We start from the raw sequence: 144,179 nt of genomic DNA, 5'->3' as shown, positions 1-144,179 counted from the left end.
ACATAAGGGAATACTATTTCGGACAATGCCTAGGAAAGATTAACAAGATGTTGGTTTACATTACATTTAAACTTCTGCATATCAGTACAGCCAGGGAAGTAGGTAGCAGGAAGGGAATTCCAAAGTCTAGCTGTTCGAGTGAAGAAACTATTAGAATAGAAAGCTTTCTGGCATTTAGGGACCTCAACAGTGAAGGGGTGAGATTCTATTGCTTTGCCGGGATATGTACGTCGAGGGGGCACAAGTGCAACGAGTTCATCAGAGAACATTCCATTAAAATATTTGTAAAACAGGACTAGAAATGCAACATTGCGGCAATGGGACAGGGGTTGGGGTTTAGTTAACAAAGTGGGACCTATTAGATTGAAAACTTTTTTTTGGACCCTATCCAAAAGGGAGGGGCTAGTGGTAGATGTGTGACACTATGGTGTCATGAATGCATGCAGCAAGGTGCATATTGCAGTGAAGGGTGTGTTTGACCAGACAGGATGTGGTGGAGAATTGCAGAGAAATGCAAAGACTTAGCTAGCAAAACAAGACCAACCGCCAAGCGATCATTATGGGCTTGTTACAGGCAAACCAGATGGTATATTGTCTCAAAAATGGGGACGGAATTGGAATTATCTTCGAGATGTCAGAGGAGATTAGATTAGATTAGAACAGGCATTTGCTGATAAGGGCCGCACAAACCCAGGAAACTCCCAATAGATATCAGTGTGAGCAACCATCTTCCTCCCAGAGATGTTGAGTGGTTGAGACAAAGAGAGACTCTAAGAGGAAGAGAGAAAGGGTGTTTTTAACTACTCTCCAAGCGAGAGGTGAGGAAAAAGGGTTGGATTCAGAAAAAAGAATTCTGAGAGGATTAGAGTCGTAGCCAACAAACTGAACAGCTGGACTGGTTAAGCGCTCCCGACCTGGGGTCCTCAGGACCTGATGTTATAATGTTAACTAGCCTGTGTTAATGGGAAATCTGTGACTTTACTTGTCTGGTCATACATCATTCACTGCTATAGTCAGTCACGTCAATTTAAACAGTAGCTGTTGTGAAGTAATGAACTTAATAAATAGTTGTTATTGTTATAAACCGAAGTTGCTTGATTGTGGTGAGGATTCTTCATTTTGCAGCGAGCTGCAGGGATCGGCGGAGGGATTAATGAACCCAGAGACTACACAGGATAGGAGACGATTTGGTCTAGAGGCGAAGCACCCCACCATGAAACACAATGTGTGAAGATGATCAATAGGCCAACTTGTGACAGGACAACGTACGATCGAAAGAGCACCTGTTATATCGAGTGCAGTTTGACAAGGTTAAAGACACCTGGTATTGAGGGTGCCGTTGGACTCGTTATAGATGTAGCAATCCAGATGTGGCAACAATACTCAATGCATGGGTGAATCTATGACTGGATTGATATTACCATATTTTTTTTTTTTTTGCTTGGGACAACTACATTTTTCTATTACAAGAAGGCTCAACACTCAAGAGTGATCATTTAACAAGAGAAAATAATTTGTAATATCACCAATCATGATGGACGATTTTCTGGAAACTACTTAGAGATTAAAAATGAAAACACGATTTCCATCAACTCCACAAATGCGGTTGACAAATCTGAGATTGAAGTAGTGACCCTAAAATCAAATTCACCTCCCGTACAAATTGTCAAAATGGCTACCCTTTAGGAATTTATATCTGAAAAGAAAAAAGGGGGGGGGGGGCTTATCGAGGCCTAAAGGACACTCGAGAATGAGACTTATTGAATTTCAGGTGGCTGCTAAGATAACAATGTGATGACCGGCAGTGGTGGAACAAGACGGCTTAACAGGCACTTGTTTACATTGAAATTGGGAATGGCCACATTAAAAAAAAACAAATTACTTGTTTTCACTCAAAATCATTAATGCAACAACAAGTTTGAAATACGTAACATTAGGATTTGTTTAGATTGACTTAAAAGTGATTGTAATTTTAAGAGGTCAATGAATCAAAGCAATAAGAATTTTGCACTAACGGATAAGGGGAGTTAACTCTAGCACACATCTGGATCTTAGAGCAAATGACACATGCAGAAGATGTCACCTATCTCTTTCCTACCCCTAACCTTTATAATGGAAAAAAAATTAATAAGCAAAGATTTTTTTATATGATAAAATAAAATAAAAAATTTTTTTTTGAAAAACAAAATAACTTACTTGATCGCATCGACATCAAAAAGTTTTTGATTTGGTTTTCGTTTACGTTTTTTCTTATCGGCATCTGGCACCTGTAACGAGGATTTACTTAGATGTAAAAATAAATTTTAAAAGATCAAGAGCATTTCTAATATTTAAAAGTGGACAATTAAAAACTTAGCATATTGCACAATTATATTTCTTAATTTAATTCAGTCTGTGTCTACGCATGATGTCGCTACATTGTATTGCCTTCTATAAATCATCTTTATATATACGCTACACAACAATGCTTTATGCAAACTGTATCATAATAAGACGCATCTTCCGCTTGGTGCAGATAGCAAAACCACATGACTTATTTTTAGTCATTCCTTGCGATCCAGAGCAAGTTGGTTGATGGATGCCCAACTGTTGAGAGATGTCCAATCAAAAACATTTTCTCTCCACCTTCTCCTTGGCTTTTCTCTGCCTCTTTTACCTTTTAACATACCCTCAAAGCATAACTTTGACAGACCAGTGGTTGATCGTTTGACATGGCCAAAAAGTTTAAGTTTATCAAATAGAGGGGGTAGGGAAGTGGTTTGAGGTGTTTCAAAATCACATAATGCATTTCATTAAGGAACATCAAAAAACAACACCTTCACACAATAAAACTATCACACAATTTTTATTTGAATAGAGCAATATATTTTTTTTTAAATAAATTATATAATCAAGTTAACTCTCTAGGGCCTGAACATATTAATACTTATTAATACATATTAAAACATATCAATACTTATTAATACATATTAATAAAAATTCTGAAATTATAGATATTGGATCAAGAATCATGAATCTGAACAAAAAAAGCGAATTCATTTAAAAACTTGAAAGTTATGAAATGTGCCATATCTGTCACCTCGGGCGCTAATCTTCACGATTAGGATCGTGCCATATATTGCACGGGCGGCCCTAGAGGGTTAAACAAAAGCATTAGTGTAAAAAATTATATGGATTATCCATTATAAAAAGGGCAGTTGTCTGTGATATGTGTCTGTATGTCTAGCTAAAAGTAAAAAGAAAACTACAAAACAAGTATCCACAAAGTTGTTATATTGTTGCTCAGCATTGCTCTGGATAAATAATATCTAAAATTTAGAAAATAATTTTTTGACATTAAAATGGTGCAGATTTTGTTTGAGGATTTGATTTTTTTAGCAGTTTCATGTAATAAAGGGAAGTAACCCTGACTTTTTATCAAGGGGTTACTTCTCTTATGCCGACTTATTCCTCGAGGAATCTATATAAAGGAGAATTTTAGGTGTGTGTATGTTCAAAAAGAAGCATAGGCTAGGTGGATGAAAAAAGGGGTGGGGAGAGGGAGGCAAAAGATGAGAGAAGGGGAAAGAGAAAAATAGAGAGATGAATAGTGAGAAAGGTAAAGAGATTGAAGTGTCAATAGAAATATGTTACACTTTTACAACAGCCAATGCAAGATAGGTCTGATAGTAATAAGTAAAAATAAAACTTACCGGAGGATTGGAGGTTTTCATTAAACCACGGTAACGTTTATAGTCGATACGTGGCAATAGTTTCAGATGGATCAAATTTTGAGCAGGCTCCACATAATCAACCTGGAAAAAATAAGTCATAACAGATCAATGTACAGAATCATCTCTTAAAGATAATGAATGTGTATCAATAAAAGTAAATATTTTTTTGAATGCATTTAAATAAAAAAATTATTTCCGGTCAAAGAGGAACCAAGAAGGATCATGTATACGTCACTTTACCATTTTGAAATGTTTTCAATAAATTACTTTTTATTTATGCAAGATTACTTTTCATCCACAACTCAAAATAAAATTCCAATGTATAAACTATGTAATAAAAGAGATGTATAAACTATGTAATGAAAAAGATGTATAAACTATGTAATGAAAAAGATGTATAAACTATGTAATGAAAAAGATGTATAAACTATGTAATGAAAAAGATGTATAAACTATGTAATGAAAAAGATGTATAAACTATGTAATGAAAAAGATGTATAAACTATGTAATGAAAAGATGTATAAACTATGTAATGAAAAAGATGTATAAACTATGTAATGAAAAAGATGTATAAACTATGTAATGAAAAAGATGTATAAACTATGTAATGAAAAAGATGTATAAACTATGTAATAAAAAAGATGTATAAACTATGTAATGAAAAAGATGTATAAACTATGTAATAAAAAGATGTATAAACTATGTAATAAAAAAGATGTATAAACTATGTAATAAAAAAGATGTATAAACTATGTAATGAAAAAGATGTATAAACTATGTAATAAAAAGATGTATAAACTATGTAATGAAAAAGATGTATAAACTATGTAATGAAAAAGATGTATAAACTATGTAATAAAAAAGATGTATAAACTATGTAATGAAAAAGATGTATAAACTATGTAATAAAAAGATGTATAAACTATGTAATAAAAAAGATGTATAAACTATGTAATGAAAAAGATGTATAAACTATGTAATAAAAAGATGTATAAACTATGTAATAAAAAGATGTATAAACTATGTAATAAAAAAGATGTATAAACTATGTAATAAAAAGATGTATAAACTATGTAATGAAAAAGATGTATAAACTATGTAATGAAAAAGATGTATAAACTATGTAATAAAAAAGATGTATAAACTATGTAATGAAAAAGATGTATAAACTATGTAATAAAAAGATGTATAAACTATGTAATAAAAAGATGTATAAACTATGTAATAAAAAAGATGTATAAACTATGTAATAAAAAAGATGTATAAACTATGTAATGAAAAAGATGTATAAACTATGTAATAAAAAGATGTATAAACTATGTAATAAAAAAGATGTATAAACTATGTAATGAAAAAGATGTATAAACTATGTAATAAAAAAGATGTATAAACTATGTAATAAAAAAGATGTATAAACTATGTAATAAAAAAGATGTATAAACTATGTAATAAAAAAGATGTATAAACTATGTAATAAAAAAGATGTATAAACTATGTAATAAAAAAGATGTATAAACTATGTAATAAAAAAGAGGTATAAACTATGTAATAAAAAAGATGTATAAACTATGTAATAAAAAAGATGTATAAACTATGTAATGAAAAAGATGTATAAACTATGTAATAAAAAGATGTATAAACTATGTAATGAAAAAGATGTATAAACTATGTAATGAAAAAGATGTATAAACTATGTAATAAAAAAGATGTATAAACTATGTAATAAAAAAGATGTATAAACTATGTAATGAAAAAGAGGTATAAACTATGTAATAAAAAAGATGTATAAACTATGTAATAAAAAAGAGGTATAAACTATGTAATAAAAAGATGTATAAACTATGTAATAAAAAGATGTATAAACTATGTAATAAATAAGATGTATAAACTATGTAATAAAAAAGATGTATAAACTATGTAATGAAAAAGATGTATAAACTATGTAATAAAAAGATGTATAAACTATGTAATAAAAAAGATGTATAAACTATGTAATGAAAAAGATGTATAAACTATGTAATAAAAAAGATGTATAAACTATGTAATAAAAAAGATGTATAAACTATGTAATAAAAAAGATGTATAAACTATGTAATAAAAAAGATGTATAAACTATGTAATAAAAAGAAATTAATAAAGTACATTTTATTTTAAAATAGAAAAGTGAATTATACGCCCCGCTGTGTAAGAATAAAAATCAAATGTAAAGGAAAATTGCAGTTCACTTCAATTGTATTTCAATGTTCTTGAATTCTACAAATATTCCTATGATCAATATCGTATTATATATCGAGGGCTAGTCAGGATACAGGAAAGAAGAGATCCTCCATTGCTTGTATCAAGTGCAGGACTTTCATCATCCCTTCCGGCTTTCTTTAATTTCAGTCAAATTAGACACGCTAATTACCTATTGACAAGGAACTATCATGCCACTTAAACACGAACAATTAATACCATGGTTCATGTGCAACATTTTTATCTCTATTGAGAAAAAAAAAAAAAAAAAATATTGCACTATAGAACTTCTTTTGTTTCTTACAACTCAACCAGTTGTCTTATTTAAATACAGATAAAAACATGAACAATACCATAATCCACACGTTTTATTTAAATTCAGAATGTTGATGCCTCTGTTCAGTCTCGAAAGACAAAGGATACCCCCTGTAGGAGCAGCTGCACATGGAATTGTGAGGCAAGGGTTGTGCAATCCTCAACCACACTTCTTCTGAATCGGCAGTGTTTGAGTCCAGTGACAAGGAGAAGACCAGGACGACTGGAAACAATGCCGAGATAAGCAGAGAGCACATACAGCACCTAGAAGTCCCAAATGGTCACCCATTTAGTACTGACAAGGTTCAATGTTGCTTAACTTCGGTGATCCAGCGAAATCCGGTGAAATTAAATTTCCATTGAACTATTTGTTGATTTTAAGGTTATCTACTCAATTGTCATTATGCAATTATTAACATACTAGCGGGGGTACCTGGCATTGGCCAGGTGTGAAGAGGTGGTGTAGTAAGAAACCCTAAAGGATGGAGAGAGGTGTTAAAAAAAAAAAAAAAGTAGTAGGCAGGTAGGCTCGAACCCATAATGCAAAGGAGGAAAAGGAGGTGAAAAAAACCTAACGTCTTAGCTCATACGTCCATCGCGAAACCGGAAATCGCAAGCATTGGAATTAAGGATAGTCAATCCAACGGAGACAAATACTTGCGAAAATATCGACGAAAAAAAAAACAACCCCTCCTTTTAGAAAACTTCCCAGTTGACGGTGAAGGAATTAATGTTTTTGGCCACGTCCAAGACATTGAGCTTTAAAACGAGACCAATTTTGTCATGTTTCGACGCGTCTGTCAGGAGTTTTTTGGCAGATATACAAACACACATTTTGCTTTTTATATCATAGATTACTGTATTTTTACATACGTGATATGTATGTCCACAAATTTATGATTCATTCATCCCCCATTATTTGGAAGAGGAAATGTAACTAGACAGACTGCAGTTACCTCCCATGTTTATTATTTAAGTATAACTTGCAATATTTTCTAAAAATATTTTCATTAATAATTAAGTTTTCTATTTTATCATTTTTCATAATTTTTGGATATTTTACTCATTTCGACATGAAAATTAAGTAGATAACATTGGTTTTAATTGAAGTTTAATATTTTGATTTTCGTTCTTATTCTGAGAAAGCATCAAAAGGTTTTATCATTTAAATATTTATATCTGAGGCTGTGTATGTTTGTTGGTCTGTCACAAATTTGAAGCAACATTTTTAGAAAAGTCCATTAATCATTCTAGGCAGTTTCGTCATTCATTGGTCTGTCGCACACTATTTGTATCACTGAACACACATACTGAATGGATGAAACCTAAGCAAATCCATTTTCTTTAAATTTCTTTTATTCTTTAAAATTAAGAATTTTATTAGGCGTAAAATTTTTTTATAATTTAAAAGAAAAAATAAGTTTGGTGATATTACCTGCGCCAAATCATCCTGGTAGATACCTCGCTTCAAACGCACCCACGACTTTGGTTTTAAATTTGTTGTTTCTTTAATCACTTTCAAAACATCGGTCATTTCCTTGATGGGCACCATCTGGAGAAGAAGAAGTTTTCATTTAGAAACTGACCCCGATATAATCAAAATCTTATCATTTGAGAGATTCTTCACAATCACCATCTCACCTCATTCATTAAAAAAAAAAAAAATTATTTTTATTATAACCCAATTTTGGGTGCAGATATTCTTCCAATATTCCAATGGTCTTTTTGATGATAAATGAAAAAAAAAGGTCCCTTTTATTTTAAGTTTCACTGTATTTCACAACTGCAATATCACTATTTGATATTGAAATGTACAAAACATCAAAAATATTGACAAATTATCCAAATTATCAAATTAGTGAGTATTTTAATGTAATAACGAATAATATGGTGATAATTGTATCACATAATAAATTTAAAATCACAACACAAAAGGTATTTAATTTGAAAATTTTAGAAAACGAAATAATGCTGAAAATATTTTATTGAATGATTAAAACCATTTTTTCTGAGAAAATTATTGGTTTTATGATTTTTTTCTCTCCATTTCACTGACGGTATTAACCCTGAGAGGTCACCCCCTTGTCGAGAGAGAAAAGGATATACCCAGAATTATTAACAGTTGTTGTTGGTCTGAAACAGATGTTTGTCAGTCAAATGGTCAGGCAAATTTTAAATAGGAATTTGGTCACATCTTTGAAAAAGTTATTTTCTAAGGTTTATTTGAAATAAGCCTTTCAGTGTAAGACACCTTTTTAAAAGAAGCCTGTTGATTTTAATCTTTTAATAAAATATTTGATATCATTTGGTTTTCTAAGATTTCAAATTAATCTTACGAAATAATTTTTTCAAAGACATGACAAAACTCCCATTTTAAAAAGAAGTATTTGTTATCAAATTGCACAAGAGTTTATGATTCACAAAATAAATCAATTTAAAAACTATGTTTTGTTTTTATTTGATGAAATATTGTAAAGAAGTCCCCTAATTTGTGATAAGAAATTGAAGAAAAAAGAAAGCATAAAACTTTTACTGACCTGTTGTCGGAATCGGCCCATTCTCAAACTACCGACACCTTCAATTGCTTGTTTCACATGGGTCTGCTTAAAGGCCTCGATATAGATATAACCTTTGAGACCTTCTTTTGCAGTCACAGATTTGATTTGAAGAGGCTGAGAAGAGAAAAAAGACATTTAAAAAATTCCCATGTGAAATGACTTCAGCTTGAGTTAATTCTTTAGTTATTATAAAATCTAACTGAATGAAATATACAAAATAAAAAACTAATTTTATTTAAAAATTAGCGACAAAATTTTTATTTAATAGTAGGACTTGTAAAAACTCCACAGTGATTTTCTTCAACTATCTTTATAATTTACAGTTAATAGTAATATTGCTGTCCACCTGTGGAACACTGTCCTGCTAGCCTGCTTCCCAGTTGAATACAACATGGTAGCCTTCAAATCCAATGTAAACAAGCTCTTGTTGAGTCATCCCCATAAATAATCAAATTATTCCCAATTTAACCACTAATGATTACACTGCTACCTTACAGTCATTAATCCTTATCCTTGAATGGTCTTCGGGCCTTGATAAGTGGTCACTCAAGTATATAAAAAAAATGTTTGCCACGTTTGATAAAGTTAAGAAAAAATTCGTCTCTTTCCATTTCCATAAAACCATGTATAATCAGCAGCAGTTAAATATTCTTTAAATAAATAAAATGATTAAGTTTCTTATTTATTTTCTTATTATTTTAAAAACTTGGAAGGAGAATTTGGGATGATGGAGCCTTTCAATAGATGTTAAGGTAATCATGTCCAAAAGTTGATTTTAAAAATAATTAGGAATTAAAAAAAAAATAAATAAATAAATAAAAAATTGAATTTTTCCTATTTTTTATTTCAACAATTATTTAATCTAATATACAAAATTACATCAATTAGATTTTCCAAGTTAGACTTCAAAATTAATGCATCAATATTTTATTTTGACTAGCCAATAAATTTTATCATATCAGTCGCTGTTATGTATTATTGAGAATTGGAATTCCAATCAATTTCATTAAATACATATTATATCCAACCAAGCTTTTCCATCAGTAACATATAAATCGTTTCATTAGCCATAATCATGTGGAAGTCCTAAGTAATTCACAATTTTTTTTTTTTGCATTTTTAAAAGTCATGACTGACTGAACGAGAGCATGTTAATCCTATGGATTAAACAAAGGGTTCCATTCCAAATTCCATGCAGTCTCTCAAGCTTGAAAGAGAGATTTTCAAGTTCAACAATACACGCCTGAAGAAGATTGGAGGTTACATCGACGGAAACATTGTAAAAATAAAACTCAAGATGAGAACAGTAATCTAAATAATCCAAACGATATTTAATATTTCTGAATTTTTGAAATGAGGATTCATATTCTATATATTAATACGATAGCGTGTGTTATTTTCTGTGTCACGCTGACATTAGAGTTGTTTAATTCTTATGTACTTCATTTCTTGTCATAAATAATTTTACCAAGAATTCTTCATAAGTTTTGGTTATGGCTGAAGGAACTCAAGTTATATATATATATATATATATATATATTTTTTTTTTTTTTTTTCATAAGTTTTTATTTCGGTTTCAATTCAATCTAATGCTCCCAAGTAATATGAATATATTTTTTTATTTTTGAAATCGCAATTTTATAATATATAAAAATTGATATAACATGTACAAAATCTGCAAGAATTAAAATATCATATTTAAGCGTACTTTACAACTGGGCTTTGCCGGGCGTCCCTGCTAGCTTAGATAAATACTTTTGCAGTTTGAACAAAAAAGCTACAAGAATATCAGAGCATCTCCATTAACACTGAACATCTACAGAATGCCAACATCAATATATTACATATGAATGAGTCCCCTGTGGAATTTCCACAGGTCCCGCTAGTTTATATGATTTGGATTATTTAGTCTACTGTTCTCATCTTGAGTGCTATTCACACAATGTTTTGACCGATGTAACCTTCAGGTGCATCTTGTTGATTACTGGAATCTTTCTGTCTAACTTGGCTGCTTGGAATTTGAAATAGAAACTTTTATTTAATCCACAGGGCGTAGCATGTTTTCATTCTGTCAGCCATGACTGGGTGGAAGTCTCGAGTAATTCGCAATTGTATTTTTTCATATTGCCCATACCAAAGATTGAACCTTCAACATCCAGAAGAGAGTCACAACTGATTTTACTAGTACTTTTCCGTTACACCACGGATCCCTGCAGTTTCCCAAGTTTGTCTATCTGCTATTTATAAATATTTTAAACTTTCAAGTCATCCAGTCGTTAAATACTCACTTCTTCCGTAAACTGATATGTAAAAAATTTCCTCATCAGCAACATAGCCGTTGATTTCTCCTCACCCATGCGACATCGAACCATCCACATATTTGGATCCCTAAAAAGAAAAAAATTAACCGTAATTGGATTTGCTGTTGTCTGCTTTACAACATATTAAACCTATTTGAATTATTTAATGCTAAAACATTGGAAATGATTCACTGTATACATTTAATAGAATATAAGTTGCTATGCTATAACATAGGTTCCATGGAGAGAGAGATTGAAATTTGCACCTCAAAAGCATGGGCTGAATTAGATAAGCTGCGGTCAGTATGGATTTCAAGGTTAACTGGCAAACTGAAAAGGCAGTTCTTCAGATCAGTGTCGGAGTCTGTTCTTGTTTACGGTGCACACTCACCAAAAGATTAAAAAGAAAGCCAGACGGCACGTACATCTGTATGTCACGAACAGTGTTAAATATATCTTAGCAAGATCGTCCCATGAAACAGCAACTTTATGGCAACCTACCTGCCATATCTACCACCAACAGAGAGCGATGTCTATGATTTACCGGTCAGTCAGACGAGCAAGAAGAGCTGGTGAGAAATGTATTACTGTGGACTCCACGGCACTGGTGCATGAGCATAGGACAACCTATATCCACATACACCCAGCAAATTATACATGACACCAACTGTGATCCAGATGATCTAAGGCAGTTGATAGAGACAGTCACAGTGGTCCGAGCAAGGAGCCCAACCAGATAGATACTCTGCTATAGACAACTATATAGACCTTGTGGAAATTCCATGGTGCTTTCGATACTTAATATAATATACAGGTGACCCAAAAAAAAAAAAAAAAAAGCTAAATGGAGGCCATCTAGAACATATGCTGTAGAACGGAGAAAAAAAGGCCAAAGACTCTAGTGTTTTGATGTGCTGTTTTGAATATAATAAACTAGTTATGACCAAAGTTCCATTTCATTCGGACACAACACTAAGAAACGGGGCCTAATTAGAGTTGGGGCCCGGTTTTTTTTTTTAGGGGGGGGGGGTCACCCTGTATAAACTGCTATATGTCTGTCTGTCTGTCTGCCTCCATATTTTCAACCTATTTCCTCTGAAACTAAAAGCCGCAGGGACCCCAAATGATTGGGGTTTTACGGATCACTCTTTTATCGGTCTTTAGCCGGTTGAAATAGTTTTTAAGGGGGTCAAAAATGGGTCAAAATTGAAAAAAAAAATCATTATACATTTTGTAAATTCATCTTGGTTTATTTTTCATTTTTAATCAGTTTATATGTGTGTCACGTTGGTATAGTGGTAACGTCACCAGCTTTAAATGCTACAGTTGGGCTTTTGGTTTCAATTCTAACTGATGGCACCCAAATACTTTTTTTTTTTCAACTTTTGAAATCACAACTACAATAATACATATGAAATCTGAACTAATTAAAATATCATATTTAAGTGTATTTAACGCCCAGGAAAAGCCCCTTCACCTCCTCCGCTAGTTTAATATAATTTACTGCTAATAATAATAACAAGCCGCGCATGCATGGTCCCCCTCTTGTGCTGCATGTGAGATGATGCCACAAAAAATAGTGAAGAAATGATGAATGCGAGAAGTGTGAAGGGCCAACGTTGCCTTCATATTTTCGCCAAGTTTCAGAAAAATCTAATGGATGGGGCAAAAGTTATGGGGTAAAAAGTGGTCTTTTTTGCAATTTTGGGGCATTTGTGACCCCTTTTCAGCTCCTGGGAATGCTGAATCTCAGTGAAAAATGGACAAAAAGTGCAGTTTCATGCCTTAACGTATGTATATTTGAATTCAGCACCATGGAAAACCACTATATAGACATACATATCAAGTTTAGCCCTAAAAGTTCTAGAGGGATGCGAACCAGAATTTTGCCAAGGTCACCCATACTGAATTAATATTAAGAACAATGGGCTCCACATTTTGGCCAAGTTTCAGGAAAATGGGACAAAAAGTGTCATTTTTGGCCATTTTGGGGCATTCTTGGCGTCTCGAGTCCCTGGATATGCCAAATCCCAGTGTAAAATGGAAAACTGGTGCAGTTTCTGGCCTTAACACATGTATATTTGAGTTGACCAGTGAAAAACCACTACATAGTCAGACATATCAAGTTTTTGTTGAGAAATATGAAAAAAGAGCCACAAAAAAGGGTTGTTTTTAGCACTGAAAGTCTCTAGGGACGCAAACCAGAATTTTGCCAGGATCACCCATACTGGATTTATATTAAGAACAATCGGCTCCATACTTTGACCAAGATTCAGAAAAATCTAATGGATGGATCAAAATTTATGGGGCAAAACATGTCATTTTTGGACATTATTTACCTCTTTTGTGCAATGGGAATTTTCACAAAAATTTTTTTTTGCTGTGCACATCTATTTAATGAAATTTTAGGAAAAATTAATGGATGGTTATCTGGCAATCATCCGGACTAACGGACACCACTGAAAACATAGGTCCCTCTCAGATAAATCGGGGGACCAATATTCTTTTCAAAATAAATGTCTTCATTAAATTACTTTTTCTTCTGTAAAAATAATAGCATTGCCAGTAAAATATTCTTTAAATAAATCAAATTTCTTTCATTCAAAAATTATAACAATTTAATTTTTTTTCTTAAAACAAATGTCTCATCATAAAATAATTATCAGCTAAATATTCTTCAAATCAATAAAACAAACGTCGCTTTTTAAAATGAATTTATTTAAAATTCTAGTTTTAGTTGATAGGAAAGCAGGAAAACGGAAGACAATTCCACAGGCGTGCAGTTCTAAGAAAGAAGCTTTGTTCATGGAATCTACGTTTAGGTTTCAGCACAGATAAAGAGTGGGGAGAATTATTGATAGTGCTTTCAGCTAGACGAGTGTTTCTTGTGAAATATTCTTTAAATAAATCAAATCTCTTTCATTTAAAAATTATAACAATTTTTTTTTTTAAAACAAATGTCTCATCATAAAATAATTATCAGCTAAATATTCTTTAAATCAATAAAACAAATGTTGCTTTTTAAAATGAATTTATTTAAAATTCTAGTTTTAGTTGATAGGACAACATACTTTGATTTTGGAACAATTCATTTTAAAATGGGGTAAGTCAAAATTGATAACCTTAGTGACAAAGTAAACACCACTTTACTAATCAGTTTTTTAATCTGCGTGAAAGATGATAACATGATTATAAAATGACTAAACCTATCAGTTTATATACGTAATAGATTACCAAACAGTATTTACTAATCAGGCAATCTAATTCATTTTTAATCTGCGTGAAAGATAACATGATTATGAAATGACTAAACCTATCAGTTTATATACGTCATAGATTACCAAACTAATCAGGCAATCTAATTCATCTTTAATCTGCGTGAAAGATGATAACATGATTATGAAATGACAAAACCTATCAGTTTATATACGTCATAGATTACCAAACAGTATTTACTAATCAGGCAATCTAATTCATTTTTAATCTGCGTGAAAGATGATAACATGATTATGAAATGACAAAACCTATCAGTTTATATACGTCATAGATTACCAAACAGTATTTACTAATCAGGCAATCTAATTCATCTTTAATCTGCGTGAAAGATGATAACATGATTATGAAATGACAAAACCTATCAGTTTATATACGTCATAGATTACCAAACAGTATTTACTAATCAGGCAATCTAATTCATCTTTAATCTGCGTGAAAGATGATAACATGATTATGAAATGACAAAACCTATCAGTTTATATACGTCATAGATTACCAAACAGTATTTACTAATCAGGCAATCTAATTCATCTTTAATCTGCGTGAAAGATGATAACATGATTATGAAATGACAAAACCTATCAGTTTATATACGTCATAGATTACCAAACTAATCAGGCAATCTAATTCATCTTTAATCTGCGTGAAAGATGATAACATGATTATGAAATGACAAAACCTATCAGTTTATATACGTCATAGATTACCAAACAGTATTTACTAATCAGGCAATCTAATTCATTTTTAATCTGCGTGAAAGATGATAACATGATTATGAAATGACAAAACCTATCAGTTTATATACGTCATAGATTACCAAACAGTATTTACTAACCAACCAATCTAATTCATTTTTAATCTGCGTGAAAGATGATAACATGATTATGAAATGACTAAACCTATCAGTTTATATACGTCATAGATTACCAAACAGTATTTACTAATCAGGCAATCTAATTCATTTTTAATCTGCGTGAAAGATGATCACATGATTATGAAATGACTAAACCTATCAGTTTATATACGTAATAGATTACCAAACCGTATTTGTGCTTAACTGGGCACAATAAATCTAATAGGATTTCAACTCAACATGGTCTATCACTTCTATAGTCTGTAATGGTATCCATTAGACCAAGTATGCACCCACATCCATTCATCTCTCTGGAAAATTAAGTATATGGTAAATTTAATCCCTGAAATTTAGCAATACTGAGCCTGGTCAGTACTAAAATGGGTGACCATTTGGGATTACCAGGTGCTGTATGTGTTTGGTGCTTATCTTGGCATTGTTTCCAGTTATATTGGACTTCTCTTTGCAACTTAAGTAAGGCAATGCTGACCCAGTGGTTGAGATTGTGCAACCCTTGCTTCACAATTACATTCATTATATATGATGATGAAGGTAGGAGTACTTACTTGACACCAGGTAAAAGTCCTTGTTGGGTGATTTCATCGGACATTTCTTCACCTTCGCCAAATCGCTCAGTAACTGTGGATTCCCCATATCTTTGGCGATAATATTCTTCAATTTCGTCTTCTTTTTCGCTGCTGCAATTGAGAAATAGCAGAAAAAAAATGAATATGGGCACAAATAAAAAGTTAAAAGTTTTAGCCAAAAGAAATGTGTCAATTTTTTAAGAGAAAATATTTCAAGCTAAGAAAAGAAAAAAAAAAATATTTACTTCCAAATTTGTGCCAATCGTATTTTCCCTTCGATATCTCGGGCACTTGGACCCTCGTGAACAGATTTGCGGTCAATGATGTCTTCGGCACCTTCTTCCCATTCTTCTTCAGTTTCGTCGCCTTCATCATCGACATCTGCAAAGCAAAGCAAACAAAAATGTTGACTTTTTAGAAAAATTAATACCTCATTAACCATTTAGGAATTGCTAGACTAACGTCTTGTTTAGTCATTATTTGTGAGTTATTCATCAAAAAAAAAATAAAAATAAAATAAAATAAAATTTAAAAAATTAAAAAAAAAATAACATGTTCACAAATAAATGTATGCGTCTACACTTTGTAGCCGAAAAAAAAAACGCTATGTTTTTTAGCACATCTGCTGCCAGAATCCGAGGAAGACATCAGTACTTTAAACTATGACCGAATCATGAAATAACTGGAAAGCATGTACAGTTCTTTAATCAAAGCCAAAATAGGTGCTTCTACACTTTTACTTCAATATATTTATTGAATAAATAAAATAGTTTTTACATTTTAAAATACTGATGTCTCTCTTGGATTCTGGCAGCAGGTGCGCTGAAAAACATGGCGTCTTTTTTTTCGGCGACAAAGTGTAGAAGCACCAATAAATGTTACGAGAGGGAATAATTTATTATTAAATAATTTATATAATTCACCTAGATATCATCTAGATATCCTTTTTACAGAGCTGAATTATGAAAATATTTTGATTTAAATTCCCTCTTTTTTCACACGAGCACTTTTATAGATAGCACACACATGAAACTGTAGACTCCTTCGAAGTAATCTCCTTCAGCTGCAATGCACTTGTTGTACCGTTCCAACAACTTCTAGAAGGCCCCATAGAAGTCCTCTTATGCGAGCGTGTCAATGACCCTCATTACAGCCGCTTTTCATCTTCTCAATTGTCTCATAACAACAGCCTCTAAGGTTTTCCTTAAGTTTAGAGAATACCCAGAAGTCATAGGGAGCAAGGTCTGGACTATAGGGAGGGTGAGGAACTGTCATGATACTCATCTTGGTCAAATAGTCTGTGACAAGGATGGAGCACCTTTCGTACAAACTTTGTGCAAATCTTCCACATCTTTAGTTCCTCACGAATAATTGTGCGTACAGTTTCCACACTGACATCAAACTGTACATGTATTGTCTCTATAGACACATGATGGTGCTGATCCATAAAATTCTTTATTTGGCCAATCAACTCTCGTGTTCTGACTTCCTTACTCCTCCCGCACATCTCATCATCTCTCCGACTCGCTGCCTTCCTTGAATCTCATGTTTAATGTTTGTGCAAAATTTCAAAAAATTCCAAGGCGCAGTTATTGAGAAAAAGTGCAGACGAACGGACAAGGGTGAATTTACAGGTTCACCCTCCTTTTGTTGGGGGACCAACAAGAAATATGTGTCATTTGAAAGTTTTAAGAATGTCACTAAGCAATGCAAATTGGATAAAAATAAGAAAAAAAAAGGATGAATTTACAGGTCTGCCCTTCTTTTGTCGGGGGACCAACAAAATAAAAAATTTAACAATTCCAGAATTTGGTGCATTTTAGGTCACAAAGCCAGTATTTTCAGAGTGACCTAATCTGGTAGCACTAGGAAACAATCTAAGGCCGTCCTAATCAGTCATTGAGTATCAGTACACTCTGCGACAGAAAAGGGACATCAGAGGTTTTAGTGAACAGAAAATTAATTCTAGAAACATTACATATGAAACACTAATTACATGGAAAAATTATAAAACAAAATTTAAAAAATCTCACGTTTCTAGAATTTCAAGCTGAAGATTGATAATGCATATTCTTAGGATTATTCGAAATATTTTTTCTCATCTTGAATTATACAACATTTCTACTTGGTCATGGCTGACGAAACAAAAGCATGCTACCTACATGGATTTAATAAAGGGTTCAGTTCAAAATTCCATGCAGATTTTTAGTTGAACAAGAGACACCTGAAGAAGGTCAGAGATTACAAGAGCCGAAACACTGTGCAAATAATACTGAAGATGAGAATAGTAGTTCAAAAAACCCCAATAATTCATTAAAAAAGAATCTTTGCAGAATTTTGTGAAAATTAAATTACCAGCTTCATCCAAGATGAAGTTAAAATGGCTTTTCTTTTTCCGCTTTCGGCTTGGTTCATCATCATCTTCCTCCTCCTCTTCATCGTAATCCTGAAAGATTGAAAACAATATTTTAAAAATAAATCTGTAAAATGGTTCAGCCAAAGTTACAAAAAAATTAAAAACAATTAATAGAAGAGGTTAATGTAGTTTGTGTGAAGCATTCTTTAATGTATATATATAAAAGCGAAAATGTATGTATGTATGTGTGTGTGTTCGCTTTTTCTGTGTGTCAACAAAAGGCTTCTTTCAGAGAAGCGGTCGCTCGCTTCACAACTTTTTAAAACTTTTTATATCACATATAAATCGTAATATCTCACAGTTAACAACGAAGCTCGCCTGTCTATTTAATTTGCTCGATTTCGGGAAGATAAATATTCAATATTTGTCACTCGCCGCATGTGGGTTAGTCTTTTTCCTTTAACATCTTGGGGGCGAGGAAAAAAAGCGTTCAGCAGTAAATGAAATCCCGCAGTCAAACTTGACCTCATTAACTCATTAAAACGAGCACCTGCTAAATCCAAGTATTAAATAAAACGTGTTTCCGTAAGCATGTCGCGGTGGGGCAATGGTTAACGTCACACGTTTTTTTTTTTTTCACAACTTTGCCTCAACGGTTCGGATTCGATCCTCATACTTACTTTTTTTTAAACCCCCCCCCACACACACACACATCTCCAAACACCTGGGTAATGCCGGGTACCCCTCGCTAGTGTATATATATAAAGAAAATTTATAGAAGGCAACACAATGCAGAGGTGTAATAGATTGACACAAACTGAAGTAAAGACATAGAATGGTGAAATAAGCAGATTCACCTTTATTAATACAAGACGTATGTTTTATATTTTATACTTGCATCGTGTTCTCACTTGCATCAACATGGTCAGATGGAAGTTCCATGTTGTATAAAATTTTGGGAAAAATTCTCCATCTGATGTGTTTGATTTTAGTTCAAATATGCATATGGGGACTCATAAGTCTAACATATCTGATGAAGGAAAATTTTCCTGAAATATTATACAACTAGCAGTTCCGCCTGGCTTTGCTCAGGCCCTATGTACTGTTCATAACTTTATGTGCATATGTATATATTAAAAAGTGCAAATATGTATGGTAATGCCTTTTCTATATAATAGGCTTCCTTAACTACCATAGAAAAAAGTTGGTAGAGACCACAGAGGTCAAATTTTTTTTAACTTTGACCCCTTAACATTTATTGTTTTGGGTTCAAATTAAATTAAAATGTTTGACCCATGTCCAAGTAACCTACATCTAAAATTTCAAGTGTTTAGACCCGAAATTGGCAGAGGAGTTTGGTAGAGTCTGCAACGGTCAACTCTCTCAACTTTAACCTCTTGCCAGCCAAATTTTCGCCCAAAACTGATTAAAAAGCTTGCTGCATGTCTGAATGCCCTTTATGTAAAATTTAAAATGTTTAGACACAAAAATTGGCTGAGTAATTTTTAAAAGACCGCAGAGGTCAATTTTTTTAAAAATTTTGACCCCAATTATGACCACTTAACATTCGTTTTGGGCTCAAATCAAATTATAAAGTTAGATCCATGTCCAAGTAACCTATATCTAAAATTTTAAGTGTTTAGACCCAAAATTGGCGGAGGAATTTGGTAGAGTTCTCAAAGGTCAAACCATTGAACTTTGACCCTTTAACAGCCAAATTTCTGGTCGAAAACCGATTAAAAAGATTTTCCTAACCTTATGTCAAATCTCGAGTCTGTAGACCAAAAATTGACAGAGTTATTTCGTAGGAAAGTGTACACACACAGACATTTTCACTTTTATAGATATATAGATATAGAACTTCCAGATGCAAGTTAAAAACCCAATGTTAGTAAAAAAATATTTTTAAAAATACATATATATTGCATCGACAAAGGTAAATATACGTAGCTTATTCCATCATTATATTTTAATTTACTTCAGTTCGTGTATATCTGTTACACTTGCGCATTGTATTCCCTTCTAAAAATTTCCATTATGAATATATATGATGGTTTAAAAATTCAAGACACCTGAAGAAGACTGTTTATATCCAAATGTTTCCAGAGTCGTGTCAACCGTCACTTGTTCAAAATAAAATCCACTGTTTGTTCAACTATAAATACAACACACAAGGTGGCAACATTCCGCCTGACGAAAACAATCACGATTAACGGAGGCAGTAGGCAATTTATTTTGCATATTAACATTCTCCAGACGGAGTATCTTAAAACATGCCAAGGACAAAATGTTACTCACCTCAACCTCTCCGTCCAAATCTTCCATTGCTTTTATGCATTCCTTTTCACCTTCTTCAATATCTTCCTCTTCTTCCTCATCACTTCCAGCCTCTTCTGCCTCATCCGATTTTGCCTCTGCTTCTTCAACATCAGAAGAAGCCTCAGCTGGTTCATTAGTCTGAAATTAAAATAAAAATCAACAAGTATAAAAACAATATAAAAATAATGTGTATCAATATATTGATATAAATTAGCAAATATGATAAATATATATATATAGCAAAGCCAGGCGGAATTGCTAGTTGTATAATATTTCGGGAAAATTTTCCTTCATCAGATATGTTAGATTTATGAGCCTCCATATGCATATTTGAACTAAAATCAATATATATATATATATATATATATATATATATAAAGATTAGTAATTAAAGAATGGGGATTAATTGATACTGTTTTTAGATCAGTAAAACTTGAAAAATCCTAGCTTTTTAAATATTACTTTTGTTCTAAACGATCAAATCCAAAAAAACCAAGGTGAAACCCCCGCTTTCATTGAAGTAAAACGTACATGGAGCTAAAGATTAGATTTATTATTAGAATACTTACTAATGTGATATGTATTATTATCAGATAAGTGTTTAAGAACTTAATTCCTGAATTGTTATTTCGTATTGAAGCCACGCATAACCTCAGAAAATTATGGCTGGATGGCAAACGTAGCTTAAATCTATGGTAATAAAATTAGTATCATGGTTAAGATATGCTTTATAAACTGATATTTTGAATAGGTTAGCTTAGTTTTAATTGGATTTGTTTAATTAATAAATAAATCATAAATTCATATTAGGAATTTACAAAACTAGAAACATTGAACGGCTTTAGTTACTTCCCTTTCATCGTTATGAATACATATTAGGATTTTGGTAATTTATAATTTCAACTAAATCTTTAAAATTTCGAGTTTACAGAGTTATCTCCCTTTCCACATCTAAAATATCTGATAATCGTAAATCTTAATAGGAAATAACAAAAGAAAATAAAAATAAAAAATAGATTGAGATCCTTAAATTTAAATGAGAATGAACTAAGTATAAAGTAATGTTAAACTTTATTTCCTTATTGAATAAAAACTTTTCTTAAATCACATAAATAGGTTAGCCGATATTTTTGTAAATAAACAAAGCAAAATTCCTGATACAAAACTAACATAGAATCGTAATGACTTAACTTGATTAGTCCGGATTAAAAAAATAAAATATTTTAAAAAAATAAATTAAATTAAGAAATATAATTTAAGAAATCAATGAATAGTATTAATAAAGCATATTAAATGGACATAGGTAATTAGTGGTAACATTGTATGATATTTTGTTTGAAATTTCTTATTTTTTTATTTTAAATAGAGATACGAAATAGGTAAATATATAAATCTTTAAAAAATACTTTGCAAGGATGCGATAGAGATAAAATAGTTTCACTTGTTTTCTTTTCCTTATAAAGGAAATGTTTTTCCATAATGTTTTATTGTAAAAGTGTTTTTTTATTCAATAAGTCTGAAGAAAGGCTGTTCTTGTGAAAATTTTCAAACAACATAATGTTTGAATTTGTCCGAATGGTCTTGAAACAATTGGAACTAACAATGAAATACACTATTTGTTGCTATCAACCCATTCTATATATATTATATAAAGAATCCTGAGGTGAATAGAAACACAGATTAATTAATCGTGTGGTATTGAGTCTTAGAGAATATTTTTTGGAGGTAATCTATATATATAAAAGCGAAAATGTATGTTCGCTTTTTGTCTATGTCCAAGAAAGGCTTTTTCAGACAATGACCGGCAAATCGTAGACATCTTTCCCTGATGGTATTAGATATGGCAGGTAGGTTGCCATAAAGTTGCTGTTTCGTGGGATGATTTTGCCAAGATATATTTTAATACTGTTCATAGCATACAGGTGTATGTGCCATCTAGTTTTCTTTCCAATCTTTTGGTGAGTGTCCAGGCTGTAGCACAGTAAACAAGGACAGACTCTACCACTGCCCTGAAGAACTGCGTTTTCAGTTTGTTAGTTACCTTTGAAGTCCATAGAATGCAGCCCATCCAATGCGGCTCATGCTTTTGAGATGCGACTCAGCAACCGACAAGGCTAACATGCTTGCCAGTCGGTTTGCCTCAAACTCCACACTGGACCCTTCCAACCACCCCCTACCTGACTTTCCTATGCGGACAGACGCCACACTAGACGATCTGAAAACCACCCCTGCTCAGGTGCATGCTATCATAAAAAACCTTGACACCTCAAAAGCATGTGGACCCGATCTTATCCCAGCTGTGCTATTAAAAAAGTGCTCAGCCGAAGTAGCTCCAGTTCTCTCCAAACTCTACAACAAATGTCTTAATGAAGCTTGCTTTCCGGGCTGTTGGAAAACTGCTTCTGTTGTACCAGTATTCAAGAATTCTGGCGAAAGGACAGACCCATCAAATTATCGCCCCATTAGCCTCCTCCCACTTTTTGCCAAAATATTTGAGACCATAATTAACCATGCTCTAGTCCATCATCTTACAGATGCTAAACTACTGACTGACAAACAATATGGATTTAGACAAGCCCGTTCCACAGCAGACATCCTCACCGTGATCTCTGAACGTATATACCAATCACTGGACAAAGCGGGGGAAGGCAGAGCGGTAGCTCTAGATATATCTAAGGCTTTTGACAGGGTATGGCATGAGGGTCTCCTCAGGAAGATTAGATCTTACGGTATCACTGGTAGAATACTTAACATAATTAAATCCTTCTTAGATAAGAGAAAAATCCAGGTAGTCCTCGACGGTCGCACATCTAAACAATATGATATAAATGCGGGAGTGCCCCAGGGTTCTATCCTTGGACCTCTATTGTTCCTGATATTCATAAATGACCTCCCCGACAACATTGCCTCTGAGATGGGTATATATGCTGATGACACTACACTCTATGGCAGACACGACAGGAAGACGAATGAACACATTTCTAAAGAAATGGCAGAAACACTAGAAGAAGACCTCCAATCTGTAGTGGAATGGGGACAAAAGTGGTTGGTCGCGTTCAATGCTGCCAAGACTAAACTAGTTTCATTCAATAATTACAAGAAACCCTCTCTACCACCAATAGCAATGGCCAACGACCCTTTATCTGTCCATCTTTCAAACTCCTTGGCCTAACGTTCACAGGAAACATGAGTTGGAACAATTACATTGAAGGCATTGCCAGGGCCGCTGCAAGAAAGGTAGGCTCTCTCTACCGTGCTAGAAAACTACTAACACCCGAAAGTATCCTGTACCTCTATAAGGCCACCATTCGCCCATGTATGGAGTATTGCTGCCACATCTGGGCTGGTGCATCTGCTACTAGTCTCTCGCTCCTTGACAAGGTTCAAAAGAGAGTCGCAAATCTGATAGGCCCTGAACTGGCATCTAAGCTTCAGCCTCTGTCCCATCGACGAAATGTTGCATCCCTCTGCCTTTTCTACAAGTATTTTAGTGGTGAATGCTCTGATGAACTGCAATCACTTGTGCCCCCACGACGCGAGCACCCTCGACAAACCCGACAGGCTACTAGATCCCACCCCCACACTGTAGAGGTCCCTAGATGTAAAAGATCTTTTTACTCCAATAGTTTCTTCCCCAGAACCGCAAGACTCTGGAATTCCATTCCAGGTCCCTGCTTCCCCAACAGTACTGACGTGCAGAAGTTCAAGTGTAACGTGAACCGACACCTTGCTGCCCAAATCCCTACATAGTACCCCAGTAGTTGTTGCCCCTGATAGTAGCCCCCTACACCAAAGTGGCAATTTGCCTTGTTTGGGGTGAAAATGTAATAAAAAAAAAAAAAAAAAAGAAATATTGCTGCCCAGATACGTAAACTCAGCGACTTCTTTCAGTGTTGTTCCAACCACAGCCCTGATCTCTCCTTCCACATCGAAAGTCATAAACTTTGTCTTATCTGCATTAATGTGGAGACCAACATCATTTGCGGACTTTTCTAGCTTGCGTAACGTGTTTGCGCATCAGCAGTGTTATTTGCAAACAAAGCAATATCGTCTGCATAATTTGCATCAGTTATGTGTGCTGATTGATGACATCTGTTTCTGGATTCATTCAGGGTGAAGCCTAGCGTGTTATGTGTATCAACAGAGGTGCGAAATACAAAGTCAAGACAGACAATAAAAAGAAAAAGGGCAAGAGTATCTCCTTGTAGAACCCTGGTGCAGATGTCGAAAAATTAAATGTCCCCATCTGGCGACCTGACTATTGCTCGAGTGTGCTCATATAGCATCATGATAGCATCATGATTCGTTTGGAATGCCAGGAGGAGGAGGAAAAAAAGTGACCATAATAAAGGTCAGTGTACCCAATGATACAGGGCTTAACAGAGCTGAGAGGGAAAGATAACAAAGTATCAAGGACTTATGTATGATATGAAACGAAATTGGAAATTAAAAGGTTTCAATTATACCAATCATCATAGGAGCAACTGGGCTTATGAAAAAGAACTTTAAAAAGTACATAGCAAGCATACCCAGTGAACCAAGTGCAAGTGAAATACAAACGATTTCACTGAAAGGGACGGCTAGAATCCTAAAAAGATCTCTTGGTTGGACTCACTAAAATAGGGGTAAATGTTAGACATTTGGTTGGATAGATCAAAAAGTTTTTTCCATCTTGTTTTAATTAAGAATTATTGAAATTAGTTTTTTTTTTTTTTTTTTTTTTTAAGAATTATTGAAAACACGTGTGTGTGTGTGTGTGTGTGTGTGTGTGTTTTTAAGAATTATTGAAAACACGTGTGTGTGTGTGTGTGTGTTTTTAAGAATTACTGAAAACACTTTAAAATCTTTTTAAACTATTATGGAAATATTATGTGTTAGATTTGCTTTTTGTATGTCTGAAATTTTGTTATTTTGATTTCAATAATTTTATTTTTATACTTTCATAGACATATATTTATTATATAAACTCAAATATAAAATTTTTTTTAAAATTCCAAAAAATAACGTTTTTATATTTTCATAAACATATTCCTTATAAAATTTCAAATAAAATAAAAACATTTTTTAATTTTATTAAAAGTGCAAATAAAGACTAATTGTGTTCTTTTTATTTGTATAATTTTGTTAATTTTTATTGTATACTTTTCAATAATGTCCTTTTCTTCTTTTTTTTTTTTTCATTTCAATAAATTGCTTCATAATAGAAATACAGATGAACAACAAAAGTGAAGGAACTGATTTGTCTTGTCACCACTTCCGGTAGCAGTCATGCGGGAAGTTAGGAAGTATGTTAGCTGACTATAACCGAAAATTGAAATTATTGACATAATTCTATGATTTTATAAGAATATAAGTGAACAGTAGCAGAGTATAGTTTTGGGGGTGCTTATCCAGAGTTCCCTCGAATATTAAACAAAAACCTGTATAATGTACATAGTCATAACAGAAGGAAAACATAATATTTTAAAAATCATGTAGTTTTATTTTTATAAAGAAAATCAGTTTTAAAAACGATTAATGGGAATTTGTAGGCATTACAATAAAAATTTCACAAGTTTGAATTGTGTTGAGTTACCTCCCTTTGTCTTTTGAGACTTCAAAATGTCGCAAGACTTTTTGGTTAGCCATAAAATTTAAAATTATTTGATCAATTTCAGTGACTTTTGGAATATGATATTTTCTTTGTCACAGGTACATACATTTATACATATTTTTGGTTTTTAATATGAGGAAAATTTTGGAGAAGACCCAAATTTTATTTTTTTATTAATAAAAGTTTCATCAAATTATGTTCAAATTCATTCTAGTTTTAATCATAATTTCTTGAATGGGAAAATTTCCTAAACGTAACATTTTTTTTAATACTTTTTTGATAATTAGTAAAATAAAATTGAATCCAATCGAAAAAAAAAAAGTGTCCACATACTTCCTCTTCAGTGGGACTTTGCTCACTGGCAGCATCGGATACAACACTTTCTTCGCTGTCAGACATGGTTGGTAATTGTCCTGGTTCAAAACCTAATAAGAAAAAATTAGAGGGAGAAAAGAAAAAAAACAATAAATTATAAAGTTTAAAATAACATAAGTAAATAAAAATAATTTAATTGACTTTCAAACATCCAATACATTTTCATTCGTTATTAAGCCTCTTTTGACATCTCTGATCTTAATCTCATTTCAACTTTTAATCAAATTTCACATTTATATATAAACATGTCTATGTAAAACAAAGTTTCTGTCTATCCACCCCTGTTTGTACAAGTTAAACTCATGAACACAGCTGCTAGGTGTGAGAGTTGGTATTGTGGGATATATTTAATGTAGTTTTATGCAAAAGGAAGAATGTTATTTTTTTTGAACAACAAAAGTCTTAGGATAAAGAAAAAATGATTTGGAGCATTTAATAAAAAAAATCCTGATTAGAGAAAATTGGTCATATCTTTAAAAACATTATTTCACAAGTCGTTTTTGAAAATGAAGAAAATCAAATAATGTTATATAATTTATTTAACGAAAGTTTCAGAATAAAGAATTAATCATTTTAATCATTTAAACAAAAAACTATATAACGTTCTTAGGTTTTCTAAATTTAATGTAGATTTATGCAAAAGGAACTGAAACTTCTTTATAAAAATCAAAACGTTTCCAATTTTTATGAATTTTGTTTTTACCATACAAATTTCCATTTTGCCAGCATATTTTAATGAGTGCATAATATGCACACAATTTCCAATTTGAAAATTGAAACTATGTGATTGACATGAAATTTGATCCAGAGGTATTAATATTTACGAAGCCCTCCAAATGAGAGCAGGTTCCCTTTAGCTGAAGCAAAGTAAAAGAGATTGTAAAACGGACACAATGAATCGGAATATAAACAACTGACAGAATCATTCGCTATTTGGGCATTTCTTATTTTTAATAATTGCATATCAACATTCAATATTAAATTGGAATATATATATATATATATCTGACTTGGTAATAGATATAAAAATGTCTCAATCTATGTAATAAAATGATATCAATTTTCCTGCCTAAATCAAGTCACCATCTATAATATAAATCTCTCGTCTGTTTATGTATGTATGTTTGTCTAGCAAAAACTTTCGACAGAGGCAACAAATTTTCACGAGATCAATATCATTTTGAAGCTCGACCCTTCGGACGACAAATATCGAAAAATTGACCAGAAACATTAATTCCTTCACTCTCAACTGGGCACTTTTCTACAGGGGGGGGGTCACTTTTTGCGCCTATATTTTCGAAAGTCATTGCCTCTTTTCGATTGGCTTAGCTTAATTTGAACCCACGTCACTTCCAGTTTGACGATGGGCACAGCAGCTAACGCGTCCCTTTTTTTTCACTTTCTTTTCCTCCTTTGGTATGGGTTTGAACCTGCTTGCCTACTACAATTTTTTTTTTTTGCGCTTGCAATTTCCCATTTTTTTTTTTTTTTGCTAAAACAACACTCTTACACACCACCACCACTTCTTTTCCGCCTTTGCGTCACGGGTTTGAATCTGCCTGCGTACTACAACTTTTTTGTTTTTGTTCAACAAACACCTACAAACACCTGGCCAATGCTGGAAACTCAGGCTAGTAAGACTATAAATACTGGCACATGAAATTCCAAAGCGATCACGATTCCTGCGAATAACTGATTTTTTTTTTTTTTTTTTTTCTTTGACTTGGGATTCACCCCTTATCAAGGCCTGAATGCCACTTCAAGATAACGGTAAATGAATATAAGGTAGTTTAGTTTAGTAATCGTTCATGGTGTAAATTAGGTAGAATTTCATTATTTATATGGACGCCTCAACAAGAACTTGTTTATATTGGACTTGAAGGCTACCATGTTGTATTCAACCGAGAAACCGGCCAGCGGAACATTGCTCCACAGACGATTGATAATAATAGCTTTTTTATATTTGCAACAACATTAGAGCATCAAAAAGTCATACATGAAAAATCAAATATTTCTGATTTACATTAAATTTAATCCAAAGGCATTAGATATTAAGATTCCTTAAATTTCAATTTCTTCTTTATCCCCCCTCTCCCTTTGCTAAGTTCAAACCCCAACTTTTAGACATGTTCCTAAAATAAAAATGATTAAACAGATTAAATGTCTGAGTGATGTATCGTTAATGTTATAGTTATTCTGGGATTAATGCAAATGAAGTATCTTGGTAAGAACATCAACCTGTATTTCACTTTAGAGGATTTGAAAAAAGATAAAATAAAATATGAGCAACTTCATATGGGTTTTAACACTTTACGCTTCAAAATTAGTTAAAGTTTGTTTTTTTTGTTTAAAAAAAAAGTTGAGTTCAATATTCTTTAATGATTATGAGAGAGAAATTGAAAAATTCAAACTACTTTTCAGATTTTTGTACGATTTGTCAGCTGGTTTTACACTTCTCATGTGACATTTTTTACGTCAGAAGATTGTCTGGAAAAAAAAATTTTTTCAAAAGATGCCAGTCACACTCTAGAAAGGCTGTGAAGTTATTTTCTTAAAGATTTCAACTTTTCCACATTTATGACAGTTATTTCTTATTGCCGAATGAATATACCATTTTTGTAATCAAATTTTGCCATTGTTGTTCTCATCATTATTACTTCTTTAATTTTTTGGGGTTTGTATTATTGTACACATAGATTCGAAAAGGTTGTCAAAAAAACAAATATATAACAAATAAATGTTATCAAAGGCAAGATAAGTTACTTTTCTACCAAACTGGATATATTTTTTGTGTTTTTATTCAATGTAACATGTTTATTCAGCTCGAAAACCATATAGTGTTTACCGATGTATTGGAACATTCAAGATGGCGTCTTATTCTCTCTTTAACACGGTAAGTGTGGGAAAAGATGTTATAAATAAAAAAACGGATAAAATACTGTTAAAAACTCGCTCAATATATGTTACCATGACATAGGTTGACATATATTCAGCGGGTTTTTAATAGTATTTTGTATAGTTTTTTATTTATAGCACCTTTTTCCATACTTACGGTGTTAAAGAGGGTGTGAGACGCCATCTTGAATTTTCGAATACATCGGTAAACACTGTATGTTTTTCGAGCTGAATAAATATGTTACATTGAATAAAAACACAAAAAATATATCCAGTTTGGTAGAAAAGTAACTTATCTTGCCTTTGATAACATTTATTTGTTATATATTTGTTTTTTGACAACCTTTTCGAATCTATATGTACAGTAATACAAACCCATTTTTTTTTTCCCCCCAACCCAAACAAGGTACAGTGCCACCAAGTCATAAGGGACTACTATTTGGAACCAAATTTGTAGGGACACTATGTAGGGAGTTGGGCAGCAAGATGTCTGTTTACATTACACTTGAACTTCTGCATATCTTTTTTTTTTTACAAGGTGGTCACCACTTATCAAGGCCCGGAAGCCACTCGGAGATAAGGGTCATTGTGTGTACAGTATGTTAGTGTTGAGAGTTGATAAAGTGTCTTACTTAAGGAGGCGGGGGTGGTTCATCATGAATTTGTTTATGTTGGACTTGAAGACATCCAGGTTGTAGTCAGGTGGGAAACAGGCAGACAGAACAGAGTTCCACAGGTGTGCACTTCTAAGAAAGAAGCTTTGTTCATGGAATCTACGTTTTGGTTTTGGCACAGATAAAGAGTGGGGAACATTTTTGACAGTGGTTTCAGCTAGACGGGTGCCCCTCGTGAAAGATTGGCGAGGGGGAACCAGAGATTGGAGCTCAGACGAGCACTTGCCATGGAAGTAACGATAAAACAAAGACAGGCTCGCAACGTCTCTCCTGTGGGAGAGAGGTTGCAGGGAAGAGAAAAGGGCAACCCCACTAAGCCTATTTTGCACTCTGTCAAGGCAGGATAGGCTGTTTTTAGCAGCTCCTGTCCAATCAGGAAAGCAGGGACTTACAGAGTCTAACTGTTCAAGGGAAGAAGCTATTTGAGTAAAAGGCTATCCATCATCTAGGGATCTCTATAGTGTGGGGGTGGGATTTTGCTGTTTGTTGGGTTTGTCAGAGGCATTTATGTCAAGGGGGCACCAGTGCTTTGAGTTTGTCCGAGCACTTTCCATTAAAATACTTGTAAAGTAGACATAAAGATGCCACATTTCACGATTGGCTGACAGTGTGGGACCGATTAGAATGGTGACTTTTATTTTAACCCTGTCTGAGAGCGACACTAATGGCAAATGCACCAGTCCAGATGTAACAACAATACTCCATACATGGGAAGAGAGTGGCTTTGTAGAAAGACAAAGATACTCTCAGGTGTAAGTTACCTTCTAGCATGAGAGAGAGAACCCATCTTGTTCATGTTACGGGAGTACCATCACAGCTATAACTAAACAAAAATAAATAAATCCGACTCGACTTTTTTTTCTATTTAAAAAAAAAAATAAGGCAATTATTACCATTACTTTCCAAACAATACCTGCTTCTTTTTTTTTACTGTTGATTTCATTTGCCATGAGATTAACAAACTCCAACATCTCAACACCAGCTTAAAAGTCTCTCAGAGTCACACAGCCATCTTGCCTGGCGTACATTTTTCTTCTTACATCAGCAGAAAACCATCATCTGCTTCATTAACTTTGCTGCTGCTTTTGACCGTTGATCGTGGAGCCCTTTATGAGGTTATGAATGCCTACGGCTAGATAGGTTCCAGATGCCATATCATGCCCTATGTTCATGCATGTGAGTTCATAGTCTTCATCTCCATTGTTTCAGACACTGACGAGAACGACATTCTTCGAGTGTAATGGATGCAGCCTGGTTCCAGCGAGCCTAATCTCAAGACGAGTCACCATCCATCTTCACAGTCATCAGCTGCATCATAGAAGGAAGGTGAATGACATATCATCTAACGGCATCCCACAAAAACTGCTCAACTTTATTAGGACCTGCTATCACTCCACCCGCACAAAAGGAATGCGTATATTGTCAGGAATGTTTTTTTTTTTATATCCATCCTGGTGTTCATCAAGGCTGTGTTCTTTCGCCCACACTCTTCAATTATACCATCAATTGGATCACATCCAAGGCCTTGGCCAATTTTTCCGGCATAATAGCGGGTCATGGTTTCCAATTTTCAGACCTCAACTATGCTGATGATATCGCCATTCTGGGTGAAAGCTTCGCTAACATACAATCAGCCATAAACAAGATGCAATTTTACGCATCAGCAATCCGCATGAAGATTAACGCCAATAAGACTAAGCTCCTGACTGCTGGTTTCTCTCCAACTGAAACGACAGAGAAACTGTCAAAGAGGTCAACCGATTCAAATTAGATCCATCATCACTGCAACAGGCCAAGGGGAAGAAAATATCCACAACCACATAAGCAATGATAGTCTCGCCTTCTGTCAACTGCGATCACGGCTCTGGTTCTGGAAGAAGATAAGGCTCAATACAAAGATCAGGATCTACCAGGCCTCAGTCTACACTATTCTGCTTTATGGTTGCAAAACCTGGTCTATGCATGCAAGTGATCATCGCAAGCTGGAGGTATTCGACCATCATTACCTACACAGCCTCCTATGTGTCCACTAGCAACAATTTATCTCTAACAACATGGTCCAGGCATGTTACAAGATACGCTCCATTCAACAATTCCTCCTTGTCAGACGGCTTCGTTGGTTCGGCTATGCACTTTGTTGAAACCCAGGTGACCTCATTCATGAAACCATTGACCTAACACAACCACCAGACTGGAAGAAACACTGTGGTGGCCAACTCAAAACCTGGCTCAGGACGGTTAAACAGGATGCTGAAATGATCCAATGGAACCACGAATGGCTTACGTTTGTAGCAGAAACATCCTCGGACCGCCACGCCTGATTGGCCGTTATACTAGATGCGGTGAACTTGTTGGATGGAGCCGGTTCAACCGATCCAGGGTGAATGCCATAACAAGTAACAAAAGTATCTTGAAAACAAGCCAGAGCAGATAACCCCACAATAATTCAAACTGTAGAGATCAATTTTGTAATTCTAGCAATCTCACAATCACTTAAAATCATAAATTTTGATTTTCTAAGTTAAAAAAAATACTTAATTTACATGATTTTTTTTTTACCAAGAACCCAAGTTTGCCTAGCTGGGTAAATTTGGGTCCTTGTATCGGAAAAATATCCAGTAAAGAAAACGTTTAGTAAATCGCTATTTTTTTGCTTTTCCATACACCAAACATGGATATAAATATCAGTAAAACATCCGCTGGGTCATAAGCTTCATTCTGGTACCTTACTTGCCTGGGTGGGTTGCCTATATGCCGAGATAAACCACGTCTCTCTCATACACACACTAAGAAAATTTATAATAAGATATAACATCTTCCTTCCATGACAGGTATGTACATTATAAAGATTTTTCTCTATTTTTTTTATGTTTTTTTTAAGTGCAATTCAAAATAAGCCCTAAATCTATGTGTGTAATCGGAATATTTCATATTCAAAAATTACGGAAATCAATCAAGTAGTTTCATTTTTAAAAAAATTTTTTTTAAATCAAAAAAAAAAAAAAAGAAAAATCAAAATTTATGATTTTTAGCGATTTTACTAAAGTTGTATTGAACATAAGGCTGATTTTTCACCACAACACTTCAATTTAAGTTGTCCTGCCTTGTTTTTTTTTATTGGATTAAAACATGGCCAACAGAAATATTTGATTTTTTTTAATAAAAATAAAAAACTGGCAACACAGACTTTCGTAGGTTGATTTATTTTATGTATTGTGAAATACAAAAACAAGCATACGCATTACAAAATACGAAACAACTAACTCTAACAATCACGAGTCACCTCAAAACCTTTTATTCAAATTCTCATTAAATACAAAAGATTTCAGTAAAAAATTGTTTGAAAAAGAGAAGACGCAAAAAAAAAAAAAAAGTTTTTTTGCGTAAAAAAATATTATTTCGTTCCTATCTCCACATTTCACAATTTTAAATGACTTCATGACGTCAGCATCAGTTAGCCATGTTGGCAAATCTAATTTATAAAGTTCACAATGTCTGTGTCTCAATATTTTCAAATTATCTCTTCCAAAACTAAAAGTCGCAGACGAGCAGTAGGGGCCTTAAATGATTGGATATTTTGTAGATTGTTCTTTTATGCGTCTTTAACCAGTTAAGATAGATATTAAGGGGTCAAAATTGAAAAAAATCGTTATACATTTTGTACATTCATCTAAGTTTATTTTTAATGCATGGCAACATTACCAGCTTTGAATGATAGTTTTGCTTTTGCTTTCGATTCTAGCTGATGGCACCCCAAAATTTTTTTTTTTTACTTTTGAAATCATGACTAATATATACGGAATCTGAACAAATTAAGTTATCATATTTAAGCGTATTTTACGATTGATTTTAAGTCAAAATTTAAATACTTGTAGGAAGTGCTCAGTTTCTAATACAACATTCTAGTAAACTGATCCCCCATTTTTAAACCACTCAACACTTGTAAACCAAATTCTGCAAATTTCGCGTTTTTAAAGTAGTTTGACCATTTTTTTTTTTTTTAACTTCGCTTTCTCAAATTATTACAATTGTTTGCAATGTTTGGGGACAGCAATTTCTTCTCCTGACAATATGAAATTGTCTGCATCGATGTTTTCATTTCTTTTTCTAACATGTATAGATTTATTTTTTTGCCTGTCAATTTCTGTTTGACGAGTTTGAAAACATATTTGTTTGTCAGCTTTTTTTTTTTTTTGGTTTAGTCGCTTTTTTCCAATTCGAATGTCGTCTGCTTCCATTTAGATTTTTATTCATTTATTTTTTTTATTACATTTTCACCCCAAACAAGGCAAATTGCCACTTTGGTGTAGGGGGCTACTATCAGGGGCAGCAACTACTGGGGCACTATGTTGGGATTTGGGCAGCAAGATGTCGGTTCATGTTACAATTGAACTTCTGCATGTCAGTACAGTTAAGAAAGCAGGGACCTGGAATGGAATTCCAGAGTATAGGGGTTCTGTGGAAGAAACTACTGGAGTAGAAAGATCTTTTACATCTAGGGAGTGTGAGTGGGATTTAGCTGCCTGTCGGGTTTGTCGAGGGTGTCTACGTCGTGGAGGCACAAGTGTCTGCAGTTCGTCAGAGCATTCACCATTAAAATACTTGTAGAACAGGCAGAGGGATGCTACGTTTCGTCGATGGTACTGCATGAGTACCGAAAAAAAAAATTAAATAAAAAAAGTCGAGTTAGCGTTTCAACATTTGAACAACGCTCTGCTGATATCAATAATTGCCCGTCTCATCGATCCATGTTTGACGGGAATTCACGAGAATTCGGGTCAAATTATGCAAGAGTACCCAAATAAATGTTATCAAAGGAAAGATAAGCTATTTTTCTACCTAACGGGATATGTTTTTAGCATTTTTTATTTAGTGTAACATGTTTATTCAGCTCGAAAAAAAATACAGTGTTTACCGATGTGTTGGAAAGTTAAAAATGGCGTGAGACTCTGCTTGACACGGTAAGTTTGAGAAAAGGAGTTAAAAATAAAAAAAGTAAACAAAATACTGTTAAAACCCTACCGAATATATGTCAGTCTATGTCACGGTAACATATATTGAGCGAGTTTCTAACAGTATTTTGTTATATATTTGTTTTTTGACAACTTTTTCGAATCTATGTGTACAGTACGTAATACAAACCCGTTGATTTTAACTCCAAAACGTTCGCCATTGTTATTAAAAAATAAAAATAAAATTTGTCACCTATACAACTTTAAAAATCGCATTATGTTGTTTGCCGTTGGTTTGAATTATTATTCTTTGTTTACGCAAATAAATAATTTATTTTATATTATTACCTCCGCAAGCATCACCAACAAAAAGCAACGTAATACGTACCTAACGCCGCTGGATGTTCCTTTATATCTTTTGTTGTTCACTAAAAAAAAAAATCAAATAGATTATTTAAGTTTTAAATCAAGACAAAATCAAATTTCGGTTGAATGTTATAAATTATTTCTTGTTGAAAATTGTCGAAATTGGATAGAAATAAATATCGCTTCATGTTCAAACAATGACAATATCGAAACAGGATAGCAGATGGCTGAGTTTTAAGAATAAAATGGAGCTCTATTTGCGTTTAAATATAATCCAAACAGAAGGAAAAAAATAAATCATCAACAATTAAATATATGCATATATTTTTTGAATAATAAAAAATTTAACGAATAAAATTTAAATATGTAGAACGAAATAAACTTACGTCGAGAAAATCTCCTTTAAAAATATATTCCAAAAGTTGACTTTTGGAATCAGTAAAGCTATGTGAGTAATCAACAAGCGCAGTTTCGAACTCTGCAAAATTAAAAGAAAAAAATTCTGAAATGAATTTTCTTTGTAATTAATTTTTAAAAAATAATGAAATATTTTATTGAATGAAAAACGGTTGAAGTGTTTTAATAAATAAATATCTAAATGTATTTTAATTGTAATCATTTTATACGAAACTTTAATAATAAAACAAACCGGAAGTACGTATTTAGGATTTCGATCTATGACCGGAAACCCCTTTCGTTTAAAAAAAAAAAAAAAAAAGGAAAGAATACTCTTTCTCTTATTTATATTAATATTTACAATGCCTCCCCACGGGACAGAGTTAGACACCAGGGTCGTTTTTTAACGTTTTTTAACGTTTATATTGCGTTCGAATTCTTTGGAAATTGATAAGGAGCTGATTAACCAAAATATTAATATATATTCCAAGGATGTGTCTCATATCAATAGCAATAGCACTTATTTTTAATCAAATTCTCTCAAACTATTTTTATACTGACATGCGGGGGAGACTGGGAGAATTTGGATATGATTGGGATTTGAGTTTTAAAGGTGCGACAAAGTTATAAAAAAAAAAAAATATATAACAAATAAATGTTACCAAAGATAAGATAAGTTAATTTTCTACCTAACTGGATAAGTTTTTAGTGTTTCAATTCAATGCAAAATATTTATTCGGTTCGAAAAACGAGCAATGTTGAACGCTGCCGGAGAACAAAAAAAGCTGGCCGCAAGGTCTTTGAAGACTCGATAATCACTTCAAAATAAAAAATAAAATAAAAAGGTGGTAGAAACCCACCCAATTAATGTTACCGTGATATTTATTGGGTGAGTTTCTACCACTATTTTGTTTTATTTCTTATTTTGGGCTGTTCTTCTCTCCTTCTCCTAGCCTTTTCATATTGTCTTCTTTTCTCCTCAAAGTCCATGGAAACCTTTGCATGCCAGGCTCCTCCATTTTGTCTGATCCCCGGCAGCCTGTTCCTATGAGGAAGGGTCAATGTTAGTCATTGCCAGGGTGCACTTTAACTGGTCTTTATAGCACCGTTTAGGTGCTCCTTGTGGTTGTCTACCATTACCGAGCTCGCCATAAAGTATTTTTTTCGGCAGCCTGGAAGGATCCATTCTACTGATGTGGCCTGCCCAACAGAAGTGATGGTGAATGATGGTTACCTCAATGCTGCTCATTTTAGTCCTGTCCAGTACTTCCAAGTTAGTAGTGTGGCTTTCCCTGGTGATATGTAAAATTTGCCTCAGCTTATGTTGCTGGAAGCGTTCCAGGTTTTTTTAATCGCTTCTGTACAATGTCACTGTTTCATAAAGAAGAGTGGAGAGTACTACTGCCTTAAAGACCATGATTTTAGTGGCCAATTTCAGTGAGTGGTTGTTAAATATGCAGCTGTTGAGGCAACCAAAGACGGAGTTGACTGCCCTGATTCTGTTTTTCACATCTTTCGTACATGTGGGAGTAGATGTTATGATGCTTCCTAGGTAAGGAAACTAGTCAACTTCCTGTAGTGATTGGCCATTTATGATAGTGTTGGTATTAGGTAGCAGGATTCCAGGTGGGTGTTAGACTAGTATTTTGGTCTTTCCTGTATTGACCTGAATCCCAAAACGTTCGTAGGCTGCATTGTATGCATCTGCTAGTGACTGAACGTCCTGTGGAGTCTGATCTGGGGTGGCATTGTCATCAGCATACTGCAGCTCTCGCACTAAGAATGTGGAGGTCTTAGTTCTAGCACGGACTCGTGCTAGTTTGAAAATTCCCCCATCCATGCAAAAACAGAGATTGATTGATGGCATGTCTGGTGGCATGTCTCATTTAGCATTGTTACCGTGTAGAGTGAGAAACACATTGGAGCCAGGACACAACCTTGTTTCAGCCCACTATTGATGTCAGGATACTTTGTCAAAGAGGCGGTCAAGGAGGATGCGGGCGAATATTTTGCTTGCGATGCTTAGGAGTGATATACCCCGGTAGTTGTTACAGTTCTCCTAATCTCCTTTTTTGAATATTGTTATGATTGTTGCATCACAGAAATCAATAGGCAGGGTCTTCATCTCCCATATTTTCAGTATGAGGTGCATGAGACCGTTCCTCAGCTCTGGGCCACCAAGTGTGAATAGCTCCAGTGGAATGTTGTCAGGTCCAGAGGTTTTGCCAGATCTCATGCGTTTTAGGGCTTTGTTAAAATCCTGGATGGAAGGTGGCAACGCCATCAAGTGTCGGACAGAGTATTGCGGGGTCACTTGCAGGAGGTTGTTTGGGGTAAGAGCCTGGTCGCTGAGAAGTTCCTCAAAGTGGGACCTCCATCTTAGTAGAATTGCATCAGTGTCTGTGATAGTCATGGTCCCATTCAGATCTTTTAAACCACCCACTGGTGACCGAATGGGGCCGAAAATTTCTTTTGTTGCTGCATAGAAATTTCACAGGTCTCGTTAGTGAGCATACCTTTGCATTTCCTCAGCTTTCCTTTGCCACCAGGTGTTCTCGTCTTCTCGGATTCTTTTTTGCCACTCAGCTACAGCTTGTTTGTGAGCACGTTTATTGACAGCTGTAGACAGGTTCTTCATGGTCAGACGTGTTCGATGTTTGGCCTCAATAAGACGAGTTATGATGTCATTCTCCTCAAGCTACTCCTGACTTTTCTTGCTTGCGTAGCCAATGGTTTCCTCCGCAGCACAGGTCATGGTCTCTTTAAGGGTAGTCCAGTGGTGCTCTATGGTGGCCTGGACCACAGATTCTGCAAGGTGGCATTCACAAGCTTCCTTGAAATTTTTGCCAACTGTGGATCGCGCAGCTTGTTGCAATCATAGCGTTGGTGTGGTACGTTCTTGGGTATCTTTCTAGGTGGTCGAGGGGTAGTCACCATCAGTTTGGAGATCAGTAGCCTGTGATCTGTCCAGCAGTCGTATGGTTCGGGTGATGCAAACATCTTTTCTGGCTCTGGTTAGAATATAGTGGGGATGTCTCCATGTTGTCTTTTGTTTGTTCGGGAGTCTAAAGATGGTGTTGGTCACAACAAGTTGGTATTCCGCATACAAACCAAGTAGGAACTGTCCATTGGCATTACAGTTTCCGATGCCATGGTGGCCAATGATCCCCTCCCATAGGCGGTTTTTTATCTATCTATCTATATATCTATCTATCTATATATCTATCTATATATATATCTATCTATCTATATATATGTATATATATATATATACATGTGTGTATGTACTAATAAATAATGATCCCCTCCCATAGGCGGTTTTTATATATATATATATATATATATATACTAGAATTTCAACACGGCATTGCCCAGGTGTTTGGATGTGTATGTTGAGCAAAAAAAAAAAAAGTGGAAGTAGGAAGGCAGGCTTGAACACGTACCACGAAGGAAGAAAAGAACGGGAAAAAAACCCTGATTCTATCCAATTTACACCATTGATGATGATTACACTACCACCTTACATTTATTAACTCTTATCCTTGAGTGGCTTTTGGTGACATTTAAGTAAAAAGAAAATTATTCTGCCATAAATACATGAAGAAAATGTAGAGGAACTGAAGAAAGTTGATTGATGAAGATTCTGGAAGAGTGGAGAGCAGGAAATGTTATATTTGGGCAGTAGCAGAGACTGGATAGATAGGAATGGGGGATGCTGATTAACTGGAAATACTGGAGATGTGAAAACTAGATGCTAAATAGCATGGAATGATGTCACAAGGAGATTGGCATAGATGTACCTGAGGTGTAATGAGATGTCTCTGCAGAGACATCGGGTTAGGGTTCGATTGACAGAAACAGTGGTTGTGGAAATGGAAATGACGAAGCTGGATCCTGAATATTGTGGAATGGCGTCATACAAAGACTGGGGTTTGATGAGATGCTTCAGGTAGGTCAAGTTCACAGAGCATGGTCAAGGGCTAGATTTACAGAAACAGATGTTGCAGGCAAGGCTGTATCCTGGAGCTGGGTATCGCCAATCACTGAAATAGAGAGCCGGACATTGACAGGCAATGGAATAGGATGCCAGATACTGCAAAGCATTGAAACAAAGAATAGGTGTCAATAGATACTGGAACAGAGAGCCAAAGGCTGTAGGTAGGAATCGCTGAAAGTTGTTGAAGTTGCATCCCTGTGTAGCAGATTGTGTATGGAGGCTACATGCAAATATCAAGCCCTGAGCAAAATAATGTCATGTAAGGAAAATAATAAGACTATAATAAGGAGAGATCACGTTACAGACATGGATGATGACACGCTATAACGAGAAGTCACGTGTGGCATGAGAATGAGGAAATAAATGTCGTTGTTACAAAAAGAAAGGAGTTGAGTTATTATTTGTCCAAACGTGTGTAAGAGTGTGTACTACAGTAAAGAAGATTATTTGAAAGTTGTAAAGACCTTTTTTCAAAAAAGTGTTAATAACTGAAATTAAAGAAGAAAAAAAAGGTTACCACAAAAGAGTGCAGTCGCAAAGAAAGGAGACAAGAATGGACCAAGCCAAGACAGAAACTTTGAGGAAGCAGCAAAGAACTAACCAAACTGAGAGGTAAAACTTTTTAAAAAAAAATAAAAAGAATTGTAAGCAGTTTTGTTTTTTTGCTCTCTTTTTTTACTTTCAATTTTTTCTCTCATTTTATTAATATAAAATATATAAAACATGTTTTGTGGGAATCTTATGTCAATGTGAATATTATCTTTAATGTTAGACAAAAGTTCTAGCATTATGACTGGGTTATTTAATATAATTGGGGGACAAAGTTTCATGCTCAGTTAACGAAGCAAATAGCTTATTAAGTTTTAAGTAAAAAGTGTACGAGCCTTTTTCAAGCCTCACACAAAAACACACATTCACATTTCAAGCTATATTGCTTGTCACATACATACGCGCACACAAACATACGCGCCCACGTCCACACACGTACACATATTCACATTCGCGTACATACACTCACATTCACGTGTATATACACACGCTAACGCACACATATGTACTCACACACGTGCACACGAACGCACACATGGACGACGTCACATCCGTTTTCTAAGGAAATATACACATGCGCAAAAGACCACTGGAAACGTGTATAAAAGAGAGAGTAACAACCGGCTCTTCCTTTCCGGCCCAGCTTCCGTGCTGGTCGGTCGGTTTTCGGACCGCCCGCGTGCGTCACGCCCACTTACTACTATGTATGGGGCACAAGCTAACAGACCGTATGTACACATTCACACTCTTTCTCTCTCTATCTACTATTGGTGCCTGAGAACACTTTCGCATAGCTGACTACTAACTGATGACAACTCTAATATCCTCTTCTTTGTCTACACGCTGGATTCTCATTTCCACTACAACACTCATTTCTCTTCCCACGCGCGAACAAACGATAGTGACCCGAACTTGAGATGAACACACATTTCCTATTCTTTCTACAACACCAGCCCCGCAACGAACATTGGTTACACTCGTGCGGACATGAACACATGTTATAACTAAAACGTTCATTCTTTCAACAGCAAATAAACGACGTTTATCTTATCCATCAATTGAGTCTTTGTTTCCTTCAATTCCATTCGTTTCATTATTTTCTTGTGGCGAGCTAGGGTATTATGCCCTGGTCCACTACAAAAGTTAGAATTAAACAAGTAGAAATGAACACATTTTATTCTTGTAAATTAGTATTCGAGTTGTTCAAGAACCGACTCTCAGCTGAGAATACTAAATGTCTCCAGTTTTTTATTTTTTTTATTTTACAGTTACTTTGGTTTAAAAAGAAAGCCACATCAAATATTTAAAAAAAATCAAGTTCTTACAATGGGCTCTGCTGAGTAGCTTATAAATATATTTTTTACTTGTAAGTTTTTAAACCATGTCTGGCGCTTTTATTTTACGGTAGTTTGTTACTTAGATATTTATAAATCTAATGCCAAACATAGAATAAGCATATTTAAAGTCGTTTTTATTTTTAAAATTAATGGCAAGTGAAATTGCTTGGCAGTCAAGTAAGATGCAATGCTAATTATCCACTGATATTAAAACTAGTGCTATTTATGGGGAAAAAAGACACCATTTTTTTTTTTTAACGGGGTAGTCACCACATATGCCAGTGTCTGCACACAACAGCTAAGAGAGTGGAGGAGGAAAGGCTCCAATGTATCATTACTTGACCTTCAAAGGGCATATCTACACGTGCGTATGCATAAATCCTTGTGGCCGTACCAGACTGTGATCTTCGAAGGAAAGAGGTACTGGCTAACGTGCATGTTTTTTGGGCTCAATGTAGCACCATCCGTCATGCGACCTATTGTTGAAGCTACACTCTCGAGAAAGAACAATATCCAGTAGGCAACATTGATGTACATTGACAAGGATGTGGTTTCCGCAACCAAAGTGGGACAACATTTGGCTGATTTTGGATTACTGATCAAGAAACCAGAGTGGCTGCAGAACGGTGCAAGAGTGCTTGGCCTATCAGTTCGGGAAAAGGGCAGCAGTCTGGTATGGGAACGAGAAAATGAAGCCCCCAGCATACTTACCTGATGAAGTGTGTTCTCATTATTTTGTGGAAAGTTAGTTGGGCACTTTTCAGTGGTTAAGTGGCTCAGGGTGACTGCAGAATAGTGGATGTGACAAAAGCAGAATTGTTTCTGCAGAATTGACAAAACAGGATTCACAAAAGAACCGTTCTCATTCAACCCCGCAATCCATCCAGTACAAAGAATAGAGAGATATGCAAATTGTGGTACTATGGCCTCGGTATTTATAAAAAGGGTTAGGGGTAGGAAGGATGCCTTAGAGGTCACAACAAAGAATACATGAAATGAACAACGTTGGAATTGTGTAGATTCTGACTCCATATAATTAAAGACAGACGAATATTGAAGTTTGAGAACCGATTTTATTTACTACTAAGAGTTTGTATTAGAAGAGGCAAAGTGTTCGTAGGATGGAATGTGATTTAATGAAGAATGGATTGTCCGATGGAGATATTTGACAGTTTGTATTACGGTGAAATGTTTGTAGAATGTTTGTAGGTATGTACGATTTAACAAGGAATGAATGTTCGTAAAACGTTTGTAGGTATGTATGAATTGACAAGGAATGAAGGTTCGTAAAATGTTTGTAGGTATGTATGAATTGACAAGGAATGAATGTTCGTAAAATGTTTGTAGGTATGTATGAATTGACAAGGAATGAAGGTTCGTAAAATGTTTGTAGGTATGTATGAATTGACAAGGAATGAATGTTCGTAAACGTAACTTATCTTTTGGACGATGGATGTGGTAGGGGTCGACTGGTCATCCTGCTGTCGGTGATGCGTGTCCTGGCTTGTAACTGGAAAGTGGGTGACTTCTTTCATCAACAGCTAGCAGCGCGGCATCTTCGTCTTCTTTTTCCTCCTCCTCTTCTGGTTCCCTAAAAGCCCTCGTTTTATAGTGGCGAACTGGCTCCCAGTGACTGTGATATTTGAGGTGTTTATTTTAGGCACGGAGCTCCACCATTGGTCGATAATTATTTTGTGGTTATCTTATTTTTTTTTCTTCCCAAGCAGAAGCGATGCATGGAGCCATGTGCAAAAGACGATTTTTCATTTTGTCTCTCATGGTGGATGCATTAACATCCGGTTTGCTGTTAATTCTCATCATGTTCCCACAGTACCATGGGATCAAAAGTGACTGCATATAAGGACGGAGTTTTTTTTTTGCAAGAGCGACGACAGAACATAATCTTGTTGATGCAATTGAATGCAATGGTGATTTTTGAAGATGAGCAAGGAAAATTTCTAACCCATTTTTTTTTTTGTCTTCAAGCTATTCTGGCACTATCAGTATGGCATTAAGACAGTTCAATATTCCGCTGATCCCCAAATTCAATGGCGCGGCGATGGATACTCCAATAATGGAATAGTTGAAGAACCTGGAGTTGATGTGTGAACTATGCGAAATGACTAAGGTAGAATGAGTCCTGCCATAGAGATTGATTCAAGAAATGTATCGGCAGCTCTCGTCGGAAGTACAGCGGAACGACATCTGAAGAGAAAGTACTTTTAGTTCTGAGTTTTCATCTGTGTGATGATCAGAATACCCGTGGGGGGGGGATGTAGCGGAACTGAACGCAACAATCCATTTGTTCGGCAGAGTTGACAAAATAGGATTCACAAAAGAATCGTTTTCATTCTAACCCAGAATCCATCGAGTACAAAGAAAAGAGAGATACTGTGGTATTGTCTGGATTAAAAGTGATTGCATATAAGGACAGATATGTTTTTTTTTTCTTTTTTGCAAGAGTGATAGAACGTAATCTCATTGACGCGATCGAACATAATTGTGATTTTGTAAGAAGAAGAAGAAGAAGAAGAGGAAGAAGAAGAAGAAGAAGAATATGACTGTTGACTGCATGGGCGACAAAAGATGAGCGAGGAAAAGTTCTGACCCTTTATTTTTGTCTTCAAAGGAAATGATAAATGATAAATAAATAAACTACCCAGGCAATGCCGGGTTGGGACAGCTAGTTTTATATAAGAAGAAAATTGAGGGTGCCTATTCATTTTCCTCTCTACATAATGAAATCAATATAACTTGAAGAAAAATTGATATCGAACTACCGCTATTATTATGGAATTAAGCATCATTTATTTAATTTTTATACACAAAAAAGTATAATTGCAGAAATATTTCTTCTTTTTTTTTTAGATTACAAATTTCACATAATTTTTATATATAAGATTCTAATATTTTCCTTGCTTGAATAAACGTGAAACTTTTAACGTGACATAATTTTTATATAATCTGGAAAAATGAATTTATTTTTTTTTTTAAAGCAGGAACATAGAAAAATAATTAAATTAAAAAATGGTAAAACTTATTGGGAGGGGGGTCGGCACTTTAGACAGAGTTATCTCCCCATGGCGTGTCTAAAAATCCAAACATGGCTGCTTCTAGCGCGCTATCATAAAAACGTGTTTACCGCTGTAAAAAAAAATTTTTTTTTTTTTTTTTAACTACTCGATCAAATTAAGTGAATTTTTTTTTTCTGAGAAGTTCAGTTCAAAAGGGATACGTACAATATAATTTTTTTTTTTTTCGATATTTTAATTTTTTTTTTTTTTTTTTAATGTCTTGATTAAACTATACAAGTACCTTTTTTCCTTTTGGAAATGAACTAATACAATCAAAAGTAAAACCAAAAAAAAAAATTATGATAAACCAGCTTTCAAAACTATGCCCCCCCCCCCCGCCATTTTTGTCTGTACCTATTTAAAAAGTATTGGCCGTGTGCGCTCTCCACCATGTGCGGGAGTAAATGATTATTACGTGTATAGGCTTCCGTAGAAAAACAAAAAAAAAAACTAATAAATGTGGTGATTTTTTCCATGATGATGAAACATTGCACTTGAAGTTGAAAATATTTCGCATATGATGACTGAACTTTTCTCGTATATCAACACACGGTTTTCATAAAGTAATGTCAATCTCTGATTTATTTTATTTACTGCACGTCTAATAATCATAATAAACATGTAAGTGTCTGCACCTATAATAATAATATCTCTTGCCAATAATCCACAATTGCATGCGTGTGGATTTAGAACTAATATTATTTTATTTATTTTTTTTTAACACATAAATGTTACGCAATCGCATATAATTGAAAATAAATAGCAGTTGTTAATTTGAATTACTTGAAATTTATTCGATGGAGCTTAAAATCATTTTCTTTTTTTTTTTTTTTTTTCTTTTTTTTATAACGAAAGTTTACGCTAAGTTTATTTTGTGTCTGTTTCATTAACTCGATCCTTTTTGCTAGAATTGGTTTCCTGGCGAAGTATTTCCCTGAAATAAGACGTTAGATTGTCAATATCCATAGTAAAAAGTAAAACCGCAATTTAGCGGCCTGCAAAAAGTGAAGTACTTCTACGGAATTTTTGCGGTTTTTTTTTTTTTTTTTTTACTAGGTACGTGTAAAATGAATGCCGATGCTCAAAATATATAAACCTTTTGACCCTTCCTTTTACTTAATTCACCAAATTTAATTAAATTTTTAGTACTTACTAAATAATGATCACGGAATAGAATGAACCTATTATTTTTATTTGAATCTAAGTGAAAATGCATTATTTTGTTTTGTAAACTTTACGCCACTACAGAACACCGACCACTCTAATTAGGTTTTTAAAGGTATTCGAGGTCGCTGACAACGAATCTGATAATCAAACCCGTCACAAATTTACCGTTTGCATGGTATGAAACCATGGACTCTGGGCGCTTATGGCAACGGATCATCAAATCTAAGGGAGATAACTAACATAGACATCGCAAAAATAAACATATTTTGCAAGATATAATTTGGGGCGCTGAAATAATCAAAACATTGCAAGAATGTTAAATGAAAAAAAAACAAAAATGATTACACGATTACTGTAGCCGGGTACTGTTATAGAAGGGAAATATTGTGCATTTCTCTCCTTATAATAATAACACTTCATTAAATCTCCACACTGACGTACTCGTACTGTACTTGCAATAACCCTTATCCCTGAGTGGCTTCCGGGCCTTGATAAGTGGTGACCACCATGTAAAAAAAAAATAAATAAATAAATAAATAATTACTTAAATAAACACAAGGCCAAACGACATTGCTTTTAACAAAACAATAATAAATGTTTTTGTTTTTTTTAAAAAGCGAGATTGTATCTCAAACTGGAGAGAAAGAAAGAAAGTGTAAATGTCTGTTTGAAGGTGTCGTCTGCCATAAGACTGCAGGCGTCAACAAGTAGCAGTGGCAGGGGTGAGTGAGAGAGGTCTGTATAGGTCGCTTGCTGGCGTCTCTCTGGCGATCGCAGCTGAGATCCCAAAGGGCTAAAAAATAGTCCTTAAGGGGACAGCTCAAATCAATGCACCCTACCAACTGATTGGTCAGTGTGACCGAATCACTTTGGCACCGGGCATTGATCCACTTATAGTAAATAGTTTGTTAACTGCTACATCACCCCCTGCTTAGGCGAAAAGCCAATGAAGAAAAATAAAAAGGTAGCAGTCTTTAGAAAAATACAGAACACAAGGCAACGTAATGTCTGGAAGTTTATGTTGCCGAAGAAATAATATATAAAGGGGTGATGAGAATAGAAAGTTTCAGATAAAATTACTTCTTTTTTTTAAATAAAATAAACGAATTTACTGGGGTTTAAATATACAAAGTTTTGCATAATTTTTTGGGCCAATATACACGGTGGCCACTACGTGTAGTCGTGACATAGTTGTCATTTTCAATATTCACTTCAGGTGTTTGCTGTGTGAATGTAGGTGGGATATGTGTGTTTTTTGTTTTTGAGTCAAGAAAAGTTCTTTTCACTCTGTCAACAGATACTGTTTCGTTTTTTGCCCCTAATATCCAGGGTGATAAGTTTAGAAGTGCGTGATAATATGCACTAAGGACCAGTATAAGGCGGTGTTAGACGGGCTTTCACACAGTCTTTTCTAAGAAATACGTGTGTCCATGAAGAAATGTCTTTGGGGACCAAAGATTTTATGGTCTGTTCCCTAGGTTTCATGGGTGGGAGCTCACTAATGTAAGCTTGCAGTCTGTTTATAAACAGAGCTGGATCTGACAATCCTAGTTCTATCGGGATCAGCAATAGAGGTACTCCATAGACAAGTTCGGCTGGAGTATCCCAGGTCCTCTTTGATAGCTGCACGACAGCCAAGAAGGACAACAGGTATGTATTCGCTCCATCGCTATTGGTCAGGATAAGCATGTAAGGCAGCTTTCAATTGTCGATGGAAGCGTTCTATCATCCCGTTCGAAGCTGGGTGATAGCTTGTTGTTCAAATACGTTTGATCCCTAAAATCCTGGAACAGGTGGGATTCAAACTGTGCTCCATGGTCTGTAGTAATTGTTGTGGGGACTCCATAGCAGGATATCCAGCCCGATATAAGGACTTGCACTGCAGATTTAGCTGAAATGTCCTTTAGGGGAATAGCTTCAGGCCACCGTGTGAAACAGTCTATGCAGGTCAGGAGATAAGTAAATCCCTGGGTGACTGGGCATGGTCCAACCAGATCGATCTGAACATGGCTGAACGGAGCATCTGGGGTGTTGAATGTTCCCAGGGGTGCACGGATATGGTTGTGCACCTTTGACTTCTGACAGGAAACACAGGAACGTGTCCAGGCAGTGATGTCATGCCTCATATCAGGCCAGAAAAATCTAGCTGTAATCAGCTTCACTGTGGCTTTGCGTCCGGGGTGTGCCAGATTGTCTAGTGTGTCAAAAACAGCTCTACGATGAGTCATGGGAACAAACGGTCTAGGTGAATCTGTTGAAGTGTCACATATGATCTGCGTATCCGAAGTAGGCTTGGGCAGATACGCAAATTTGCAAGTTGCGAATTCAGGTGACGACAGATCCAACGTGTCCAGACTTTGCTGGTCTAAGGCCATTTGTTGTAAATCGATATCTGAAGGTGAGGACAGAGAATTAATAGGGAGACAGGATAAGGCGTCTGCTGCAGTGTCCCCCAGAGATATGTTGGATATCGCTGGTAAATTGCAAAACAAAATCCAAGTGATGAGTTTCGTGAGGTAAATATTTGTCCAGCTTAGCACGCAGTGCAAATGTAAGCGGACGGTGATCAGTGTAGATCACAAATTGCCAGACCTTGAGTGAATGCTGAAAGTGTTTCACTGTGAAGTACATAGCCAGGAGTTCGCGGCCAAACGTGCTGTAACTTTGTTCTGCTGCTATCAGCTGCCTCAAAAAATATGCGAGGGGTTGCAGTTGTTGTTGGCGCTGTTGTTGCAACACTGCACCTACAGCTGTGCTCGATGCATTCGCAACCAGTAAAAACTGGTGTGTTGCTAGTTTCTCCTTCACTTCTTTAAAGGCTTTCAGCTGAATATCATTCAATGAAATCTGCTCATTTTTCTTCTTCCTGTTACGTAACAAGTCAGAAAGAGGAGACAAGAGATCCGCAGTGTGGGATAAAGTGTCTGTAGTAATTTAGCAGGCCGAGGAAGTGCCTTAGTTGGTGAAGTGAAGTGGGTGGTTTAAGGTCTTGTAGAGCCTTAACCTTTTCAGGTAAGGGAGATATACCTTCTGGGCTGATGATGTGACCCAGGAAAACTAACTCTGAAGCACCAAAAACACATTTACCAGGGTTAATTCTAACCTGGTATAGTTGAAACTGTTCGAACAGTAGGCGGAGGTGAGTGACATGTTCCTCAGGTGAGGCACTTGCCACTAAAATGTTGTCTATGTAGTTATAGACGAAGTCTAAATAACGCACTACCTCGTCCATGAAGCGTTTCGCAAACCAAAAAGCATAGTTAAAAATTCAGACGCTCCAAACGGAGTTGTTACAACAGCTTTTCTTTTTGAGGCCGCCAGCACTGGTGAAAGCCATTTTAGCTCCAATGTTGGAAAAAAACTCTGTCGACGTTGTAGCGGCATCGGCAGATAAAGTTATGGACTTTACCAAGGGTCCTACCACCGCAGCTATCCCCCAGACTTCGGCTAAAGTCTCTATGCTCTCAGCCAAAGTTAGGGACACAAGTCAAGAAGCCACTTCCTTGGCTATACTTGACGCTCTCGAGCGGCTTACCAGAGAGGTGAGGAAGCTGAGTGTGGCCAGATCACTATCACCCAGACGCCGGTACAAGAGCCGTTCGCCATCCTCACATCACCGCCATCACTCTAGCAAGCCAGGACTATGCTTTTATCATAGTCGTTTTGGCAAGGACGCACAGCGCTGTACAATGCCCTGTTCGTATTTGAACCAGGGAAAAGATCATCTGGAGATCTGAGCACGGCACATTCTCCACAGACCTCCCACAACCGTGTCTATTTTATCACTGACTCCTAATCCCAAGCGCGTTGCTTGGTTGATACAGGAGGAGCTTGCAGCATTTGGCCACTGAAACTCCTCATCGAGAAGCTGTCAGTTTCACCCATCACACTGCAAGCGGTAAATCACTTGTCTATTCTCACGTACGATCAAATTTCTCGTTCCCTTGACTTGGAATTATATAGAGACTTTACGTGGGTTTTTACGATAACTGATAGGAAGGAAATATTGTGCATTTATCTCCTAATAATTACTTAAATAAACACAAGGCCAAACGACATTGTTTTAACAAAACAATAATAAAGGGTTTACTTAAAAAAAGCAAGATTGTATCTCAAACTGGAGAGAAAGAAAGAAAGTGTAAATGTCTGTTTGAAGGTGTCGTCTGCCATCAGACTGAAGTCGTCAAAAAGTAGCAGTGGGAGGGGTGAGTGATATGTATAGGTATAGGTCGCTTGCTGGGGTCTCTCTGGCAATCGCAGCTGAGATCCCAAAGGGCTAAAAATAGTCCTTAAGGGGACAGCTCAAATCAATGCACCCTGCCAACCGATTGGTCAATGTGGCCGAATCACTTTGGCACCGGGCATTGATCTGCTTATAGTAAATAGTTTGTTAACTGCTACACTGTAGCTGAGTTCTGGATGTTGAAGCAGTTTACGAAAAGGAAACAAGTTAGTGAAGTTAATCACAATGAAATAACAATGTTAAGTAACAAAAGAAACTTATTAATTAACTTATTAATTAACTTATTAATTAACTTATTAATTAACGTACACAAAACAAAAACCATCATTTTAATTTTTTTAAAACGAAAATAAAAAATTTAAAACATAAGAAATTTGTTTTTCTTTATTTTAGGTAATTAGTCAGCGTCAGGATGATTAAAACTTTTTTATTCAAGTTTAATTTATTTTATGTATTTATTTATTTATTTTTATTTTGTAGTTGTAAGAAATTAATTCTCACATCCCAATTTCCTCCCAACAGAAGCAAAAGAATCCACAAATACAAAAGCCATATTTTTTCAAACTCAAAATTTATTCACAAGTAACAGCAATGAAAGTTTATTTGGTTCTGGTATTGTCCTTTTGCAAAACGGTGACCCGATTTGCCTCAACACGCCTGGAGCCTTTCATATGAATTCCCATTGTCAGAATGTTAGTTCGTTGTTACTCGGAAGGATCCATGAATCTTTATGGTAAACTCGGCGGGAATGTTGGCGCCTATAATTAGGCATAATGTGAGTCACTTAGGACTCAAGAAGAATAGAGATAAGATCCAATATTTGGAAAATAGACATGAAGGACAGTTCTTGAATGTCATCCTTAATTTGGAAAGATTCAGCAGGATAAGTTGTCTCTGCTTGTAGAGATGTAGTCCCTTGTTCACCAACTGTTTGGTGTACATGAAGGAATTGTCTTAGCTCCCTCCAGTGGGAGCTGCTGGATTTGAGTCTATCCCCATGCCGAGTTCTGTGTAGACTGAAAAAGGAAACATGATAGAAAAAGCACGCCAAGAGAATCACCTGACACATTCAAATTTAAACCAATGACTGCCGTCCACTTATGCATGGGCAGCTGAACAAAAGGAAAAATGGAATTTCTCACATAGTTTCATTTTGCAAAGTATAATTTGGGGTGCATAATAATTAACGTACACAAAACAATTAAGATGAAGATATGTTTAAATGTTAATTAACATTTAAATTTCTGTTTTTAAATATTAAAGAGGATACGTTAAAAATAATTAGCATTGAAAGTTATATGCTTTTCATTAGTTTTTACGATTTACTAAAATAAAGAAAATCGAATTTCTTATTTTTAACTGAAGGTTTTTGGTCTCATGCCAAGAGACACATCCGAAAATTGTTGGGGACGAGAACTGAAATGTTCCACCTTCATCTCATGGAGTTTCTTTGGCGGAAAAGGGAAAAGGGAGAAGTATTTCCCCCGTATAATTATTGCCATCAGGGAGCAATATGTGATATGATTTTCATTTCCATTAATTAACAAGTTTATTTAATTTTTGTCGTTGATTAATTAACATCGTTTCATTCATGTTTTGTTACGTTACTTAATAAGTTTATTTTGTTACTTAACATTGTTAGATTTTAAGTTCGTTGATTAACTTGTTTTCTTTTTGTTGAAATTTCTGAGACTAACTTCAACTTCACCCGGCGCTTGCAGGTATAGTATTTGTGTAATCTTATTTTGTTTCTCTTCTTTTTCTTCTTTTTTTTTTTTTCATTAAACATTCTTACATTGTTCTACTCATTATTTCAGCGTCTCAAATTATATCTTGCAAAATATGCTTATTTTTGCAATGTCTATGCTAGTTATCTCCCTTAGACTTGATGATCCGTTGCCATAAGCGGCGGACTATTTTGCGCCATTTCACTGCGCCTATAGTAGTGTTTTCTTATCACAACACGGAGGAATCTTTAGCAGACATTTGAAATAACAAGAATGTTTTTTAAAAAAAAAAAGAGTGGTTTATTTTGTGTGTGTCTGTGTGTCTGTGCGTGTGTAACATAGTTTTTTATGCTTTTTAATTGATCTAAAAATTAAGTTTTCACGAGCGGTTTACAAAAACGTATTTTTATGATTTTCTTTTTTTTTTTTTGGAGGGGTATTCAATTATAGAACTTGTGTAGTTTAACAGATGCTTCTGCAGTTTAATTAACCATTTTTCCGTAAGTAAAGCGCCGACATTTACCAAGAAAAATACCGTTTAACATTTCACAAAAATTCTGTTTACATAACCCTAACCTTAACCCTAACCTCCCACCCCCCGCCCCTTATTATTTTTATTTTTTTTTAACTTTTCTCCGATGATTACCATAGATTATAAGCTTAGTTATTATATTAGCAGAAAAAAAAATGAAAAAAGAAATTAATGCCTTGATACTTCACGGGGAAGGTGGACCTTGCATAAACCTTTTTATTTAATGGCTGCTCACTGAAATGCACAAAAGGTTTTCGTTAACTTTCTTCATATATATCTCATAGCCTTTTTTTTTAATCACACGCATATTTATATTATTTTTTGAACTTTTTTTATTTCTTTGGTTAAATTTGATTCATACTTTCATTTCATGCTTGATTTTTTAAAATTTTATTTTCATTCTATTCTAATTTATTTTATTACTAGCGGGGTACCCGGCATTGCCCGGGTGTTTGGAGGTGTGTGTTGGTGGGGGAGGGGGTAGATCAAAACAACCCTGTCAAAAAAAAATTGTTGGCCGGGTGTTTGGAGGTGTAAAAGAAAAAAAAAAGTTTTAGTAGAAAGGTAGGCTTGAACCTGAACCTTTGACGCGGAGGTGAAAAGGAAATGGAAAAAAAACCCTAATCATCTCGACCACAGGAACAGATGAATTGATAAGTGTGTTAAGTTGACGTTTATAAAGTAAAATTAGCAGGTGCGAGAAAGTCGCCTGATGTTTGACCTAGTTTTGCACTGGAAACCAGTCTCTGTTTTCCCCGCTATGCGGCGATCAAAAAATATCTCGAAAATAGCTTGTAAAAGTCGGGTAAATTAAAGATCGGTGCGACCCAAGTTCCTTAGCCATAGATATTATTATTTAGACAGCATATAAAAGGTTTTAAGAAGGAGCGAGTGTACCGAGAATGACGGCTAAAAAAGCCTTTTGTAGACATACACAAAATGCGAACACACATACATACATACATTTTCGCTTTTATATATATAGACTATCGAGGGGTACCCGGCGTTGCCCAGGTGTTTTTCGGGGTATGTGAAAAAAAACAGGTGCTCGTGAAAAAAAAACGAAGCCTTCATGACGCGCAGTTGGAAAATAGTAAAGTGTTAAAAGAAAAACAGGTGCACGTTTTTGATTGACGTGACGGCGATAGGTATTCAGCAGTTACGATTTTGTGCAGGACAGTTTTGAATGAGGTGAATAAATAGGCTTGTTTGTTTTTAAAAACCCGCTCCCTGTTTATTAGGAGGAGCGAAATGAAAGCTACAGTCTGATATGACGAAGTCGACATTGAACAAACGTTACTTAGCTCTCTTGAGACAACTGGCTTTCGGCCTGTGATTAGAGTCGAGTTTCGCTTTTTGTTTATACCGAAAACCGAATGTAACGCGTGCCGATGCGGGAAATGTCGAATAATTAACATTTGAAAGTCAATAAAATTAAATAGACAGGCGAGCTCCGTGGATAACTCTGAGATATTACAATTTATAGATGATATAAAAAGTTTTAACAAGTTGTGAACCGAGCAAGCGCTTCTTTGAAAGAAGCCTTTTGTGGACATCGAGGAAAAGCGTACATACATACACACATACATTTTCGCTTTTATATATATATATTATATTTTTTATTTTTTGTTACATTTATTTTTTTGTGCATATTCAAATAATGCTTGTGAACTTTGTTTTTTGCTTCAAATAGTACCTTCAAAAAAGTTTTCATGATTAAATAAACCAATGAAAACCTTTTGTGCATAAGCTTTCAGGGAGCAGCCAGTACAAAAAACCCATTTACGCAGGGTCCACATTCCCCATAAAGTACCAATGACTTTTAAGAAGGGGGTTCACTTTCTCATTATAGCGTTCTATTCCATTGCTACCTGACTTACTGTCCATTTCTTTACCAACATGTCACATGATTAAAATGTTATAACGAGAAAGTGAACCTCCTTAAAAGTCATTAAATTTTTTTTTTTTTCAAATTTTATTCTGCTAATATGATTATTAAGCCTGAAATCTATGATAATTGTTGGAAAAAAAACTTTAAAAAAAAAGGTATGCGGAAAATTTGCTGCTATGTCCAACAACGATTATCTGCGGGTCATAGTTGCCAAGGTACTTTTTAAAAATGCAACAATAAAACATGAAAGAAGCAAGAAACAAAATAATTTATTGGAAAAAAAAAGTTTAAAAAAATAAGAAAATATAAAATGTTCATGCATGTCTTTAGCACGGTCAAACAGACCTAAAGTAACTATTTAAAAAAATAGAGAGAGAGAGAGAGAGAAAGAGAGAGGAATAGAAGAAGGAAAGAGAGAGATAGAAAGAAAACACTGAAATACTTTTTACAATGGTCGACCATTTTATCTTTTTACATGTGTACGAAAATAAGCCAACAGAAGTAGCTTCCCCTTAACTGTCTTTGATATCTCTTTTTTATAAGGGCAAACAAATCTGTGTAAGTTCTTTGCAGATGAAGAGAATACCCACAAATGTTCATTCAAACTTCTTTTGGTAATTCTCATAGATTTGTCTCTTCAGCAGCTCAGCTTTTTCCACCTAGCTCAGTGGAATTTCCTTTCTCATTCACACTGAAAGCGACTTTCCTTTTGTACTCCAGCTATACTTAGCCATGCAGTATTACAACTTCATGTTAAGCAATAAGCAATTTCTCCACTGCTACAAGAACTGTTCTGTCTTTATCTTCCTATACTGGAATATTTCGGATTTTTATGTCTTTACTAACATGTCTTCTTCTTTGACGTGTTTATAGTCAAGCCACGATATCAGAATAAAACATAACCTTTACTTGGTTAGCTTCTCCAAACTTCCTGATTTCCAACTGTTTTAAAGTTCAGTTAAGACTGTTCTAATTTTTATGTCTTTATTGACGGAGACAAAGTTCACACGTCTGCACCATTGGATGCCAAATCCTCCACTAACAAAAATATCGCAATCTTCAAAAAACAAACAGGAACTTCCCAAACCAATCAGCGAGTACAATTCAGTCATGTGATACGACAATCATCATCACCATAGATGGAAAAGTAAGAAAGAAGAAGAAGCAGAAAAGGAGAGAAAGAAAGATTAAGCAAGAATAAAATTTAAACACTTTCCTAATTAAAAAAGAAAAAAAAGAAGAGAAATAAAGAAATTCCACAATAAACAAATTCAATACCAAATAAATTCAGGATTCCTTTCCTTAACAGACTTCTGTGATCTCACAGGTTTAGACAGGGATCCCTTGATTACCTCATTATCATTTTCACAAGAAAAATCACCATCTTCATCAGATGAAGGAAATTGAAACGAATGAGTAATGGTAAGCTCTAATGGAAATAGATGCTTGAAAATCCATCAGTTCCGTGGGTAAGTTTTATTATTCTACTCAAATTCCAATAAGGTCTCGGCCTTGTAAAACTTTTGATCAAAACTACATCTCCTACTTTGATCTTTTTATCAAAATCAGCCTGATATAGATCATAATCACTATACTCTTCATCAACAATGCCTAAAGTTTTCAAACTAAACATCTTATCGACATTTCTGTCGACTGAAGCCTCATAAAAACAATTCCATGGATCAAAATATTCAGATTTCGCATCCATAACAAAATAAACACATGTAATATCACGTGAAGTAAATTCCTGTAATTTAAACCTGACTGCGCCAACTGGCAAGGCTTAAAATTATCAAGGTCACCAATTAAATTAATGCCTTGGGACAACTCCAAAATGAGTCCTCTTCTAAACTTATTCACTTGCATAGTTCCTAGGTATTTAATAAGATCTATTCCTAAAAGACCATACACAGGAAGAGTGTCATTTCTCATTTTAGAGAAATTTGTGATCAACTTAACCTTATGCTTTTCCAAATCTTGAACTCAATCCTTCAATGCAAAAGGAAAAATCTAATTTTTCATCAATTAAGGAAGGCACTGATTTTGATCCATCAGAAAAATTCACACAGAGATCAATTTCTTTTAAATCTCTGAACTTATTTCCCAAAAAGGTCTTTATAAGAAACTTACGATCTCTTGAGGGTGTTGCCCGTACAACCAAATATTAAACACAATACAAAGAAAGAATGACAAAACACAGAGATTTCAGTTCAAAAAGAATGGTAGGAACTGTCCTTTTTATTGACAACCAAAAATGTGAGATCGTCAGGCCAAAAAGAAATAAAAATAAAGATAGATCGCAGGATCAGGAACTGGACGTCAGAGGGCGCTGGATGTAGGTGTCAGCGGGCTGTTGAGCTGGACGTCAATGGGTTCCTGGAGGTAGGCGTCAACAGGCTGCTGAGCAGGACATCAGTGAATACTGGAAGGGAGCTTCAGCGAGCTGCTGAGCTGGACATCAGTGGATACTGGCAGGAAGTCTCAGCGGGCTGCTGAACTGGAACTCAGTGGATACTGGAGGCAGTAACCAGTCATTGGTAGGCTTTAGAGTGTGTAGCCTGACATTGACCGGCACTGAAATGGATAGCTTGACAGCTATCGGCACTGGAACTGGCAACTGGACATCGACAAGCTCTGAAGTGGTAGCCTGACATTGACCAGCACTCGAAGGCTGCAGGAGGCACCAAGATGTTGTCTATTAATCTTTTCAAAGTCGCGCAAATTAAATAGACAGGTGACCTCCGTTGTTAACTCGTAGATATTATGATTTATATGTGATATAAAAGGTTTTAAGAAGTTGTAAGCCGACCAACCGCTTCTCTGAAAAAAGCCTTTTGTAGACATACAGAAAAAGCAAACATACATACACACATTTTCGCTTTTATATATATAGACTAGCAGCGGGAGGTACCCAGCGTGGCCTGGGTGTTTGTAGGTAAAACAACCCTGTTTTTAAAAAAAACGTTGGCCAGGTGTTTGGAGGTGTAAAAGAAAAAAAAACGTTTTAGGAGGAAAGTAGGCTTGAACCCTGAACCTTTGACGTGAAGATGGAAACGAAATGGAAAAAAACCCTGGGACCTAGTCATCTCGGCCATGAGAGAAGAGGAATGAAAAACCTCTTAATTTAACGTTTATAAAATGAAATTAACAGGTGCCTTAAGTCACGTGAGGTTTGACCTTGAAACATGACGCGGCTGCAAGCCAGTTTTCACTTGTATTTTTATACTGAAAAGCAAAAGATACACGGGACGCTCTAAAAATCTGGAAAAAATAACGCATGAAAGTCGGACAAATTAAATAGACAGGCGACCCCCGTTCGTAACTCATATATATTATCATTTAGACGTGATATAAAACGTTTTAAGAAAGAATGAGCCGACCGAAAAGTCCAGCGAAAAAAGCCTTTTACAGACATACACAAAAAGCGAACATACATACACACATACACACATTTTCGCTTTTATATATATAGATTAGTCTGTTTGTCTGTGTCTGTAACAAACCTTTGTAGAACTGTCAGATACTGCATTAATGATGTGATGAAAATGTAATTCATAATGGGATAGTGAATCTAAATGAATAGAATAAAGCCGTTAAATTTAATGATGAAGCATTCTCCAGTGTTCAGAAAATTTCCCCCACTCGTTATCTGTGCCTAAACCTAAACGTAGATTCCATGAGCAAAGCTTCTTTCTTAGAACTGCCCACCTATGGAATTGCCTTCTGTTTTCCTGCTTTCTTTCCAGCTGACTACAATATGGTTGTCTTCAAGTCTAACGTAAACAAGTTCTTGATGAGACGTTCCATATAAGTTAACAAATTTACCAAATTTCCATTACTAACGATTACTATATTGTCCAATTTCTACTGTACACTCTTTAACCCTTACCCTCGTGTGGCCTCTTGGCCTTGATAAATGGTGATGTCTGTGTAAAAAAAAAAAATATATATATTGAAACCGAGAATGATGGAATATGTCCGTTCAGCCAATGGAAGTGTTGATGTGAAAGTAACAGGGTGCGATCATTATTAGCCAAGGCAATGGGTTACGTTTGAATGGTGGAAACAGACAATGGTCAAGTGAACTAATTATGATGATTCACAATAAGCATAGACTATTAAATAATGACTCTGGTGATGACTGGGGTAGAGAGAGTAGAAAATAATAAAGTAAAGGTGTTTTTTGTATACACAAAATAATACATTTTTATGAATATGTAAATAAAAAAAAAACTTGATGAGTTCATTATATTCTGCGATCGTTAATTAAAAATACTGAAAATTTCATTAAAATTGGCTGATTTTCTGAATTTTGATGAATTTTAAAGTGAAGGCAAGGGTCAAAATATTTTGCAATTTTGAGGATCAGCTATTCAATTTGTGCTTACCTAATATATACACATATCTTAGTATGTATAGAAAGAGATATGTAGATATATATAGTAAATCAGAATTTTTTTTTTATTTTCTTTCTAGTGAAAAGACAAAGAATCAAGCCACAGTTCATTTGCCAGAAGTCACATCGAGTGCGAATTCTTCTTTAAGTCAGTAATGTTATTTTTATATCATTTGAAAACACGTTTATTCATTTATTCCTTTCTCGCATCTACCAACCAGCTGGTGGCCTCTTTTGATTTAGTCAGTATCTTTTGTAACTACTTTGAATGTTGCGGCCGACCACAAATCGAATTCAACCGAACATCCTTTGCAAAAGATCTGTTGAGATTTCACGGACAGCCATTTGCTTTGTCGCTCGTCCCCTCATTGCTTGAATCTTTAAATGATTACGAGGCACTTTGCTTTCATTTCCATGGAGGCACGGGAGTTGGCAAGACATTTCTCACAAAGCTGATCATTGACAATATCTACCAATATGGGACAAAGAGTCAGTTTGTAACGTATTTTCACCTTGGGAAGGATTACTTTGAGGAGGAAAAAAGCAAACACCATACGGATGCATTACAGCTTACAATAGCTAGAAAGACGTACCTATGCAAACAATCATTGTTTGTTTTCGATGGTTATTCAGCCATCTGGTCACAGATCCGCGACTATATTAACTTACATGAGAGTCACTTTAAGAATGCGATATTCATTTTTATCAGCAATTCTAATGTCGAAGAATTACATACGTACATGTTGAAAAAAAACAACAAGAAAAGTGCCATGCATTACGAAGATATAAAGGGTACGAAAGAAATACTGCGATTTTGGTATATACCGTTTTTGCCGATGCACCGGGATGATGTTCGTATGTGTATTAGTGACCAGTTGAACAAATATAGGTGGATTTCCAACAAGGAAAAAGTGATCACTAAAATTCTTGACCTTATCGATTTTACAAATGACATTTCAATATCAGGTTGCAAAAAGGTGCCCGATAAAACAGACTTGTTTATGAAGGAATATATTTCAAACCATCAAGAATTGTAAACCTTCTATTTTTACGTTTTTGCATTTTTAGGCAAGGATTGATTTTTATATATTATGTTTTATTGGAATATTTTGAGACGAGTAATTTTTATATTTATTTATCTGCAGACGGTTATCCTCATCTTCATAGTTATTGTTGTTCTTTCACCACGTTTCGGCCAACTCATCCCCTGGCCTTCTTCAGGTGATCAACAGTAATGATTATCCAATCACAGTTAACCATATATATATATATATATACGAATTACTTATCTCAGAGGGTTTTAATAATAAAATAATATATAATACCATTCGGTACAAACCCGATGATGGAAGACCAGATATGCACAAAAAGTAAAAAAAAAAAGCCCTTCGGGGCCTGTGACACAGTGGATAGAGGTGTTGAATTTCTACAATTCTAAGTGAGCATTGTCTGGCGATAGCAGTTTCAATCCTACCCAATGCAGGCCAGAGGATTAGTTGGCCAAAAACGTGGTGGGACGACAACAATTATGGAAGGCAGTAATTACTAAGGATACAGTTAAGAAACTCAGCATTCCTATCTCGTTGTGGTTAATCACCTGAAGAAGGCCAAAGGAATAGTTGGCCGAAACATAGTGAAGTCACTTCTGATTAATGTTTAGTTTGAAAATATGCAAATGAAAAAATAATTTGCGACAATTTTAAATGGTACCTTTTCTTTTATCGTAAATTGAACACATTAATAAGAAAACATCCAAATAAAATGGTGAGGTACACCTGGGCGTGAACATGGGACCATTCAATCTGTAGTTGAATGCTCTACCATTGAGCTATTTCTCCAGATGATAGTAGTTTTGCTTTTTTTAAGAAGAAATGATTTGCTGAGAATTGAATCTCCTTTTATTTGCTGAGAATTATCTCCCTTAACCGGTGCAATGTAAAATATTACTCTGTAAAAATTATTTTTTATCTATAAGAAGGAAAGACTTTTTTTAGGATTGGATTTTTTCAATTTTCGATACTTATCGAATGAATTTCTGTACAAAACATATCTAAGAACACTGCCAGACATATAAATTACGTTTGTGTGAAATTTGCAAAAGATAGGCTCAACTGTTTTGAAACCTATGAGGAAGGAACTCACACACACACACACACATGCACATATGCACATGCATGCACACACACACACACACATACACACAACCACACACACACACAACCACACACACACAACCACACACACACTCACAGACACACACACTCACACACACAACCACAGACACACACTCACAGACACACACACACACACACACACACAAAGTGACTTTTATATAATAGTAGATTATTAAATATTTAAACTTCATAATTATCAGTTTTCATAATTGAGCATATAATATTTCTACAAAAATCAAGACGAAAAACTATAAGATAAGAACATCATGTATTTTTCTTATGCATTCCAATTGTTTACAAAAGAAATAAAAATAAAAAAAGAAAATATAAGGGTGGTGTGGAGGTAGGTCCAACTGCTTGATCTCTTAAAATAGAGATTATGTGTGTATTTATATATGTATGACTAGTGTATTTTGCTATCTGAAGAGTAGCTATTTTGGAATATTTTTAAATGATATTAAATTTAAAATTTTCCAAATGGTTATAAAGCAATTTTAACGCATAAGAAAATACACAATATGATGTTCTCATTTTATATTTTGTTGTCTTGATTTTTGCAAAAATATTATATATATATATATATATATATATATATATATATATATATATAGAGAGAGAGAGAGAGAGAGAGAGAGAGAGAAAGTATCGGTACATATATATATATATATATATATATACCTCTACTTTCAGCACATTAAGATTTGCAGTTAAAAAGATATGTTGATAGGCTCTAAATATGCAAAATAAAAACAAATGCTGTTTTTTTTTTTCACTTAAAAATTTATGGGTATTTTTCAGCAAAATTTAATACAGATCAGTCAGATTGGGGTATTTTTCAGCAAAATTTAACGCAGGTCAGGGTATTTTTCAGAAAAATTTAAGACATATCAGCAAGATTAGAGTATCTAACACCTACTATCTCTCAGCATTTTAGAACTTGTGGTTACAGTAAACATTAAATACGCAAAGCAGATTTTTCTACAAAGGGGAGAGGGAGACCACTACTTATCAAGGTCCAAAAGCCATTTAAGGATAAAGATTAATGAGTGTACAATGATCACTGAAACAACAATATAATGATCGTTAGCTGTGGAAATCAGGTATAATTTGGTGATAAAAGAGGACAGATCAACAAGAATTAGTTTACATTGGACTTGAAGATAACCATGTTGTAGTAAGTCAGAATGCACAAGACATGGTCGTTTTCAAGTCCAGTGTAAATGAGTTTCGATTTTTAAACTTTTAATATTGGAACAAGGTTATTTATACCATTTTTTTCGCTTGCTGTGTTTTTTTTTGTTTTTGTTTTTCCAAACACGTTCGGTTTTTTTTTTCATTTATTTTGGTTTTTGTTTATCCAATTTTTTTAAAGGAGTTTTATGTTCGTTTGCTGTTTTTTTTGCTTTGGTTTTTCCGATTTTTAAGAAGTTTAAACAGGGTTATTACTTCGCTTATTCTTTACCCCCCCTCCCTTTCCCCTACACACACACACCTCCAAACACTCGGGCAATGCCAGGTACCCCTGCTAGTATATATATAAAAGGCAAAATGTGTGTTAGTGTGTGTGCATTTTTTGTGTCTGTCCGGCAAAGGCTTTTTTTGGGGTGGTTCTTGAGTTGGTCGCTCATTCTTATAACTTTTTATATGCTACCAAGATTATAATATCTAAGATTTACGAAACGACATCGTAAATAGCTTTTATTTCAGTGACTTTTATTTTACAAAATTCGTGCTATGAATTTGTTTCTCTGCTACTGCTACCGCGTGATATTTGACGTAGAAAACCACCTGGGTTTTTTAAGGCTTATTTTCAACTCTTCTAAAATTCCTGCCTTTGTGGCATCATGCTATGTCATCAGACTATTACCCTCAAGGCTTCGGGTTTGAGCCTACCTTCCCCCCAAAACTTTTTCGCTGTTTTTCTTTGTTTTTGTTCGTTTGTTTAATATTTAAACAGGGTTTTGTTTTGATCGACCCCCCCCCCTCAACACATACAAACACGCAGGCAACGCTGGGTACCCCCACTAGTCTATATATATAAAAGGCAAAATGTGTGTTAGTGTGTGTGTACATTTTTTGTGTATGTTTGGCAAAGGCTTTTTTGGGAGGGGCACTCATGGGGGGGGGGTCATTGTTTCTTAGAACTTTTTATATGCTCCCTAGATTATAATATCTCCGATTTTTATTTGGGTGACTTTCACACGCTATTTTTGTGATATTTCTTGGTCTACGCATGTTTGTTTGGCTTTTCAGTATAAAAGCAAAACTGAATCCGTAGCATAACAAAGCTCCCTGGCACTCATGCTAGGGACATCCGGAAAAGCAATCAGCTTTGATCAATGTGGGGGAAACCCCTTATATCAGACAATTGCTATTCATTTGGACACTCCCCTTTAAATGGGGAGCTGGTTTTCCCCCAACATCTTGGGGAGAAACACAGAAACTGGCTCGCAGCCAAAGTTAATTTCATTTCCTCATGGCATGATGTTTGACCTCAATAAATTTACGCATTGATTTTAATCATTTTTTAGTTCCTGTCCCCTCGTGGCTGAGCGGTAAGAAGTCAGGTTGTTTTCACACTTTCTTTCCCACCTTCGCCTCAAGGCTTTGGTTTCGAGCCTGTCTACCTACCTACCAAAACTTTTTTTTCCCTACACACCCACCCACCCACAACCACCCGGGCAACACCGGGCACCCCCGCTAGTATATATATATATATATATATATATATATATATATATATATATATATATATATATAAAAGTCAAAATGTGTGTGTGTTTGTATGTCTACCGAAAACTTTCAACACAACACACTGACAAAATTGGTACCATTAGAAAGATCTCTCTCTCGGACAACAAATATCCAAGAATTAGCCAACAATATTAATTCTTTCACTGTCAAGGAGGGGTCAGTGTTTGTGTCAACATTTTTGCAAAGTCATTCATACCTCACGATCTCGACGTACGTATAAAACACATTTTTTCGAAGGCTCATGACATCACAAGGGTAGGTAAGACAGCTAAAGCGTTTCCTTTTTTCCCCTCTTTTTTCTCTTAGTGTTACAGGTTCGAGTCTGGCTACTGCAGCTAATTTTTTTTTTTTTTAGCTCGCATCGGTACTCACTGCTATTTTGATTGAAACATTCTTTTTAGTGCTGGGTTGCTCAATAGCCTTACTGCACCACCTTTCCACGCCCAGTCGGGTACCCCCGCTATACAACGTCGGGTACCCCCGCTAGTATAATAATGACTACAAAATATGAGCAGATGTGGTCGAAATTGCCCCCCCCCCCAAAAAAAAAAAATTCCACAATTTTCACTTTTTTCCTGTTAATATCATCGATTACAGACTTAAGTTTCAGATTATAAAAAAAATTTTTTTATAACTTTTCACGTGGGGGTTCAGTTTTCAATTATAACGTTGTACTAAAGTGAACATGAACTTGGTGACAGAAAATGGCAATTCTCTGATGTGGCTAGAAGATAGGGTATAGAAAGGAAAATTTCTTTACCTCCCTCTTCCTTCCTCCCTCTCTCATCTATGTATCTACCCATCTCTCTCTCTCTCTCTCTCTCTCTCTCTCTCTCTCTCTCTCATCTATCTATGTATCCATCTCATCTATCTATGCATCTACCTATTCATCGTGGTCAAAAAGTTCATGAAAAAATATTTTTTTCATTTTTTTTCTTATAATCTGAAACTTAAGTCTGTAATTGATATTAACAGAAAAAAAGTAAAAAAAAAAAACGCTGAAAATTGTAGAATTTAGAGGAGAGGGGGCACTCTCGACAACGTCCACCAAAATATGCATTAATTAAAATATCATATTTAAGTATGTTTTACAACCGGGCAATGCTGGACTGCCTGTTAGTGCACAAAAGCCCCCCACAAATTTATAAGAGTATAGATTATATCAAAAAATAGGAATGGACCCAGATTTATTAAAAAACGAAATAGACTTTGCGCTATTTTTCACCAATCACCAATAACATCCAGTGTGAAAACACCTGAAGATGGGCGGAGGTTACATTGGTTGAAACGTTGTGGAAAAACAAACAAGATGAGAACAATAATCCAAATAATACAAAAAATAAAATTTATCGAGTTCAGCATTTTATAAAGTTTTATCGTATGTTTTGGAGAGTTAACAAGATTCAGGCAAAGGTAACACAAGATGGAGGAAACGTAATTGTGGCTGATTATTTTATTGAAATACTTCTAGCACATTATCTACAGCATCATTTTTTTTAAATGTTTGGAATTTATATTAATTTTGACATACCACATAAGTATGTAATAATGTTTTCACCTGAAATGTGTTGGTTTAAAAGATCAACGATTTACACAAGCACCATTGTTTTATTTATTTTTTTTTTTTTTTTTTGAGGGGAAGTTACCACTTACCGAGGTCTGAAGGTCACCTGAGGTTAAATGTCTAAGGTGATTGGTGAGATCACCAATCTACACAAGCACGCAGCATTAGGTGCTACAGGACTTATGAAGATGAACCTGAAGTCCTACCTAACTAATATACCTGGTGAACCAAGTGCTAGGGAAATCAAGACAATTGCACTTAAGGGAACAGTGAGGATACTAAAAAGAGCTCTCGGGTTGTTTCAATACTCAGCATTACAATCTTCAAAGGAAGAAAATGAAAAAAAAAAAAATCTCATATTTAATCATTTTGAAATCCCATTTTACTATTGGGACGTTTTTTTTGGGGGGGTTTTTTGGCTTATTTATTTTAGTCGGTCTCTGAAAAAATATTTTGCTTTTCTGTTTGGACTTGTTTTTATTATCTATTCTATATGTATTTTAATATTTTATTTGCTTTTCATTTTTAAATAAATAAATTTCTACAACTTTTCCTTTTTAAATTTTATTTCTCGTGTTTTATATTTTTACTTTTATATTAATTATTGTTTATTTTCCAGGGTTGAATGATAAAATTGCCGCCCTAGAAAAGATGACATGATTCCATTTCCGTTTGTTGAAAACCGTTTTTTTTGTTTTTTTTTGTTGCAAACCATCTACTAGTTGGCCAGTTGTGTACAAATCCCAAGAGCGATAGGAGCCTTCTATCATGTCTAAAAGTGACACAATGTTCAACAAGCAAGATCAGAGGTGTGCCGCTATACAACCCATACTCTCTACCAATCCAACATTGCCAGCACCCTCAAAATTTCAAGTGAGGGCCGTATCATGTCACCTCACATCTTCAAAGTTGGCTTGAAAATAAACACTAAAGTGTGACTGGATGTGCTGAAGAGTGTGGTGATCCCCTGGATGCAATCAGGAGGCTGTTGGCAGACCCTGGGTGTGAGAGCAGGACTCGGTGGCAGGCTACAAATCCAAAGAGATTTAAGCTTGGCTTCAGAAGCAGTGCTAGGACTTTGTAACTTTCTCTCACTGCCCCCCCTCCTCCTTCCCCGAACTGAACCTGCTGGACTACTTTATTTGGTCATATGTCGAGGACATCACCAACATGACCTCCCACAACACCAAAGCCAGACATCACCGCCGAGTATTTGCCGAGTTCTTGTCGGCGTTTGTAGAAAAGGCATGCTTCCAGTTCTGGACCCGTATTGAGGCAGTGATTGAAGCCGAAGGCGGCTACATTGAGTAGATGTCAGCTCTACTAAAAAATCAAGTTGCCTGAATTGATTTTTTTTTCAATAAAAGTTTTAAAATAAAGCTGTAGTGTTGTTTTCTTTATTAGTGCGACAATTTTATGTTTACACTCTGTATATTGCAGAGAGACATTGTTTATTCTGTAGGTAAGCATTCCTTTGTAATGCTTAAAGCTTTTTTGTAATTTTTAGGCTTTTATTAAAACTTTAAAGCATATCATTTTAAATTCAACATTGAAAATTTTAAAGCATCTACAACTTTTTAAATCTTTTAAATTCAAAAACTTTTTTTAATTTTTAAGCTATTAAATTTTCTGAATTTCAAAATAGTCTAATCGGAACTTTTCATTAATTAATATTAATTATTAAATATTAATTAATTAAGATTTAATAAATATTGCAATTAGTGATAATAATTTAATTAATATTGCAATTAATGATGATAATAATAATAATAATAAAACTGCTGCAAAGGCCAAACATGAAACACTACATGGAACCAAGAACACTGAAACCGTATATCTATAAGTTCTCTTACCCTACCCTACCCCCATTGCCACATCACTGCCCCCCCCCCAAAGAGCAAAACCAAATAACCAAGTAGAGTCAGGGAGGAAGGAAAGACCAATGAACTGACCAGACCTCAGCCGAATAAGTGTGAAGAGAATGAGACTTTGGGGAGGCTTAGTGATACTCAAATCCCAGCAAAGACCAATAGCTGCTGTCAACGAGAAATCAATGGCAAGCAGCTGTTGCAATAATGCAAATTTATTTGCAAATGTTATTGAAAGAGGTGGAGAGTACTGGAAACCTGGAGAGACTTGTTGTCACTCAGCTTCCAGGGAACACCACAGGCTGTTCTCAGGGAAAGATCTCTGAAGACCTGTGTGAAAGCTCCTTGTGAGCCAATAATAATACCTATGGAAATTCCATGGAATGAAAAATATATTTAATCAACAACTGTTTGAAAAATGATTCTGAATGACACTTTGGTAAACACTCAGCATTATAAGGTCAGGTTCAGGGAGAAGTGAAGTAATCCTGAGAAAAGAGCAATGCCCTCCCCTAAATCTCGGTGTAATAATTAATGAAAAGGGAGCCTTTGGGTTACCCTCGACCATGATCGACTCTTCTTACTATTTGTTGTTGTTAGATTTTCACAGCTTTTCAAGTATGTTAAGTTGTCAGAGAATACATTTTGAATAAAAATAAAAAAATAATGATGCTAGAAAGACCCGTGGAAATTCCACGGTATGAGAAATATATTTAATCAACAAATATGTTTTTATAAAGCTAATATTTTTCTGGATAACGCAAAAATATTTTTTTGTAGCGTAAAAACTAATAACGTGAAGCAAATATGAGTTTATTAACATTTCTATAAAAATAGTGTCCATTGTATTTTAAATATGGGACTGATTAAAATAAGATATATTAATAAATACTAATAAATACTCAGAAAGTAATATTGTGCTACATAGTTCAATACAAACAATAAAATCACATTATATATTAATTTACTCCTTCAGTTCAGCACTTCTTGGCAGACAATGTTCTCTTTTTTTTTTACCCTGTTTCTTTTGAATATTCCCTTTTTATGTAATGTTTTATTGACGTCTTTTTTCAGGGAAGAACCACTGCACATTGAAATTACTACGATTTCCTTTCTCAGACCATTACAACAATGGTCATATATTATTATAATGGTATTCGAAAACGAGGCTTCATCAAAGGGAGGTCACTCTCATATTTTTGTTCAGCGTTGTAAGATTGATTTTTTAAAGCCAAATTTCGCGAATTTGGCTTTATTTGAAGCAGTTTGGCCTTGAAAAATTGTATTTGGCCATTTTAAAAGCGTAACGCACGGAATAACTAAGAAAGGAAGGATTAGAATATCAGATAGATTTGGTCGATTACATGCGATAATAAGTAAATACTCGCATGTGGGAAAAGTAAATAAGATACAGTAAATATAGAAAATTAATATATAAAAGGTTACATGTCTGTCTGTCTCCATATTATTATAATGATATTCGAAAACAAGGCTACATCAAAGAGAGTTAACTCTCATATTTTTATCTAGGGTTGTCCGATTGGCCTTTTCAATATCAAATTTTGTGAATTTTGCCATTTTTGAAGCAGCTTAGTCTTTTAAAAAATGTATTTGGCCTTTTTTGAAATATTAACATTATATTACATAGATATTAATATTAATTAATAGAATATTAAATAGATATAAATATTAATTAATAGAATATTAAATAGGTATTAATATTAATTAACAGAATATCAAAAAGATATTGGTATTAATTAACAAAATATTAAATAGATATTAATATTAATTAACAGAATATTGAATAGATATATATATATTATTTAACAGAATATTAAATATATATAAATATTAATTAACAGAATATTAAATAAATATTAATATTAATTAACAGAATATTAAATAGATATTAATATAAATTAAGAAAATATTAAATAGATATTAATATTAACAAAATATTAAATAGATATTAATACTAACAGAATATCAAATAGATATTGATATTAATTAACAGAATATTAAATAGATATTAATATTAATTAACAAAATATTGAATAGACATTAATATTAATAGAATATTAAATAAATATTAATATTAACAGAATATTATATAGAGGTTAATATCAATTAACATAATATTAAATAGATATTAATATTAATTAACAGAATATTAAGTAGATATTAATATTAATTAATAAAATATTCAATAGATATTAATATTAATTAACAAAATATTTTATAGATATTAATATTAATTAACAGAATATTTTATAGATATTAATATTAATAGAATATTAAATAGATATTAATATTAATTAATAGAATATTAAATAGATATTAATTAAACTTACTGTATGAAAGAGAGAATCAGGCGCCATTTTAATTTTTCCAATACAATGCTTATCGATGTATTCTTCGAGCTGAATAAACATGTTACATTAAATAAAAATACTAGAAAATTATCCAGTTTGGTAGAAAAGTAACTTCTCTTGCCTTTGATAACATTTATTTATATATTTGTTTTTGTTTATTTTTGACAACTTTTTCGAATCTATGTGTATAGTAATACAAACCCAAATATTTTTTTAAATATTTTAAAATATCTAAATATTTAAATAATATTTGAAAACATTAATAATTCGTAATATCGTGATTTGACGGTTTTACCCTAAAATTAAAATATATTTTTTAAATCCGTGAAACTTTGCTGTGCATAATAAAAGAAAATAAAAATAAAATAAAATATATTTAACTAATTGGTATTTGTACAGTTTAGTTAAGACATTAAAAAATGAAAATATCGAAAAAAAGTTTAAATTGTATGTATCCGTTATAGAACAAAGTTCTCCGAAAAAAATTTCATTTAATTTCATCAAGTAGTTTTTTTTTTTTTTTTTTTTTTACAGCGGAAAAACACGTTTTTTTATGAGAGCGCGTTGAAGGCAGCCATCTTGGATTTTTAAAATTTTGTTTGAATTTTAGAAATGCCAAAGGGAGATAACTCCAGTAAAAGCGCTGACACCCCTTCCCATCTTTAATACTAACTTTTCTTCCTAAAAATCGAACATTTTGCCCGGTATCATAACAAATTGTTTTTTCGTTGTAAAAAAAAAAAAAAAAAAAAAACTTGATGAAATTAAGTGAATTTTTTTTTCGCAGAACTTCGTTCCATAACGGATACATACAATTTAAACTTTTTCGATATTTTCATTTCGATAAAATGTCTCATAATATTTGATTTCCTAAATAATAAAAAAAAAACTACTTGATCGATTTACGTGATTTTTGGAATATGGCATTTTCATGAAGTGACAAGTACGTACATTATAAAGATTTTTTTTTCAGATTTTTATAGTAAAAAAGATTACTTGTGGACCATTTATAGCCTTGCACCGCTCGCTACGGTTGCTTTAAAAAAGGAACGAAATTTAAATTTCCGTTCCATTTTTAAAATAACCGTAAAACAGAACGTTCTCCGGAAGTTTTACCGACGTTTTGCTGTTTTAATCGAATTTGATACGAACTATTTCTTTAGAACAAATCACACCCATGATACGAACACGGTCAACATTGAAAACTTATTTTTAACTTGTAAATATGAAGAATTACTCCACCCTCGAAAATTCCTTTCAAATTACCACCCGTACGGGTTTTCGGGGTCGCTGAAAACCAAAATAACGTTTAAAATTACGGCAAATTGGTAGTTTCTAAGATATGAAGAAATGTATGTTTTAAAAAAAGTGGGGGATCACTTTTCTATAATAATTTAAGGTAAAATGAGCACCCACTTTGTGGCCATAATATTTTTTCAAGGGGGGGGGGGCTTTCTTTCCACCCTCGGAAAATCGTATAAAATGACCACTAACTTTTAAAATTCCAGGAAACAAGTAGTTTCCAAGATATTAAAAAATGCAATGACTTTATGGTCACCTTTTTGAGGGAGGGGGGGACTGCCGGTTTGTTTTTCGTTTTTTTTGGAAGGGGATATTCAATTATAGAACTTGTATAGTTTTTTCGTTAACCTGTACGGATAGGGTCCCGACGTCTCACCTGTTTTGAGTTCGGGAAAAAAAATCGCCTGACGTAAGCGGTGTCGAGGCGAAAAGTTATCTCTTCGATAAAGTGCCGAGTTGTTAACTTAAGAAAAAAATAAACAGTACAAATGATTAGAATTTTTTTTATTTTCACAGTTCAAATAATTAGAATTTAAAAAAAAAAATAAACAGTTCCAATAATTAGTATTTTTTAGATAAAGAAAATTTTCGTAAAAGATTTTTAAAATTGTCGTAAGAAAATTTTCGCCTCATTGTAACAACTCCAAAATTTGCTCATGTTTGTCAAATCCATGCTGAAGGGGTTTTAAGGTGAGGGTAATTTTCTGCCTCGACACCGCTTACGTCAGACGGCTTTTCCCCGAACTCAGAACGAGTCGGGACCCTATCCGTACAGGTTAACCAGTTTTTTAACAGGTGCTTATGCAATTTAATTTTTTTTTCTGTTTTGAGCAGAACTGTTTAATATTTTACAAAAATTCTGTTTACATTTGGGGGGGGGCGCCACAACACCCCCACCGCCTCCCACCAAATGTAAACAGAATTTTTGTAAAATATTAAAGTTTTTCTGCTCGGTTAATGTCGGCGCGTTACTTACGTTAAAACGGTTAATGAAACTGCATAAGCACCTATTAAAAAAACTTACAAGTTCTATAATTGAATATCCTCTCTCCAAAAAAAGAACGGAAAACAAACAGACAGTCCTCATCCTCATCTCAAAAACAAAAAAGAGAGAAAAAAAAAAAGGCGACCATAAAGTGAGTGCATTTTCTTCATATCATGGAAACTATTTGTTTCTTGGAATTTTAAACGTTAGTGGTAATTTTAAACGATTTTCCGAGGGTGGAAAGAACCCCCCCCCCCCGAAAAAATCGTGGCCACAAAGTGGGTGCTCATTTTACGTTAAATTAATATAGAAAAGTGATCCCACCTTTTTAAAACTAACATTTCTTGATATCTTGGAAACTACTCGTTTGCCGTAATTTTAAACGTTATTTTCGTTTTCAGCAACTCCGAAAACTTTAAAGAGTGGGAATTTTCGAGGGCGGAGTAATTCTTCATATTTACCTTTTAACTAAACCACTGGTTTAGTTAAAAATTAGTTTCAAAGTAATTCCTGGTTTAAAACCACTGACGGTAACTTGTGAACACCAGGACATTTATGAAGGGGGCCATTTTTTTACTCTTCACCGTTAAATTTCTTATTTATTTACTTCCTATTTTTCCGGTGTTCAAAAATGTTCGCGGGAATCCAGCTGTAATTTCTCTAATTCTAAATTTACGGTAAATTTTTGTTTGTTAAATCTTTTTTTTTTTCTTCTTCTGTTAGAAATCGTGAACACTTTAGGTTCAAACATTTTATGGCGATGTAGAAAAATAAGCGACTCGGGGTCCACAGCGAACAGTGTAAGATTTAAAAAAATCGGGGGGGGGGGGCTCTTTTATAATAGACCGAGGTACGAAAAAGTGATAAAAAAAAACAAATATATGACATTGACAAATAAATGTTACCAAAGGCAGGATAAATTTCCGTAAATATCGATATCAGAATACCCTGGCCAAATCACCGCTGAAAACGTAGTCCGCGTCCATCAAACGTAAACATCGGATCAGAAACTCAAAAACAAAATGGAACGAAACGACAAAATAGTAATTCGTTCTTATTAAAATAATAACAGACATCTTTTCTGGTTGTACTTGTACAGTTTCATCAAGACATTAAAAAATGAAAATATCGAAAAAGGTTATATTGTACGTATCCATTTTGGACTGAAGGAAGGATTTCCAAAAAAAAAAAAATTTCGAGTTTGTATTACTGTACACATAGATTCGAAAAAGTTGTCAAAAAACAAATATATAACAAATAAATGTTATCAAAGGCAAGATAAGTTACTTTTCTACCAAACTGGATATAATTTTCGTGTTTTTATTCAATTTAACATGATTATTCAGCTCGAAAAGCATACAGTGTTTAGCGTGGAAAATTCAAGATGGCGGCCGATTCTCTCTTTAACACGGTAAGTTTGGAAAAAGGTGTAATAAATAATAAACTAGACAAAATACTGTTAGAAATTCGCTCAATATATGTTACCGTGACATAACTTGACATATATTCGGTGGTTTTTAATAGTATTTTGTCTAGTTTATTATTTATAACACCTTTTCCTGAACTTACCGTGTTAAAGAGAGAAGCGGCCGCCATCTTGAATTTTCCAATGCATCGCTAAACACTGTATGTTTTTCGAGCTGAATAAACATGTTAAATTGAATAAAAAACACGAAAATTATATCCAGTTTGGTAGAAAAGTAACTTATCTTGCCTTTGATAACATTTATTTGTTATATATTTGTTTTTTGACAACTTTTTCGAATCTGTGTACAGTAATACAAACCCGTTTTTTTTGTGACAGCACGTTGAAGGTAGACATCTCTGAATTTTTAAAATTTTGTTTGGATTTTTAGAACATGCCACGGGGAGATAACTCAATTTAAAGCGCCGACACTCCCTCCCCATCTTTAATTCTAGCTTTTCTTCCTAAAAAATCGAACGTTTTGCTCGGTATCATAACAAATTGTTTTTTCGTTGTAAAAAAAAAAAAAAAAAAAAACTACTTGAAACTAAGTGAATTTTTTTTTTTTCGGAGAACTTCATTCCATAAAGGATACGTACAATATAAACTTTTTTCGATATTTTCATTTTTTTAATGTCTTGATTAAACTGTACTAATATATAATAAACTAGCCTGAATGCCCCGGTGTTTGGAGGCATGTGTTGAGAAAAAGAAAAAAATGTGGTAGCAGGCAGGCAGGCTCGAACCTATACCATGAAGGAGAAAAAGAATGTGAAAAAAAAGTGACATCTTTGCTATTGCGTCCATCACCAAGCGGAAGTGGCGACAGTTTAAATTAAGGTTAGACAATTGAAAAGAAGGGATGGCTTTTGAAAATATCGGCGAAAAAGCGAACCCCCCCCCTCCCTGTAGAAAAGCGCCCAGTTGAGAGTGAAGAAATTAATGTTTTCAACCAATATTTCAATATTTGTCGTTTGATGGGTGAGTTCCAAAACAATACCGATCTTAGGCAGACATACAAACATACATACATACATTTAAACAGACAGGTGAGATTTATATCATAGACTAGCATGAGTGGCCAGCGTTGCCCAAAGATGTGTGTTAAGCAAAAAAAAAGAAAAATAGTGGTAGTAGGCAGGCAGGCTCGAACCTGTACCGCGAAGGAGTAAAAGAATGTGAAAAAAGAAAGTGACATCTTTGCCATTGGGTCCATCACCAAACCAGAAGTGGCGAAGGTTTAAATTAAGGCTAGTCAATCGTAAAGAGGGGATAACTTTCGAAAATATCAGCAAAAAAAGCGATCCTGTAGAAAAGTGCCCAGGAATTAATGTTTTCAGCCAATTTTTCGATATTTGTCGTATGAAGGATCGAGCTTCAAAACAATACTGATCTCTTGAAAATCCGTCGCGTCTGTTGAAAGCATTAGGCAGACATACAAACATACATACATACATTTAAACAGACAGGTGAGATTTATATTATAGACTAGCTTGAGTGCCCGGAAGTGTGTGTTTAGCAAAAAAAAAAAATAGTGGAAATATTCAATAGTTTTAGGCAGACATACATACGTACATACATTTAAACATACAAGTCAGATTTATATTATAGATAAGTACTTAATGTAGTTTGCTTGAAGTTTAATATTGTTGGGGGCTTCTGTATGACATGAAGGAGTGTATAGCGAGTGTATATAAAACAGGTATGTATAAACGAGGGGACCAACCCGTAAACATGTTATATAGTCGTCTATGTAATGTTTGTTGTGTGTGTACATTTTTAACACATAAACAGATATAGACAATTACTACAATATGGTTGTCTTCAAGTCTAACATAAATAAGTTCTTGATGAGCCGTTCCATATAAGTTAACAAATTTAACATTTTCATTACTAATGATTATTATATTGTCCAATTTCTACTGTACACTCTTTAACCCTTATCCTTGAGTGGCCTCTTGGCCTTGATAATGAGTTGATACCTATGAAAAAAAAAAAAAGAAAATGTCCAATGTGAACAAGTTCTAATTGAATCGTCCCCCTAAGTAATCCAAGTTTCAAAATTCCCACTGTTTACTATGCTAAAATCACAATGACTAATGTATACCTATTAACCCTTATCCTCGAGTGGCCTCTGGGCCTTGATAAGTGGTGACACCCTTGTAAAAAAAAAAAAAAAAAAAAAAAAGATACCTTCAACAACACTTCAACAAACGGGACAAATAGCACCATAGTCTACTTGCCCAGACAAAGGAAGGACATACCTTTTTAGTTGGAATCATTGCTGTATTGTGCCAAATGCACTTCTGAAAATGTAAGTCATTTTCTACTCCGACAACTCAGACAACTAAATTGTTTTTCTACATTTACATTTATTCCTGTTGCAAATTTTTGTTTCCCTCTTACATCATACAAAGACCTATTAGGTGACTTATTAGTAGGGTTAGGGCAACAGAATATTTTCATCACCTTTTTTGACTTTTGAGTATACATCTGACACAGACACAGTTAATTAACTGAGAATCTAACATTGTATGTAAAAACATATAAGATATACACACGAGAGTCAAAACAACAAAAAGAATATTCTGTTGTCCTAGCCCTACTTATCAGTCACATTTCCTCTGGCCCAATTTTATTGTTTTTATATCTAGGGTTTTTTTTTTTTTTTTTACAAGGTGGTCACCGCTTATCAAGGCCCGGAAGCCACTCGGTGATAAGGGTTATTGCGTGTACAGTACGTTAGTGTTGAGATTTGATAAAGTGTCTTACTTACGGGTACGGTTCATCATGAATTTGTTTATGTTGGACTTGAAGACATCTAAGTTGTAGTCAGGTGGGAAACAGGCAAACAGAACAGAGTTCCACAGGCGTGCACTTCTAAGAAAGAAGTTTTGTTCATGAAATCTACGTTTTGGTTTTGGCACAGATAAAGAGTGCGGAAAATTTTTGACAGTGGTTTCAGTTAGATGGGTGTTTTTCATGAAAGATTGGCAAGGGAGGACCAGGGATTGGCGCTCAGACGAGCACTTGCCATGGAAGTAGCGATAAAACAAAGACAGGCTCGCAACGTCTCTCCTGTGGGAGAGAGGTTGCAGGGAAGGGAAAATGGTATCCCACATTAAGCCACGAAGCCTATTTTGTACTCTGTCAAGGCAGAATAGGCTGTTTTTAGCAGCTCCTGCCCAGATGTGGCAGCAGTACTCCATCCTTGGATGTACTTGGCTTTTATATAGATAGAGAATTGCATCAGCAATTAGATATCTTCTGGAGTGGTAGAAGGATCCTACCATTTTTCCAGCGACCTTGGCAACAGACTTGATGTATGTGTTCCATTTCAGATCAGGAGTAAAGGTCAAGCCCAGAAGCTTATCAAAACTTGGGGCTTCTGCTAGACGAGAGCCATCCATTTCAGTTGATACAAGATGGGGATCAGAGTGTTGATGATGTAAAGATAGGAATTTGGTTTTAGATGCATTAAAAGTAACCAGCCACCTCTTCCCCCACTATACCATGCGCTCAAGATCAGAGGAGAGAGAATCAGAGAGAACAGTCATTTACAGCCTTTGATGTGTTGCCATAGATGGTCGTGTCATCAACATAGATGTCAACGAATGATTTAAATATGTGTTTTGGGAGATCATTGATGTAGATCAGGAAGAGAGTTGGGCCCAGGATTGACCCCTGAGGGACTCTGGCATTAATACTGAGGGCCTCTGATTTCTGCCCATCAACCACTACTCTTATGAATGAAATAATTTAATGATTGAGAAAACATCTCCAGCTATACCGTAGCTGGAAATCTTGTGAAGTAGGCCCTTATGCCATACCTTGTCGAAGGCTTTTGATATGTTAAGAGCCATTGCCAGAGAGAGGAAACCTTTGTCAAGAGATTCACTAATCCTATGAGATATAACCGTTAGCACATCTGCTGTAGATTTGGCAGAACGGAAACCATATTGCATGTCACTAAGAAGGTTATTTCTGCTGAGGTGGTTGACTACTTCTTTATTTAATATGGATTCCAGCAGCTTACTCATGACACACAGGAGACTTACTGGTCTGTACTGAGAGGGAGAAGTTAAATACAGGGCATACTGATGAGGTTTTCCAGGGTGTTGGGAAGTACTTCTCCTTAAGGCGATGCTTAAACAGTTTTGTAAGTATGGGAGCAAGTTCCGGTTGAATCTTTTTCAGCACTATAATTGGAATGCCGTCAGGGCCAGTTGCTTTACTGGAATCAAGTTTCTTGATTAGCTTGGCGATCTTACGTATAGATATTTGTATGTTGCATAGAGTTTTGTTTGTTATAGGAGGAAATACGGGGAGTTGATGGCCTTCGTCGCATAGGGTAGAGGTTTTAAAACTGATTATGTTTATGTCCACGACATTCCTTTTTATTAAAACATTTGCTTTTATTTATCTAAAATTCCTTCTTATTGTCAAGTTAAATTCCTAAAATGTCATTTAACTTTATTTTGAACTTTAGGCAATTAGACTACTTCATCTTGAAACGTGCTCTGTGGAAGTGGTCCGTGTCAAACATATTACAGTTAAATCAGGTGTGTTCTTTTATGAAAGCAGAGGCAACAAATATATTTACATTTAAACATCAGTGGAACCGACGCGCGCCAATAATTTGGTATTCAGTAACAATAAATGATACATGCCAATAGTATTGGGAACGATTAATCGGAATTGGGAATCAGAAAACTGGGAATTTTAAAATTCTTTCTTGTTATCTATATATCCATAAGATGAACGTGTCTGTGTGTCTACATTCCCCTATGCAATAACTCTGTCAATTTTTAGTCTACAGACTCGAAATTTGATATACAGGGTACTAAGATTTAGGGAAATCTATGTGATCAGTTTTCGGCCAGAAATTTGGTGATTAAGGGGTCAAAGTTCAACGATTTGACCTTTGAGAATTCTACCAAACTCCTCCACTAATTTTGGGTCTAATCACTTGAAATTTATATATAGGTTCCTTGGACATGGATCTAACTTAATAACTTGATTTAAGCCCAAAACAATAAATGTTAAGGGGTCATAATAGGGGTCAAAGTTAAAAAAATTGACCTTTTTTTTTCTTTTTTTTTTTTTTTTTGCTCAACATACATCTCCAAACACCCGGGCAACGCCGGGCACCCATGCTAGTTGTTTATAGAATCTAGTCAAGTTAAATTCCTAAAACGTCATTTAACAATATTTATCCTTGAATTGCATTTTTCTCTTTAAAACAAATCTTATACAATCTACACGATAATAATAATAATAATCTTCTGGCTCAGATAATTCAGCAATATGCTGACTGCGTTAATCTGCAGCAGAAGCATTGTTTAATGTGTATATAAGTAATTTATAGAAGGCAATACAATGCAGAGGTGAAACGGATAAGCATGAACTGAAACAACATATAATGGTGGAATAATCTATGTAGTCATCATCATCATCATATGGTATGAATTAGTGTGGGGGACGATTCTTAAATTTTTTCCGATTCCAGGAAAATGTTGATTAACGATTTCGATACCAAGTACGATTCCGATGGGATTGTTGTTTTGAAATATACCATTATATAATCAAAATTTTTTGTGTAACGAAAAAATTTGGTACAGCAAAAAAGTTGAAATACAATTAAGGGAATTTCAAAAATGATTTGATTTTTTTCGTAAAATTTCTTTCATTGAAGATAAAAGTCAAAACAAATATTTTAACCATGAATTAAGCATGCACCATGAAATCAATAACAATCAATTTCAGGAGTTATTTTATATATTAAAAATATAAAGAAAAAGTCATGATTAATTCAACAAAATATTTTATATTTTAAAAAATATAAAGAAAAAGTCATGATTAATTCAACAAAATATTTTATATATTAAAAAATATAAAGAAAAAGCCATGATTAATTCAACAAATTATCTATAAAAATATAAAGAAAAAGAGCGAAGGTACACGAATGCTACCCCTGTAGCGAAATACGCATCGTCTCGGCTCGATGTTGTACGTTGTTCGACTGAGGGAGAACTTATTACTTTTACCAGGAAAGAATTTTTGCGTGTGTGACCTAGTTTTTTTATTATTTATTTTGGCTTGAAATTTGCGCATGATTTTTGTTATGATTTTATCTGTTTTTTTTTTTTTGTTTGTTGTTTTTTTTTTTTTTTTTTTTTTTTTTTTTTTTTACAAAGTGATCACCACTTGTCAAGGCCCGGAAGCCACTCAGGGATAAGGGTTATTGCAAGTACATTACGTTAGTGAGGAGAGTTGCTGAAGTGTTTACTTAAGCGGGCGGTTCATTAGGAATTTGTTTACATTGGACTTGAAGACATCCAAGTTGTAGTCCGGAGGCAAGCAGGCAGACGGAACAGAGTTCCACAGGCGTGCAGTTCTAAGAAAGAAGCTTTGTTCATGGAATCCGCGTTGTGATTTAGGCACAGATATAGAGTGGGGGAAATTTTTCACAGTGGATTCAGCTAGACGGGTGCTTTTCGTGAAAGATTGGCGAGGGGGAACCAGAGATTGAAGTTCAGACGAGCATTTGCCATGGAAATAACGATAAAACAAGGACAGGCTCTCAACGTCTCTTCTGTGAGAGAGGTTGCAGGGTAGAGAAAAGGGCATCCCCCACTAAGCCACAAAGTCTATTTTGTACTCTGTCAAGGCAGGATAGGCCGTTTTTAGCAGCTCCTGCCCAGATATGGCAACAGTATTCCATCCTTGGACGTACTTGGCTTTTATATAGGTAGATAATTGCATCAGTAGTGAGATATCTTCTGGAGCGGTAGAAGGATCCCACCATCTTTCCAGCGACCTTGGCAACAGACTTGAATGTGTTCCATTTCAGATCAGGAGTAAATTTCAAACCCAGAAGCTTGTCAAAACACGGGGCCTCACCCATGGATATTTTTCTTTTTGTTGGAGTTTATATAATTATTAACAGGAAAATTGATGAAAGTCAAAATGGAATCTGCATTATTTTTAAAATATTATTTTCAAGTTTAATTATGTTCACGGGACTATAAACAAATTTTGTGGATCCGCTTACTGGTGTTTGCACCAACAATATTGAAGACTACTTGTATTAAAAGAAGACTAAAATACATATCGGGATCAGTAGGAGAAATGAAATCGTCTCATGTCGATGAGGCCATGTATAGAGAGGCTTATAACATGAAAAAATATTAGATAATTTTGAAACATTTTTAGAGCATGTTCATGAAAAATATGGTAATTAAAAAAAATCTCAATAAGCTTTGGAAAAAAACAGGTTTTGAACAATTGAAATTTTTATTTTTTGATGAAAAAATAATTATTAAAACAAAAACAGTAGTGTTCTCGTCGAGTAGTTTTTATTTTATTCAAGAAAATAAAAGGTACTCATGCACTTATTGAGCCGTGCTGAAATAATGACATTATTTAGAAAGCCATTCTTAACATGGAGATGGGAGGCTATAAATAAATGAATAAATAAAAATAACAAAAGAATACAAAAACAATAAGAAGAAAAGGGTATTGTAAAACTTTAATTAAACTTGAAAATAATATTTAAAAATAGCGTGGATTCCATCTTGACTTTCACCAGTTTTCCTTTTAATAATTACATAAACCCCGGCAAAAAAAAAAATCATAATAACAAAAATCAGTGAAGCTTAGATAAGTAGGTCCCTCATACGAGCCTCGTTCTGACATTCGGAAAATTTAGGTTAACAACCGGTGAAGCTACCGAAAAGTAACCCTTTTGAATGAAGACGGATATAAACAACATTTTTAAAATTAATTTCTTAATTTTACTTAAAAACAAAACGCAAACATATATAAACAAAATATTTTAGAAAATAATTTCTTAATTTTGAATAAAAAAATTGGGAACTCTTGACTCTTTTGTCTCCAAATATTTTGCCTGCTAAAATTTTAATCACGTGATTATGATGTACCTATTTACAATGCCTCCCCACGGGACAGAGTTAGACACCAGGGTCGTTTTTTAACGTGGAGAAAAGATACAAAAATAAAAATTGTCTCAGTCGTGAAGGATTTCTCCTTCACTGAAAGAGAACGAGAAATGGAAGTGCCGCATACGTGATTATGATGTAGCGTCAATAAAATAAACCAAGTGCTGTTTGTTATGGATTTAGCTGAATACGATATTAAAAATAACTTTATTGGTACTTATGCACTTATGTTACCAGGCTGGTGTGTTTTGTAAGTATTCTGTACTTTCACCTAACAAATTCATACACAAAAAGATATCGTAAAACTTGAATTTGTCGGGGGTTGTTTTATTTGAATTGAATTGATATATTGCAAAGAGGTAAACAACCAAAAGTGTCAAAAAAAATACAATAAAAATATGTTAATAAAAGTTTCTTTTCTACCTACATGGCTCATTATTTTTTACTTATTTTTTTTAGAAATAATTACTCAACGCTTTAAATTTAAATCAATTTATTCAAACGGTCCTTTGGAAGAGAAATATGTAAAATAAAGTGGTGCTTATGCACTTATGTTACCGTGCTATTTTTTAAATAGTATTTTCAAGTTTTACAATATCTTATTGTTTATCAAATTGTTAAGTGAAAGTACAGAATAGTTACAATACACCTGCAGTAACATAAATGCACGTAACTGAAAACAAATTTAAATCATGAATTTATTCAAACGATCCTTTATTTCGCTAAGTCAACCCCCCTCCAAAAATATCTATATATATAAAAGCGAAAATGTGTGTATGTATATTTGTATGTGTGTTTGTATGTCTCGCAAAAACTTTGGACACAGGTCACGGATTTTCACGTGATTGGTATCATTTTAAAGCTTGATCCTTCACTCGACAAATATCGAAAAATTGGCCAAAAACATTAATTCCTTCACCCTAAAATCATCAGTTTTCTACAGGGAGGGGTCAGCAAAAACCGTCCTCTCATGACAAGTTCGCTTCTACGCATGCGCAAATGACGTTGGAACATGATTTAGTTTAAATATTTAAAAAAACAACCTAATTTTGTCAACATCGTCTTAGCTCAGTTCATTAGAGCGTGGCCTCGTTATCTAAAGGTTGTGAGTTCGAATTATGGTGTGAGATGTCTTTTTCTTTTTTTTTTTTTTTCAATTTTTAAAGGTTTAATATTGAAACGAGGTTATTTAAGCCATTTTTCACGTTCTATGTTTTTTTTGTTGTTACTTTTCAGATTTTTTAAAGTAGTTTTAATGTTCGTTTTTCTGTTTTCTTTTTCCATCTACAGTCGCATTTTCTTTTTTTGTTTTTCCGATTTTTACATTTAACATCGTCCGTTTGCCTTACGTAAGTAGTTTTTTTTTCGATTTTTTTAATTTTTAACATTTTTTTATATAAAATATTTAATATTTAAAAATATTTACTTCACTTATTCTGATGTTTTGATTACCCCCCCCCCTCCGCCAGAGCACACACCTCTAAACACCCGGGCAACGGCAGGTACCCCCCGCTAGTATATATATATATATATATATATATATATATATATATATATATATATATATATAAATTCAAGTTTTACTATATCTTTTTTGTTTATGAATTTGTTAGGTGAAAGTACAGAATAGTTACAAAACACACGCTAGCCTGGTGACATAAGTGCATAAGTACCAATAAAGTGATTTTTAATATCGTATTCAACTAAATCCATAACAAACGACACTTCACTAAATGGTTTATTTCATTGACGCTACACCGTAATTACGTGATTAAAATTTTAGCAGACCAAAAATTGGGAGACAAAAGAGTCAAGAGTTCCAAAAATTGATTGTAAAGAATTTTTTTTAAAAATAATTATTGAAAAATATTGCAAAGTATTTACATAGCTGGTTCTTTGGGATAATAGGGGCGCCTGAAACCTCCAATCCAAAACGAACAAAGCTTTAGTGTTTTTACTATTTTAAATATTTAAATTTTTTTTTTTTTTTTTTTTTTTTTTTTTTTTTTTAAATTTTGAAACACAAGTAGTGCCTAGTTAACTTAGAACAACAAGTGCGCATGGCGGAAATTCTTCAGGGTTTAAATGTATTGTAATGTTTTTATGGTGGTCGAAAAAGGTTTTTTCAGTCGCCATATTACTTCCTATTTACTTGCCTCCCCACGAGGGCAGAGTTAGACACAAGTTCGGTTTTTAATATAGAGAAGTATTTATTACTAAAAAACGAAATGGTGAAATATAAAAGCAAGTTAAGTTAAAAATAAAAATTTTTTTTTAATTCAAAGAATTAAAGAAAGAAAAAGATTCCGAGAAATTTCAAAATTCATTAAGATAAATAAAGATTACTTTTAAAGTAGGCAATAAAATTTTTGTACATCATATTAAATTTGTTATGAAAAGTTCTATGACGTTTTTATCATAAATTTTTGATAGCATTAATCTCACTTCAAACAAACAGTTCAACTTAAAAATATTAGAGAATCGTAAATCTAAGGTATTTTTTAACGATGGGATTCCAATTCCGATACACGATTCTTACGATTAACAATTCCAATTCTGATTAATCGTCCCACCACTAGTATGAATCCAAAGATTCTATTGTTATTAGTTTCCTCGATATTTCTCTAATCAGAATTCTTTCTAGAAAGACATCAGCTACTAATGGAAGTGGCCACGTGAAGGTTGCCAACATCCTAAGTGAGTAATTTTTGTGGAGTGGTTGTCAGTCCATGTCATTTACTACTTGATCACGTCACCTCCCATCTATGCAGTGATGGCAGCTAAGATCTACACCAAATTACTTCTCGAAAGAATAAGAACCCATCTTCATCCATTCCCAAAAATGATTTTCATCCTTGAAGGTCGAAGGTCAATTGTAACAGAAATTGTAACTCTTAACTCTCTGGACTCCAATTTTTAAAATTAGAAACCAGGCACTTAAGTTATACATTATGGTTATCTGCTTCTGAAGCGCTGGATATGAGATAACAATTAATCATAAAAATTATTTTAATCTGAAAAGATGTCCTCCAAGGACCAAGAACATAACCATGACCTAGTTAAATGTACAAATATTTGTTTCTCATTTTATTTCTTGCTTTTGTTTGTAAGAAGAAATTTGAGACTTTTTTTTTATTATATACTTTCAGATAATCTGCTTCTTTTTAATTCTTGATTATGGCAAGCCAGAAGAGCTCACAACCCGCACATTCGTCAAGTAGGCCTCAAACGTTGAGTGCAAAGAATGCCTCTCAGAAAACATGGCCTCAGTTTGATGCTGCCAGTAACCAAACAAAAAAACTTGTAAGTTTTCTCCATATATGCATCAGCTTTGAAAAAAAATGCAATTTTAAAAACCATTCTGATGGTTCGCATTGTTTGGATTCTTCAGACTACTGTTCTCATCTTGAGTGTTTATTTTTGCGTTTCTGTCGATGTAATCTCCGACCGTCTTCAGGTGTATCTTGTCAAAATTACGTCAGAGATTACATCGACCAAAACGTGAAAATAATACTCAAGATAAGAATGGTAATCTGAAGAATCCATTGTACAGTTTAATGAAGACATTAAAAAATGAAAATATTGAAAAAAAAAAAAAATGTTGCACATACCTGTTTTGGACTGAAGTTCTAAAAAAAAATTTCACTTAATTTTAATTTGTAGTTTTTTTTTTGTTTTTTTACAGCGGAAAAACATGTTTTTATGACAGCGCACTCAAGGTAACCATGTTTGAATTTTTAGAACATGCCACGGGGAGATAACTCAGGCTAAAGCGTCGACATCCCCTTCCCCATGTTAAATGATAGCTTGTCTTCCCAAAAAATTGAAACATGGCTACCTTTTGATCGGTATCATAATAAATTGTGTTTTCGCTGTAAAAAAAATACTTGATCAAATTAAGTGAATTTTTTTTCGGAGAACATTGTTCTATAAAGGATATGTACAATATAGCATTTTTTTCAATATTTTCATTTTGTGATGTTTTGTTTCATTTTGTGATGTTTTGGACAAGTACTGAAAAAACTTGGCATTCTCTGTTTGTGCTTTTACTCACTTGAAAGACTTGCGAAAAGATAACTTACATCCAGATTTAAAATGACCTTGGACAAACAATCAGATGTAAATATCTTCAGTTTCTTTATTTATCATGTGTCCTTTTTATCTGTCTTGGATCCAATCTGTTCGAGGAGTACCAAAAACTGGTTAAATTTTTTTTTTTTTTTTTTTTGATTTTCAATTTGACTAATTTTTTTTTTTTTCGTTATTCCATTTTTAGTTTTACTAATTCTTTTTTTTTTCGCTTTTCCATTTTTAATTTGACTAATTATTTTTTTTTTTCGTTTTTCCATTTTTAATTTGACTAATTATCTTTTTTTTTTTCGTTTTTCCATTTTTAATTTGACTAATTATCTTTTTTTTTTTCGTTTTTCCATTTTTAATTTGACTAATTATTTTTTTTTTCGTTTTTCCATTTTTAATTTGACTAATTCTTTTTTTTTTTCGTTTTTCCATTTTTAATTTGACTAATTATCATTTTTTTTTCGTTTTTCCATTTTTAATTTGACTACTTATTTTTTTTTTTTTCGTTTTTCCATTTTTAATTTGACTAATTATCTTTTTTTTTTTTCGTTTTTCCATTTTTAATTTGACTAATTATTTTTTTTTTCGCTTTTCCATTTTTAATTTGACTATTTTTTTTTCGTTTTTCCATTTTTAATTTGACTAATTATCTTTTTTTTTTTTCGTTTTTCCATTTTTAATTTGACTAATTATTTTTTTTTTCGTTTTTCCATTTTTAATTTGACTAATTCTTTTTTTTTTCGTTTTTCCATTTTTAATTTGACTAATTATCTTTTTTTTTCGTTTTTCCATTTTTAATTTGACTAATTATCTTTTTTTTTCGTTTTTCCATTTTTAATTTGACTAATTCTTTTTTTTTTCGTTTTTCCATTTTTAATTTGACTAATTATTTTTTTTTTTCGTTTTTCCATTTTTAATTTTACTAATTATTTTTTTTTTTTCGTTTTTAAATTTTTAAATTGACTAATTCTTTTTTTTTTTCGTTTTTCCATTTTTAATTTGACTAATTATTTTTTTTTCGTTTTTCCATTTTTAATTTGACTAATTATCTTCTTTTTTTTTCGTTTTTCCATTTTTAATTTGATTAATTATTTTTTTTTTCGTTTTTCCATTTTTAATTTGACTAATTATTTTTTTTTTCGTTTTTCCATTTTTTATTTTACTAATTATTTTTTTTTTCGTTTTTCCATTTTTAATTTTACTAATTATTTTTTTTTTCGTTTTTCCATTTTTAATTTGACTAATTATTTTTTTTTTTCGTTTTTCCATTTTTAATTTGACTAATTATTTTTTTTTTTTCGTTTTTCCATTTTTAATTTTACTAATTATTTTTTTTTTTTCGTTTTTCCATTTTTAATTTGACTAATTATTTTTTTTTTTCGTTTTTCCATTTTTAATTTGACTAATTATTTTTTTTTTTCGTTTTTCCATTTTTAATTTTACTAATTATTTTTTTTTTCGTTTTTCCATTTTTAATTTTACTAATTGTTTTTTTTTTTTCGCTTTTCCATTTTTAATTTGACTAATTATTTTTTTTTTCGTTTTTCCATTTTTAATTTGACTAATTATTTTTTTTTTCGTTTTTCCATTTTTAATTTTACTAATTATTTTTTTTTTCGTTTTTCCATTTTTAATTTTACTAATTATTTTTTTTTTTCGTTTTTCCATTTTTAATTTGACTAATTATATTTTTTTTTTCGTTTTTCCATTTTTAATTTGACTAATTCTTTTTTTTTTCGTTTTTCTATTTTTAATTTGACTAATTATTTTTTTTTCGTTTTTCCATTTTTAATTTGACTAATTATCTTTTTTTTTCGTTTTTCCATTTTTTATTTTACTAATTATTTTTTTTTTCGTTTTTCCATTTTTAATTTTACTAATTTTTTTTTTTTTCGTTTTTCCATTTTTAATTTGACTAATTATTTTTTTTTTTCGTTTTTCCATTTTTAATTTGACTAATTATTTTTTTTTTCGTTTTTCCATTTTTAATTTTACTAATTATTTTTTTTTTCGTTTTTCCATTTTTAATTTTACTAATTATTTTTTTTTTCGTTTTTCCATTTTTAATTTTACTAATTATTTTTTTTTTTCGTTTTTCCATTTTTAATTTGACTAATTATATTTTTTTTTTCGTTTTTCCATTTTTAATTTGACTAATTCTTTTTTTTTTCGTTTTTCTATTTTTAATTTGACTAATTATTTTTTTTTCGTTTTTCCATTTTTAATTTGACTAATTATCTTTTTTTTTCGTTTTTCCATTTTTTATTTTACTAATTATTTTTTTTTTCGTTTTTCCATTTTTAATTTTACTAATTTTTTTTTTTTTCGTTTTTCCATTTTTAATTTGACTAATTATTTTTTTTTTTCGTTTTTCCATTTTTAATTTGACTAATTATTTTTTTTTTCGTTTTTCCATTTTTAATTTTACTAATTATTTTTTTTTTCGTTTTTCCATTTTTAATTTTACTAATTATTTTTTTTTTCGTTTTTCCATTTTTAATTTTACTAATTATTTTTTTTTTTCGTTTTTCCATTTTTAATTTGACTAATTATATTTTTTTTTTTCGTTTTTCCATTTTTAATTTGACTAATTCTTTTTTTTTTCGTTTTTCTATTTTTAATTTGACTAATTATTTTTTTTTCGTTTTTCCATTTTTAATTTGACTAATTATCTTTTTTTTTCGTTTTTCCATTTTTTATTTTACTAATTATTTTTTTTTTCGTTTTTCCATTTTTAATTTTACTAATTTTTTTTTTTTTCGTTTTTCCATTTTTAATTTGACTAATTATTTTTTTTTTTCGTTTTTCCATTTTTTATTTGGCTAATTATTATTTTTTCGTTTTTCCATTTTTAATTTGGCTAATTATTTTTTTTTTCGTTTTTCCATTTTTAATTTGGCATATTATTTTTTTTTTTCGTTTTTCCATTTTTAATTTGACTAATTATTTTTTTTTTCGTTTTTCCATTTTTAATTGGGCTAATTATTATTTTTTTTTCGTTTTTCCATTTTTAATTTGACTAATTATTTTTTTTTTTTTCGTTTTTCCATTTTTAATTGGACTAATTATTTTTTTTTTTTCGTTTTTCCATTTTTAATTGGACTAATTATTTTTTTTTTTCGCTTTTCCATTTTTAATTTGACTAATGTTTTTTTTTTCGCTTTTCCATTTTTAATTTGACTAATTTTTTTTTTTTCGCTTTTCCATTTTTAATTTGGCTAATTATTTTTTTTTTTTTCCATTTTTGATTTTACTAATTTTTTTTTTTTTTTCGTTTTTCCATTTTTAATTTTACTAATTATTTTTTTTTTCGTTTTTCCATTTTTAATTTGACTAATTATTTTTTTTTCGTTTTTCCATGTTTAATTTGGCTAATTATTTTTTTTTTCGTTTTTCCATTTTTAATTTGGCATATTATTTTTTTTTTTCGTTTTTCCATTTTTAATTTGGCTAATTATTTTTTTTTTCGTTTTTCCATTTTTAATTTTACTAATTATTTTTTTTTTTCGCTTTTCCATTTTTAATTTGACTAATTATTTTTTTTTCGTTTTTCCATTTTTAATTTGGCTAATTATTTTTTTTTTCGCTTTTCCATTTTTAATTTGGCATATTATTTTTTTTTTCGTTTTTCCATTTTTAATTTGACTAATTATTTTTTTTTTCGTTTTTCCATTTTTAATTTGGCTAATTATTTTTTTTTCGCTTTTCCATTTTTAATTTGACTAATTATTTTTTTTTTCGCTTTTCCATTTTTAATTTGACTAATTATTTTTTTTTTCGCTTTTCCATTTTTAATTTGACTAATTATTTTTTTTTTTCGTTTTTCCATTTTTAATTTTACTAATTATTTTTTTTTTTTGTTTTTCCATTTTTTATTTGGCTAATTATTATTTTTTTTCGCTTTTCCATTTTTAATTTTACTAATTATTTTTTTTTTTCGTTTTTCCATGTTTAATTTGGCTTGGCTAATTTTTTTTTTTTTTTTTTTTTTTCCATTTTTAATTTGGCTAATTATTTTTTTTTTTTCGTTTTTCCATTTTTAATCTATTTGAGGAGTACCAAAAACTGTTTAAAAAAATTTATTTTTTTTTTTGCTTTTCCATTTTCAATTTTTTTCATTTTTCCATTTTTAATTCGACTAATTATTTTTTTTTTTTTGCTTTTCCATTTTTAATTCGACTAATTATTTTTTTTTCGCTTTTCCATTTTTAATTTGGCTAATTATTTTTTTTTTTCGCTTTTCCATTTTTAATTTGGCTAATTATTTTTTTTTTCGCTTTTCCATTTTTAATTTGGCTAATTATTTTTGTTTTCGCTTTTCGATTTTTAATTCGACTAATTATTTTTTTTTTTTGCTTTTCCATTTTTAATTTTACTAATTCTTTTTTTTTCGCTTTTCCATTTTTAATTTGACTAATTCTTGTTTTTTCGCTTTTCCATTTTTAATTTTACTAATTATTTTTTTTTTCGCTTTTCCATTTTTAATTTGGCTAATTATTTTTTTTTTCGCTTTTCCATTTTTAATTTGGCTAATTATTTTTTTTTCGCTTTTCCATTTTTAATTTGGCTAATTATTTTTTTTTCGCTTTTCCATTTTTAATTTGGCTAATTATTTTTTTTTCGCTTTTCCATTTTTAATTTGGCTAATTATTTTTTTTTCGCTTTTCCATTTTTAATTTGGCTAATTATTTTTTTTTCGCTTTTCCATTTTTAATTTGGCTAATTATTTTTTTTTTCGCTTTTCCATTTTTAATTTGGCTAATTATTTTTTTTTTCGCTTTTCCATTTTTAATTTTACTAATTATTTTTTTTTTTCGCTTTTCCATTTTCAATTTTACTAATTATTTTTTTTTTTCGCTTTTCCATTTTCAATTTTACTAATTATTATATCTTTTTCGTTTTTCCATTGTTAATTCGACTAATTATTAGTTTTTTTTTCTTTTGCAGCAGACTCGTCGATATTGTTACCTGCAACTGAAAGATCTCTTGCCTGAAACTATCGTTGATGTTTATGGTGTTGTCAAATTCTTGAAACTACCCCAGAAAACACGAGGAACAGGTTTTTAATTTTTCGATCAATTTAATAACATGTTAATGATCCTATACATCAATATGTTGCTATGTTTTATGGCATGAAGAAAAGTCTAACAGAGGAAGGAACTTCAGTCTATGAAAAAAAAACAAGCTCACATCATCAACACTTTAATAACAATAAATATTTCTCTGAAATTTTTCAACCTGCTATGGCATCTTATCAACAATGTTCTATATCTATGGACAAATTTATCTTTAGTTGACCTTTGACAACTAAATACTTTCGTTTACTAGCCAAACAGAAAAGTTAGTAGCCAAACCCATATGATTTTTGGAATATAACATCTTTGTTCTGTGACGATTATGTACATAAATGTTTTTCCATATCTTTTTAATAAGTGTAATTCTAAATATACAACAAATTTTATGTTGATACTTGAAGGTATAAACATTCTAATTTCTTCAGATGTTTTTTTTTAAACAGCCTTCGTACAAAAAAAAAAAGAGTATATTGTTCTATTAAACTTTTATTTTTGTTCATTTTATTAAAAAAAAAAAGTTGAAAAGATATTTTTTACACAGTAGTGAGCTTTTGAAAATTGTCAGTGAAAGAAATACAGTCGCCAAAAGATAAGCGTTTCATTATTTCTAGTCGCCACTTTGAAAAATCACTCACAAATGCGACTGTTTCACTCGCAATGTAGAGCCCTGTATATTCTATGAAAGATTTTGGTACTCCTGCAGTATTTTACCCACCGATTTCACGATCTTAGCTGAGCGTTGATCGACATCCGTCGGAAAACGCCGGAACATGGCGAGCGGTACGATACTCTATCAGCCAATCAGGGCGCTTCAAACAAACGCGCAGCAGACGAATAATTTTCATTGAAATTACACACATAGCGTTTCATTTCAGTTATTTTATTGTTCAAAGTAAAAATACACAGCCTTTCATTTCAGCTATTTAATTTAGTGATATCAAATCGCGGAAGGCTACCCGGTTGGGAAGGAGCTTCTTTCCACATCCTCTGAAAACCCTTTGCTCCCTACTTTGCCTCTACAGTCAGTAGAAAATCTTCCAGTCGGAACTAAAGATAAACAGTAATTGTTGTCCCCCCCCCCCCTTACAAACATTACTGAAAAAAAACAAAAAAAAAAAAACATTGTTGTTACTGTTTAATAACGTTTTGTTAAAAACAAACAAAAAAAAAACATTGAAGTGTTTATTACTGTTGCTTACCCCCCCCCCCCAAAAAAAAAAAAAGCTATCGGAAAACAAAATGAACCAAAAAAAAAAATATTCAACAAAATAAATTTATTTTACTTTAAAAAAACTTACGGTAAGTGTTTGTGATTTATTTTATCCAAATATTTTGTATTAATTTTATCCATTTTGTTGTGTGTGTGTAATATCTTTTCCTTGTAATGTTGTTGCTATTCACATACTTTTAGCGTTCTTGCACCGTAGCTCCGAATTCTCGGCTTTCGTCGGCGTTAACGCCGAAAGCGTTCGTCAACGCTCAGCTAAGATCGTGAAATCGGTGGGTAAAATACTGCAGGAGTACCAAGATTTTATGCTTTTTTTTTTAAATTTTTTTTTTAAAGACCCAGCTGGGGTTTTCACTTGGCCTCGAAATTGCTTCTCTCTGTTGACTGAAGTATGATTCTGGTCATGTGCAATTGTAAGAGGCCCACCTTCCCAGACTTTGAGAAGAGGTTAGTTTATTGCTAATTGCGTGAGGTGCCCTGACTGAAGAATATCGGGGGAGGGGGGGCAGGCATTTTTGGCAGGCCTTAGTGCTCTTCCTCTAGGATGATGGTTTCTCAAATCCCTCTTTCCCGACCTTGTCACATCTTTCCGCCATTGGACGGAGATAAACATACACAAGATACGGTGAAAGAGAGAAGAAGAAATGTCAATTTACGAAAAAAATAAGACCTCATATTGTGATATGATGCCTCCGTTCAGTCTCCAGAGACAATGGATACCCCCTGTAAGGGTAGCTGTACTTGTAATTGTGAGGCAAGGGGTGCGCAATTTCCAACCACACCTCCTCTGAATCGGCATTGCTAGAATCCAGTGGCAAGAAGAGAGCACATACAGTACCTGGAATTCCCAAATGATCATCCATTTTAGTACTAACCATGTTCAGCGTTGCTTAACTTTGGCGATCTAACAAGAACGTAATTATGTAGTATATGACTTCATATTATCAACAATTTAAAAACAATCTTTTGTTGGATTTTTTAAAAATTGCTACGTCATCTTATAAAGAATGTTCTACGTTATATTTCTTTTAATTTGTCTGTCTATCTGTTCCACTTTTTCTCAGAAACTATAGTATCGATCTGGCTGAAATTTTGTATGGACCTTTGTTATGATAAGGTGCAGCGAACTAAGTATTATGGTATCCATTCAATGCACATTTAGGGATTAATAGGATTAATCACCAGAATACCACATTTACTCTGGAAACGTTTAGAGCACTGATGTTAAATCTAATTTTTATATGTCCATTAATATGCACCACAGAAATGGCATCGCACTTTCTCGCACTTTTTCTCTTTCTCTGTCTGTTGCCGCCCTTTTCTCGTTATGCTTGTTTGCAATTTTCAATTTCAGATTACCGACAAGTAATCAGTATAATCGATCCTTCTTTCTGCGGCAATAACAAGCTGACGTGCGTGTTATTTGCAAGAGATGAGGCTGCCTTGCCACCAGTGAAAATTGGAAGCATTGTCCGTTTCCACAGACTACGGGTAAGTAATCCAAGAGAGTGCCTCTTAGTTGCCCCCTATTTAATAACTTAATTTAGAAAACGTAATTTAACAAATCAATACTTCACTCAACGCAAAAACATTTTTTCTCATCTTGCTGGTATAGTGCATGTGTGTTGTTAACCTCCATGGACTGGGTTATGTTATGAAACAAAGGTTATAGCATAAATTTTTTTTTCTTCTTGTTCATCCCAAACAAAACATATTGCTATTTAGGACCATGTCTACATGGGAATTATGTAGGGAGTTGAGGAGCAAGATGTTTATTTATATTATATTTCAAAGTCTAGCAGTCTGAGGGAAAATCTATTAGAGTGGAAGGTTTCTAGCATCTAGGGATCTCAACAATGAAGAGGTGGAATTTTGCTGCTTGACAAGTCTGTTCAGATATGGGAACAATACTTCATATATGGGTGAATGATTTCTGAAATATGATATTGTCGTTTCACCATGGGTACATACATAATACAGATTTTCTTTTATTTTAATATTTTAATATTGTTTTAATATAGGGGGAATTTTTGACAAGAACCATATTTTCCCCTATTAGTGTCTGATCTAAATCAGGGGCTGATAACTCTGCTCCAAAAGTGTCAAGGGGGATAATTTTTGGGTATAAAGTTATTTCCTTTTAGTATTAATATATTCAGTTTGCTTTAAATTACGAAATATTTAAAAGTATTACTATTAAGTATAATATAGCCATCTAACACTGATGCAAAAATGAATAAAGCAAGAGAAAATATTTGCAACTAGCATGGGTGCCCGGCGTTTCCCGGGTGATTGGAGGTGTGTGTTGAGCAAAAAAAAAAAGTGGTAGTAGGAAGGCAGGCTCACACCCGTACCGCGAAGGAGGAAAAGAATGAGAAAAAAAACGTGACGTCTTTTCTGTTATGACCACCGCCAAACCAGAAGTGACGTAGGTTTAAATTAAGGCATGACAATCGAAAATAGGGGATGACTTTCGAAAATATCAGCGAAAAAAAGCAACCCCTCCCTGTAGAAAAGTGTCCAATTGAGGGTGGAGAAATTAATGTTTTTAGTTAATTTGTCATCTGAAGGGTCAAGCTTCAAAATGAAACTGATCTTGTGAAAATCCGTCGCCTCTGTCAAAAGTTTTAGGCAAACATACATACATACATACATTTATATATTTGTAGCTCAAGTTTTCGACCCAAACCGATTAAAAAGCTTGCCCTATCTCTGAATACCTTTTATGTAAAATTTCAAATGTTTAAACCAGAAATTGTCTGAGTAATTTGGTAGAGACCGCAGAGATCAAATTTTTAAAAACTTTGACCCCTATTATGACCCCTTAACATTTATTGTTTTGGGCTCAAATCAAATTATTAAGTTAGATCCATGTTCAAGCAACCTATATCTAAAATTTCAACTGTTTATACCCATATACTTTGGTAGTGTTCTCAAAGCTCAAATCATTGAACTTTTACCCCTTAACAGCCAAGTTTCTGGCCGAAAACGGATTACAAAGATTTTCCCAAATCTCAATACCCTGTATATCAAATTTCGAGTCTGTAGACTGAAAATTGACAGAGCTATTGTGTAGGGAAATGTACACAGACAGACACTTTCACTTTTATAGATATATAGATTGTTATAAGAATCTGAAATTTGATCCATTAAATCCGAATTCGTATTTGTATAGAATGAAGAACTTAACTTATACGAAAGAAAAGTCAATAATTTACTCCCCCCCCCCTCCATCCCGTAGGGAAAAAAAGTAATAAAGAAATATCTTTCTGATGTATGTACCTTTGATGTAAAGATACTATATTATACGCAAAAAAATCACATAAATTGATCAAGTAATTTATTTTTAAATAAGAAAATCAAATTTTATGGCTAACCGAGGAACATCTGTCTCGCGATGCCATTTTAAAAAAGCAAGCTCAAGAAACAAGGGAAATAATTCAAAATTATTCAAACTTGCAAGATTTTAGATAGCCATTCTTAACATGGGAAGGAGTGAACATTGAAAAAGCTTAAATTTGTCTAAAAATTATTTTCTTTATCGAAATAAAAGTACTTGATCAATTTATGTAATTTTTCAAATACGATTTTTGGCTAATTTGTCAAAGTTTTCAATTTGCTTGTTTTGTTTTCAGATAGGTCTTCATAATGGAGAACTGCAAGGTGTGAAAGCCCCTGGTTTTTCATGGCTGGTTATCGATGGCAATGCGCACGGAGCCATCATACAAAATGCTTCAACAACGAACTACACATTCACTGACATTGACCGAGAAAAGGTAGAAACAATATTTAATGTTCTTGGTTGTAGTCATTCTATGTATTTCCTAATTGCTAGTTTGCTGCAAGTCCCTAACTCCCACTTTCACCCTTGAATCAACAAAAATATCAAAAATAAAGTAAAAAAAATTTTTTATTCAATTTTCACTCCAAACAAAGCGCAGTGCCACTTTGAAGCAGGGGGCTACTATCGGGGACATAAGTTGCAGCGGCATTATGAAGGGAGATGAATAGTCAGATGTCTGTTCACATTACACTTGAACTTCTGCATGTCAGTATAGTTGGGAAAGCAGAATCCTGGAAGGGAGTTCCAAAGTCTAGCAGTTCTGGGGAAGAAACTATTGGAGTAGAAGGCTTTCTTACACCTAGGGATCTCTACTGCGCTAATTATGCTTCCAAACTTCTGGTGTAGTGCTACCAGAAGCAGTGACAAGGCAAATAAGTTTCTTTACTTTTATTGTTCTTCAGGATTTCCATTGTGAAGCGATTTATTGAAATAAAATATTAGGAAAGGACATTATTGAAAAATATACAATAAAAATTAACAAAATTCTACAGATAAAAATAATACACAATTAGTCTTTATTTGCACTTTTATTAACAAATAATACAAAAGTTTTTATTTTATTTGAAATTTTATAAAAAATGTTTATGAAATCATAAAAATAATAGATTTTGATTTTAAAAATACAAGTTTACTTGAATTTATATAAAAAATATATGTTCATGAAATTATAAAAATAATAGATTTTAATTTTAAAAATACAAGTTTACTTGAATTTAGATAATAAATATATGTTCATGAAATTATAAAAATAATAGATTTTAATTTTAAAAATACAAGTTTACTTGAATTTAGATAATAAATATATGTTCATGAAATTATAAAAATAATAGATTTTAATTTTAAAAATACAAGTTTAATTGAATTTAGATAATAAATATATGTTTATGAAATTATGAAAATAATTGATTTTAATTTTAAAAATACAAGTTTACTTAAATTTATATAATAAATATATGTTTATGAAAGTATAAAAATAATAGATTTTAATTTTAAAAATACAAGTTTAATTAAATTTATATAATAAATATATGTTTATGAAAGTATAAAAATAATAGATTTTAATTTTAAAAATACAAGTTTACTTGAATTTAGATAATAAATATATGTTTATGAAATTATGAAAATAATAGATTTTAATTTTAAAAATACAGGTTTAATTGAATTTATATAATAAATATATGTTTATGAAAGTATAAAAATAATAGATTTTAATTTTAAAAATACAGGTTTAATTGAATTTATATAATAAATATATGTTTATGAAAGTATAAAAATAATAGATTTTTATTTTAAAGTTTATTTGAATTTATATAATAAATATATGTTTATGAAAGTATAAAAATAATAGATTTTAATTTTAAAAATACAGGTTTAATTGAATTTATATAATAAATATATGTTTATGAAAGTATAAAAATAATAGATTTTTATTTTAAAGTTTATTTGAATTTATATAATAAATATATGTTTATGAAAGTATAAAAATAATAGATTTTAATTTTAAAAATACAGGTTTAATTGAATTTATATATAAAATATATATTTATGAAAGTATAAAAATAATAGATTTTAATTTTAAAGTTTATTTGAATTTATATAATAAATATATGTTTATGAAAGTATAAAAATAATAGATTTTAATTTTAAAAATACAGGTTTAATTGAATTTATATAATAAATATATGTTTATGAAAGTATAAAAATAATAGATTTTAATTTTAAAAATACAGGTTTAATTGAATTTATATAATAAATATATGTTTATGAAAGTATAAAAATAATAGATTTTTATTTTAAAGTTTATTTGAATTTATATAATAAATATATGTTTATGAAAGTATAAAAATAATAGATTTTAATTTTAAAAATACAGGTTTAATTGAATTTATATAATAAATATATGTTTATGAAAGTATAAAAATAATAGATTTTAATTTTAAAAATACAGGTTTAATTGAATTTATATAATAAATATATGTTTATGAAAGTATAAAAATAATAGATTTTTATTTTAAAGTTTATTTGAATTTATATAATAAATATATGTTTATGAAAGTATAAAAATAATAGATTTTAATTTTAAAAATACAGGTTTAATTGAATTTATATAATAAATATATGTTTATGAAAGTATAAAAATAATAGATTTTAATTTTAAAAATACAGGTTTAATTGAATTTATATAATAAATATATGTTTATGAAAGTATAAAAATAATAGATTTTTATTTTAAAGTTTAATTGAATTTATATAATAAATATATGTTTATGAAAGTATAAAAATAATAGATTTTAATTTTAAAAATACAGGTTTAATTGAATTTTGATAATAAATATATGTTTATGAAAGTATAAAAATAATAGATTTTAATTTTAAAAATACAGGTTTAATTGAATTTATATAATAAATATATGTTTATGAAAGTATAAAAATAATAGATTTTTATTTTAAAGTTTATTTGAATTTATATAATAAATATATGTTTATGAAAGTATAAAAATAATAGATTTTAATTTTAAAAATACAGGTTTAATTGAATTTATATAATAAATATATGTTTATGAAAGTATAAAAATAATAGATTTTAATTTTAAAAATACAGGTTTAATTGAATTTATATAATAAATATATGTTTATGAAAGTATAAAAATAATAGATTTTTATTTTAAAGTTTATTTGAATTTATATAATAAATATATGTTTATGAAAGTATAAAAATAATAGATTTTAATTTTAAAAATACAGGTTTAATTGAATTTTGATAATAAATATATGTTTATGAAAGTATAAAAATAATAGATTTTAATTTTAAAAATACAGGTTTAATTGAATTTATATAATAAATATATGTTTATGAAAGTATAAAAATAATAGATTTTTATTTTAAAGTTTATTTGAATTTATATAATAAATATATGTTTATGAAAGTATAAAAATAATAGATTTTAATTTTAAAAATACAGGTTTAATTGAATTTATATAATAAATATATGTTTATGAAAGTATAAAAATAATGGACTTTTATGTTAAAGTTTATTTGAATTTATATAATAAATATATGTTTATGAAAGTATAAAAATAATAGATTTTAATTTTAAAAATACAGGTTTAATTAAATTTATATAATAAATATATGTTTATGAAGTATAAAAATAATAGATTTTAATTTTAAAAATACAAGTTTACTTGAATTTAGATAATAAATATATGTTTATGAAATTATGAAAATAATAGATTTTAATTTTAAAAATACAAGTTTACTTAAATTTATATAATAAATATATGTTTATGAAAGTATAAAAATAATAGATTTTAATTTTAAAAATACAAGTTTAATTGAATTTATATAATAAATATATGTTTATGAAAGTATAAAAATAATAGATTTTTATTTTAAAGTTTATTTGAATTTATATAATAAATATATGTTTATGAAAGTATAAAAATAATAGATTTTAATTTTAAAAATACAGGTTTAATTGAATTTATATAATAAATATATGTTTATGAAAGTATAAAAATAATAGATTTTAATTTTAAAGTTTATTTGAATTTATATAATAAATATATGTTTATGAAAGTATAAAAATAATAGATTTTAATTTTAAAAATACAGGTTTAATTGAATTTATATAATAAATATATGTTTATGAAAGTATAAAAATAATAGATTATAATTTTAAAAATACAGGTTTAATTGAATTTATATAATAAATATATGTTTATGAAAGTATAAAAATAATAGATTTTAATTTTAAAGTTTATTTGAATTTATATAATAAATATATGTTTATGAAAGTATAAAAATAATAGATTTTAATTTTAAAAATACAGGTTTAATTGAATTTATATAATAAATATATGTTTATGAAAGTATAAAAATAATAGATTTTAATTTTAAAAATACAGGTTTAATTGAATTTATATAATAAATATATGTTTATGAAAGTATAAAAATAATAGATTTTTATTTTAAAGTTTATTTGAATTTATATAATAAATATATGTTTATGAAAGTATAAAAATAATAGATTTTAATTTTAAAAATACAGGTTTAATTGAATTTATATAATAAATATATGTTTATGAAAGTATAAAAATAATAGATTTTAATTTTAAAAATACAGGTTTAATTGAATTTATATAATAAATATATGTTTATGAAAGTATAAAAATAATAGATTTTTATTTTAAAGTTTATTTGAATTTATATAATAAATATATGTTTATGAAAGTATAAAAATAATAGATTTTAATTTTAAAAATACAGGTTTAATTGAATTTATATAATAAATATATGTTTATGAAAGTATAAAAATAATAGATTTTAATTTTAAAAATACAGGTTTAATTGAATTTATATAATAAATATATGTTTATGAAAGTATAAAAATAATAGATTTTTATTTTAAAGTTTAATTGAATTTATATAATAAATATATGTTTATGAAAGTATAAAAATAATAGATTTTAATTTTAAAAATACAGGTTTAATTGAATTTTGATAATAAATATATGTTTATGAAAGTATAAAAATAATAGATTTTAATTTTAAAAATACAGGTTTAATTGAATTTATATAATAAATATATGTTTATGAAAGTATAAAAATAATAGATTTTTATTTTAAAGTTTATTTGAATTTATATAATAAATATATGTTTATGAAAGTATAAAAATAATAGATTTTAATTTTAAAAATACAGGTTTAATTGAATTTATATAATAAATATATGTTTATGAAAGTATAAAAATAATAGATTTTAATTTTAAAAATACAGGTTTAATTGAATTTATATAATAAATATATGTTTATGAAAGTATAAAAATAATAGATTTTTATTTTAAAGTTTATTTGAATTTATATAATAAATATATGTTTATGAAAGTATAAAAATAATAGATTTTAATTTTAAAAATACAGGTTTAATTGAATTTATATAATAAATATATGTTTATGAAAGTATAAAAATAATAGATTTTAATTTTAAAAATACAGGTTTAATTGAATTTATATAATAAATATATGTTTATGAAAGTATAAAAATAATAGATTTTTATTTTAAAGTTTATTTGAATTTATATAATAAATATATGTTTATGAAAGTATAAAAATAATAGATTTTAATTTTAAAAATACAGGTTTAATTGAATTTATATAATAAATATATGTTTATGAAAGTATAAAAATAATAGATTTTTATTTTAAAGTTTATTTGAATTTATATAATAAATATATGTTTATGAAAGTATAAAAATAATAGATTTTAATTTTAAAAATACAGGTTTAATTGAATTTATATAATAAATATATGTTTATGAAAGTATAAAAATAATAGATTATAATTTTAAAAATACAGGTTTAATTGAATTTATATAATAAATATATGTTTATGAAAGTATAAAAATAATAGATTTTTATTTTAAAGTTTATTTGAATTTATATAATAAATATATGTTTATGAAAGTATAAAAATAATAGATTTTAATTTTAAAAATACAGGTTTAATTGAATTTATATAATAAATATATGTTTATGAAAGTATAAAAATAATAGATTTTAATTTTAAAAATACAGGTTTAATTGAATTTATATAATAAATATATGTTTATGAAAGTATAAAAATAATAGATTTTAATTTTAAAAATACAGGTTTAATTGAATTTATATAATAAATATATGTTTATGAAAGTATAAAAATAATGGATTTTTATTTTAAAGTTTATTTGAATTTATATAATAAATATATGTTTATGAAAGTATAAAAATAATAGATTTTAATTTTAAAAATACAGGTTTAATTGAATTTATATAATAAATATATGTTTATGAAAGTATAAAAATAATAGATTTTAATTTTAAAAATACAGGTTTAATTGAATTTATATAATAAATATATGTTTATGAAAGTATAAAAATAATAGATTTTTATTTTAAAGTTTATTTGAATTTATATAATAAATATATGTTTATGAAAGTATAAAAATAATAGATTTTAATTTTAAAAATACAGGTTTAATTGAATTTATATAATAAATATATGTTTATGAAAGTATAAAAATAATAGATTTTTATTTTAAAGTTTATTTGAATTTATATAATAAATATATGTTTATGAAAGTATAAAAATAATAGATTTTAATTTTAAAAATACAGGTTTAATTGAATTTATATAATAAATATATGTTTATGAAAGTATAAAAATAATAGATTTTAATTTTAAAAATACAGGTTTAATTGAATTTATATAATAAATATATGTTTATGAAAGTATAAAAATAATAGATTTTTATTTTAAAGTTTATTTGAATTTATATAATAAATATATGTTTATGAAAGTATAAAAATAATAGATTTTAATTTTAAAAATACAAGTTTAATTGAATTTTGATGATAAATATATGTTTATGAAAGTATAAAAATTATAGATTTTAATTTTAAAAATACAAGTTTAATTGAATTTATATAATAAATATATGTTTATGAAAGTATAAAAATAATAGATTTTAATTTTAAAAATACAGGTTTAATTGAATTTATATAATAAATATATGTTTATGAAAGTATAAAAATAATAGATTTTTATTTTAAAGTTTATTTGAATTTATATAATAAATATATGTTTATGAAAGTATAAGAATAATAGATTTTAATTTTAAAAATACAGGTTTAATTGAATTTATATAATAAATATATGTTTATGATAGTATAAAAATAATAGATTTTTATTTTAAAGTTTATTTGAATTTATATAATAAATATATGTTTATGAAAGTATAAAATAATAAATTTTTATTTTAAAGTTTATTTGAATTTATATAATAAATATATGTTTATGAAATTATGAAAATAATAGATTTTAATTTTTAAAATACAAGTTTACTTGAATTTATATAATAAATATATGTTTATGAAAGTATAAAAATAAAGTTATTGGAATCAAAATAACAAATGAGATTAAAAAAAATGAAAGTTCTTATTTTAGTTTAAATTTTATAAGAAATATGTTTATTTACTTATAAAAATAAAAGTTTTTTTTGTTTTTTTTTTAATTTTAAAGATAAAAGTTTTTTATTTGAATTTATATAATAAATATATGTTTATAAAAATAAAAAAGAAATGTTGGAAAAACATAATAAAAAAAAAGTACACTTACGTGAGAGATATAGGCATGAAAGAAAAAAAAAACGAATAAACTGGTTTGCCTTGTTACTGCTTCCAGTAGTGCTGCACTAGGTGTATCAGAATTTTGGGGGGAATTTTTGACACCCCTAACACGAAACTGCAAATAAAATATAAAAAAACTTGTAATTTCTCGTTTCAAAATGGGTTGTTTATTTTCTTTATGGATTATACTTCCAAAATAAACTATTAAAGTTGTATAAAAAGTAATAGAAATATTATTTTTTATTTTTTAAAAAACAGTAATAAAATCAATTGAATTTTACAAGTTTACTATTTTTCAATTTTTAAACTTTAAGAATCTATCAAAATTTTTCTATTGATTCAATTTTTATGATATTTTCAGGGTCAATGTGAAATTTTATGCTCTTTCCAATAAATCGAATATAATATTTTAGACAAATGTTTATTTTTTTTAATTCACCCCCTCCATTTTGAAATGTCTATTAAAAAGTAAATAATTGATTTACTCACCAAAGTTGTATATATCACAAATTGAAGATAAAAGATCAATAAATAATATATTTTAATTTAAAACAAAAAAAAAAGAAGTGTTTTTTAGAAATTTACCTGTGAAGTCTGAAGTTTAAAACCTTTTTTTTTTTAAAACCACATTTTTGTTGTTTGTTTTTTTTTTTAAATGAAACCTTGGTCCTTGCTCCTTTAATTGAAAAAAAAAAATTAGGGTTTGAATTACATTTTTCGAGTAGTTATAAGCTTGGAAAGACAGGGGATCGAATTATGCAATATATTTCACGCATTCGTAAGGTCAGTTTCTGACACACCTGCTCCAGAAATTAGGAAGTATGTTAGCTGACTATGACCCACATATTTGATTCTTCAGTTTTATAACCACAAACCAATTAAAAAAAATTTTCTGGGTTCATCAACATTTAATCCATTAAATAAGAGTATAATCTTTATTTTTACTTAGTAAGCCATTACCAGGTAGAAGTTGTAAGCAATTCTTCATCATATTCTTGGTATTGACTGTATCGAGGATTGAACGTTCAACCTTCAGAAGATTATCACTTAGGACTGATTATTACTTAACACTTTATCCGTTGTGCCATAGTGTAACTACTTATTTAGATAAGTGAGAGAACATGAACGCATTTATCCAGCGTGGCTATCAAGAGTATATTTTTATCGTGACGCCATCACTAGACGGGGTGCCTACCACGGCTTAAAAAAGTCTCATCTACCCTTAAGAGAGTGGTCCTGGATATGACTTAAAACTATATCCGATGGTGAGGCCCCACCTTGCGGGCCTTGGGGAGTGTGGAGCCACCGTTTAATTGCCATTGCTCCCAGGTCCACTCTGACCCGGAGTGGTAGTACCTGTTAGGGTCCCAACTATGGGTTAAATAGAATCTGACTTAAAAAAAAAAATATACTCCATTAAAAATCGTTCCTCAAAATAACTAGATTCGGCATTAAATAACCTGAAAAAGGTTGATATGCCGTAAAACGAAAACAACCAACCAACCCTTGAGAGAAGGATAGACTGCGCCAGTTTCTCAACCTGGTACTTTACCTCGCGGTACATACAGCGCTTCGCCTTCCCAAATGGTCACCCATCTGGTACTGGCCAGGCTCAACATTGTTTAACTTCGATGATCTGGGAGAACCAGTCTGTCAATGTGATTGTGCCTTGTTGTAAAGAAGATCTGAAGAACAAGAATAATCTACTCCTAATTATGGGTTTCGTTAAAAATTTTGTATAAATTTCCAAGTTCGACATGATGCACCTGAAGAAGGTCAGAGTTTTGTATGAGAACAATAGTCTGAATAATGTAAATTATTGATCCTTATCTAAAAAAACTCAGCTGCTACATCATCACAACCACTTTTACAACTAGGCATTGAGCAGATTACTTAGTATTTATTAAACAAACAGCTCAATTATTTTCTGTCAGATTACATAAGTTCTTCCATTAAAAATTAAGGTCTTGTTAATGTTTTAACTTTAGTTTCTTTTTTTTCTTTTTTTTTTTTTTTTTCATAGAATCTAATGAATATTTAATGCTGCATTTATTTTTGTTTCAGATTAAGCATTTACAGGAATGGTTAAAAGAACAAGAAGATCTGAAGAACAGTGAAAATTCGATTTGCTTGGAAAAGATTGTACTGGGCGAATATTTCAACCTAGTTTGTCAGGTAAAAAAGTTGTTTCTGGAAAGTATTGCCATAGATTTTCATTATCTCTATCTCTCTCCCTTTCCTTCTCTCTCTCTCTCTCTTTCTCTCTCTCCCTCTCTTTCCTCCTCTCCCTCAAAATTGAAAATCTCCATATATAACTCACTCAAATCAACAGCTGATCCACAAAATGGCATATTATCATATCTCATTTTTTTTTTTTTTTTACACATTGGTCACCACTTATCAAGGCCCGGAAGCCACTCAGGGATAAGGGTTATTGCAAGTACATTAGGTTAGTGTGGAGAGTTGATGAAGTGTTTACTTAAGGGGGCGGTTCATTAGGAATTTGTTAACGTTGGACTTGAACACATCCAAGTTGTAGTCAGGTGGGAAGCAGGCAGACGGAACAGAGTTCCACAGGCGTGCAGTTCTAAGAAAGAAGCTTTGTTCATGGAATCCACGTTTTTTATTTAGGCATAGATAAAGAGTGGGGGAAATTTTCATAAGTACTGTTTCTGACAAAGAGGGAACAATTGCTGCTTTCAACTGTCAATCTAATACATCTAATTAATCCTTACCTTTTAGATATTTTTTTGCTGACACCTTAATGAAAATTAAAATAAAAAAAAAATACTTTTGAAATCAGTTGATGTGGTTCCTAGAAGATTGTGCTGAATTCTAAGTAAAACTTTGTGCTTTATTATTATTTATTTCCGGTAAAAATGACAATATAAATAATATAAAATAAAGTTGTCGTCCTAAAGAAAACTACACTACAGCTTTATTTTAAAACTTTTATTGAAAATATCAATTCAGGTAACTTGATTATGTAGTAGAGCATACATCTATTCAATGTAGCCACCTTCAGCTTCAATCGCCACTTCGATACGAGTCTGGAACTGGGAGCATGCCTTTCCCACAAGCACCGGAAGGAGCTCAGTGAATACTCGGCAGATGGCAACGATCAGGCCAGCTTTGGTGTTGTGGGAGGTCATGTTGGTGATGCTCTCGATGTATGATGAAATGAAGTAGTCTAGTGGGTTCAGGTCAGGAGAGGAGGGATAGGCCAGTGAGAGAAGGGTACAATTCATTTTGATATGTTAATAAAACTATTTTATTGAGTATTTAATAAGTTATTATTCATTACTAGCAGTTCAGCACAGCTTTGCTCGTGCCCTATGTACTGTTCATAACTTTATGTGCATATGTATATACATATATTAAAAAGTTTGATTCATGTCCAGGTAACCTACATCTAAAATTTTAAGTGTTTAGACCAAAAATTGGCAGGGAAGTTTGGTAGAGTCTGCAAAGGTCAACTCTTTCAACTTTGACCTCTTGTCAGCCGAATTTTTGCCCAAAAACTGATTAAAAAGCTTGCTGCATGTCTGAATATCCTTTATGTAAAATTTCTAATGTTTACACCCAAAATTGGCTGAATAGTTCGCAAAGGTCAAATCTCTTGAACTTTGACCCCTTGGCAGCCAAATTTTTGGCCAAAAATCGATTAAAAGACTTGCCCTATGTCTGAATACCCTTTATGTAAAATTTCAAATGTTTAGAGCAAAAGTTGGCTGAGTAATTTGGTAGAGACCGCAGCGGTCAAATTTGTTAAAACTTTGATACCAATTTTGACCCCTTAACATTTATTGTTTTGGGCTCAAATCAAATTAAAAAGTTTGATCCATATGCAAGTCACCTACATCTAAAATTTCAAGTGTTTACATCCAAAATTGGTGGAGGACTTTGGTAGAGTTCTCGAAGGTCAAATCGTTGAACTTTGACAACCAAATTTCTGGCCAAACACTGATTAAAAAGATTTTCCCAAATCTCAATACCCCTTATTTCAAATGTTGAGTCTGTAGACTGAAAATTGACAGAGTAATTTGGTAGGCAAATGTACTCACACAAACACACACATACACAGACAGACAATTTCACTTTTATAGATTATTTAAATTATATTAATAACTGCAATATCTATAACATATGTCTCTTATTTAATTTTTTATACAAAACTAATTACTTAATCTATTGGATTTTTTTCCAGTGATAACATTTGTTGATTAGACCTAAATTTTATATACCTATAAAATTCTATTTTATTAATATTTTAATTAGATTTATTAACTATAATTTTTTTTATTGCTATTTAATTATTTTTAATTAATCATTCTTAACATTAATATAGGATTTTCCATTTTAATGTTTTTATCATAATTTGTTTATAATCTGTTAAAGGTAGGTACGGGCAAAAATAGGGGGATCTAGTTTGAAAAGCCGATTTATCATAATTTTTTTGTAGGTTTCTGACTACTTTTTGATTGTATTTGAAAGATTAAGGACTAAACTTAATTTCCAAAAGGAAAAAATATTTGTATACGTGATAAAAAAAAGTTATGAAAAATGTTTTCACGGCAAACTACCCAATTCAGCTAAATTTTGAAGTTAAATAAATTCATTGTAAAAATCCTTTAAAAGATAAATATTAGTTTTCTGGGTCTATTTCAAAGATAATTAGTAAAGTAAAGTCCTAAGATATTGAATTAAATAAAAAAAAAAACACCTTGTTTGTACAAAACATAAATTAATTAGCCCAAAAACCGAGTGATTCTGCCGAGTGCAAAATGCAACAAACTAAAATTTTGTAAACACATAATATACAAAGGCACAAAATTTCAGGCAGCCGAAAGACTATGAAAATGATGTCATATAATTAAAAGGGAGAAAGGAGTGTGATACTTTTCTTTTTTTTTCCCCCAGACATGCATCCGTACATTCCTATTCTGAACGTTTGTATAAATTTTTCCATTTTTTAATTTAATTATTTTTCTATGTTCCTGTTTTTAAATTCATTTTTTAAAAAATTATTGTTCAATATTATATAAAAAATATGTTATGCCGAAAGTTTCATATTCTTGCAAGCAAAGAAATTATTAAAATCTTACATATAAAAATTATGCGAAACCTGTAATTTAAAAAAAAAATGTACAAAATATTTTTTGCAATTATAATTTTTTGTGTGAAAATATTAAATAAACAATGGTAATAATCGGTAGTTCGAGAAATTCATTTTTCTTCAAATTATATCAAATTCATTAATACGGACTTTAGGGGCTTTTTTCGTAATATTCCTATAAAAATGATTTGATTTTATTGTTACAAATTACGATGCTTTATTTATATAAAAAAAGCAAAAATAAATTCTTGCATTTTTTATTTACAACTGAAAATTAGAACTTTAGTAAAGGTATTTTTTGTTTAAACAAAATAATACATTTCCACTCAGATTAAAATAAAAATAATTAATTCCTTATATTCCGCGATCATTATTTGATAAATACTGAAAATTTCATTAAAATTGGTTAATTTCCTGATCTTTGGTGAATTTTTAAGTAGAGGGAGGGGTCAAAATGTTTATACATTTTGGGCGTTGGCATTCATTTTATTATCCCTTTTAATTTAAATCTATTTTCAAATTTAAGTATGTTTTTTTTTATTTTTTATCATATTACTAAATTAAATATATTTATCTTATTTTATTGTTTTTTTTTATTTTATATTTTTTGTTTATTAATTCAATTTGTATTTTTATTGATTATACTTTTTATTTAAATATTGATATTTAAAAATATTTAAATATAAATTAATCTATACTTATGAGTTTTTATCTCTTAATATACCAAGTTAGATTAAAATTTTCAAATCAATGATTAGCTGATATGTCTATTTGTTTTCCTTCCATATTTCTATTATTGACATACAAATAATATTCTAATATTTTTTTTTTTAGATTATTATTTGTATGTCAATAATAGATAATTTACCTGTGGACTCCTCAGAGGAAAATGTATAGCAATGTAACAAATAAAATTGAAAAGAACCAAAACAACTCACATCAAATCCAATTTTTTTTTAATCTATTAAAAACCATCATCTTGTCTTATCTAGCATTCGTACTCGACAACACGGGCTATACATGCCAATAATAAAAATGTAAAAAAAAATTGAAACTGCATTGTTCTCATATAGATTATCGACAATTTTTCATACTTTTTAAAGATGAATTTTCTATAAAACACAATCGAAGTAGAAATTGTTTTGTACTAAATGAGAATACAATTCATTTGAAGAGACCTTACCTAATTTCTTCTGGTAAGAGACTGTGTCCAATACAAAGAAAATTAAAAAAAATATGTTCATTGATGAAGCGGAATATGATATAAGCTACAGGTCAAGCCAAACCGTGTTTTCTTCACTACATTGCAATCTTTTCACGAGGTTCGAAGGGGTCCTTATTGATTTAAAATCGATGAAAAATTACTGGTTAGAAAGTCAGTTCATGTCGATAAGCAGTCAAGCCCGAAAGGCTAAGACGTATTGTCCTGTTCCGTGTAAATGTCTGTAGAAGCCATTTAAAAAATATTGTATATTTAGGCAGCATCTTCTCGTTCAAACAAATGTTATTGAAGAGCATAGAATTCTTCTGGTTTATTACCTTCCCTTTCATCTTCTCCCAGAAGACTGGTGTTAATCGTGACAACCTGCACTGAAGATTCTCAAAAGGATGAAACACTAGTGTCTGTAGGTATTTAATTATTATAGTAAAAAAAAACAACTAATTATTTCTTATTGTTGAGCACTTTCAGCTGAATTAAGTTGGTCAATTTAGCTCTTATGCATAGATCATCGTATAACGATTAGATCACTATCTGGCTGACATAAAGAACATTTAAAATTATGTTTAAATTCAACATTGTTTCATGTGGTTAATGGTAGCCAAATGGATACAGTCTTTGCTAATCGAGCCAGACATGGGTCGTGTTGCCGAGTTCAAATCTGTCGACTGGTGTTAATTGTGACACCCTGCACTGAAGATTCCCGAAAGGATGAAACACTAGTGTCTGTAAGTATTTAATTATTATAGTAAAAAAATATATATATATTTGTAGAGTAGCAGATTTTGACATATTTACTTTTCTATGGGCTGTGTGATACCACGTGTTACCCTGCTCAACAACAAATGTCAACCTCCATGCTGATTCTGTGATTTTCTTCTTTGTTTCTCGTCTCACCATGTTGTCTGCCAGGGGGGGGGGGCAGTAACTCACAATAAAAAAAGACAAAAAATACAAACTTCAACATTTTCTGCAAATATCAGTTGCACTCTAGGTGTGTGTGACACCATCGACCCTCTACATGCTCCATATATATGTTCTATTGAAGTTGTGTTCGTCAGTTGATGTCAGCTCATCTCGACCTCATATAGCTCTCGATCTGGTCCAAGAAACAACTTGCCTTCAACTCTCACAAACCCAAGACTATCTGCAAACTGTCCCCAACCATTCTGGACTGTCGCAAAACAATAGTGACCTATTGTCCAATCCTCTTTTGTCACAAATCACCACCACACCTTGATTAATGATCCTATTTTTGTTTCCTTTTGTGTTGCTTTGTGAACAACTTCCTTTTTATCTTTTTTATCTATTTATTTATTTATCTGGTTTTAAACTTATTTCTTTACTTTTCTCTTTCTCCCTAACTCTTGGGGTGGAGTAGGGGGGAGGGGTGATAGTATTGTACATTTTTATTAAATTTAATTTTTCATTTTTTTTTTTTTTTTTTTTTTTTTCAAGGTTGTGAGTGTTTGTTTAATTGAAGAAGACGTGTGCCTCCTCCTCCAGGTGTGGGATGGCACTTGTCCAAATTAGTAAGTAAAAATTTGCTGGAAATTTCTCAGATGATATGTTTTTGAATTTTTGAGATAAGGATTAATTATTTGTATTCTTCGGACTACTGTTCTCATCTCCAGTATCATTCGCACAGCGTTTTGCTTGATGTAACTTCCGACTTTCTTCAGATGTATTCTATTGAACTCTGGAATCTTTGTGTTGAACTTTGGAATTAGCACAGAATTTCAAATGGAACTCTTTATTTAATCCACAGGAGTAGAATACTTTCGATCCATTAGTCATAAATCCTAAGTAATTTGCAATAATGTTTTGAGTGTCACTTGCACTGAGGATTGAACCTTCAACCTCCAGAAAACTAAATTTTGCCAAGTAGTTTATTCACTACGCCATGAGTTTGACAAGATACACCTGAAGAAGGTTGGAGGTTACGTCGACCTAAGCGTGAAAATAACACGTAAAATGAGAACAGTAGCGTTAATGATATAATAATTCTCAGATGATTTTCTTATATTTTATTTCAAGCCTTTTTGTCACAAAAAAATCTTCCTATATTTGTTGACACTAAATTTTAATATCTCTCTTCCTAATGGAAATTTATTTGCAAGAAAGATTCTAAAAATTAAATTTACCAACCAAGACACAAATCCAACCAAAATTTTAAACTTCAAAGAAGTTGGACCGTTCAAAAAAAAAAAATTCAAGTTTAAATTTTGTAATTTTTATTTTTTTATTATTTTTTTGTTTAATTTGTTTAGTAATTTATTTAATTTTTTAAAAATAATTATTGGTATTCTATTTGGGAACTCTGTTCAGCGTGAAATAATGGTTTATTTGACATCAATCAAACCGAGGCAAAAAAGTTTTCTTTTCTAAAAAAATGTGATATGTGTTTGCAACAAATTAAAAATAAAAGATTTTTAATAAGATGTCTCATGAAATATTTTTGTGGATTTAATTTTTATGTTTCGATATGAGCTTTGCCAGATGGTTAGTGTTTCACAAAGTTTGAAATGCATGAAGCATCAAATTTAAATGATATTTCACCCGTAAATTGTCTCATCTATTTACATACATCATAAAATTTTTGGTAATTTCTACATAGATAAGCATTAAATTATTAATAATTTCTGCTTAAATTTATTTATCTACTAGCCTGGGTGCCTGGCATTGCCCGGGTATTTGGAGGTGTGTGTTGAGCAAAAGAAAAAAAAAAAGTGGTAATAGTGTGATACTATAAAGTGGCCCTGGGGTGGATTTGAGCCACTAAGTGCTTAGAGGGGGGGGGGTAGACAAAGAAATCGGAAATATCCTACAATAGACAAAGGGATAGGAAATGGCTTAGAAAAACAAGGAAAGAGGAAATATCCTACAATCAACCATAACAATAGAAACCTACTGATAAAACAGGGAAGGGCAGCTTCCGGTAACTAGGATGGGGTGGGCGACCAGTGATACCAACGTAGAGGGGACAGACAGTTGAGATCGAGATGCGCTCGAGAGCGGATGGAAGTTGAACAGTCAGTTGACAACTAGATGCGCTAGACGTCGGATGGGGGTTGATAACGACTACAGTTTGACATTTAGAGTTGATTGTGAAACAGAGATAGACAAATGTAACATCGATAGAACAGGGGAAGACACACACACTCATAAGTCCAACAGTCAATTTATATGTGAACATTGGCGTTTGTGTTTTTCCTTTGTTTGTTCGTATTTCTATTTTGTGAACCGCGTGTGTTCTCATCGACAGTCGCCAACGGGAAAAGGACGATCCGGCCAAAAGAAGAACAGTCGAACGAAAAATCCACAGTACACGACGTTGGGAGTCGGCGATTGCCGAGGAGCCACACACGCGTGGGGTTACAGTAGGCAGGCAGGCTTGAACCCATAACGCAAATACGGAAAAGAAAGTGAAAGAAAATCTGACGTCTTACCGCTACTCCATGATGCGACTGGAAGTATAAAACGTTCAAATTTAACGTAGTCAACATAACTTGCAGAAACGGCATTGTTTTAAAATTCCCATAAAAGCAAATTAGACACACAGTCGTTTTTATTGAGTGGGGGGACCAGCTCCCCTAAAAAGGGGGGCACTTTAGCAGTATCCAAATAAATAGTAATTGTCTCAGTATGAAGGGTTTCCCCTACATTTACCAAGGACCAATTGTAGAACAGATACTACCCGGCCCGAAGGCCAGACGGTTGCATTCCAATAAGTTTCGCTTTATTTATACGAAAAAGGCAAGTAAAGACCGGAGATGATGGCACGGTGGGAATTTTGTTTAACTTGATCAAAAAAAAGATAGAAACGATGTCCGTTTGCGAATGCAAGATATTACGATCTGCAAAGTGTGTGAAAACTTGCGGAATCGAACCGACGCGAGAAGCCTTTCGTGGACATACACAGACGCTCGCTCCCATTTTGCCTTTTATATATTAGACTAGCCTGGCTATCCGGCGTTGCCCGGGTGTTTGAAGGTATGTGTTGAGCAAAAAAAAAATGTGGTAGTATGCAGGCAGGCTCGAACCCGTGACGCAAAGGCGGAAAAGAAAGTGGAGGTGTGTGTAAAGGTGTTGGTTGAGCCAAAAAAAAAAAAAAAGGAAAATTCCAAGCACTAAAAAAAATAAAGTGGTAGCAGGCAGGAAGCTCGAACCTGTACCGCGAAGGGAGAAAAGAATGTAACAAAAAAAAATGTTGCTGTTGCGGCCATCGCCAAACCAGAAGTGATGTAGATTCAAATTAAAGCTAGTCAATTGAAAAGAGGTGATGACTTTTGAAAATATCCGTGAAAAAAGCGACCCCCCCCCCCCCGTAGAAAAGTGCCTAGGTAAGGATGAAGAAATTAATGTTTTTAGCCAACTTTTCAATATTTGTCGCTCGAAGGGTCGAGCTTCAAAATGATACCAATCTCGTGAAAATCCATCGCCTCTGTCAAAAGTTTTTGCGAGACATACATACATACAGACATTTAAACAGATTTTTGCCCTTTACATTATAGACTAGCGGGGGTACCCGGCATTGCCCGGATGTTTGTAGGTGTGTGTGTTGGGGTAGGTGGGGGGGGGATAAAGCAGAACAAAAAGGAAATTTAACCCTATTTATATATTAAAAAAAAAACGATGTTAAACTCCTTGAAAAAATAAAAGAAAAAAACAACGATTTTAAAAATGGAAAACAAAATCTTTTTTAGATGTAAAAAAAAAGTGGGGAGGCAGGTAGGCTCAAACCCGGAGCATTGAGGCCAATAGGCTGACGACATACACCTGCGCTACGGCAACGGCAATGTAAGACGTTAAATTTAGCAATTAAAAAGTGAATGAGTTCAAATTGAGATCAAACATCACACTATTCCGCAGTTAACAATTTCTGCGAAACAGTTTTTAATCCGCACTTAATTTTTACTGCAGGTTTGTCTGGTTTTGTTTCCCCAACATGTTGGGGAAAACCAGTTCCCCCGTTTATTAGGGGAGTGTCCAAATGAAAGCAATTGTCTGATATGACAATGAAAACCGACATTGAACAAACGTTTATTGCTTTCTGGACGCTACGTAAACCGAGAACCGCGCCTTAGTTTCACCAGTTTCACTTTTATATGAAAAAGCCGAATGAACGCAAGAATTATGTAAAACTCGATGTAAATAAATCTAGCCACGACACGCGTTCGCATCCATACATATGATGATCTACATGGTATATAAGAAGTTCTAAGCAATAGTAACCCCTCCACCCCCAAGAACACCAGCAAAAAAAGCCTTTCTTGGACATACTACAAAAACTCGCACACCCGTTTTGCCTTTTATATATATAGAAGACTAGCATGGGTGCCTGGGTATTTGGAGGTGTATGCTGAGCAAAAAAAAAAAAACGGTCAATTTTTTTTTTTTTTTGACCCCTATTATGACCCCTTAACATTTATTATTTTGGGCTCAAATCAAGTTATTAAGTTAGATCCATGTCCAAGGAACCTATGTCTAAAATTTCAAATGTTTAGACACAAAATTGTCGGAGGAGTTTGGTAGAGTTCTCAAAGGTCAGATCGTTGAACTTTGACCCCTTAACAGTCAAATTTCTGTCTGAAAACCGATCACATAGATTTTCCCAAATCTAAGTACCCTGTATATCAAATTTCGAGTCTGTAGACTAAAACTTGACAAAGTTATTGTGTAGGAAAATGTACACAGACAGACAGACAAACACACAGAGACGTTCACTTTTATAGATATATAGATTAAATGTGCCTATGAAGAAAGAAGAAATCAATTTATCTTTTCATTTGCAATTTAGTAATAAACTAGCAGGGAGACCTGATTCTAATACTTTTATTGTCATCGAAATCTGAAAATCGCTCATTTTTCAATCAGATCAATTGATTGACTGTTCTAGTTGCAGACCCACCGTGGTGCACCTAGAGGTAACGTCACACGCCTTCTTGCAATGACTTAGTCACAATGCACTGCTGTTGATTTTATAAAATTATTTTTATATTTACGGATTAAAGTTCGAAATGCAGAAGTCAAGTATCATGGTTCAGTTGTGCTCTAAACAAAAGCGTTCATTTTGAACATGCTCTTATCTTATCAAAGAACCTACCGTTGATTTTATACAACACGCCCTTCTGTTTGTGTAGTGATAAAACTTCTTAAATGCACTTGTGATGTTAGGCTGTATAAGGGTGTTAACTGTGATCAAAATCAAATTGTTTCTTTTTTAATCATTTTTTTTTTTTATTGATATTCAATGCTTATTTTAGGGCATTCGGATGCAACACTTATCTAAGAACACCTCCAAATACATAAAGTACATTTGCGTGAAATTTAAAACAAATTGGCCCAACCGTTTTAGAGTCCATAGGGAACAAACTCACAAAGTGTGTGCATGTGTCAAAGTGTTTGTGTGTGTGTGTGTCAGATTAAAAGCATTCAAGAGTAATAATTAATGAATTTAACAAGGTGACAAATTGATTGAAAAACAAAAAAGCTTCATATAGTCGACATATTAAATTACGCTGCATAATGTTATATTTTTTTTCTTTTCTCTTTTCATATCATCCCAGTCCAATTCGTGTTATCGAAACAGCAAGTGCGAAAGATTTTGCCATGAACAGCAATGAAGAACTTCTGCAAAAAGCCGAGGGTTATATTTACGACGTTTGCATTTTTGATGACCACGTCAAGAAAGCTGGAAACCTTCAAGTAAGACATTTATACATTTAACTCAAATAACACTCGGATAACACCACACGTGTTAAGCTGTCAATAAAAGTTGAGGTACTCATGCACTTATTGATCCGTGCTGACATAATAATGTTATTTAAAAAAAAACATTCTTAACATGGGGAGGGAAGAGTGTTTTGTACCTAATCTGTACTTTAACCTTACAATTGAATAAAAAACATATCATAAAACTTTAATTAAATTTGGAAATACGATTAAAAAAAATAGCACGAATCAGTAAGTGCATTAGCGCCAAAGTTGAAAATATTTATAGGGTTATGTATAACAGCATAACTGCTGTCACATTGTGACTAGTGATATAAGTTTTATGTTTCGGAATTATGGAGGTGAGAATTTTTTTTCTTTTGTGAATAGTGGTACAGCTACACAATGTGTACTCATGAATAAGGGATTTACTCCTTTTGAGCTTAGATTGTGTTTCTTATATTTCTGTCATAGTTGTAGTCCCCAGGTTTAACTCGTCCTCTACCTGCTCTAAGTTTGGATTTGTTACTGTAGGTTTATTTGAAGGTAATTCATCAAACAGGCTTTTTTTTTTTTTTTTTTTTTTTACATAGGCATCACCAACTTATCAAGGCCAAGAGGCCACTCGAGGATAAGGGTTAAAGAGTGTACAGTAGAAATTGGACAATATAGTAACCGTTATTAATGGAGATTCGGTAAATTTGTTAACTTATATGGAACGGCTCATCAAAAACTTGTTTACGTTAGACTTGAAGACAACCATATTGTAGTCAGCTGGAAAGCAGAAAAACGGAAGACAATTCCATCGGCATGCAGTTCTAAGAAAGAAGCTTTGCTCATGGAATCTATGTTTAGGTTTAGGCACAGATAAAGAGTGGGGGAAATTAGTGATAGTGTTTTGTGCTAGACGGGTGTTTATTGTGAAAGTTTGGCGAGGGGGAGGACCATAGAATGGAGCTCAGCCGAGCACTTGCCATGAAAATAATGATAAAGCAGAGACAAACTCGCAACATCTCTTCTGTGAGAAAGAGGTTGCAGGGAAGAAAAAAGTTTTACTTTCATTTTGATCTTCTTGACCCTCAACAGAGCTTGGAGAAGTGTATCCTTATTCAGCTTCATTATCATCAGTAGAAAGAAGAAAATGTAGAATCCAATTCTTAGTGGTGTTTTCTGTGTCATTTTTGGCACTTGTACAGTTTAATGAAGACATTAAAAAATGAAAATATCATAAAAGTTCAAATTGTACGTGTTATATAGGGGTCTTATATAGTGTTTGTCGTTGAGAGAGTCTTACTATAAGTGATGCTTAGAAGAGAGTTCTAGAGGAATGTTGAAGGACTCAGAGAGAGAGAGATTGTTCATTTATAAGAGATTCCTATATTTTAAATGTTCATTTTTTAATTGTGCTTATGGAAGAAGAAGAAAGCTCTTTGAGTGAGGAGACAGTGTTTACTGTTCAGACATTGTGTAGACATGAGATGTCGAGATGTGTATGAAAAGACATTTTATAACACAAATATATAATACAATTTCACTTTACCTTTTTGTAAGAATCATAAGACAAGATGACGTTTTTACAAAACACATGATGAATTTATTTCTTCACGACCGGCCGTGATTTCCATCACCAAGAATTCAACTTCACATTTTAGTTTCAAAGTGACGTCTCGCTTCCTAGACGACTGACCGTCTCTCTCCGAGTTTCTCCCCGACTGACCAACTCTAAAGTTTTTTCTCTATTCCTAGAACTTTCTATTTTCCGTAACATCATACACATGTTAAAACATGTGCTTTCTTTCACATGTTCTGGACATACGTGTCCAAAACTTTTCCTATTTCTACAAAAGGAATTTTAACCTATACTCAGTAACCTATTTTTCCAATATGTTAAAAACATTATCTTATAAGCTGCATTCTTTCAATTTAAAATTTCATAACAAACTTGACAGTTCACATTCTTTTCTTGAAATATTTTATCTATATTCTAAACAAACGTTTGTTTTACATTTTTAAATTCTCACACGTAATCTATTTCTAAACCTAAATTACGAGGTTCGAATTTCGTCTATTGCTATTTCATTTTCATTTTAACTAAACTCTCTATTTTTATACTTACATGAAAAGGGGACAGTAACATACGTATCCGTTATGGAATGAATTCTCCGGAAAAAAATCTCACTTAATTTCATCAAGTAGTTTTTGTTTTACAGCAAAAAAAACAATTTTTTATGATACCGAGCAAAAGGTTAAATTTTTAGGAAGAAAAGCTAGTTATTAAAGATGGGGAGGGAGTGTCGGCGCTTTACATGGAGTTATCTCCCCGTGGTATGTTCTAAACTTCAAACAAAAATTTAAAAAATTCCAAGAGGTCTGCCTTCATCGTGCTGTCATAAAAACGTGTTTTTCCGCTGTAAAAAAAAAACTACTCGATCAAATTAAGTAAAAAAAATTTTTCGGAGATCTTCAGTTCGAAACGGATACGTACAATTTAACCTTTTTTCGATATTTTCACTTTTTTAATGTCTTGATTAAACTGTACAAGTACCTCATTTTTAATTTAAACTTGAATCTTGGATCTAGGAAAGTAGACACACAAGTTTTTATCATTTAGATAGGATGAAAATTTTCCATTGATTCATTGAATTGTTCAATAATGGTAAGGATTCCACTTGAAATAGAAATATAAGAATTATATTGGACAGATTTTGACAAAAATAACCTAAAAGCTAAAATTGAAGGTATTATTATTGATATGGTTGGAGTTATGTTACTTACTCCATTGGTGATTTCTTCAAATGGACTCAATAACTGAATAATCTTTTTAAACAAGTCCCCATTGGTAAGTTGTTATGGTAGGAATATTATTACCCACGGCATACATTACAAGAGCTTTTCGTTGTTCTAAATTTTTTTTTAGCATATAGTATGTTGAATTCATATTTGAATGAGTTTGTTTTTCCAAATTAAACTGATCCTATATTTCAAATAATTTTCTCTGTTAGTTGTAATGATTGTCTTGACAGCCTGTTGGGAAAATAATGAGTCATTTATTGAGAGTTGCAATAGTGATTCTAAACAACATTCCCTGACACCAGCAACCAAATTTGCTCCTGAAAATCCGCACCACTAAGAAAACTTTGTTGGAGGTTTTATACTCATCCAGAACATTTTGCAATTCCTCACTTATTCTTGCACCTGTGTGTGCACCAGGGAATGGAACAACTCTAAGCACAGCTCTATACTGTTCAAAGTTGTTTGAAAGCCAATAACCTGTCAGACACACAAAAAGGGAGCATTATCTGTTGTAGTTGTCCAAATGTTTGTAGTCAAAGAAATGCAGCCTATTTCATCAAGAAACGATTGAATTTTTGTTTTTACTTTTGTAAATATATCTGAAACTAATTTTTCAGTGAAATACATTTTTAATGGAATACTGTAATTTGGACAAAGTTTTGCAAATAGTCAGATGTTATAGAATATGCTTGAATATCAATAGCTATTCAGTAGATGTGCTAGAAAAAGTAGGATTTGGCCTTCCAGCTAAGATCTGAGTGTAGTATCTGTTCTGATGCAATACTTAAATTCTTTTGTTCTTAGTCAATGTAGAAGAAACCCTTCTATACTAAGGCAATTTTTATTTTTGCCTACTACCAGAGTGGCCCTTTTTGGAGAGTTGGTTTTCCCCCTACAATAGAAACGACCTTGTGTCACATATTACTCGCATGAGGAAGCAAGTAATACCGGTAGATGTGCTAGATGCATTTTTCACACAAAAAAGCGTAGATATTAGTAGTCAAACATTTTCTGTTTTTTCAATGGCAGAGTTCAAAGAAAGCAAGGGAGATAAGTCAGTTTGTCATACAGAATTTGTTGCACAACTGTGTTCTTGGCCTTCGGGACAAGATCACAGTGTAGTATCTGTTCTTCAGATGCTGCACTTCAATTTCTTGTTCTCTGTTAGTGGAGGAGAAATCCTTCACGGCTGAGACAATTTTTATTTTTGTTCCTTTTCTCCACGTTAAAAAACGAACCTGGTGTCTAACTCTGTCCCGTGGGAAAGCATGGTAAATAAGAACTCTTCCAGATAAAAACATATGATAAACTTGATAAGTCAATAAATTTTATTTAGTATTTGTACAGTTTAATCAAAACATTAAAAAAATGAAAATATCGAAAAAAAACTTTAAATTGTGCATATCCGTTATGGAATGAAGTTATCCAGAAAAAAAATTCACTTAATTTCATCAAGTAATTTGGGTTTTTTTACAGCAAAAAAAAATTTATGATACCGAGCAAAAGGTTCGATTTTTAAGAAGAAAAGCTATTATTAAAGATGGGGAAGGAGCGTCGGCGCTTTAACTGGAGTTATCTCCCTGTGGTGTTTCTAAAATTCAAACAAAAATTTACAAAAAGTCCAAGATGTCTGCCTTCAATGTGCTGTCATAAAAACGTGTTTTTCCGCTGTAAAAAAAAAAAAACTACTCGATCAAATTAAGTGAAATTGTTTTTCGGAGATCTTCAGTTCAAAACAGATACGTACAGTATAACCTTTTTTTTCGATATTTTCATTTTCTTGACTAAACTGTACAAGTACCTTTTATTTGTACTTAGAATTATTGCTCTCCTGGATAATTTTTCGTAATTTTTTAAATTATGCTGCAAATAATAAATTTTTTTTATTTTAGAAGCTTGTGACAATGGACACCAGAAACACAGTAAAAAAAAAAAAAAAAAAAAAAAAAAATGGTGTTTTGTGGGTAATTGTATCCTTTTATCCTTTATTATTTCTGTCTCCATTTACTGTGTACACCGGTACAATCCAACCATTTTTACACTTCGTCTCTTCATCAAAAGTACCTGGGGAACATGTACATAGATATCGAATTCCAGTACTAGTACTAACATTACATGTATCGTAAAGGTTATGCCTTGAAAATTTATTTTTATGCTTGTTTTTTATTTTATCACAATGTTTCAGCACTTTTTTCGTTTTTCATTCCTAATTCACCCCATTTTAAAAAAACAAATATATAGAACAATCTGTATGATGTACGTACCTATGACAAAACAAAAATATCATATTCCAAAAATCACATGAATTTTTAAATAAGAAAATCAAATTTAATGAGTAACAGAAAAGCGGTTGTTTTGTCTGCCATTTTGAAAACAATCTGAAAGAAAAACAAAGGGAGATAACTCGATAATTCAAACTTGCAAGATTTATGTTGTAATGCCTATGAATTTCCATTAATTGCTTAAAAATATTTTTCGTTAAAAAACATGATCAATTTACGTCATTTTTTTTAACATATTTTCGGTTTGACACTAGTACATACATCATATAGATTTTTCTTTATTTTTTTTTTTAATATAGGAGGAATTCTGGACAAGAACCTCTTGTTTTGGCTTTGTTTGTGTAAATATTGCATTTGATTGCATTTCTAAAGAGGATGCATTTGTTTACATTAATGCGGATAAGACAAAGTAATTCGCAATTATAATTTGAGTGTCGCTTGCACTGACGATAAAACTTTCAACCTCCAGATGAATGTAATTTACAACTGAATTTTACCAAGTACTTTATCTACTATGCCACGTGTCCTTGCAAGAACCCATGGCACTGTGCATGCTACCATCTTGGAGTAAATACAGGGTGCTATGCAGATTACTGAGTTTGACAAGATAGATTTGAAGAAAGTCAGAGATTACATCAACTGAAACATGAAAAATAACGCTCAAGATGAGAACAGTAGTCCAAATAATATGAATAATCAATCCTCATCACAAAAATTCAAAATTATGCATGCTAGTATTGTGGATTAAATAAAAGGTTGTGTGCAGATTACCGAGTTTGATAGAAAGATTCCCAGAGTTTGACAAGATACATCTAAAGAAGTTTGGAAGTTACATTGATCGAAACATTGTAAAAATAACGCTCAAGATGAGAACAGTAGTCAGAATAATCCAAATAATACGAATTAATGTGCTACACAGCACATTGGGTCTCATCTTAAATGAATCCAGAAGCAGACGCCATCCATCAGTATCAATCACATCACTGATGCATATTATGCTGATATGCAAACGCTGGTAGATCATCCATCAAAACACATAATTGATGCAGATTACGTAGACAATATTAAGCTAGAAAAGTCTGCAAATGACATTGGCCTTTACGTTAATACGTTATAACTTTCAATGCGGAGGGGGAAATCAAAGCTCTAGATGGGACAACACTGAAAGAAGTAACTGAGTTTATGTACCCAAGCAACAACATAGGTTCCACAGAGAGAGATATCAAAATTCGCATTTCAAAAGTATAGGCGGAATTTGATAAACTGCTGTCAGTATGGACTTCAAAGCTAACTGACAAACTGAAAAGGCAGTTCTTCAGAGTAGTGGTGGAGTCTGTCCTTGTTTACAGTGCTACAACCTGGACACTTACCAAAAGATTGGAAAAAAAGATAGACGGCATGTACACCCATATGCTACGAACAGTGTTAAATATATCTTGGCAAGGTCATCCAACGAAGTAGCAACTTTATGGCAACCTACCTGCCATATTTACTACCATCAGAGAGCGACGTCTATGATTTGCCTGTCACTGCCAGAGGAGCAAGCAAGAGCTGGTGAGAAATATATTGCTGTGGACTCCATGGCACGAGCGCATGAGCATAGGATGACCTAGATCCACATACATCCAGCAAACATGATGCCAACTGTGACCCTGAAGATCTGAAGTAGCTGATAAAAGACAGGAAGACCTGAGAAAGAGTCACATTGATCTTGGCAAGCAAGCAGTGTTTTGATGTTACATTCCTCTGGTCTTTGTGAGCTTTTTGATTTGGTGTTCTTTGACCTTCTCATATTCTTGTCTGTACGATTTATCCAGATCTGATTGGATTCTCACCCTGTCTTCCTCTTGAGTCACCTTGACAAGGAACGATGTTAAGGTGTCGGAGGTTTCGTTCCTTAGTTTTTGTTTATTCCAGCAGGTGTGTTGGATCCTTTCTCGAATGAGGGCATGCCCTGCCCTTTCCACGACTCTACGTGCCTTCGTGAAATCCACTGTTGTTTGTAATATCAACCCTGCTGGTATGAGTTTTAAGTCTCTACATCTGTACAGGAAGGTTAGATGGTTAGCGAGTCTTGCTAGTTTCACATGATGCTTTTCCAGGCGTCGCCATTCAATCCTAATGTCGGGTCCATGCTACAATTTGGACACCTCTAATAGAGAGAGAAAACCTTGAATAACAACATAGGTTTAACATTAACAAAAACCAACTAAGAATTGTCCTAGTGGCATATGGCCAAGTGGTCCTAGACGTTGTCTCAAAGTTTACAGTTACTCAAAGGTGCTGAGTCCAATCCTGAATGAAGGCAGTGAAAAATAACATTCAAAACAGAAAATCAGCAACTATGTCCCAGAGCCGAGCTGGAGTCTGAACACGGTATCCCCGTAATAATAATAAAAGGTTGGTTTCGAGACTCCTAACAAACAGTTCTCCAGTTCGATACGAAACACCTGATAAAGGCCGGAGGCCAAAACATTGTGACTATAACAACCAAGATGAGGAAGTCAGTCAATCTCAATAAATGAAAACACCTCATCTCAAAAATACAGACAATTATTATCTCTTTTTATCTTTCTTTTTTTCATTATGTCCTTTTTTTCAAATCTTTCTTTTTTTTTCTTATCTTTTTATTTTTATTTTTTTTTTTGTTTTTTGTTTGTTTAGCCTGGAATATTTGTAAAGCTATGGAATCTTCATGCTGCCAAATACAGGAACGATAACTGTGATGAGCTATCAGATACAGAAATGATTGAATTAGTCCTCCATCGAGGATCTTCATATGGTCGGGGCATGAAGGTTCTTCCTGATTCAGACTCTGAGGTTTGTATTCTACGGGGAAAGCTTCAACAGATATCTCCAAAACCAAGGAAACGTCCGAGAGAGAGCCCATCCCCTCCTCTTACACAGCAACAACAGCAGCCACCAACGATGTCAAGTGAGCCACAACCCGGTTGTAGCAGAAGCAATCCATCGCAAGCATGCCGACCAATTCGCATTCAAAAGAGCCGTAAGACTTCTTTTTTTTTTTTTATGGAAACCGCTCTAGACAAGGTGTGAAGCCACTTAATGTAAGGAACTAATACAAACAAAAGACGATTATCGCTAAGACAGGATATGCCTATTGTTAGTTTTGAAAAGACCAAGGCTGTTTGGTAAGGGGAAAACAGTCAGCAGGAAGAGAGTTCCACAAGCCTGCTGTTCTTGGGAAGAAGCTACTGGAATAAGATGCTGTATTATAATGAGGTATTAAAACAGCAAAATGATGAAGATGAAGACCACTAGACTAGCGATTCAAACAAGCTGGAACAAAGGAAGCAAGGAATAGATCAGACAATTCTAACAAATACATGTCATAATGATACTTATAGAAGAGACTGAGACTGGCAACATGATAGATTATTTCCATAATCTTATAAATTATATTCATTCCATGTATTTACAGATTTTTCTTCTCGGATAGGATATTAGTCCATAGCTGGAGGCTGAGTATGTACATGATTGCATTTCTCGAGTTAGAAAATATTTAATCTTTTGTGTGTAATATTACGGTGGACCAATTCGTTAATTCCTGATCATAACATGTCCTCTAAGTTATTGCTCAGTAAATAGTGATGTCTCTCTTTGTCTCTTTCTTTCTGATGCAGTCATCTCCGCCTGCCTTGTAACAGCAATTGTAAATGTTAAATCAATGTTTTTGAAGTTGTTATTTTTCCTTTCAACCGTGCTATAAAATTGTACATACCCTTATCCCCGAGTGGCTTCTGGGCCTTGATAAGTGGTGACCTTCATGTAAAAAAAACATACATACCTGAGAGTATTCCTACACCTTTACAAATTCGCTTTGATGTAAATATTCTTGATTAACTTGACAAGCAATAAAATCCCACACCTTCACTGTTAAAGTCTCTAGTTGCTGGACAGCCGTCTATCCGAATAAATTCTTCCCTCAGACTTCTAGATTTTGGAACTCCCTTCCTGTTCCCTGACTGTGCTAACATGTCCGAGGATTGTGTGACTAATGCCCACAGTCTAGTCTATTTGGAAATGCAGACCACCTAGTGGTATCAGTCTTTTGTTTTTACATAGGCATCACCACTTATCAAGGTCAAGAGGCCACTCGAGGATAAGGGTTAAAGAGTGTACAGTAAAAATTGGACAATATAGTAATCGTTAATAATGGAAATTTGGTAAATTTGTTAACTTATATGGGACGGTTCATCAAAAACTTGTTTATGTTAGACTTGAAGACAATCATATTGTAGTCAGCTGGTATCAGTAGACATCACACTTAAATCCCAACGTCAATTGTTTTTCCACATTTAAATTTTATTCCTGTTGCGACTTTTGGTTCTGGGGTTGCATGCCATTCCTTTTTCAGGGATTACATATCACTGCCTTTCCAGCTAATGCTTTCATAGCTGAACAATTCCCAACCAATTGAGAACTTGAACTTACCTGCCCCATCTCTCGTTCCAACTCCAGACTTCTAACTCTGTATGTATTCAAACTAATCCTTTGTGCTTATGCCATTTGACTACACAAAGACCTAACAGGTGATTCATCACTCACATTTTCTCTGACCTAATTTTATTGTTTTTATGTCTAAACCTATTTCGTTTATGTCCACCATATTTCTTTTCTATTAAAACATAGGTCAGAGGTTATATCGACCGAAACGTTGTGAAAATCATATTCAAGATGAGAACAGTAGTCCGATGAATAATAAAACATTTAAGAGTTCGATAAACATTTAAAAGTAAAATGTTTAACTGAAACGAATTCACATTTGTGTTTCTTCGGAAGATGACACGACACACAGTTATATTTCATATAACATTTATTCACACACCGTGTCAACATTTCAGAGATTACAACGCTTTGACTTCACATTTTGATCTTAAACTTCACCGGCTTCCACAGTGTCTTCTTCCCTGACTTTTTGTCTAACTTCTTCGACTGACCCCCCCCTTCAACAGCTTTCCAACTCTTAACTAATCAATACATGTCTTTTCAAGCTCTATCCTAAGATCCACGTCATCTTAAGTGACCTTTACATCAGATTCTAGAGGTCAGACCTATTTTTAAATTGTTTGTGCTAGTTAGGAAAACTAACATTCCTTTTTTTTCTGAAAACATTTTTTTATTTATCTAAAATTCCTTCTTGTTATTGTTTATAGAACTTAGTCAAGTTAAATTCCTAAAACATCATTTAACCATATTTATCCTTGGATTGCATTTTTCTCTTTAAAACAAAATTCATTCAATCTACACGGTAATAATAATAATCTTCTGGCTCAGATAATTTGGCGATACCCCGGTTGTGCTAATCTGCAACATGTAGACATGTGCATCTAAAAACGGTCCTAATTATCAAGTTTGAAACTGGTGGTTCCAATGATTTGTCTCATTTGTAAACTTTCTGTAAACAAAATATAAATACGCCCTTATTTTCGGATTTTCCTTATAATTGAGCACTCTGCTGGATTTCTTTTTCCAAAAAAAACTAATATTTTTCTTCTTTTTTTTTTTCTTTTTTTTTTTTTACTACAGATGAATTTCTTTCTCAAAACAAAATTAGCTCCTTGACTGGGCATCATCCTAAAGTTGTCGCTGATCTTTCCAGCCAAGCACCACAAGCATCATCATCATCACTAACCAATTATTGCATTATTCCTACAATCTCAGGTAATTTTCAAAGAATTTTTTTTTCTATTGTTTCTTCAATTAAAAACTTGTCATTTTGACTCCCACTTTAAGAGAAAGAGACTTATATTATGCATCGCTAAATTATTTTATCTTGGGTTAGCTCATCTTTGTTTTTCTTTTTTTTTATCTCTCCAAAAGAATCACCAGTTACATAATTACTAAGGCCCATAGATCACTCGAGGATAAGGATTAAATAGTGTACAGTAGTCAAAAGGACAATATCATAGTAGTCGTTAGAAGTGTAAATTTGGTAAATTGGATTACTTAAGAGGAACGGCTCAAGAACTTGTTTACATTGGACTTGAAGACGGCCATATTGTAGTCAGCTGGAAAGCAGGCAAACGGAAGAGAGTTCCACAGGTGTGTAGTTCTAAGAAAGAAGCTTTGTTCATTGAATCTACGTTTGGGTTTAGGCACAGATAAAGAGTGGGGGAAATTATTAATAGTGGTTTCAGATAGACGAGTGTTTCATGTAAATGTTTACTTCCATCAAGACTTCCAGAAAATCACAGCTCTTTCCCCTCCGTCTCTCTCTCTCTCATGTCTGATGTCATATCTATCTAATTTTTATTGACTTCCTTTCTCACGAATATTAACAGGCATGACGCTAATAATCTAAATAATTCAAACTTTTTTCTTTGTTTTTTCTTTTTAGTAATTGATGGTCATCAGAATGCCCAGTTTTCCAAAATTTTAGAAATAATTGACTACAAAACACCTTCAAAATTCCGACTGCTTACAAGAGTAATTCAATATTTCCCTAAAATCGATACATTGCCCAATTTTATAGAGCTTTACTGTCCGCAGTGTCACTATATGTAAGTGTTGAGTCTTTTTTTTATTATTAAAATGTTGTTTTTTTGTTTTTTCATTTAAAAATTTATTCATAGAATTTATTGTTTAAATTTTATACCATTTCACATTTTTATTGATTCAAGAAAAGAACGTAAGATGTTTTGAGGTGAGTCCTCGGTCATGTTTTGGTGTCATTATGCTTTCAGGTTTTTTAATATCCTACACGTTCAACACGTAACCCAGCTCCAATCTTGAGATTGGCATTATCTGTGATAAAATTATGTTTTTTTGTAGAAAAAATTGTGGAAACTGAGAAAATGACTTACTATTAGAGCGTCCGCGTGTCATGTAGAATCAAGCTGTCAAGGGAAAGGGAAGGAAGAATAAAGATGGCTGCACCAACAACTTTTAAAACTAAGCGGTCTAATAAAGTGACACAAAATCTTGCAGCTTGTGTGCGAAATCTTGCTGCTCGATTGCATAAAAGGAGGCCACAGGGAGGATGCAGGTACATGTTTATAGAATCTATGGATACTGTTGTTGCATGTTACTAATTCACTTTGTTGTCTTGCTTTTTTTATTATTACTTTCTTCCCTTCTTCCTTTCCTTTTTTTTTGTGTTACAAGCTATTTCAACTTAGCTTGTTGCAACGATAACAACGTATTCGTCCCTGTACTTTTTGGTCATTTGTGTTCCTTGTATTGCTCTGGCTTCAGCAGTCCCTGGAGAAATGATAGGGTTTATCACATCTGTAGCATTTTCGGCCCTCTGTTGGTGATTCGGGTGCTTTTATAGCTGGTCCTGCGTCTTTCAAAATGTTTCAGGCTCTGGCTAGTAATTCGTCCAGTCCAAGCTGATTAAGCTTCGAAAATGCTCGCAGTAGCTGACTGGTGCCATCTGGAAGACCCGCCAAAAAGGCGCATTCTAGTATGCAGTCATTTACTCCATCAAATAGTATGGCCAGCCTCCTCAAATCAGCCAGGTAAACATCCACCATTTCGCCCAGTTCGAGCTAGCGTTCAGTAAATTGTTTCCAAGCAATGAAGGAGGGTATACTAAAGGCTGCATAAAGCTTGTAACACAAAAGAAAGGAAGGAAAAAAAGGCAACAAAGAGACTCAATAACATCCAACAATCGAAGGATTCTCGTACAACTGTCTCCAAGGATTCTCGTAAAACCATCTCCAAGGATTTTCGTTTACATATGTATTAAACATTTTTTTTTTTAAATTGACAACTATTTTCTTTAATTGTAGATTTGGCAGCTATTGGTTATTTTAACTTCAGCTTGGTTTGGCAATTCATCATAAACAGACAGACACCCAAGCAGCATTTGAAAATAGTGCAAATTTATTTTAAAAATCATTTTAAAACATTTCATGAACCAATAATTTCACGAAATGGAACTGTCAACTGGCTACCTAGTTTGTGCGATGTAATCGCATTAGATTATTTTATGGGAGGATATGTAAAGTGCCTTGTCTGCACTGATAAACCAGACACAATAGACAACTTGGAAGACAACATTCAACATGTTAATGCCAGAGTGCAGCCTAATTTAATGCATAGACTTTGTAGAAATTGGCCCTCTAGATTACATCATATACGCAGAAGCTATATACCTGAAATTGTATTTTAATAATAAATGCCGAAAATTAATCTTTGGAATAAATCACATATTTGTATAATAAAAATATTTTTTTGTCATGTATTTTAATTTAAAGTTTGCCGCCTTTAAAAAAAAGTGTTTTTATTTGAAATGCGATGTTTACTTGTGACTAATACTATACAAGCACTATAAGATGGTTCCAATATTTTCCCCAATTCCAATACAATTAATGATTCCGTACTAAATTCCTAGTTCCAATACAAGTTCTGATTTCAATTCTTTACAAAACTCTAAATATTTAACTACAAAGTTGTTTTTCTTTCCCCAATTACTGCAAAAACACATTAAACTGTGCATATATTTTCTAGAATGTAAAGACAAACTAGTTGAAGGGAGTTGGGCTGATCTGTAGATTTTAGTTTTACTGGTAGTTTAAAATCAATAAAAAAAATTTTTTTATTATTAATACCAGCATTTAAAGATTTTGTTTTTAAACAAAATCAAATAAAAAAAAAATGATTAAAGGAATCCTCTTTGGCATCAGAAAATAGACACAAATTTTTTCCAATACCGATTCCAATACTACAAAAAGTTCCAATTCTCGATTCCAATTCCGATTAATCATCCCAACACTAATAAACACCTATTTTTCTCCATGCAGCACATGTTCTCAACTCTCACTGACCAGGTTTTATTCCCATACATCATGACACTTCGATAGACATTATATGATTGCAGTATAGAACAAACATGCGCACGAGAAAATCTATAAAAATCATTTTCAAGATGATTGTTAAGGTTGAAGAAAATAAGTAAAAAATTACCATATTTTTTATATAAATATAAAATAAATTTGGTTCTTATTTAGAATTTAACCTAATTACAAATCAAAAATACTGTAAATACAGAAAAATCATTATAGTGTACATATTCATCATTTTTTTTTTTTTTTTACACAGTGGTCACCACTTATCAAGGCCCGGAAGCCACTTAGGGATAAGGGTTATTGCAAGTACATATTCATCATGCAAACATGAAGACATGAAGAAGTATTGTTGTTGAGGTTTCGAAGATGTAGTGTGATTGCCAATGAAAGTTTAAAATGTTACTAGTAAAACAATTTCATTAAACACTTTAATTAGTCCAAATCTTTATGTAAAAATAGGTTGAGGTCATTATGGTTTGATGGCTATGCAGACTGGCCCATTGCATTTGACTTTTTTTCTTTTCTTTTTTTTTTTTTTTACATAGGCATCACCACATTATCAAGGCCAAGAGGCCACTCAAGGATAAGGGTTAAAGAGTGTACAGTAGAAATTGGACAATATAGTAATCATTAGTAATGAAAATTTGGTAAAGTTGATAACTTATATGGAACGGTTCATCAAGAACTTATTTACGTTGGACTTGAACACAACCATATTGTAGTCAGCCGGAAAGCAAGAAAACGGAAGACAATTCCACAGGCGTGCAGTTCTAAGAAAGAAGCTTTGTTCATGGAATCTACGTTTAGGTTTAGGCACAGATAAAGAGTGGGGGGAATTATTGATAGTGTTTACAGCTAGACGAGTGTTTCTTGTGAAAGTTTGGCGGGGGGGGACCATAGATTGAAGCTCAGTCGAACACTTTCCATGAAAATAACGATACATCAGAGACAAACTCGCAACATCTCTTCTGTGAGATAGAGGTTGCAAGGAAGAGAAAAGGACATCTCCTACGAGGCTACGAAGTCTATTTTGAACTCTATCAAGGCAGGCCAAGAAGGCTGGCTCGTATTTCCAATTGAAATAACGATAATGAATCAGCATCTGAATATCATCATTATTTTTTAAATAAATTAAGCCTAATTTGTGATATTGTTTCGGTGGAATTTCCTATAACATATGAAACAACCAAATATTAGTATGAGCATGTCACAGTTAATTACCCGTTGCGGTTAAATAATCAATTGTTAACTATTCTGCACCTTCAACTAACAATTTCCGGGGTTAAATTCAACACACTCCAAAAATCTGATTTTGCTTTATCTCTGAAAACCGAGGGGTTTTATTCAAATCGATAACATCTCATTTGCATATGAGGTGATGAGAAATCTTGTTACTTCACGAGACCACCATCATATAAAGAGAATTAGCAACCATTTTTTTTTAATTATTTTTGTCTGCCACCAGACACTACAAGCTGCACAAAATCAGGTTTGTACCAATTTTTATGGCATTTAATCACACCCGTCTTTGGTACATAACCCTAACTCTAACCTTTACCGTATACAAATCACTATACAAGAGATTAGATGTACAAAAAAAAAATAGATGTTAATCATGTAATCACTATAAATTCATCCAGCCTTTCCACTTATTAGTTAAATACTAGGGTAGACTAGACTCTAAAGCTTTGGTAGAGCAACTATTCTAGAAAGAAAAACTAAAATAACACTAGTTGTGACTACACTGATGTGGTTGCTAGTTTTCAATTATGATGACGGCACAAAACAAAATATCATATTTCATAATAATAATAAAATATCATATTTCATAATAATAATAATAATAACAAAATATCATATTTCATAATAATAATAATAATAACAAAATATCATATTTCATAATAATAATAATAATAAAATATCATATTTCATAATAATAATAATAATAATAAAATATCATATTTCATAATAATAACAAAATATCATATTTCATAATAATAACAAAATATCATATTTCATAATAATAATAATAATAACAAAATATCATATTTCATAATAATAATAATAATAATAATATATCATATTTCATAATAATAATAATAATAACAAAATATCATATTTCATAATAATAATAAAAGAAAAGTTGTCTGTGTGTTAGTGTTTCCTCTTTCATGGTTCAGGTTTGAACCCAGCTGATGCAGCTCATTGTTTTCTTCTTTTTTTTTTTTTCGTTTGCATGGGCACTCTTTGCTATTTTGATTGAAAGAAAAATTGTTTTGATGGATTCATTTATTTATTTTATTGGGGAGGGGGGGGGAGGTCCTAGCGCACGGGCAACAAAAAGTTCTCAACATCCAGAAAATAGCTTCTTCTATTCATATTCCTTCTGCCAAAATATCTGGTGGGGAGGTTGTCATGTACATCTTTTTGGGGGCGATTACATTTTCATGTTTTTATCCGTTCTTTTATTTTAGAAATCGTTGTGGGGGTATCAATGAAAGTACTCAATATCCTTAGTATAGCAGGTGTATCCAAATTAAATTTTATATCGGCCCGGGGAACGCTGAGTATACATGCTAGTCTAATATTAAAGGGCAAAATATGTGTGTGCATGTGTATTTGCATGTCTTGCTAAAACTTTCCACACACGCAACGGATCCTTATGAGATCAGTATCATTTTAAACCACGATCCTTCGGTTGACACTTATCGAAAAATTGGCCAAAAACATTCATTCCTTCACTTTCAACTGGGCAGTTTTGTACAAGGAGGGGGTCACTTTTTTTGTCAACATTTTTGCAAAATCATCATACGCATTTGCAATGACTAGACTTAATTTGAATGGCAGCGAAAATGTATGTCATGGTAGCCGTGGGGGTTTTTTTTTTCACTTTCTTTTCCTCTTTTGTATTACAGGTTCGATCCTGCCTGTCTGCTCCTTTTTATTTATTTTTTTTATTTCAAGACTTACGTAATAGGATTTTTTACCTTTTAAAACAAAAACTGAATTATTTTACTGCTCACTTAAACATTTTTTTTTTCACACCTCCCTCCACGCAGGCTGCGTCTGTTTTTTTTTTTCTAGTTGTATTGACTTGATATTTGTCTTTTTATTTTGTAGTGTTGGTTCGAACAATGCAAAATATAAGAATTACTTTTTGCCAAATAGTTTTGCCAAAGGCCCTGCATGTCCTGATTGCCAAGCAAGCAAAATAGGTAAGTCGATTACCATATTTCTGATCTGTTTAAAGTTAAACTGTTATTCTAATCATAGTTGTTACATTTTTAACATTTCAACCGTTGCATTTGCTGGCCTTCTTTATAGATGCCCCTTAGGTTCTTGTGCAGTATTCCTTCTATATATAAATCAAAAATAAAAAAAATCTGCATGATGTATGTACCCCTAGCAAAGCAGAAATGTCACATTGATGGGTTATGGCCAGATAGTACTGAGTTTGTTTTTTTTTTTTTGGTCCCTCGACAAAAGGAGGGTTGACCTGTAAATTCACCCTTGTCCGTTCGTCTGTCCACACTTTTCTCAATAACTACACCTTGGAATTTTTTTTAAATTTTGCACAAACATTAAACATGATATGAGTAAAAAAGTAACAGAACAGATTTTCCGGAAAAACTCCAGTTGCCCCCCCCCCAAATGGGGGTGAGGGGGGGGGGGGTCCAATAATGGGCTTAGTCATTTCTTTTTTGCATGGTGTAGAAATGAAATTCACATATGTTATGGCCTAAAACTGCACCATTTGTTCATTTTCACCAGGATTTGATGTTCCCAGGAGACTTTTGAGGCTAAAGGGGGGGGGGCAAATGCTGAACTTAGTCATTTTTTTTATGCCTCATTCACTGTGCACTCACAGGGGACCATGCATACTTCACTTGTTTTCTTGGTAGTCACCACTTATCAAGGCCTGAAGGTCACTTGAGGATAAGGGTTAATGAATTTAAGGTTATAGTATAATGGTGTAAAATTTGATTATTTATTGGGACAGCCCAACAAGAACTTGTTTACATTGGATTTGAAGGCTACCATGTAGTATTCAACTGAAAAGCAGGCCAGCGGAACAGTGTTGGGTAGTTATGGGAAAGAAGCTTTGTTCATGGAATCTGCATTTAGTTTTAGGCACAAATAGAGAGTGAGGGAAATTGTTTATAGTGGTTGTAGCTAGTTGAGTGTTTTTTTTGTAAAAGTTTGACAACGGAGACCATAGATTGAAGTTCGTTCATGCACTTGCCATGAATGGGTTTTGAATCGGACGATCCTGGAAAACACCCGACTCCCAAAAACAGCGAATGGAACAAAGATGTGAATAAGTCCCAGAACTTGATGTCAATCCTAGACAAAGGAAACCATGGAAATTCTGATTTATGAAATGACGATAAAAACGGATTGTTTTGGGTCAACAGGTCAGAGACAAGTTAACGCAGACCACATGTGTGTGATCACATTCCTTTGCCACCATCCATGTCACGCCACGCCACGCCATGCACTAACCACGTCTCTTTATCGCCATACCCTACAAGCTAGGTTGTCAAAATAAACTTAGAAATCATAAGTAATTTGCAACTGTATTTTGAGGATTGCTCACACTTCAACCTCCAGAAGAGTGTAACTTACAACCGAAATTTACAAAGTATTTTATCTACTCTGGCATGCTACCCCCATTTCCCCACTCCAAAGAGTAAATAATATTGTTGGAATCGTCTATGCGGTTTATGTAAAATACTGGAAGGTGTCGAAAAAAAGTTGCATGATTTTTTTTTATCACACAAACACTTCTTTTTTAAATTTTTTGTTCAAATTAAGATAAATATTTAGAATTTTTTTTATAATAGGTCAATGATAACAAACAAATGTTTTCTTTTTTTGTATTTCAATTAAGTTTAAACATCTGCCAGCATTTTCCATAAACCGCTTGGACAATAGCAAAAGTCCTTATACTGCATAAGTACATAATGTTCATAATTGTTTTTTTAATCTAGTTAAAGGGTGGAAGTGGCGGTGGTCATTTCATATTTTTTATTTAAAAATAATTAAAGGAAAGCAGGGGATGGTATCATTTCTTTTTTTTTATTTACAAATAGTTAAAAGGAGAGACGGGACATTTCATTTTTTAATTTACAAATAGTTAAAGGGAGAGACGGGACATTTCATTTTTTTTATTTACAAATAGTTAAAGGGAGAGATGGGATAATTTCATTTTTTTAATGTACAAATAGTTAAAAGGAGAGACGGGATCATTTCATTTTTTTAATTTACAAATAGTTAAAGGGACAGACGGGATCATTTCATTTTTTTATAAATAAATGCATGATTTTCCTTTTGGTTCGCATCCATTTTTTATTTACAATTGTGAATCAAAAAGATGTCAGCATTTTAGTCTTTCTTAGAGAAGAATATAAACAAAGAGAGATAACTGAGTTTTATTAATGTTATTTGCTTTTTCTGATTTAATTTTCAGTTGTGCCTTACTTACAATATATTTTCAAGCTAAAGTTGCTTATCGGCGATTCTTCGGGCTACATGATTGTAAATTTATGGAAAGAAGAAGCAGTAAGTAGTATTTTGTTCCAATGATGAGTAGAGTGTTCTCATTCCATCGGTCATGACCGGGTCTGAAATGATTTATATATATCTCTACTATCATATAAAAGTCACTTTTTGTGTGTGTGTGTGTGTGTGTGTGCGGGAGTTCCTCACAGTGATATGTAATCTATCCCGGGTTATACCAGCATGTTAAAAATTGTAATTTTGTTGTACAGGTTGTACAGTGCAAAAAGAGTTCAAAGGGTTCAGCTGTTGACGCATGTCAAACGCTGTAGTAAGAGTCAGCGTTGGCTCCTAAAATAGATGATTCGATTCATATGAAAGAAAACATGGAAAGAAAGAAAGAGAGAGAGCCTGAAAGAAAGAGAGTAAGATATCTTTTTGCTCGCATGCAAGTGCAGTCTGGCTTCCGATTTTGGACGAAACAGATGTGTCGAGTTGGACGCAAAAATGTATCAAAAAAGAAACGCAAAAAAGCCTGAGTCAACAATATGATGACTTCCCCCAGTTCACTCGTAGACAAAATAAAGTAATCCATGCCAGAAAAATCACTGTTATGTTTTCGTCATCTGAGATGTTCCTTATAGCTCACCATCGACCAGTGACAGGAAGAATCGCATCCCAGAGAAGACCAAGATAACAGAAAGAAAAAGTGAATTTTATCGTATATGTATATGCACACACACTAGATGTATCATGGTCACATACATAGATACAGACAAAGAGGTGCATGTAATGAGATAGACATTACAACAGAAAATATCCTCTCCCTTTCCCTGCTACAGTAGGTTCCGAAATGGTTGAGTCTATCTTCTGCAAATTTCACACAAAGCTAATTTATATGTCTGACAGTGTTCTTAGATATGTTTTGTACAGAAATTCATCTGATAAATATCGAAAAATCGAAAAAAATCAGAGCTTAAAAATAGTCTTTCTTCTTTTATAGATAAGGAAGAAGAATCTTTACAGGGTGAATATTTTACGTTAAACTGGTCAAGGAACATAATAAAATTTTAACAAATTATTTCTTCTTGGAGCCTTCCAGAAGTTGTTGGAATGGTGCAACAAGTGCGTTGCAGCCAGAGGAGATTACTTTTAAGAGGACTAGAGTTTAATGTGTGTACTATTAATAAAAATGCCCATATGAAAAAAGTGGAAACTTATCAAAGGCACCTTGTATGTGAGAAATAAACTTGAATGTAATTTTAAACAATGAAAGTAATTAAATTTAACATGTATACAACAGACTGGAACAGGGCATTATAAACAAAAGGGAATATCACCACAAGCAGTAATACTATTAAACCTGTTGCTAGAAAAGCAAACAATTTCACTTTATATACTTTCTAACTATAGATCCATTTTCCTCAACTCTGAGTTTTGTTTTCTGGATATTTTTTTTTTTACATTGAAGTCACCACTTATCAAGGCTTGGAGGCCACTCAGGGATAAGGGTTATTGGTGTACAGTAATCAATGGGACAATACATAGTAATCGTTAGTAATGGAGATCTGACAAAGTGTCTTACTTAAGGGGGCGGTTCATCAGGAACTTGTTTATGTTAGAGTTGAAGACATCCAAGTTGTAGTCAGGTGGGAAACAGGCAAATGGAAGAGAGTTCCACAGGCGTGCACTTCTAAGAAAGGCGCTTTGTTCATGGAATCTACGTTTTGATTTAGGCACAGATAAATAGTGAGGAAAATTATTGACAGTGGTTTCAGCTAGACGGTTGTTTTTCGTGAAAGATGAGCGAGGGGGGACCAGAGATTGGAGCTCAGACGAGCACTTCCCATGGAAATAACAATAAAACAGCAACAGGCCCACAACGTCTCTTCTGTGGGAGAGAGGTTGCAGGGAAGAGAAAAGGGCATCACCCACTAGGCTACGAAGTCTATCTTCAAAAAAGTCACAAGGAGGTACACACCCATATCTAGCAAGACGTGTCTTATGCCATATCTGCAACTGTAATCACCAGGAGAGAACAATGACCAAACAATCTGAAATAAATACTGAAGGACAGCTGAATTTTAAATGAAAAATACAGCATAGTTGCTCGAAAATTGAGAAATTTGAGATTTTAAATTTCGTTGTTTAAATTTTATTGTGTCTGGTTATTCACTTTTCGGTTTGCACAGATGACATTTTGAACAAGTATTGAGAGTATTATAAAATTAGTCTTTAAAAAATGGTACTTGTACAGTTTAGTCAAGACATTAAAAAATGAAAATATCAAAAAAAGGTTATATTGTATCTATCTGTTTTGGACTGAAGATCTCCAGAAAAAAATTTCATTTAATTTTATCGAGTAGTTTGTTTTGTTTTTTTTTTTACAGCGGAAAAACACTAAAAATCAAACATTTTGCTCGGTATCATAACAAATTGTTTTTTCGCTGTAAAAAAAAAAAAAAAACTACTGAATGAAATTAAGTGAAATTTTTTTCCGGAGAACTTTGTTCCATAACAGATACGTGCAATATAACCTTTTTTCGATATTTTAATTTTTTAATGTCTTGACTAAACTGTACAAGTACTGAAAAATTTTCTAAAAGTTATTCTCTGTAAAAATAAATTTGTGTTTAACAAGTTTCCCGCTTTTCTAGCAACTATACTGTAGATGATGTATTATACTTATATTTATATTTTTCAATCGACTTTTAAAATATATTGTTTTAAGCAACACTTTCTTTGGTAAAAGGATTCTGATAGAGAAAACAGCTCTCGTCCAGTTCAATTAAAATCAACAGTGAGATAGTTTGATAGGGTGTCTGTGTAGACCTATTTCTGGTATAGGAGTGAATAATAGGTCCTGTGGTATATTGTCCAGGGTGGAACGATAAAATTGACACCCTAGAAAAGACAACATGATTCCATTTCCGTTTGATGAAAACTAGTTTTATTTTTTTGTTGCAAACCATGTACTAGTTGGCCAGTTGTGTACATATCCCAAGAGTGATAGGAGCTTTCTATCATGTCTGAAAGTGACACAATGTTCAACGAGTGAGATCAGGGATGTGCCACTGTACAACTCATGCTCTCTACCGATCCAAGTTATGACAACAGGATCATTGCCAGCAACCTCAAAATGCCTTGCTGGATTGCCATGAATAACAGGGACGGGCTCAAGGTGATGAAAACAAAGTTAGCTGCCACAGTTATAATCTTTGGCGTGATTTCAAGTGTGGACCATCTCACATCTCCAAAATCAGCTGGAAAGTCAACACCAAAGTGTATCTGAATGTGATAAAGAGTGTGATGATCTCCTAGTGCAATCAGGTAGCTGCAAGCAGACCCTGGGTGTGGCAGCAGGACCTGGCGCCAGCCCACAAGTCCAAAGAGACCCCCAGCTTGGCTTCAGAAGGGGTGCTACGACTTTGAATCCTTCTCTCACTGCCCTCCTTCCTCCTATGACCTGAACCCGCAGGACTACTTTGTTTGATCATATGTCGAAAAATCTGTATGATGTACATACCCACGACAAAGCGAAAATATCATATTCCAAAAATCACATAAATTAATCAAGTACAATACGCTTAAACATGATATTTTAATTTATGCAGATTGCGCATGTATTATTATAGAATCAATCCTTTATTGATTATTATATATTACGAGGAATAATGATAATGTCATTCATCAAATTGCGTCTGTGTTTGTTTACAATAACATGTCAGCTGATATTTGGGTCTGATGATGAATGCCTTGGAAAAGTCACTTCTGATTTATTTTTAGTTTTTAAATGTGCAAATGAAGAAATGATTTGCGGCAATTTTAAATGGTACATCTTCTTTTATCGTAAATGGAACTTATTAATGAGAAGAAATTTAAATAAAATGGTGAGGCACACCAGGGCTTTAACAGAGGATCACTCGATCTGTAGTCGAATGGTCTATAATTAAGCTATATCTCCAGATTATAATAAATCTGTGTTTTTTTTTTGTTTTTTTGTAAGAAAAAATGATTTGCTGAAATTTTATTATCACACTTGGCTGTTGTAACATAAAATATATCCTTGTAAAAATTATTCTTTTTTATCTATAAGAGAGAAAAGCTATTTTTAAGATTGGATTTTTTCGATTTTTTTTTTACTTATCGGATGAATTTCTGTACAAAACTTATCTAAGAACACTGCCAGATATATAAATTAGCTTTGTGTGAAATTTGCAAAAGATAGGCTTAACCGTTTCAGAACCTATGAGGAAGGAACTCACACATACACACACACACACACAAAGTGACTTTTATATATTTACTAGCGGGGGTACCCGGCGTTGCCCGAGTGTTTGTTTCCGGGATGGGGGGTGGGGAATTTTAAAAAATGTTATGGTAGGTAAGTAGGAAGGATCAAACCCGGAGTCATGAGTAAAAGTAGGAAAATAAAGTGTGAAAAAAACAAAAACATCTGCAACGTTAACAGTTCGGCCACCAAGAAAAGTCCATTCCAGTTGTTTAGGAAAAAAAAAAAAAAACGACTACGGTAGGTCGGCGCGAACGTGAAAATATAATGTGAATTGTCCAGCACGCTAACCACTACGCCACAGAGCACTGCAGCTTAGTTTAGTGATTTTAAATAACTTCACATGAAAGAACTACGAAGCCAAACCGGTGTTCTCTTCTCAACTGTTCCTTGTGAACGATCCCCAAACGGTGTTAAGTGGTGGCAGGGGGAGGAGGAATTTATTAGAGAGAAAATATTTTACCACTTCCATTGATCTTAAACGATTTTGGCCGTGACTTCTCAGCAGAAAAAGTATAGAAATCTAAGGTTATCGAGGAATTTGAGAAATAATAAGCCTATAACACACCTCAGATATTGTTCTGCCGTTTGTGCATATTATATTTGCATGAAATATCTTGATTTTTAATCCTATTATGGTCAAAATCCGACGGGAAAAAATGAGTTCATTTTATTTATATAGAGATTATATATACAAGACTTCCATGTTCCAAAACACAAAACCTCCAAGTTTATTAACACAAATCATAAATTTATTAATCTTGAAGAGTAAATGATAAAATGGTTGAAATTCTTGTACCACCTTTTCTCAAATCGTTGCTGTCTTTCTTTTATCCAGGTCAAATTCTTTGATGGTTTAACTCCCCAAACGGTTATAAATGACAAAGATGCTTACAATCGTCTATTAGATTTCCTCCATCTGATGTGCCCTACTGAGAAAGTTTTGTCGCAAAGGCCAATAATGGAATGTTGTATCAAATCTTATTTCAATCGAGAAACTTCTCTGGTTTGTTATCAATTGTTTGATACCGTCCTTGTTACGTAAAAATCGAGAAACGATTTTTTCTTTGTTTTTTTGTTTTTTTGTTGTTTTTTTTGTAAATTATGCAAAAAATATATTTTAATAAAATATTTGACTGGTAATCCAGTCTGCAAAAACACTTCACACAATAATGTTATATAAATGACTTGTTTCTTTTTGGTTTTATTGTTTTTTGTTTTTTTTTAATATATATATTTATTCAACATTTATGAAAATAAAATAAAGGTTTTTTGTGAATTTAATTTTTATATTTAATTGCCTGGCACTTGTACACTTTAATCAAGACATTAAAAAATGAAAATATCGAAAACAAAAAGGTTATATTGTACGAATCCAATTTTGATTTCACTTAAGTTGATCGAGTAATTTTTCTTTTTCTTTTCTTTTTTTTTTACAGCGGAAAAACGTTTTTATCACAGCATGTTGAAGATAGACATCTTTGAAGTTTTTGAACACATCACGGGGAGATAACTCAACATTCCCTGCCCATTTTTAAAACTATCTTTTCTTTCTAAAAATCAAACCTTTTGCTCGGTATCATAACAAATTGTTTTTTCGCTGTAAAACAAAAACTACTTAATGAAATTAAGTGATTTATTTATTTTTTTTTTTTAAGAACTTCATTCCATAACGGATACTTACAATTCAAACTTTTTTCAATATTTTCATTTTTTAATATCTTTATTAAACTGTACAAGTACCATTTACCTTCCTGTAACATAGTCACTGGCTCCACCATTTATGTCGCATCAGTTTTATTTCCTGCATATAACGTTTGGTCCATTTCAAAAGTAATAACGTTATCTTCCTATTTTTTTACTAATAAGTCTGCCAGGGCTCATACAAACTTGAAAAGTTCTTCAATTTTCACTTTTGCCTTGGAAAGGCCTTATTTCTATTATTACCTTGAAAAATCCTTGAAAATTGTATTCTGCCAGTAAAAATCTGTGTCAAAATATTAAAAATAAAATCAAAATAAATGCCGTTAAATTATTTTTTAAGTATTAATAAAAATACCATTAAAATATTTCTTAAATATTGAAATTTTTTTCTTTACGTTGCAAGCCTGTCTTTGTTTTATCGTTATTTCCATGGCAGCTGCTCGTCTGAGCTCCAATCTCTGATCCCCCCTCGCCAAGCTTTCATGAAAAACACCCGTCTGGCTGAAACCATTGTCATCAATTTTTCCCACTCTTTATCTGTGCCTAAATCCAAGCGTAGATTCCATGAGTAGAGCTTCTTTCTTAGAAGTGCACGACTGTGGAACTCTCTTCCAATTGCCTGTTTCCCACCTGACTACAACTGTGATGTCTTCAAGTCCAACATAAACAAATTCTTGACAAACCGCCCCATTAAGTAAGACACTTTATCAAATCTCTATTACTAACGATTACTATGATACTATCCCATTGATTACTGTACATGCAATAACCCTTATCCCTGAGTGGCTTCCGAGCCTTGATAAGTGGTGTAGAAGTGTAAGCCATTTCAAGCTTCAGATGGTTCGCTGTTACATTACACACGTCCTGGTAGGTGACTTGTTTGTAGTAGACAGTTCCACAGAACAAAATATTCTTACCATGTCGAAACCCGGGAAAGAACATGTAAAATTGCACCAGAAAAGGTTTAATATTTATGAAGCAATTCTGGTTTCTGATTGGTTTGTAGCAGAACGTGAATTAATTTGATTCGTCAGTTCTTAGCAGCATCGTTTATAAATAGAATCGTCCGACTGTGTGGGATCATACCCCATTATAAGCCCAAAATATTGCAACATCCTCCCTATTTTTTTTATAATGGGGAAGTTCCTGGTGTTTGTTCTGCTCAAAAATAAATATATATTTTTATATTTACTTAGACATAACAAAAATTAGAAATCATTTTGATCTTAGAATTTTAGCATTTAAAAAGACGCCATTTTTAATTGTGTTCAAACGTCAAAAAGGAAAATTACAAAGTTTTTTTTTTTTTTTAAGCAAAATTATTAGTAGGTTAAAGTGTTAATACAAAATAAAATGGATACAGTTTAACGTCTTGTCCAGGACCATTTTTTTTCTTTTTATATATATAAAAATCTATATACTGAGCATTATCCCTAGGGTTTTCCGCTGATATTCATGCAAAAAAAAAAGTAATAGCCTTCTCATAAGCGGAACTTCGCTGGTCTGTATTTTTAATATATAGAAATCTATATACATACAGGGCAGTGAAAAAAAAATTATTCAGTCGAATTCACCAACAAATTTTGAGAAAAACGTTGTAGCTTTATCTCGTTTTCTACGAAATGGCATTTTATATCCATATGCCTAGATCTCTCGTTTTTTACGAAATGGCATTTTATATCCATATGCCTAGATCTTTGATTGATCATCCGTGCTCTGTGCTAAGACTGTACTGGCTTGATCATCACAATTAATTACCACGGGGCTTGTAATCAATTCTGGCTCTAAAATAGTCTTCAGGATATTTTGAAGGTAGAGTGCTTCCTGGGTCGTGTGTGTGATCGCGATAGATTCTGCTTCACACGTAGAGAGAGATACAATCTGTTGCTTTTTAGATTTCCATGAAATAATAGGCCCATTTTCTGAGAGTCTTAAACAATATCCAGATACACTCTTGCGATCCTCGTCGCTTGCCCAGTCTGAATCCGAAAAACCTTCTAATTTTAGGGGATTTCTCACACAAGTCCTGGTAGGTGACTTGTTTGTAGTAGACAGTTCCACAGAACAAAATATTCTTACCGTGTCGAAACCCGGGAAAGAACATGTAAAATTGCACCAGAAAAGGTTTAATATTTATGAAGCAATTCTGGTTTCTGATTGGTTTGTAGCAGAACGTGAATTAATTTGATTCGTCAGTTCTTAGCAGCATTGTTTATAAATAGAATCGTCCGACTGTGTGGGATCATACCCCATTATAAGCCCAAAATATTGCAACAAGTGGTGACCTCCATGTAAAAAAAAAAAAAAATATTTGGGTAAACTGAATTCACTTCCGGTGTTTTAACTTTGAGTACTGATATTTCTTTTACTTAACCAGTAACGTTCGTCTTTTTTGCGCATCTTTAAAGCATGTTGTCATATGACAGGTTTTAGTTAAAAATGAAGACAATAAAAAGAAATCTCTTGGGGAGAGTTTCTGATTAGACAGGCCAATTTAATGAGAGAAACGTGTTCAGTGGATGCATGGGTTGGAGATAGCCATGTTGGCTTGCATATACTCATGCTAGCCTAGGCCCAAGCGAGGCTGCGCTCCAACAGAGGAGTGCCCTGTCAGCTAGAACCAGGAAGAAAAAGAGAAAGAGTCTGTTGCCAGTTTCATGACTGAGAGCTGACTTCTGATTGGATAAGCCAGGAAGAAAGTGGATTCAAAATCTCTAGCCACAAGAATTTGCTCCTATTTGTGTTTGTTGCAATTTTCGTCTGCTTACAAAGACATCATTTGAAATCAAAATTCAATATTCCACAAGAACTTTCACATTAATCTAATACTTCAATAAGCGTACACACTGAGGCGAACATATTAGGTCACGTGGCACAGGGGAAGTAACTCAGTTGAAACACCATGTATAGCAGGCAGAATTTATTCAGAAAACAAAAATAAACATAACGTATATACGCCAATCTTTCACGAAAAACACCCGTCTAGCTGAATCCACTGTGAAAAATTTCCCCCACTCTATATCTGTGCCTAAATCAAAACGCGGATTCCATGAACAAAGCTTCTTTCTTAGAACTGCACGCCTGTGGAACTCTGTTCCGTCTGCCTGCTTTCCACCGGACTACAACTTGGATGTCTTCAAGTCCAATGTTAACAAATTCCTAATGAACCGCCCCCCCCTTAAGTAAACACTTCATCAAATCTCCACACTAACATAATGTACTTGCAAT

The 144,179-nt window shown here is 32.5% G+C and overlaps 4 protein-coding genes across 13 annotated transcripts in view; 2 read left to right on the top strand and 2 right to left on the bottom strand.

Annotated features, from left to right (window-relative positions):
- The window catches only part of LOC145240010 (transcription elongation factor SPT5-like), a 79,443-nt gene extending 43,586 nt beyond the window's left edge, over positions 1-35,857 (bottom strand). The window contains exons 1-12 of one of the 2 annotated variants that reach the window (XM_080103614.1): positions 35,755-35,857; positions 35,391-35,430; positions 26,440-26,531; positions 20,493-20,651; positions 18,194-18,284; positions 16,084-16,219; positions 15,818-15,949; positions 11,111-11,210; positions 8,802-8,936; positions 7,700-7,816; positions 3,693-3,794; positions 2,197-2,267 (exon numbers count right to left, since the gene is read on the bottom strand). In XM_080103614.1, the coding sequence (XP_079959740.1) occupies positions 2,197-2,267; positions 3,693-3,794; positions 7,700-7,816; positions 8,802-8,936; positions 11,111-11,210; positions 15,818-15,949; positions 16,084-16,219; positions 18,194-18,284; positions 20,493-20,651; positions 26,440-26,505 (1,109 nt within the window). In that variant the 5' untranslated portion in view covers positions 26,506-26,531; positions 35,391-35,430; positions 35,755-35,857. Of the gene's footprint in view, positions 1-2,196; positions 2,268-3,692; positions 3,795-7,699; positions 7,817-8,801; positions 8,937-11,110; positions 11,211-15,817; positions 15,950-16,083; positions 16,220-18,193; positions 18,285-20,492; positions 20,652-26,439; positions 26,532-35,390; positions 35,522-35,754 lie in introns of those variants that run through there. The other variant, XM_080103615.1, reaches the window with a different exon arrangement.
- Positions 35,858-37,823: 1,966 nt separating this feature from the next.
- LOC145240380 (uncharacterized) lies at positions 37,824-38,177 on the bottom strand. The gene has a single exon (XM_080103961.1). The coding sequence runs from the start codon at positions 38,175-38,177 to the stop codon at positions 37,824-37,826; it is 354 nt and encodes a 117-aa protein (XP_079960087.1).
- A 6,975-nt stretch (positions 38,178-45,152) lies between these two features.
- LOC145240008 (protection of telomeres protein 1-like) lies at positions 45,153-141,279 on the top strand. 9 transcript variants are annotated; one of them, XM_080103608.1, is made up of 15 exons: positions 45,153-45,342; positions 58,758-58,825; positions 84,272-84,425; positions 90,150-90,261; positions 92,860-92,996; positions 95,141-95,281; positions 104,582-104,692; positions 110,311-110,384; positions 115,422-115,560; positions 123,306-123,648; positions 126,192-126,326; positions 127,003-127,165; positions 132,578-132,672; positions 134,928-135,019; positions 140,086-140,417. In XM_080103608.1, exons 3-15 carry the CDS (start codon positions 84,300-84,302, stop codon positions 140,290-140,292), a joined length of 1,875 nt encoding a protein of 624 aa, XP_079959734.1. In that variant the 5' UTR covers positions 45,153-45,342; positions 58,758-58,825; positions 84,272-84,299; the 3' UTR covers positions 140,293-140,417. The 9 variants fall into 9 exon arrangements, with proteins under 9 accessions (XP_079959734.1, XP_079959732.1, XP_079959733.1 ...); XM_080103606.1 differs by having other exon boundaries at positions 45,157-45,284; XM_080103613.1 differs by lacking the exons at positions 45,153-45,342; positions 58,758-58,825 and adding exons at positions 71,438-71,847; positions 140,687-141,279 and having other exon boundaries at positions 140,086-140,253.
- LOC145240379 (torsin-1A-like) lies at positions 58,833-59,714 on the top strand. Its single transcript, XM_080103960.1, has one exon. It carries the CDS (start codon positions 58,833-58,835, stop codon positions 59,712-59,714), a length of 882 nt encoding a protein of 293 aa, XP_079960086.1.
- Positions 141,280-144,179: the final 2,900 nt, after the last annotated feature.

Source organism: Euprymna scolopes, chromosome 19 (genome assembly GCF_053919585.1).
Source record: "Euprymna scolopes isolate OS-2025 chromosome 19, ASM5391958v1, whole genome shotgun sequence".
In the NCBI taxonomy this organism is placed as follows: domain Eukaryota; kingdom Metazoa; phylum Mollusca; class Cephalopoda; order Sepiida; family Sepiolidae; genus Euprymna; species Euprymna scolopes.
Note: the sequence above shows the minus strand (reverse complement) of the source record. Positions and strands in the feature narration are given on the sequence as shown.

Coding starts and splice junctions, on each gene's coding strand:
- LOC145240008 (XM_080103608.1), top strand. CDS start 84,300: ATGGCAAGCCAGAAGAGCTCACAACCCGCACATTCGTCAAGTAGGCCT. Junction 110,385..115,421: donor GATGGCACTTGTCCAAATTA/GTAAGTAAAAAT, acceptor ATATCATCCCAG/TCCAATTCGTGTTATCGAAA. Junction 127,166..132,577: donor TGTCCGCAGTGTCACTATAT/GTAAGTGTTGAG, acceptor TTTATTTTGTAG/TGTTGGTTCGAACAATGCAA.
- LOC145240380 (XM_080103961.1), bottom strand. CDS start 38,177: ATGACTATCACAGACACTGATGCAATTCTACTAAGATGGAGGTCCCAC.
- LOC145240379 (XM_080103960.1), top strand. CDS start 58,833: ATGTTATTTTTATATCATTTGAAAACACGTTTATTCATTTATTCCTTT.